General features: G+C 42.2%; 2 protein-coding genes and 2 pseudogenes across 6 annotated transcripts; 2 read left to right on the forward strand and 2 right to left on the reverse strand.

The window, feature by feature from the left end:
• Positions 1 to 49,921: 49,921 nt before the first annotated feature.
• On the forward strand, positions 49,922 to 52,580 carry FZD5 (frizzled class receptor 5; the record flags this gene model as incomplete). Its single annotated transcript, XM_082658309.1, has 1 exon — positions 49,922 to 52,580. One exon carries the CDS (start codon positions 49,922 to 49,924, stop codon positions 51,677 to 51,679), a length of 1,758 nt encoding a protein of 585 aa, XP_082514435.1. The 3' UTR covers positions 51,680 to 52,580.
• Positions 52,581 to 61,172: 8,592 nt separating this feature from the next.
• Positions 61,173 to 97,783, reverse strand: CCNYL1 (cyclin Y like 1). 3 transcript variants are annotated; one of them, XM_082657857.1, is made up of 10 exons: positions 97,466 to 97,783; positions 88,034 to 88,108; positions 86,134 to 86,168; positions 80,611 to 80,711; positions 76,820 to 76,855; positions 74,576 to 74,627; positions 73,497 to 73,616; positions 69,090 to 69,160; positions 65,661 to 65,823; positions 61,173 to 64,126 (listed from the first exon to the last, which is right to left on the reverse strand). In XM_082657857.1, exons 1-10 carry the CDS (start codon positions 97,689 to 97,691, stop codon positions 64,010 to 64,012), a joined length of 996 nt encoding a protein of 331 aa, XP_082513983.1. In that variant the 5' UTR covers positions 97,692 to 97,783; the 3' UTR covers positions 61,173 to 64,009. The 3 variants fall into 3 exon arrangements, with proteins under 3 accessions (XP_082513983.1, XP_082513982.1, XP_082513984.1); XM_082657856.1 differs by having other exon boundaries at positions 69,090 to 69,256; XM_082657858.1 differs by lacking the exons at positions 74,576 to 74,627; positions 80,611 to 80,711 and having other exon boundaries at positions 69,090 to 69,256.
• A 2,723-nt stretch (positions 97,784 to 100,506) lies between these two features.
• On the forward strand, positions 100,507 to 101,335 carry LOC309825267 (thioredoxin, mitochondrial-like; annotated as a pseudogene). Its single transcript has 2 exons — positions 100,507 to 100,921; positions 101,150 to 101,335. The product of its transcript is annotated as a thioredoxin, mitochondrial-like (transcript).
• Positions 101,336 to 121,085: 19,750 nt separating this feature from the next.
• Positions 121,086 to 122,098, reverse strand: LOC309824744 (centromere protein N-like; annotated as a pseudogene). The gene has a single exon. The product of its transcript is annotated as a centromere protein N-like (transcript).
• Positions 122,099 to 144,179: the final 22,081 nt, after the last annotated feature.

Genomic DNA, 144,179 nt, shown 5'->3' on the forward strand with positions numbered 1-144,179 from the left:
ATCAGGGTAAGACTTGCAAGAGGCCGCAAATGTTTAGTAACGTTTTCTGCAGAGAGGCATTATCTGAGGAAGCCGAGGTACACTCTGCTCCTAATTTAGGGTTAAGCCAATGCTGCAGTTCTTGTGTTTGGGCAGACTTCCTTACCTTCACTGATCTGTGTTGAAATAACTGGATTGTGAAGTAAACTTTCAACTCCTGATTCTAATACCGCCTGGAGTCAACACAAAGGTGATTTTTTTTTTTTTTTTTTTTTACTTCTCCCAGTAAAGAGAGATGCGTGTGGTTTCCCCTCTTATTTCTTAAGTTTTCTGCCTCACTACTATCCTTCCTCTAAGATAATGTGAAAAAGCAGAGAATTGGGGGCAAAACTGAAAGAAGTGAACATGCCCTCGCTGGCCTGAATTGAGTCATTGGAAACACTCTCCATTTTCCTTTCCCTGGTTCTTGTTGCCAACTGGGCATTAACAACACAGCTCCGAGTGCTGTGTACCCTGCACCATTCTTCTAACCCTCAGCTCTGCCCTAGCAGAACTAACTGCCTGACTCGACTACTTGAACCCAGTGATGGGCGAACAAGCCCTGCTCAGTTCATCTGAGCAGACAAATGTGATTTCTATCATGTGGGACGGTGTCTCGACAGTTAAGTCCCAGCACCCCAAGTCATTGTCAAACTCCAGATTAAAGTCAAAAGAAAAGTGTGGAACACCCTCCCAAGCACACCCACAGTTGTCAGGGCTTTTATTTTAAATGAGCTCCAAGCGATCACGCGATAGGGCTCTCTCCCCCCTACAGTGGCCTCCAATGTGATGGAAGGCTCTGTTAACCTCAAGTGAAAAAAGAGCTGCTGTTTCGCTTTGGTTCCTCCCAGTGGAAAGAGACACCATCTTGTTAGAAAGGTCTGGAGTGAAGCCAGTTGTTACCCAGGTAGAAGATTCAGGCGCTTGCAGCAACTCTTAGCACAGCAAGATTCCCGCCTAGGCCATTGAGCTGCAGCCCAGCCTCTCTCCCCTTCCCTTGATCTTCCTTGCCCCAGTCATGAGCCCAGATTCAGGCCTCTTGGCTGGTAAACTGGCTGGTGGACCACTGGGTCCTGTGGCTCCTTCTCATGTTGGCCGTTGCGTTTGATTCTTTTCCCCGTAGGAGTGCCTTACAGTACTGCCTAGTGTTTCTAGTCTAGACTATCTGACCCATTTGAGGCCTGCAGGACCCTTTGCCTCAATACGGATCACTTTGCTTCTTCCCTGCTGGCTGCTCTGTATACAGGCAAGCTCGGAGCCTGCATGTTCCTTAAGCATGTCAGACCTTTCACCTTCATTTAACCTGGTGCCTTATCCTCACGAGTACAAGGATTCCTGTCGGAAACACATTGTCAAATCAGACTGGTGGAAATGCTACTTGGAGCCGTTGACACTTACCAGGAAATACAAAAGGTACAACCACATAATGTTTTACGCTGTTTTTCGAATCACTCTTTTTGTTTGCTTTTGCTTTTCATTAACCAAACTCAGGGGAATGTCACAACGTTACCAAGGCCAATGGGTAGAGAAATTAAACCAGTTATTCAGATTCAAATCTGTAAAGTCAGTGAACTTAGCCTTTTTCAGATGAAAAAATTACACAAACACAAGGATTTTCTTTTCCTTTACTGTATGTTTTTTTTCAATTTTGCCACCTGTTTTCCACGTGGAGAGTGAGAAGCCTCTTGGAAGAATTGTGGTGAAAGCATTTCTGTGTGGCATGGGCAGTCCACCAAGCTGTTAAATTAGGCTTTCGCCACCGGAGGCTGACGTTCTAATTTTGGACACCTATCAGGATCTTATTGTGAAGAACCTACCTTAGAACATTTAAGGGAAAAAAACCTGTCTTTAGGGAACAGTAAAAGGAGGGAAAATGTGTAGGTTGCAAATGACAAGTATTGAACGTGGGGTGCAGAAGACTTCTGCACAACTTGTTCTTAACGCTCCTGGGTCAGATCGGTGTCATTTTCCCTTATTTCTGTTCATGCCGTACAGAACTGTCTAAAATTGGAGGTTTGGGCTATTACTATGTCACTCTGTGTTGAGCTATTTGTGATATCTAATGTGGTAACTTATATATGTGTTGTTTCTGTTTTCTGGATTTTATTGCCTTTTGTTTTGGCATAACTTATCCGTATTTTGTTTACATCATTTTTTAAATATCAGTAACTGTAATAATATAAAATGAAGCTGTGTTGTGGACAAGACCCCTAGTTTTTATGGTCATCTGTCATACAATTTAAGTGCACCAGTTCCTAATGTATAAAGTTCTCCCTCTCTCAATAAACAATGCAGAAAGTGCTTTCTCTTCTCATAACAACTTATTAAAATGCTGTTTTTTGCGGGGATGGTGAAAGCCCAAGATGAGCCCTGGATGTTAATTCAAAGTCAAGATTTGAGCTTTATTGAAAGTGAGCTACCGGGGACTTTAAAATAGCTCTTAATTTTTTTTTTCTTTTTTTAAATTGAAGTATAGTTGGTTTGCAATGTTGTATCAGTTTCAAGTGTACAGCAAAGTGATTCAGCTCAGTGATTAAGAGCTATAATATATATATATATATTATATTATATATTAGTTATATAATATATAAAATTAGGTATATTATAGCTCTTAATATTAATCTTGCAGATAGACTTTGGTTTTTTTCTGAATTCTTCAACCTCAATATTCTCATCAGCCCTTCCTATGCTCATGAAAAATATAGTATAACTTTTAAAAAGTTGCAGATGTAGTGTTACAGGCCTCATTTGCCGAATCAGGCCATGATTTCTTTCAGGTCTGAGACAAAGCCGCCCAAGATCCCACATGGAGTGTCTGCCACAGCTCTTCCCCAGGCCTTCTTGCCCGGGTTTCCTCTCGCCACTGTGCTCTCCAAATCAGGAGGGACAAATGCGAGGCAGTAGGCCATTAGGCAAGGCCACTGTTCATTCCTGAAGACCATACTTTGAAAGCAAAGAGTGAAAGTAGAGAGAAGTTGTCTATGTGAGGACAGCAGCCCTCTGGGAACTAACAGGTGACTGGAAATATCTGCACTACCTTCCCGGGGCTGGCCTCACCCTGCCACCAAAAGGCTGCGGGCACAACCGTCCACCTGGAACCTTTCAAAAGCACCATTTAAACTCACTTGTTCAAAGAAAGACATTGAAGAGAGCAGAAAAGGTGCTTCTGGTTAAACATTTACCACAGGTGGACTCTGAGCCTCAGTCTCTAAGACACACCTAGACAAGTTCATGCCCAGCTGCCCCTCCTCCACCCTCAGGAAACCAAGTGGGGCTCACGCGCATTCTGTCCAAGGAACAACTGGACCTCATCTTCACAAGAAACCTGCCACAATCCACAATAAAAAGGAAAGAGTTAATGTTTCACTGAACCAAACTAGACACGATGTAGCCAGAGCCCCTATTCATCTGATTCACGGGACGGGTTAGCTTCCCCCCAGTGGCGGTAAACCTGAGTGGCTGGATGACTGCAGGAAGCTTTCACATTATCAAAAGGAGACATTTCCAGAGGGTGGAAAGAGACACCATTTTGTTCCTCTCTCTCCCCCGCTCAGGAGATGGTGATTTGAATCTCCCTTAATTGTTTCCCCCGTCCTGTCCTTTGATGATGGCTTTAATCAGTGGTTCCCACAACAGAAGCACAAAAACACAAGCAAAACGTCAGGACCCCATCACAGACAATTGACTCAGAATCTCTCTGGATGGGCCTGAGTATTTCTATTTTTAAAAGCTCCCTGGGTGAGTCCCATGCATTCTGAAAGTTAAAAACCACTAGACTGAATGAAGCAAGTTGCTTCATTGAATGAAATATACATTTGCTTAGCATACAGGTGGTCCACTGCGGGAAGGATGTCAGAGGGATGTAGAGGGACTGATCAGTCTTAGCTGCCCTCCGGCCCTCCTGGCAGACAGAGAACAGTACTTTGGAAGCTGCTGCTCATGGATTGCCATTGTTTTCATAAAACTTTAACTTTATACCCCCTTCATTTTCTTCCGGGGTGTGGTTAGTGTCTATTTATCCAGTATATACCATTGCCAGACAGCCGGGTGAACAGAAGTGACCAAGTCATGGCCACAGGTGACTAAGCTAGACTACAAAGAGAGTCTTGTACCCTCCCTTTCATTTGTTCATTCCTCCTGGTTATGCTGCAATTGTCCTCAGATGTATGCATGTGACAGTCTGCTCCCAGGTCAGGCCCATCCAACTAACATGAACCTCATCCCTCTGGATAGTGGTGTTTAAAATGGAAAATCACTAGGTGCTTCTTGCCCAGAAAGGCCTGGGAAATTCAGGAACTCTTGAGCTGTGTTCATATTTGCCTTGGTTCCGTGGAAGAACTAGACTTTAAAATGAACCAGAATCATTCTGAATCAAGGCATCTATTGAACTAATGACCTTCAACCTCACCTGCCAGTTACAGGTGAATGGAAACTTAGTTCTCACCCTCTCCTCCTTTTATGAAATCAATAACTTTGATGATAACAAGTATTCCTCACTGATGGAACACTTGTACAAATGGTTCAGTCTTATAAAAGACGTGATCTTCTCCATTCCCACAATGCTTACCACAGGGGAACACCCACAGCAAAGACTTTATTGAGAATCATTGTAGGAACGTAGTGTTGCCAAGGGGCAGGAAGGCAACTGGAAATGAACCAGGGACTTTTTCTAAAGCTGCAACATTAAAAACTACATTCCTGGGCTTCCCTGGTGGCTCAGTGGTTGAGAGTCCGCCTGCCGATGCAGGGGACGCGGATTCGTGCCCCGGTCCGGGAGGATCCCACATGCCGCGGAGCGGCTGGGCCCGTGAGCCATGGCTGCTGAGCCTGCGCGTCCGGAGCCCGTGCTCCGCAGCGGGAGAGGCCGCAACAGTGAGAGGCCCGCGTACCGCAAAAAAAAAAAAAAAAAAAACTACATTCCTGACTTGACGGGGGTAGGTGTTTAAAGTGTATTTTTATTATTGTATTGGATTCTGATTGGGGTAGAGGATTCCTTCCCCAGGAGAACAATGGCCCCTGGTACATAGTACTCAGGAAGATCAAGGCAAAGCACCTGCAACAGATTCATGTATTCTCCCCTGTTTGCATCTATTCCTTCATAGCTTGGACAGAAATGTCTAGCAGGAAGAAAAAATTGTTCTCATAGCTGATCATACAGAAATTCTGATTTATGTGCAATGACTTACAATTTACCTGGACGATCGGGAAATTCATAATTCTCCCACCTCTATTTCAGATTCCTCCATTAAGAGCTATTGGTTTTAAGCCAATCAGCTAGAGTTCATGGGTTCATACAATATTTCAGATCCTGCCATACAATCTCAGGCAGCTGTTGGTCTGGGAGAAATTCCTCCAGCTTTTATCCAGTCCCTCCCAGACAGCCTGATATGAGAATCACTTTCAGTGGCTTCTCCCACTGCTCTCCCAGGATGGTCTGTTGTTCGGAAGCTGAAGAGCTGCTATTAGCACCGTCATTTTTTCAAATGAACATTGAGCTAAATTATCTCAAATGTATAAAGGAACATCTCTCACTGTGTTATGGAAAATTGCCTTCCAAATTACAAGACTATACAAAGTACATATTAATTTTGGGCCCAAGGACATCCAAATTGCCTTAGCTCCCGCGCTATATTGTGATGACACACTCTTAATAATGTCAGGTTCCAAGGATACAGCAAGGTGCACGCTGTTATGAAAATAAACCAGAATCTTTCTCCATTAGGATCACTGCACGCATACTCAAGCCCAGCTGGAGGTATTTTGCTCTGAGATTCAAGCCTTTTGCAGAGGAAATAAATTCCAATTGCATAGGCAGGGAAGTGAATGTGAATTCTAAACTGGGTCAAGCTCCCCAGATGGCTTTCTCACTGCTCCCAGGAGTGAGGCAACTGAGGAAACAGCCACCAGCAGCCCCAGTGCCCAGAAGAGACGCCTGATGACAGACGTCTCAGGAAGTACCTCCAGCTCATGCAAGTTCAATTCCACACCAAGGGGAAGGAGGAAAGCAGAAGTCAGGCACCAGCTGATAGACTTTGCCAAGTGCCAATGCTTATAGCGAATGTGTGTCAACATGTGGTCTGACAGCCACAAAGCCCTGGAAACTAGCCCTGCCCAAATTGCTCCCAAACCTGTAGCCCTGGCACAATAGTCAGCTCACGAGCAGCCCACCACGGGGCGTTTCTAAATGAGGATTTTCGAAGACAAAAATAAACATTTTCAAAAATAAAAAAGTATTAGATTTTGCCTTGTTTGTTCCACCTACTCTTGTTTCTCTTTTACATTTTTTTTTTTTTTTTTTGGTTGCTTGTTGCTGCGCACGGACTTTCTCTAGTTGCGGTGAGCGGGGGCTACTCTTCATTGCGGTGCGTGGGTTTCTCACTGCAGTGGCTTCTCTTGTTGCGGAGCACGGGCTCTAGGCGCGCAGGCTTCAGTAGCTGTGGCACATGGGCTCAGTAGTTGTGGTGCACGGGCTTAGTTGCTCCACAGCATGTGGGATCTTCCCAGACCAGGGCTCTAACCTGTGTGCCCTGCATTGGCAGGCAGATTCTTAACCACTGCACCACCAGGGAAGTTAGCAGTGGCTTCTCTTAATGTGGAGCACCAGATCTAGGCCCACAGGCTTCAGTAGTTGCAGCATGCAGGCTCAGTAGTTGTGGCACCTGGGCCCTAGAGCACGTGGGCTTCAGTAGTTGTGGCGCATGGGCTTAACTGCTCTGCGGTATGTGGGATCTTCTCCGACCAGGGATCAGACCCGCGTCCCCTGCATTGGCAGGCGGATTCTTAACCACTGCACCACCAGGGAAGTCCCTCATTTACTTTTTCTGAGAAAATATCACAGAGCAAATCACAGACATAATGACACGTTATGCTGATGTGCTTTAGCATGCATCTAAAAAAGAGGCTTATTTTTTTCTCCATAGTCACAACGTCATTACACACTGAACAAAAGTAACAATAATTTCTTGTTATCATCTGATGCTCAGCTCCATATCAAATTTATCTCATTGTCCCCTAAATATCTTTTTTTGTTTTGTTTGTTCTGACAGTAAAGATTTTATAAAATAAGAATACGAGGTACCCCTCCTGAAGGTTTGATACACTGTAAAGCGCTGTGGTTGCCTCCCCACCTTCCCTTTCTCCTTCCCAGTCCCCTTGAGAGGACAGTACCCCCTGCGCCATTCATGCTGGCCCAATGCAGCCAACAGAAGCTGCAGCGGGAACACACAAGAGTGAGTCCTTCCAGGTGCATCATCCCCGGCCTCTGTATTCAGAAAGCTGTACCAAGGCTGGGAGAAAAGTTTTCTTTAATTGAGGAGAGGGGCTACTTCAGGAGTGTGCTGCGCCCCCAACGTGACGATAGTGACTTGTCAATGGTTGCTGAACACCTGACTAATTGAAAGGACCGGCTCAAGAAACAGGGTTGGTCTCTACAGAACTGAGTAAAGACAGAACCCTTTATGTGCAAGGATGGCAGGTGCCCCCCATGCAGAGGGTCCCGTCTGTTCCCTGGCACCACGTTGGAGCCAAAGGCAGTAGCTCCTGAGCCAACAGCCTGGTCCTCAGGGGCGGGTTCCTCAATTTCTCTCCCATCCCACGAGATGCCCTCACCAAAAAGACTTTAGAATTAAAATGTTCTTTATTCAGTTCTTCCATTGGATGAGTATTTCACTTTAAAGCATGTGATATTCATGACATAAAATTAAGAGGCACCAAAACGTATGAGAGAAAAGGCTCTCCAAGAGAGTCTTCCCAAATAAAAGACTCTGCCCAGATATTTTCTAAAACATGTCATTGTTTGCAGAGGTGCTAGTTGGGCACATCACTGAGCATCTTTTTTCCATCAGCTATAAATGGCTGTTTGATTAAGATTATTATTTAAAGCAGGAAGGAACCTAAGATTCTCTATCATTATGGTCAAAACTTTTCAACTTTAATTTCTCCTTAATAAAATGTCTGATCTCAGACCACAAAAACAAACAAACAACAACAACAAAAATCCCAGAGATAATGGCAGGAATGGAATCCCCGGTGCAGTGTGCACATTATGCTAGAACTGGAGCAGCCCCTCTCAAACTGTGGTCCCCAGACCAGCATCAGCAGGGAATGTGTTACAAGTGCACATTCTCAGTTCATTCACGACCGGGGGATGGGGGGGAGAGAGGGAGACCTATATTTTAACTATGGGGGCGTGGGATTCTAATGCAGGCCGAAGTCTGAGACCCAGGAGGACACAGAGGATGTCTGCTAATAATCCAGCACTCCCTGCCTCCCCCTTCAGTCAGCAGATCTTTGGGGAGGCCTCCCACAGGCCAAGTGCTCCGTTAGATGCTGGAGTTGCAGGGGCACAGCCTTCCCCCTCCCTCCAGCCCTGCCCCGAAACGCAGAGTGAACGGAGAGAGGTGAGCACAGAAGCCAAGAGGGCGACGTTAACAAGCTCTGTTGTGGCAACTGCTAGATTCCTGGCTCCTTGGCTTTGATGCTCGGTGACCTTGGGCACGTTGTTACCTCCTTCTCTCTGGGGATAATCATAGTCATCAGGTTATGTAGCTGTTGTGAGACTTCAGTGAATTAGTGCGGACAGGGCACTTAGCACCGGGCCTGGCACACAGGAAGAGTCTCATTCCTTTCAGGGTGCAGAGGGAGAGCACGGGCAGGATGTGGGCCAATCTCACCAGGCCAGGAAAAGCTTCTGGGGAGAGGGCCCCTTGGAGGTTGGTCTGGGAAGGGGAGTCATTCTGTGCAAAGCTGGGGTGCTGGCTGGCACCAGGTGGCCCTGAGGCTCCTGCTGGTTCCAGGTGACTAGGGTTCTGAGGGTTTGGGGGGCATCTCCAGCAGATGGAGCCTGGGGGCCCAGCAGCCCTATCTGGCTATCATTTTGTCCTTGTCTACCATCCTGCCCAGCTCCCCTTCTGGACAATTTTAAACATCAGAATCGCCTTCTGCAGCTCCTAGACTTTGTGACAGTCTAATCCACCAGCCAGCAAATGTAAGCCTTCTCCCCTTCTGGCTTCCCCTCCTTGAGAAATGTGGTCGAACAGAGGACTTCATCATGCACCAGCCTCAGCACCTGCCTCTCAGCCATCCTGTCTGGAGTTTCCCTCAGAGCCCTTTCTCACCAGCCTCTCCCACTTTTGCATCGATTTGCAGAAACACAGGAATGTTGGTTGTGCAAGTCGGCTGATTCAAGCTCCCCGCCCAGGACCCTGAAGTTGTCTGTGGCAAAGTCTATGTTTTTTTTCCAAAATAATTGTTTTCCACTTTGTTTTTATTATTAATTTAGAAAGCCCAGCACAAACCCCAGCACGGCGCCGCCTCTGTGGGTCTATCCCCCTCTCCATCGGGAACCTGGGCCTCCCGTCCCCCTCCTCTCCCTTTATTTCAGCGGCCCCCCTCTTCCTCCCCAGCTCCACAATTGTCACTACCAATTAGTGCATTGTTAGGACACACAATGGCGTTACTGTAGCCAGTGGAATGGGAGGCCTTTGTGCTTCTCCAGCCGGCCATGGGGGCAGTCAAGTTTCATTTAGAGACTTAAAACACAACACCAGAAGAAAAATGAAAAAACAGAGAAAGAAAAAAAGCAGAAAAAAATAAAAAGACGACAAGAAAGGAAAAAAAGAAGGTAAAGATGAGGATGAGGAAAAGGAGGCAGGCGGCAAAAGCAAAGGTTGAAAAGGAGAAGAAAAAAAAATCTGCCATTCAGGAGTTAGCCCGAACTCATGAAAAGACCCAAGTGGTCGCTACTCACTGAAGCCCCCCTCAGAACACAAAAAGGGGCTCCGGCTTAAGAGTAATTAGTGGTCTGACTGTGCTTGGAACACTGTGTGTCTTTAGAGGATTTTCCCAACTTTTCTTTTTTTTTTTTCCAGTCTTCACAAATCAAGAAAGTGGGAGGAGAAAGGTGCAGCCGTGGGGAGGGAAGGGGCCTGGAGCCACGCTGGCCCCCAGCAGTTCGGGCTGGGGGGGAATCGGCCTTTCTCTTTGACAGGTAAATTGGTTTTATTCTCTAAAGCTTGTAACTAATTACAGAGGGTATTTTTTCTGGAAGAACATGACATATGAGTGTGTTTTAGAGTCACTGTTTTATTTGTTTCAAGTACCCTTCGAGCAGCCTGGCCCTTTTTGCGGCCCGGAAGATGCCCCCAGAGGCCCAGCCCTTTCATCCAGAGCCTACGGGTTGTGGACTTTTTCTGTCAGCCACACTTTGGTGTCCAGGAGAGCTTTTTCCCGCTTGTAAAATTAATATCCCAGTTTAAACGTGGGACCAGCCTGGAAAAGCAGCTTTGGCTTCTGAGCTGGTCTTCATTTGGAGCATTCATCAGATAGCTCTCGGGCTGGAAACACAGCTCCCTGGGTTTTCACTCTTCTCCTCCACACTGATCCCCCCCAAATCGATGTGTTTCCGGCTTGTTAGAATTCCAGGTACAAGGGATGCTCTCTGAGCCCAGAAGCCACCCTGAAGTTAGGCTAGTCTCTCTCTCCTCCCCCCTGCCTCTCCACACCCTCCAATTTCTAGAAAGTGCCAAGACTCACCATGTCAGACTTGCCACCGAACAAGGATATTCCTGTGTTGTTGTTTCTAAAATTTTTCTTGGAAACACCCAGCCCAATGCAGCCAGTTCATAACTTGTGCCAACTTCATGCTGCTACTTGGGGTTTATATTTCCCTTCAAATGCATTAAATATGCCTCCCTCTTCCCTCTCTCTGAGTCAGACCAGACTCCCAGTTTTTGGTTGTTTGCTTTTTTACAAATAAGCTAATTAACGGAGACATCCATTCCATGCAAGGTTTACATAAAATCACCCTCACCTTAGAAACAATTTACCCAGGCTCTACCCAGGACCGGCTCAGTGTTGTGCCTCCTCTGTTTTGTTTTTCCACCCGTCAACTAGAAGCGAAGGAAACTGGGGGCTGTTCCCAGGTGTTCGCTGAGACGGGAGGGATGGGGGTGGGCATCCGGCAGTGTGAAGACCGCAGTTCTAATCCACATCCTGCCAATGACCGCGGGGTGTTCATGTGCAAAAGCGGGGCCCCTGTGCTCACCTTCAGGCATTGTCATGAGGATGAGAAGAGACAGTCTATGAAAAGGGAGGAGCCCTGGCACACACCGCCTGGCACTGAACACACACCGGCTTCCTTCCATGTTGCCTGCGGTCAGGAGGCCGCTGAAGGGGTTCATTTTTCATTCCCTCCGTGCTGTGCTGTGGGACTGTGCCCGCTCTTGGTGGATGCCTTGTTACACACTGGCTCTCTCCGCCCCACCTCCAACCCCCAAAAAAGAACGTGTCCTGATTCTATCAGGAAATAAAGAGTGAAACCCTCTGATAATGGCCCCTGGAATGTCACAAACACCCAAGTCAGGAAATGCAAATCCAAGGGAGGCGGTATTGAAACAGTGCTGATTGAGTTTCTGCTAAAGGCTGGGTCTCTGGGACTGGAGTAGAGAGGCAGGATGGATTTGGTTCTCCCCAGATTTGGCTTAAGGCAACGTCTGCCTCATGTGGCAAACAGGGAAGCGTCCTGAAAGCGTTCTTGGTGAGGGACTTGGGGGGCAACATTGGTACCTCCCACTCTCCTCCACCCTCAGTCTTTTGCTCTGGGAGGGGTCATGGGAACCCAAAGACTCCAGAACCTGCAAAGAAGGCGGCACCCGAGATCGTAGTGGAGGACAGCCCAGCCGTGGCCACAGCAAACGAGACTTCAAGCCTGACGTCCTGCCATCAAGTTCACCGCCCACACATCTTTCAGAGCCCTGTCTCCTCTCTGTCCCACTGTCGCTTCCTCTGTCCGCTGTCACTTCTCCCATCTCCTCCTCTCTCTCCAGGCCATTTCAATCGCTTCTTAACCAGCCTTCCCTCCAAGCCCTTCAGTGCTGCCCCCCACATGGTCTTTGTCAAATGCAAGCCTGATCTTGCCTCAGCCCCACTTAAAAATCTCCTAAGGCTCTCAGTTGCCTTCAGGACACAGTCCAAACACCAAACCGACCCAGAAGCCCTTGATGGTATGGTCCTGCCCTTCCCTTTAACCCCATCTCCTGCCATCAGATGGCCTTGTAGGCTCGTTAGCTGTGCTTTTGCATGGGCCTATTACGGATTTAATGCTCGGCTGTTGCTGTCTTGAAATTCTGAAGAATTTTTTAAGGAGGACCTCGCATTTTCATTTTGCAGCAGGCCCCAAAATTGTGGCAACTGGTCGTACTTCTCTCCTTCATCCCCCTTCACATTCCCCTGCCAGCAAACTTCTTACAGTTCTCCAGTTTTGTGCAGTTCCTTCTATTTGGAACGTTCTCCTTGTCTATTTGCCAAGCTTTTTGTCACCCATCAAACTGTGCTGCGTGTCCCCTTCTCTGAGAATTTTCCCGAATTCCGCTGTCCAAAGAAAATAATGCCTCTTTGCACTTGTCCACTTTTCAGTTTATCGCAGCTTATTCTTATTTATTTCCTGCTTCACCTTATAGGTTAGGAACACCAAGACGACAGAAATGGTGTCTTGCACAAGTACCAGGATTTCTAATGCTCCTTTGAGTGACATTGAATCAAGTGTTATATTTAAGAAATGTTTATTGAAAGAATCATTAAGCTTTCACTCCAATGACCATACCTGTGCTCTGCGTGCACATTTACTGCGACTCTATATCCTCACTTAGCCTCACTTGGGTCCCTCAGGGCCACAGTGCAGGTCACCACTGTCTGGGACCAGTAAAGTGGCCTCTGTTAAGTGGTGAGCCTTAGAGTGTTGCTGTCCAATAGAACTTTCTACAGTGATGGAAATGTCCAGTACAGAAGCCACTGAGCATGTGTAACCTCATAGCTAATGCAACTGACAGTCTGAATGTTGAATTTTATTTCCCTTTAACTCATTTAAATGTTCATAGCCACAATGAAGCTCCCACATTGGACAGCACAACCCTCCATGATGTTACTGGTCCTTGCCACAGACCAGGGAGCAAGTCTGCTCACAAACCTTGCTGCTTCAGAAACACATCTGTGCAAATCACAAGCCTTGGAGCACCTCCTGATGAGAAAGGTTTTCCATGACAGGGAAACCAGTCATTTCTGGCTTCCTTGATTGAAACCAGCAACCCCTGTCCACACACATTCTGCTGACGACCACAGTTTGGGGCTCCCTGGTGTAGACACACCTGGTTTTACCTGGGAAATGAGAACAAAGAGCCTTCCACACCTGGGAGGGAAGTACCTGTTGGAGTCAAGCGTTTCTACTTTGGATGCCAAGGGCAAGAAGACTAGTCTACATTCCTTTTCTCCGAAGCTGTCAAAGATTCCTATTCACACTAATTAATGCTCTTCACAGGGTCTTCAGGTTCTGGATGCTGGGTTGTAAAAGACTCTGAGTGAAGCAAAGAGAGAGGGAGAGGATTCCATTTTCAAGGTGCATTGCTTCTTTCAGCGAGAACTTCTGTAACCAATACAGGTAACCGTAGATCACCTGGGGCCAATTTCAAAGATGAGAGCAGCCGGGTGAGTAGTAGAACTCACAACAGATCTAGATGGCCGAGATTCAGGACGGCACAGGCAAGTCACAGAAGAGTGAGCCCCTTGGCTTCTTTGTATTTAAAAATGATCCATAGAGCTTCCCTGGTGGCGCAGTGGCTAAAAACCTGCCTGCTAGTGCAGGGGACACAGGTTCGAGCCCTGGTCCGGGAAGATCCCACAAGCCGCAGAGCAACAAAGTCTGTGCGCCACAACTACTGAGCCTGCACTCTAGAGCCCGTGCTCGGCAACAAGAAGCAACCGCAATGAGAAGCCCTTGCACAGCAACAAAGACCCAACACAGCCAAAAATAAATAAGTAAAAATTTATAAAAAAAAAAATTGATCCACAAACTTGCAGAAAAGAGGAAACCCCTATAGGATTTGGGTCATAATTTCAAACGTTATTTTAGATTATTATCATCAAGGGGGCCAGTGGGATGGGCAAAATAGGTGAAGGGGATTAAGAGGTACAAACTACTAGTTACAAAATAAATGTCACAGGAATATGATGTACAGCATAGGAAGTACACTCAATAATATTATAATAACTTTGTAATATATAAAGATATTGAATCACTATGTTGTATACCTGAAACGAATATAATACTATAAATCAACTATACTTCAATTAAAAAAAATATCATCAAAAGGACAGATTAACTTTCAGGCCCCCAAGTAAATATGGATCCTTCCCCTCAACTTTACTGCCACCACCTCCACCACCACGGCCTCTGGGTTCCCTAGGGGCACTCCCTATTTTCATAGGCCCTAGAATAGATGTTTCTAGAAAATTAGCTACACCTAAGAGTGGGAAGTTAGGATGAGAATGAGGAAAATGATAGCTGATACTGTGGGACCATTCCTCTTAAAGTTCTGCTGATTGCACTTAAAAACAGATATATCGTGTTCTTCCCAGAAATATAAAATTCAGTTTGAAGAGTTCGTCCACATCTTTCTTCTCCTGAGGACAGTTGTTCATACTAATTATTCTCAGCCGACTCTAAGGTTACAGAGGCTCTGAAATGATCCACTAAAAATATACTTAATCGTCCATATTTGGCTCTACAGCTCTATCTAAAGGGAGTTGTGTACAAAACAACGTAACCCAGGCCTCTGACCCCCACTATTTGTCTGGTATGACAAGGAACAAAGTTTAGAGAGCAATACAGGAATATAAGTCTGTATTAAGTTATGAGCTGCAAACTCCCAGTGTAGTCAGAAAAGGCAGAGATTTCTGTGGGCCACAGTCAAGAGGCAGCATCCCAGGAGGAGATAAGCAGAGTCATTCCCAAGAGATGACACATTAGAGCCATCACGCTGGCCTTAGGAACCTCCTCCAGCCCCAGGACCTGGCAGCACCTCAGGGAAGCAGTCCCAGGAGGAGGAGGGGCTCGACCAGTGAAGCTGTAAACATCTGAGGTTCAAGGACAATCAGTCAATCCAACCTGCCTCCCCACACCCTGGGACACAGCCCTGGGACTCCGAACAAATCCATGATTCCTTCCTGCTCCCCTTCTACACACATGCACAGGCAAAGCCACCCACTCCTGGCCACGGTTCCTGTTAGTAACCCTGATCCGGTGTTGGGGAACCATGAACACAGAGTAGGATAACAGTCAAAAAAGATTTCAGTGCCTGCCACAGAAGGGATAGGGATGAATTCCCAACTCTGCTCTTTACCATGAGCTGTGTGACCTCCAGCAAGTGACTTAGTCATCCTCAGCCCTCCCCATCTGTCAAATAGGATGATAAAGGTTCCCTTGCAGGATTATGATGAAGACTAAGTAAGATTAAATAACAGATATACAAATTATTGCATACACACTAAACCTATAATTACCAAAAAGAAAGAAAGAAAGGAAGAAGGAAAGAAAAAGAAAGAAAAAAGAAAGGAAGGAAGGAAGGGAGAGAGAGAGAGAGAAAGAAAGAAAGAAAGAGGAGGAAAGGAAGAAAGAAAAAAAAAGGAAGGAAGGAAGGAAGGAAGGAATAGAGAGAGAAAGAGAGAGAGAGAGAGAGAAAGAAAGAGAAAGAAAAAAGAAAGAAAGGAAGGAAGGAAGGGAGAGAGACAGAGAGAAAGAAAGAAAAAGAAAGGAAGGAAGGGAGAGAGACAAAGAAAGAAAGAGGAAGAAAGGAAGAAAGAAAAAGAAAGAAAAAAGAAAGAAAGAAAGAAAAAGGAAGAAAAAGAAAGGAAGGAAGCAAGGAAAGAAGGAAGGAAGGGAGAAAGAAAAAGAAAGGAAGGGAGGGGGAGAGAGAGAGGGGGGGGGAGAGAGAGAGAGAGAAAAAGAAAGAAAGAAAGAAAGAAAGAAAAGAAAGAAAGAAAGAAAGAAAGAAAGAAAGAAAGAAAGAAAGAAAGAAAGAAAGAAAGAAAGAAAGAAAGAAAAAGAAAGAAAGAAAGAAAGAAAGAAAGAAAGAAAGAAAGAAAGAAAGAAAGAAAGAAAGAAAGAAAGGAGAAGCCTATAATTACTATTGACATTATCTTTCCTGGAAAAGAGGTAGGAAGACTGAATTAAGAACCACTGTACCTTTTCTACTGTTTTTTCTAGTCTATGAGTTATTTGATCACTATTCTCATTTTGACAAAACCCGTTGCAGTACAGTTTCCCTGGAGTGCTATTCAAATAGCAGAAACTTGAATTATCTACTATTTTCAGAGCAATTTGGCTTAATTTTTTTTTTTTCTGAGACTGGTCAACCAGGTTAAACTTAGGGAAAACTGTGCTGTGAGGTATCAGGAAGAATTTAGTTCAGTTTCTGGACTTGCCTGATCATAGTCAGTTCTAAAAAAGAAACACTAATGAAACCAAGGGCCGTCAAAGGTAATTCAGTCATTCAGCAAATATTTATGGAGCACCTACTACGAGGCAGGCCCTGTGCTGCATACGGATGGCTGCCTGTCTGTGCGCTTTTATTTTTATAATAATAAAAACTCACCAATAACTGTTCCTTAAATAATCAAAGAGATAAGGACAAGGTCTTGGATCTGGAATGATGTAGAAACTTATTTTTCAATGTGTATGACTTGCCATATATACAACAGATAAAAGAAACATTATCCAGGTTATATAAGTATTGTCTAAAATCCCACTAAAATCATACCAGAGAATGGGCAATTTACAGAAAAGAGAACCTAAATTGCCGGTAAACACATGAAATATACAGTGGAAGATTATGTAGTATTTAAAACGAATGAGTTAACATAAAAATCATCATATGATCCAGCAATTCCACTTCCGGGTATTTACCCCAAAGAATTTAAAACACGGACTCAAACAAATCCGCACAGCCGTGTTCATGGCAGCATTGTTACCAACAGCCAAAAGGTACAAACACCCCAAGCGTCTATCAACAGATGAACAGGTAAACAAAATACACAAACATACAATGGGCTCTATATTCAGCCTTTAAAAAGAAGGAAATTCTATCACACGCTACAACTTGGATGAAGCTTGAAGACGCGATGCTAAGTGCAATAAGCCAGACACAAGAGGGCATCTATTGTATGATTCCACTTATATGAGGCACTAGAGTAGTCAGATTCATAGAGACAGTAAGTAGAATAGTGGTTGCCAGGGGCTGAAGAGGAAGGAATGGGGAGATGGTGTTTCCTGGGTGCAGAGTTCAGTGGAAAATGAAAAAGTTCTGGAGATGGATGGTGGTAATGATTGTGCAATGATTGTTCAGGACTTAATGTCACTGAACTGTACACCAAAAAATGGTTAAAATGGTCAGTTTTATGTTATAGATATTTAAACAGAGTTCTAAAAGCATTTCTAAACTTGGATTCCAAAATAACTATTTTTTTAAATTTTTAATTAGGCTTATAGGATATTCTTGCTTCCCCTCCCATCATTGAACTTCCTCAATGAGCCTTTACTATTAAAAATGCAAGAAGAAAAAAATGAACAAGGTCGACAAAGAAAGAGGTCTAAGATAAATCATTATGTGAAAAAGGATGATTGCAAGTTTGATATATACAATATTTTCCAGGTATACTAAGGAAAAGAAACACATCTTATGTGTAAAAGGATAGAGAAATGTCTCCAAGGAAATACCCCATACTGGTCACAAAAGTTACTTCTCAGGAAGAGAATGGGAGATAAATGAGAACTCCTGATTTATCTTTATTGTTGAATAATTTAAAATAGATCCATAATTTCCCAGTAATGGGGAGGAAGGCTGGGGTCTCCTGCCCAGTGGGCTTGGCAAGTGAGGCCTCGGACTGCCACATCTGACTTTGATAACATCCTACAAAGTGAAAAACAGGCTACTGCATGCCAGGGGTATAAGGAGACCATTCTGATTGCAAATATCATGAACCATTGTCTATAAATATAGAAGCATATCTGTGAAGTCCCCAGTTTCAGTTTTCAGTGTGGAAAATATTCTCACCACGGTTCTACTTGGGTGGTAACAGCTCAGCTTTGAGCCAGAAATATAGGAATCTAAATACACATTTTATTGGTGTGAAGTAGGCAAACTTAACCTCTCCAAGCATCGGTGTCCTCATCTGTAAAATGGGTATAACAAAAATACAGATTTGGGGAGGGGGTGAGGATTATAAAGCATCTAGCATACACCAAGCACCCAGTAAGTACAACTAATACAAAATAATGAAGTCTCATTTCTTTAAAACGGTACTTCAAGTTAAGGCCTCTCAAAAACCAAAGCCAAAGCTATTTCTCTCCCTTGCGCAGTAGCTGGCATTTAGAAGGCAATCAATAAATAGAACCCAGGGCCTTACCCACTGGATCCTTGGTTCTCAGACTTCAGTGGGCAAATGATCTGAGGAGCTGGTCAAAGATATAGATTCCCAGGGGAATTCCCTGGCGGTCTAGTGGTTAGGACTCCATGTTTTCACTGCCAAAGACATGAGTTCAATCCCTGGTTCGGGGAACTAAGATCCCACAAGCCGTGTGACCAAAATAAATACAGATTTCCAGAGTCCATACTCAGAAACTGTGATCCAGTTGGGTTGGAGCATGACCCCAGAATCTGCATTTTACCTTCGGTGATGTATAAAGCGAAGTTAAGAAACCCTGCTCCAGGAGTAATATTTGAAAAAGGTGAGGCAGAGTTCCCCACCAAAATGTTCTTTTCTCTACTCTGTCTCCCCCTCCTTCTCTACAAGAAAATGATTACTCCTTTTCTTCTCCCTCTCCAGAGTTTTGGGAAGTACAGTTTCCAGAAAGGATGGCCTTGCTATTTCTTGACAAAGTCTTAACAGGACAGTTTTTTGGTTTTTTTTTTTTTTGTGGTACGCGGTCCTCTCACTGTTGTGGCCTCTCCTGTTGCGGAGCACAGGCTCCGGACGCGCAGGCCCAGCAGCCATGGCTCACGGGCCCAGCCTCTCTGCGGCATGTGGGATCTTCCCGGACTGGGGCACGAACCCGTGTCCCCTGCATCGGCAGGCAGACTCTCAACCACTGCGCCACTAGGGAAGCCCATCAACAGGACAGTTTTTAAAAGAAAAGGGAGGGGAGGTAAGAGAAGTGGAGAAGGAAGGAAGGAAAAAGAGACAGCTTCTTGGAGATGGGGTGGAGGAGGTAGCAGAGAACTTCCAAGCTTTTGATAATTAAACCGAAAAGACTAAAAATCCTTAAATGTCCCATCTGATGGGCAGACAGACCTTTTCCATCCTCCTGGACAAAATCCAGAGTTCTCCAGTTGGGAGAAATAGCGGAAGTGAGAGAGAAAAAACAAAAACAGGCTGGAGGAAGGGGGTTCTGATGGGGAGGGAGGGAAACTGATGTCCTGCGGTCGGTGGTAGCAACATAACTATGAGTTCAGGCCAAGGCAAAGGGTCTCCTTTTCAGTACCTTTTAAACAAAAATAAATAAATAAAAATAAAAACTCACCTAATGCTTTTTTTTTCTGGTCTCCCGCCGCTCTGCAAACACCAAGTAATGAATTCATCTGCCCAGGACAGCCCCTCCAGAGCGAGGTAAACAGTTACAGGCCCTTAGGCCCCATCGGCTAAGTAAACCAGAACTACAATGGGCTAGAAGTTAAGCAGCTTGTGTGAAGAGAGGCTGCGTAAAGTTAATTAATCGTGTCACGCTGTAGCTGATAAGGCAGGTCTAGTGGGTGGTTATATTTCACAGTCACGCAGCTTTAGGTGAAAGTTGAAAATTAAAACAGCTGCTTCTCCAGTAGATTGGAGGTTCCAGAGTCAAACCCTATTAACACTAGGGCTTCAAATGAAGGTGCGGGTTGATTAGAGAAGCACGAGGACTAGGGGTGGGGGGTTGGCGAGAAGAGGGCTTGTTAAAGTTAGTCACTAAGGCAGCCATTAACCTGGAGTTTTAATTCAGAAGACAAGAAAGACACCTGAAGCAGTGCAAGGCCTGTGAACAACATCCAGAAGAATCCATTTGTCTCATTCTACGTCCAGAAGCCGTGCAGCTCTGACCCCTCCCCCGCCATACCTACCCTCCCTACATCCGATATGCTTAACCTTTTTTTTTTTTTTTTTCTGTACGCGGGCCTCTCACTGTTGTGGCCTCTCCCGTTGCAGAGCACAGGCTCCGGACCGCAGGCCCAGCGGCCATGGCTCACGGGCCCAGCCGCTCCGCGGCATGTGGGATCTTCCCGGACCGGGGCACGAACCCGTGTCCCCTGCATTGGCAGGCGGACTCCCAACCACTGCACCACCAGGGAAGATCCTGCTTCATCATTTTTAAAACCTTTTTATTACAGGAGACTTCAAGCGTACGTATGACCCCCAGGCTCCACTTCAACCTCAACAATTACGAACTCGGGGTGAATCTTGTTTCATGGAAACCAGTGGTTCTCAGACTTGAGCGGGCATCAGAATCACCTGGGGGGCTTGTTAAACCACAGATTGCTGGGCCCTCCCAGTAATCTAATTCAGTAGGTCTTGGGTGGGACCTGAGAATTTGCATTATCAAGTTCCCAGGTGTTGCCAATGCTGCTTGTCAGGAAGCACACCTGGAGAACCACTGATCTCTGTACCCAATCACTTTCTCCTTCAGTATTATTATGAAGGCCAGTCCTAGGACAGCATATCATTTCATCTGAAATATTCAGTGCTCTAAAAGATAATGCCATTCTCTCACACCTAAAAAATGATGGTAACTCATTAATATCATTAAATATCTAGTAAGAGCTCAAATCTCCAAATACCCCATAAATATCCTAGTTTTTTTTTACAATTTGTTTACTTTAATCAGAGTCCAAATAAAGTGTACATATTGTGACTGTATGATAGGTCTTTAAGTCTCTTTTAATCTTTAACCATTAACATTCCTTGAACTCTTTTATTCCGTGCAATTAACTTGTTGAGGGACCTCTATTATTTTTTAAGAGGTAGAACGTGGTGGTAACCTCTCTGGAGTCTTGGCTGCATCACAAGCCTTGTGACCTTGGCCAAGTTAGTCAACCTCCGTCAGCACAGAGGTACTGGTAAATGTTTAACAACCAGTCTGGGGTGGGGCGGGGGAAGGGTACAAGCCCTCATTTGTACATTTGCCAATTTCTGTGGTGTAAATGCCCCCACCATGGCCTGTTCAAGCCACTGATGTGATGTCACAAAATGGAGAGCTGGGAAGAGAAGTGTGCAGTAGCACATTATTACACAATATTTCCACCATGCAGGTAAAACATCTCCAGAGCACAGATGCTATTGAAAAGTAACAAAATAGTTAGGAAGTGATGAATGTTGAGTATTTATTACCTTTGTTTTTAATGTAATTTATTCAATTATATGCTTATGTATTTAATTTTTAATAACAGTTGTGTTTAACCACTAGCTTGCCGAGTTCCTGAAAGTTTACCAATCAGCACTGGCTCCTGCACACAGCTGCCTCTAAGTCTCGTCTTTCTTACCTGGGAAATGGGTGATGTAATAGCAATAACGCTTAGCGGTGAGGATGGAAGGAGACGGTGCCCTTGAGCACACAGTAGAGATTCAGTGCATGTACCTGGTCAGGTGGATATCAGAGAGTTACTTGCTCCCCCTGGCTGGGCAGTGAAAGCAGCGATGTGGGGCTTGTATCAGATCACTAGATACAGGGGAACCGTTTTCAGAATTCCAGGGGAAGCACCAGCCAGAAAGGTGGGAGCTTGGTCACCTAGGCCCAGGAAGTGGCCCTTGGCCCTGCCTTGATCACCACACAAATTCCAACTGCCCAGAAGAAATGCACTTGCAGTGAGGTGATTCAGGCCCGCTCCACCCCTCCACTTTACACAGAGGCCACTTAAACTGTTTGCTAAAATCAAGACCCTTCTTTTGAGGTAGATCAGGTTACCCAGCAAGGTGATTATTGCTTCTAATGGTCTGCAAACAGGTTCTCAACGGTTAACCCCTCCATCCTCTGGGGACACTGGGCCAAGCCGGCCTGGGCAGAAGCAAACACAAGCGCCAGGGGCTCAGGGGTTGCGAGATGCTAAAAGAATAAGGCTGGACATAGGAGGGCCCATTGCTAGCTCAACTCCAAGATGAGTGCTTAGTGCCTCCAGAGTTCCCCAGACAGCCTGTGGCCCAGAGACCTGGAGGTCTCAGAGCCCTAGGAGGCCCTGAGTTTAAGCCAGGGGCTGGAGAATTCATAGGCAGACCAATCACTGTCCACAGAATAAGTAAATAAAAGAGGCAGGAGGGAGTGGCACTAAATCTTTCACGCCTGTCAGACTTGGAGTTTTCAGGCCACTACTTCCCTTCAGTGTGAGCTTGGACAAGTTATTGAACCTCTCTGAGCCTCCATTTCCTCATCTATACAATGGGGATAACAACGGTTTCCACTCCGTAGAGTTGTGGGGTGAATGAAAGATAACATGCGTAGAGCACTTAGCCAAATACCCAGCACATAATAAGTACACAAGAAATAGTAGCTGCTAGGGACTTCCCTGGTGGTCCAGCGGTTAAGACTCCATGCTTCCACTGCAGGGGGCACGAGTTCAATCCCTGGTTGGGATCCCACATGCCGCAAGGTGCGGCCAAAATAAAAATAGTAGCTGCTTTTATTATTTTAATGCTTGTAGATTCTGTCATAGTTAATAAGGTGCAAATCAATTTAAAGACATTACATTTAATTTGGAACTTCCCTGGTGGTGCAGTCGTTAAGAATCTGCCTGCCAATGCAGGGGACACAGGTTCGATCCCTGGTCCGGGAAGATCCCACATGCCGCGGAGCAACTAAGCCCGTGCACCCCAACTATTGAGCTTGCGCTCCAGAACCCGCAAGCCACAACTACTGAAGCCCGCGAGCCACAACTACTGAAGCCCATGCACCTAGATCCCGTGCTCCGCAACGAGAAGCCACCGCAGTGAGAAGCCTGCGCACCTCAACGAAGAGTAGCCCCCGCTCGCCGCAACTAGAGAAAAAGCCTGCGTGCAGCAATGAAGACCCAACACAGCCATAAATAAATAAATAAATAAAAGACATTACATTTAATTAAAAGTAGCTTTCCCTTTCCATGTACTTTCTCATTCAATAGATATTAAATGTGTCATAGGGAATGTCTTTGGGGTGTTTAGACTTGGTCCTCATTCCTGGGGAACCACTGATCTAGCCTCTGGAAGAGCAGCGCTTTCTCCATGCACCTCAAGAGGTCTCAAGCCCATAAAAGGTGACAGTGTTTTACACAGCTGAAATGAAAAAAAAAAAAATGCAATAGGGATCAAACAGCATGACCTTAGATGTGGAGAAGAGAGAGTCTGGGATGAGGTGGAATGGGAAGATCTACCTCCCTTAAGAGAAAAACTAACTACAGTGTGTATTTAGAAAAATACGATGTCATCAGAGCATCCTTTTACCCCTTAGTGGTGTCCACGAACTCTTTCTAAGCACTCTAACATGGAAAAACAATTAATACTTAACATGAAAACAGGAAATTGTTGACTCAGAAATGACCACCTCTATCTGGGTGTTTAAGGCACAAAAAGTCTTCCCTTGGCTCTGTGCATTGTCGTGAAGCAGGGTGCAACCCCGTGGATAGGGTGAACTCGTTTATGTGGAAGTGTATGCCTAGAAAGAGTCTCTGGCAAGTTACTGCATGAAACAGCTAACAGCAGTTGGCTCAGAGGTGCAAAATTTGAATGTAAGAAAATAATAATTTTTGCTTACTTCATTACTTCAGTATAAAGTTTTGCAACAATCATGGACAACATACTTTTTTCTATTTTTAAAATTTAGATATAATATTAACATGCACAGATATACAGACTGATCAGTTTTAAAAAATGCATATATTCACATAATCCACACCCCCATCAAGATACAGAACATTTTCATCACCCCAGAAAGTTCCCTCACGTCCCATCCCAGTTAATCCTCTTCTCCTCTATACCCCTTATATCCCCCCATTCTTCCAGCCCCTCCAAGCAAACACTGTTTGCACTTCACATAAGCAGAACCATACAGTATGTACTCTTGTGTCTGGCTTCTTTCTTTTTATTTTAGAAGAAAAGTATTTTTTTAAATTAATTTATTTTTTGGCTGCGTTGGGTCTTCGTTGCTGCGCACGGGCTTTCTCTAGTTGTGGAGAGTGGGAGCCACTCTTCGTTGTGGTGTGTTGGCTTCTCATTGTGGTGGCTTCGCCTGTTGTGCATCACGGGCTTTAGACATGCGGGCTTCAGTAGCTGTGGCATGGGGGCTCAGGAGTTGTGGCTCACGGGCTCTAGAGCACAGGCTCAGTAGTTGTGGCACACAGGGTTAGTCGCTCCGCAGGATGTGGGATCTTCCCGGACCAGGGCTTGAACCCGTGTCGCCTGCATTGGCAGGTGGATTCTTAACCACTGCACCACCAGGGAAGTCCACGTGTCTGGCTTCTTTCACTCATCATAATGTCTGAGAGATTCATCTGTGTGGTCACATTTATCAGTAATTTATTCCTTTTTATTGGTGAGTAATATTCCATGGCATAAACCACACTTTATGTAGCCATCTGTCAATGGACACCTGGGTTGTTTTCAGTTTTTGATTATTATGAATAAAGGCACAAAAAAAATTCACATCCAAGCCTTTTTGAGGGCATGTTTTCTGTCTCTTAGGCAAATACCTAGGAGTGGAATTGCTGGATTAAAGTTGACTGCTTTATGCATTCCTCCTCAGGGACTCATAGGCCACTGCCAGGATGAAATGGAGGCAAAGAGAGCTGGGGGGGAGACTGTAAATCTGAAACGAGGAGGATGTGGCATTTTAAGGCAGAAGATACCATAGATGGTGATTTGGGAGACCTCAGCCTCAAACTGGCTCTTTGTCTTTGGGCAAATCAATTACTCAGGGGGAATTCCCTGGCAGTCCAGTGGTTAGGACTCCACACTTCCACTGCAGGGGTCACAGGTTTGACCCCTGGTTGGGGAACTAAGATCCCGCCTGCCGCACAGCACGGCCAAAAATAAAGAAATAATTAATTCCTCAGGGTTCCAACTTTCTCATCTGGAAAAGAGGAGCAGTAATGTTAGAGATGGAAGGTAGGAGCAGACGTTTTCAGGTAGACATACCAAGAATGTGGGGAGGGGTCATTATCAGACCTCTTACCCTCTGAGGTGGGAAAACATGGTCAGCGTCTCCAACACTGAGCATAAGTGAGGAACAGATGCTGTTCATCATGGCTTTCTGGATGTGGCCAGGGAAGAAATGAATGAGTGATGAATCCAGCTCTGTGGGGTCTCCAGCGCACAGCTTGCCAGAACCAGTTTCCTATCTTCTGCACCTCTTTTTCCTTCCTCGGCAACCCAGCAGAGCAGGGGATCCAAGCCCAGATTTCACATGCAAATATCTAAATTCTCCAGGGGATGAACTTGGTGCTGGAGTGGGGCGTGCTGTGTGGATGGTCCAGGAAGGCTCAGGGATGCCCTTTAGTGCTTGTCGAGGAGAGCACTGCCAGTGAGACTTCAGCCCTGGACCCCAGGCAGGCAGCACAGCAGAAGCTGTGAGAGGATCCCTGGTGGGTCATTGATCACTATCTCCCAGGTCCTGTAGTTACTCTTGCACATGTTTGGTCTTCCCTGCTGCACTATGATCTCCTAGAGGTCCAGAGAGCTGTGTTTGCCTTTCATATCTCGTTAAGTTCCCTGGAAATAGTGAGGGTCCACTGACTATTGAATAAGTGAGTGAACCATCCTTTGGCCGAGGCAACATTTTTCAAGCCATGCATGATGGCTGCCCTGCCCAGGTGAGCTAATGCTGAGAACGTTATTTCCCGAGTGTTCGATTTTCCTACCGCCCATTCCAATATAAGTCTCAAAGTTCTAAGTCCCTTCCATGAAAATTTCCCCTTTGTTTATAGGCAGGAATATTTTCCCTCTGTGTTCCTGCCTCTGGCAAGATCTTAAACATCATCAGGGCAGAAAAGTACACACTCAAATCAGAACTTTGGGCAGGAGGGTGGGGAAAAGGGAAGAGGATGTGAGCGTTAGGATTTTACAGATTTACCCACCTGGCCAGTGGTATGTCTGTGGCTCTGATCGCGGTCATTTCTCCTGGATCTATTAGCTCTTATTTTGTCAAAATGACTCGCTCTTGCTTTTCTTTCCTTGCTCCTGAAGGCATGGCCTTGGGAGGGAGCCGGTTTGGCAGCTGTGAGAAGCGCAGGAGCGGGAGGGAAGGCAGAGGCCTGATGGTAACGCCCGCCGCAGCTCCTGCGTGAATACTGAGGCCCTCTGATTACAGTCCCCAAGGAGCAATGGCACCATGGACTTAGATTTTGTTTCAAAAAAAGAAAAAATCAACCTAGCCTGAAAAGTAATCTCAGGCTCTTTGGACTGCAGTCCTGGCCAGCGCTAACCGGGGTAGCCTGGACAAGCCACTTCACGTCCAGGCGCCGCAGGGAGCTTTCCTTCAGAAACCCGAGGAGAGCAGCACGATGACACAGATGGAGAAGTTTGTCCTCAGAGGTCACAGTGAGAGGCACTGAGGACTGAGGTTTAGGGCCGCAGAGAAAAGCAACTCGTGAAACCCTGCACTCAGCTACTTCCGGTCTCTTCCCATCTTCTCTCTCACCAGCCTTCTTGTTCCCCAGCCAACTAGAACAGCCCCCTGGCCACACACACACACACACACACACACACACACACACACACACACACACACACACGCACGCACCCACGCAGTGATTTCCCACTGGGCTCCAGGTGCACTTGGTCTGGAATGCTCTTCCCTCACCCCTGCGGGGTTGAAGGCTTCCCAGCCAGGCCCTGGAGCTCCAGGATGAACAGGGTGTAGACAGGCCTGGGGTGGAAGGCCAGCCCCACTCACTACTAGGCCTATGTGATCTGAGCGAGTTACTTTCCCTGTGTGTGAATGGAGCCAGTATTACCTTCCTTTAAGGGGTATTGTGAGGGCTAAATTAGAGGGTATGTATTTAGCATACTGCCAGCACATAATAGGCGCTCAAATAAATATTTAAGTGAATAACCGTACAGAATGACCCATGGGTGTCTGGGGAGCCATGAAGTCTTGGATATGAAGAGGATCTGAGATCATGAGCTCTGTGAACTTAGGAACCACGTCTGTCTTATTTACCTGACACGGTGCCTGGCATACAGTTGGCACTTGATTGGCGCTTGTCCAATGAGTTATTACATAGAGAAAGCCGTGGAAGGCAAACTAAAAAATCCAGGGATTACTTTGTGTTTTTACTTAACTAACATTTATTAAGTGCTGACTATATGCCAGGCAGCTTCTGGGGGGAAAAGAAGCCAGGCTCTGCCCAGAAAAGCCAGGGCTTAGGATCCAGTTGGTGGCAGGAGCAGGGATGAGCGTTGGATGAGCTGGAGAAGAAGGATGAAGGAGGCTGGGGGATGGGAGGCTGGCCTGCCAGGGCCCAGCAGGGCTGTGAGTGTGCCAGAGGTGCTGGTGTAGGAGATAAAAAGGGGAGAACACTTAGCAGGTGAGGGGACAGGCAAGACCTAGGGTGAAGTCAAATTTTTTTTTTTTTTGCAGTACGCGGGCCTCTCACTGTTGTGGCCTCTCCCGTTGCGGAGCACAGGCTCCGGACGCGCAGGCCCACGGCCATGGCTTACGGGCCCAGCCGCTCCGCAGCATGTGGGATCTTCCCGGACCGGGGCACGAACCCGTGTCCCCTGCATGGGCAGGCAGACTCTCAACCACTGAGCCACCAGGAAAGCCTGAAGTCAAATTTTTGTAGTCATATTTTCTCTCCCTGTACTTGGCCATGGGAAAGTGAGACCTCATTTGCCCCATGGTGACAGATTGCTTGACCTGGGGGGAGGACGCCTCCTCTCCTCCCAGAAAGGCAGCAGGTTTGGTGTCAGAGACTCCCACAGACCCGGAATTCCAGAAGCTTATCTGAACCTGGAAAGCAGGGGACTTCCCATTGCCCCCGGGAGAAGGCAGCAACCAACCCCACCTTAACTAGAAACTCTGTCCTGCCCACAGCAAATGTAGAGAACAATTTCCCAGCATAACACAAAATGCCATAGTCTGAGACCCAAGGCCTGGAGACTTTCTGAGAGGGATAGGAGTTTGGGCTGAGTTCAGGAGACGCTTAACTGATTATTAAGCAAACACCTTTCACTATACTAACTCAGGGTGTTTCCATCTGTGCCTCCTTAATGTGCAATTAACTGTTCCCACTTTATTCCATATAATTTCTCCCCCTCTGTCTCTCTGTCTCTGTCTCTTTCTCTCTTTTCCTCTCTCTCTCTCTATCAATCGTGTGAGATTTGTATTTATCCATTCATTTAATAGTTAATTATCCATTGAGTGCCAACACGCTGGAGATGAAAACAAGTTAGAATTCCGGCTCCCTAGCTTGTCAATAGTTATTAAAAAGTTAAATGTCATCACAGTCTTTGATTCAGCAGCTCAGCTCCCAAGAATATATTTTAAAGACATATACCCACAGGTGTCAACACTTATATGTAAAAAGATAATCCCTGAACCGTTTGAAATAACAACTCAACATTAGGAACGATGCAAACACCCACTAGTAGGGAACTGATAAAATAGATGGTGAGAAATCTAAACAATGAAATACAGTAACTGTCAAAAAAAAAAAAAGGATACATTTTATGGAATGAGAAGGAAAGATGGCCAAGAAAGATTATTCAGTAAAGAAGCATGTATATTATATACCACTTTCGCTTTTTAAAATTTGTGTAATTATACGTGTACAAAGTCTCTCTAGATTCTACAGCTCAGCTGTTCAACATGGTAGCCAGTAGCCACATGTGGCTATTAAACACTTGAAATGTGGCTAATCTGAATTAACCTAGCGGTGCAAAATTCACAGCCAATTTCAAACACTTAGTATGAAAACAAGAATGGAAACTATTTCAATAATTATTTATTTTGATTACATGTTGAAATGATAACATTGGGATATATGGAATTAAATAAAACATAATATTGAAACTGATTTTAGTTTTTAAAAACACTGGATTTTTTTTTTAGTGTATTTACAAGAAAACGTAACATTACATATGCGGTTCACATTATACTTCTATTAGACATCAAGCACTATTTCTAGGTCAGGAGCCGGCAAACAATGGTCTCAGGGCCAAATTGGGCTGAAGCCTGTTTTTGCAAATCAAGCATTATTGGAACACAGCCATGCCCATTTGTTTAGGTGTTGTCTATGGCTACTTCCCTGCTATAAAGACAAAGGTGAGTAGTTGTAACAGAGACCATATGTCTGTAAAGCCAAAAATATTTACTATCTGGCCCATAACAGAAAAGGGGCCTCAAAGTTGCCCCAACATTTATTTTACAGGAATCTATAGAAACCACAACCTGCAGTGATTATCTTTAGGGGCTGAGATGAAGCAGATTTTTAGATTTTTTTTCTGGTATGAATGTATTATTTTTATCAGCGGAGGAGAAAAACAATTAAAATAACTTCAAAAACCTTCTTTCGAGGGGTGCACATTCTAGTAGGGGGTCAAGCAAGTAAATAACTAAAGAGTCAAGGGAAACTACAAGGTCACTGTTAGATGTTGGAATGTCAAGTGGACAATAACAATAATAGTCACCAGTGATTACTCAACACCTAGGAGGTGTTGGCCACCATGTGCAAAGTAAGGCTTTCTATATCTTATTCCATTTTATCATAAGATCCTCGTTTTACAGTTGAGGAAACTGAAGGCTGGAGACATAAATAACTTGCTCATGAAACAAGTGCAAGCTGTTAACCACACTGGACTCTTCCAGGGAGCCAGTCTGGAGAAACGATCTGGGTGACCTTTATTATCGCTCTCCTTGACTCTATTTATTTCTCTAACTAACATTTTCATCTGTTTTCCTATTAATAGGCTTGAGCCTGAGGAAGGCAGTGTGGGTGTTCTTCTTCTCTGGGATGAGCTAAATGCCTTTAAGAATCTCTTCATTATAAGCATTAACCTGCTGGTAAAATTCTGCAACTATTCAAAAGCAAAAAGTATCTTTCCCGTTCCAAGCACCCTCCTTCCCCACATCCCCTGTGCCCTAGCTGGAGGGTGGCCTCTCAGACTTCATACTTAAAGCATATATAACGCTTTTAGCAGAAGCAGTGCATAATGATACTGTCAGGAGAACTGCTTTTATCACTTAACACTAGAGCATGGACCCCTTTACATGATAGCGCTCATAATCTACTTAGGTTTTTGTTTTTTAATAGTTGTGTGTTATTTTCATAACCCCTTTTTAAATGAAAGCATCAATGAAAGTTCTGGCCGAATACTAGAAAAATAACTTTTAAGAATCACTTTTACCCTGTGACCTTTGTTTTCAGGGAATGGGTTTATGTGTATGATTTCTCCACGGACACAGCAGCAGGCTGGGTACAGCTCTGGATGCGTTGGAAGACAGGCTCCACATCAGCAGCCTGCCGACGAAGAGATGCGACGGAACACAATTGTCTTTGGCTGTTGATGTACTTACACAATCAACAGTGTCATCATACACCTGTAAAACCCAACATAATAACTGTCACAGTAATTATGACTTGGCAGGGGAATGTCAAAGTCACGTCCAGGCAGAGTAGGCTGAAGAATAATGCCTTAGTGTCTGCCTCTCTTTTTCTACTTTTCCAGCCACTGAGCTAGCTTAGGCCCCTTCACCTTGTCCCTGGACTCCTATCCAAGTCTCCAGGAGTCTCCTAACCTCAGACCTCCTCTGCTACAATCCACTTGTCACACGGTGGCCAGATTACACTCTCCCAAACACTGCCCCTGGCCCAAATACCTGAACTAAATTCCAGATCTTTATCTTGGCATCCTAGTTCCTCCTCAGGGTTGCCCCAAGCTATTGTTCTGATTTTAGCACTGAGTTGCTCTCTAAACCCATCTCCTCGCCTCTAGCCAAAGTGGTCCTCTTTGCCCCCAACTCACCGTGCTCATTCCAGACCCTGCCTCTGCTGAGTTTCCTGCCTGGCTCCCACAGTCCCCTCGTTCTATCTAAATCCTTCCCGAACTCAAATAAACTTCTCCTGAAGACTCCTGATTCCCTCAAGCCCAAATGTTTCCCTTGTCCCAACATAAGGATGATTCCATGTTCATTCTTTGATCATGGGATGGTTTCAATTGTTATCTTTTATACATAAAGATCATGTACCCCCCCAACTAGACTGTACTAGATCAAAGTACATATCATTTTATATCTTTCTCATATCATTTATATCTTCTATAGAACATATCGCAGCACATTTCATATGATACATAGTCAGTAAAAGTCAGTACAGATCGATTAAGAGGAAACTCACTACCTCTGATCCAGTAAGTCAAGCTATGTGATCTTCTCTTCCTGGAATTGCAGAGACTCCGTCCGTCCTCTCCATGGGCACTATGATACCACTGTCACTTAGCAGGAGAACTTGGAAATGTTCCACGTGAATACTTAAAGAGCCTTTTCCTTCCCCTCCTTCTTCTCCGCTTCCACCTTCCTCATCGTTGCATGCTAGTCTGTTCTAAGGGTGTACCGTAATTTATTTAACCGTTTCCTATTGATAGTCATTTACATTATTTCCAACATTTTACTGTGAATAAATGCTGCTCTGAATAATTTTGTAATCTGTGACTATTTCTGTAGAACAATTTCCTTAAGTTAAAATTGTTAATACAAAGGCATGTTCATTTGTAGTTTTGAAATATATTTTCAAATTGCTCTCCTTGAGGGGATATAACAATCTACACTCCCACCTATAAAGTTTGCGAGATAGTCGTTGTATTTAATGTTTGCAAAATATTCTGTTGAACAGAAGACCCATACTTGATTAAGCCATGCCCTTATTTCTGTATCTTTAAGCTCTGTCCCTATTCAATAGAGAGACCTACTTCCATAGCCCTAGGAATCAAGAACTTGATCCTTTGACTTATAAATCACACAGCTTCTCCACAAAACCACCACAACAATAGCAACAAAAACCCCCAAGCACCCAACTCTACTTCATATGCAGGGATGTCCTCCTAAAACAATACGTAAAAATAACATTTTTGTAAATAAAATCAAACAACTAACAAGAAAAGTCAGCATAATTCGGTAGAAACAATATAGATTTTAAGGTCAAAGGAGTAATTTTTTATCTTTCTAAGTTGTATGATCTTGGACAAGCCACTTAATCTCTATGAGCTATGATTTCCCCTCTGAAAAAGGACCTAGTATTACGTGTTTTGACATGAATGACAATGTGCGGAAAGTGCATCTAAGCTGAGCTGATATGCAGCTGAGGAACCATGTCTTACTGTTTCACCCCCTGTATCCAGAGCAGCTCCTGGGATGGAGCGTCTGCTCAATATGCAGCAGATGAATGAAGCATATTTCCACTAGTCCGCAGGATAAGTGACCTGTCCAAGGTCAGGTAACAAACGACCAAGAAAATTTAAAGGTAGACAAGGCAGGAGTCACACAGGTATATCTGACTGTTATCTCTCTAGCTGACCAAAGACTTCATAACTGTCCTCAGCTTTGCTTTATTCCAAGTGAAGAGCTGTCAGGAAGACATCTTCTATGAGGTTTTTCAGAGTCACTCGCCTCCCTTACTTATTCATGTATCCCATACTTTCAAGACAGTGTTTTTTTTCTCTAGAGAAGTGAGACTTGATTTTATATCTGGGCTCCAACTCTACCTCTTAGCCTTAGATCAAACCTGTTCTTTAAAATCATCCAATTCCCAACTCCGTGTATCTGACCCTTTCCTTTGGGTATAATATTATATTTATACCCAAATAAAATATTCTCTGACCTCTGTCCCACCTTCCCTATCCCTTTCTTAACACCCCACCAATGAAGTTCTGGGACCCATATTAATTTTCCGATATTATCTCAAGCTTTCATGGTTTTGAGTCTGCAAGCCAGCTCTGTAATTTGATGGTAAGACCCAGAAAATTTAAATTATCTGCCCAAGTTTACAGAGTGAATTGGGGGCCTGGATGGACTTAAACTCAGGTCCTCAGGTTCCAGGTCCAGAGCTTGGTCAACAGCCTCTCCCTCATGCTCACTCCCCACAATTTTACATTTGCGATGTGCTTTTGTTTCTAGTTGCTCAGGTAATCATCATAATAGTCTCAGAGGGCATGGCCTCATCGCAATTGCTGGGGGGCAAACCACCTCAAAATTCAGAGGCTTAAAACAAAAAGCACTTCCTACTCTAGCTCCTGCACCTACAGTTCATGTGAAGGTTGGATAGGCAGACCTGCCCATCTTGACTGGGTTTGTTCCTGCATCTCTGGGTCAGCTAGGCGACTCTGTTCTAGGCTGGGCTGGGCTGGGGCAGCTTCCTTGGGGCAACTCTGCCCCATGTATCTCTCATCCCGCTCCTGGGGCCAGTGGGCCAGCCCAGGCACGCTCTTCTCATGGAAATAGTAAAGATGCAAGAGACCACGTCCAATGACACAAGCACGCTTTCAAGCCTCTCCTAATATCCTATTGACCAAAGCAGGTGTTACAGTCAGAATCAGTGGTTTGGAGACGACACTTATCTCTTTATGGGAAGAACTACAAAGTCACATGGCAGAGGGTAGAGGTATAGGGAGGGATGAAGATTGGGGGCATTAATACAATGTACCAGCTCTCAAATATCAAGCCATCCTAGGTTAAGCTAATTTTTCTTCACACCTCCAAGCACAGTCCAATGCTCTAAAGCATGGTCTCTCCTTCTCATAGGTATCAGAGCACATGCGTGTAGCAAGAACGGGTTAGGACGGCATTTCCTTTCCTGGTAACTTCAGCACAAGGCCACACTTTGGCCTGAGGCAGCAGGGTAAACAGAGTATGAGGGTGACAAGCCGGCACTGGCTCCAACCTCCTGGCTCTGTATCTAGCTGCGCCCACCCTAATGGCTTCTTAGAATGTGATTCACTGCTCTAGGAAGAGTAAAGTAATTGACAGTATAATTTAGATTGGGAAAATTGCTCTGAAAAAAAAATTAGAGAGCAACAGACCAAACACTCTGGCTTGAAGGGAGTTTTACACCAAAAATCCAGGGAAAGTGAACAAAGCAGGAAAAGTGATGTGGCGAAATGGAAGGGTAGGTGGGCACCCTACGGAGGCAGAAGCCAGAGGCGGGGGAGAGATCTAAAACCAGGAAGAACAATGAACAATACAAAGAAAGTCCGGAATAATTACAGAGGAGAAATATGGAAAAGCAACAAGCCTCACGGTTTCTGTGATTTGTTTTGATTTCTGGAAGGGCTCAAGAAGGAAGACTTCCACATGTAATACCAAGTTTTTAAGGAAAACGTCTCCAAGAGGTTTCTTGCACACCCTACACTTTCCGTTGCCAGAATAAATACACTAGGAAGCTGATCACCTACGACATGAAATCCAAACAAACTGAACAAACTCAGGGAAACCTGAGAAGATCCAATTTCCCACTCAGATAACTTTGTGATCATCAGTTCTCTGTCTGGTTTAGATTAGAAGCTCACTATACAGAGACCTTCATAATTATACAAATAACAATATTCACATGTGAATATGCTGCGAATGTTAAATTAAATAATAATAGTAATGTCACTAGCCACAAAGTTGTACTGACTAAGGCCACACACGTGTGCATCTGTGGGTTAGGAGAATAGCTCAGTGCCCTTAGCTGCCCGATGAAAGCCTTACCTAGCCTCTCCCCCAGGAGTGTTTGGACTTTCTCTAATTTTCTCTCATTCAGCTTGTTAAACCATCCTAAATCTTTTTTTCTTGGCCCATTTCCTCACCTGGGAAAGAAGGAAATAAAAATACATGACTATCGGGCTTCCCTGGTGGCACAGTGGTTGAGAGTCCGCCTGCCGATGTAGGGGACACGGGTTCGTGCCCTGGTCCGGGAAGATCCCACATGCCGCGGAGCGGCTGCGCCCATGAGCCATGGCCGCTGAGCCTGCGCGTCCGGAACCTGTGCTCCGCAACGGGAGAGGCCACAACAGTGAGAGGCCCGCATACCGCAAAAACAACAACAACAACAAAAATACATGACCGTCAAGGTCCACTTCAGCACACATAGGTAATGCTGTGATTTTTCTCCACCGCCATTCCAGCTCATTCCACTGTACATTGAAAGAATGAAATCAGTGTGGCATTAATCTTTGTCCAGGTATTTAGTAGCAGAAGTCAGTTGACACACATATCTAAAATAAAAACCATGATTGACATAAAAAAATAATCATAAAATAAAATTAAAACCTCCATGGTGGTACAGCATGAAAAATCTCTTCAGCTTAAGCTGTCCCAGGTACAAACTTTGTACCCTTGGGCAAGTTACCACATCTCTTTACGCCTAGTTTTCCTCATCTGCAACGTGGAGGAAAGAAGAAAACCTACTAGTATTGGGTGTTATGAGGTGTGAAGACGGAATGAGGTCACGCACAAGGCATTAATGAGGGACTTGATCCGTAGACAGCACTCCATACATTTTTTTATTATTATCAGCAAATGTGATTTTGGCAGCCCTTGGGATGGCTGGTGTTCTTTCACTAAGGTGTGAATGCTGAGAAAAGTTGTTTATAAATGAAAGATCTTGTTTAAAAAAACAAAACTTTTTCATCCTTATTGACTTGCTAATGTGAAATAAGACTTATGCATGCAACACAGGAAGTAGCAGCCTGGGTTGAGGCATAAATGTATCCTGGGTTTCTTCTTATTTTCTTTCATTTTGGTTTATCTGTTTCTATGCATTTAGTTTGGTTCATCCTACTTCTCTACTTTCTACCAGTGAGACAGTGGCTCTCAATGGTGACTGCACACTAGAATCATTCGGGAGCTTTGAAAATCTCTATACCTGAACTATCTACGCTGTTAGAAGTTAGAGTAGTGGCTGGGGGGTGGGAGGAAAGGGGAGCGGCTAAAAGGAAGCATGATGCCAACTTCTAGGGTGCTCGTGAAGCTCTGATTCTTGAGCTGGGTTGTGGTTACACAGGTACCTTCAGTTTTTAAAAATTAATTGTGATGTATACTTAGGTATGTTCACGTTTCTATGTGTATAATATACTTCAATAAAAAGTTAAACACAAATCCCTATGCTGAAGTTGCACTGAAGAACAATTAAATCAAAATCTTCATGGGTGGGACCCTGGTGTCAACATTCCTGTAAAGCTTCCCTGGTGATTGCAACGTGTAGCCAAGCTTGAGAGCTGCTACAGAGGTTCTTCTGACCACAGTGGGCCCAGATCTCAGAAGTGGCATTCAAGCCAATTGCAGCAAGCCCTTTGGAGCAGCCAGGAGTCAGTGGGACTGACCTGCTATTTGTTTAGGCAGGTCCCAAATCCAGGTGGTATTACTGGGGCAAGAGCTTTGGACCTGGATAGAAATCTAGGTTTAATATCCGGCTGTCATTCTGGACATTGAGAGACTTTGGGCTAGTCACATAGATAACGTCACAGAATTGCTGCTTCCTCATCTGTTAACTGGAGCTCACGCTAGGACTCCTCCTTACCTTGGGTGGCTGTTCCTTCCCATACATCAAGGGCTCCATAAGTGAGCTATTATTATAAGATGTTGCGAATTTGCTAGTGACCCACAAGAAGCCACTTTGTCTTTGCCTCAGAGATCCTGCAGAGCTGCTCGGCAGTATTTTTACATTGTCACTGTTATTGCTCCTACCACTCAAGAGGGTGAGTGCACCCTCTTGTACTGGACCAATAAGGAAGGAAGAGGTACTGGTTTAGGTTTTTGTTGTAATCAATGACTTGCTCATTGCACATTGATTTGCAACCGCAGACTCGAGAGCACGTAGATGGGAGAGCGGCTATTGCGTGGCTGCCTCTGCCCCTGCGTGGCTGCCTCTGGGTATTCCCTTTGGTGGGGCTTAACTAAGTCAACCCAGTGTTCCATCCCTTGAGAGAAGACCCTAATTTCTCTTGTCTGCACCTTCTGCTTACCTCACCAGAGAAAACATACAGATGGCAAATAAGCATATAAAAAGATGCTTCATTTCATATGTCACTAGGGAATTGCAAATTAAAACAACAATTAAGATAAAATTAAAACTACATGCCTATTAGAATGGCCAAAATCCAAAACACTGACAACACCAAATGTTGGCTAGGATGTAGATCAACAGAAACTCTCATTCATTGCTGGTGGGAATAGAAAATGGTACAGCTACTTTGGAAGACAGTCTGGAAGTTCCTTACAAAAGTAAACATACTCTTACCATACATTCCAGCACTCCTTGGCATTTACCCAAAGGAGTTGAAAACTTATGTCACATAAAACCCAAACACAGACATTTTTAGCAGCTTTATTCATGATTACCAAAACTTGGAAACCACCAAAATGTCCTTCAGTAGGTGAAGGGATAAATAAACCCTGGTATATCTAGACGATGGAATATTATTCAGTGCTAAAAAGAAAAGAGCTATCAAATCATGAACAGACATGGAGCAACCATAAAATGCATACTACTAAGGGAAAGAAGCCGATCTTAAAAGGCTACTTACTCTATGATTCCAACTAAATGACAGTCTGCAAAAAGGCAAAACTGGGGATTAATGGTTGTTGGGGTTGGGAGAAGGAAGGGATTAATAGGCGGAGTATAGAGGATTTTTAGGGCAGTGAAAATATTTCTTATGATACTATAATGGTGGTTACGTTATTATACACTTGTCAAAACTCATAGAATATAGTACCAACAGTGGACCCTAATACAATCCATGGTCATTGGTGATAATGACGTTTCAATGTAGGTCCATTTATTGTAACAAATGTACCACTTTGGTGTGGGATGTTGATGATGGGGAAGGCTGTGCATGTGTGAGGGCAGGGGGAGTATATAAGAAGTCTCTGTACTTTCTACTCATTTTGCTAATGTTTTGTTATTTGTAATTTCTTCTAAAAAAAAAAAGAGGATATTAAAAAAAAAAAGAAATGAGTTATCAAGCCATGAAAAGACACAAAGCGACCTTAAGTGCATATTGCTAAATAAAAGAAGCCAATCTGAAAAGGCTACATACTGAATGACTCCAACTATATGACATTCTGGGCAAGAAAGTAAAAAGATGTGATAGTCAGGGGTCAAGGGTCAAGGCGGGGTGAGGAAGTGATGATTAGGTGAAACACAGGAGATTTTTAAGGCAGTGAAACTACTCTGTAGGATACCGTATCGATGGATACATGACATTATTTGTCAAAACCTATGGAACTGTGTAACACAAAGAGCGAATTCTAATGCAAACTATGGACTTTAGTTAATAATGGTATATGAATATTGGTTCATCAATTGTAACCGCACTAAGGCAAGATGTTAATAATAGGAGAAACTGTCAGTGGGAAAAGGAGAGGATATATGGAAACTCTCTGTACTATCTGCTCAATTTTCTTTTTCTAATTTTATTTTACTTTATTTCTTTATTTTTGGCTGTGTTGGGTCTTCGTTGCAGCACGCAGGCTTTCTCTAGCTGTGGTGAGCGGGCCCACTCTTCGTTGTGGTGCGCGGGCTTCTCACTGTGGTGGCTTCTCTTGTTCCGGAGCATGGGCTCTAGGCACGCAGGCTTCAGTAGTTGTGGCACGTGGGCTCAGTAGTTGTGGCTCACGGGCTCTAGAGTGCAGGCTCAGTAGTTGTGGTGCATGGGCTTAGTTGCTCCACAGCATGTGGGATCTTCCCGGACCAGGGACTGAACCCGTGTCCCCTGCATTGGCAGGTGGATTCTTAACCACTGTGCCACCAGGGAAGCCCTATCTGCTCAATTTTCTGTAAACCTAAAACTGTTTTAAAAAATTGTTTATTAATTTTTAAAAAAGTGCAACCGATGGCTTGACCAGTTCTGTATATACCACTTTCTTAGGCAGTAAATTATCTTTGCAGAGCGCCTTTGGGCAACAAGCAATGATGCAGCATAGCCCACATAGACAGAAGGGTTTTGAAGCCAACAAGCCTTCAAACTCATCCCCCCACTAGAGTGTGAGCAGGAATGACAGAAGGGGGAACAGAATGTGGTGTGTGGAACCCTGGGTCCCCCTTTTAGCTACAACCAAGAAGTCACTGAGCACAGGAAGGCAACCTTGCAGGGGTAGCACTGCTCTAAGAAACAACCGACACTTCTGACTTGTTTTACCCAAATAACTTAAATAAGCAAATAATAACCAAGTGATTCATCCTACACGATCTTCGGTTTTCCCATTGATACAACTGACGGTATTATGCATTACAGATGCTGCTGTGTTGTTTTCAAGTCTTCCCTGAAAGCCTTAACAAAAACGTCAAAACATACCCGCATACGATACTGATGATAAGGAAGTGGATATGTGTGATCACATATGAGATATCTTATTAAGGAAAGTGTGGAGGGCTCTTCTTTAGAATATTTTCAAAAAGCTCTTCTAAACACTAGATACATTTTTTATTACTTTTACTGCTGTTAGTCTCCTACTTGTTAACCTGAAGTTTTGTCTAAGGACCGCAGGGGTTTTCTTAACCTTACAAGTAAGTTTCTGTTAAATAGAACCTTGTCACGCCACTTGTTGCTATTGATAGACTTTGTTAACCCAGCAGTGAAAGCAATCTGTCCTCTCAATGCATGGTAGCACCTCAATAGTGGAGATTTTGTAATGAATTTTAAAATCAGAGATGAGAAGCATTTCCCCCACCCACCCGGGATGGGAAAGAGAAAATGCAGTAAGACAAAACAGGATGCAGAGATTAAGAAGTGGGTTAGAGCCCACGAAGTTCTAAGAATCACAACTGTTGAAAAAATATTAAGCAGACCAGACAATAAGTGAAATGAGTCCAGGTTGAGTGAGATTGAATGCTTTCCCCAAGTCCCACATGGTAACTGCTTTTTTTCTTCTGTATGGAGAAAAAGAATTGGGAAGAGAGTTCAGATTTCTAGAGATTCACCTGAATAGTTCCTACTGCACTGCTCACTGGGACAATATTCTTTCTCCTCCCCAAGGTGGCCATATGCAGCAGCAGTTCACCCCATCCATTCACTCTCATCACTTAGAATGGAGTTGTCCCCATTCAAACATCGAGGAATGGCACCGTGAGAATTGATAGGCTCATGAAAGCAAGGCTGATGGGAGCCCTGGGGTGCACCCCCAAACTAAAAGGACTCAGGTTGCAAGATCTGTCACTTAACAGTCACAGCAGGATATATTTTTGGTAATTGAAACCTAATTTGGATTGTGTTTTTGGAAAATGATAACATTTGTTTCCTAAAAACTAGAAAATTTTTTAGCAGGGAGTGGTGGTTCTCTCCAACTCCACTTCGAAGCTAACAAGGCAAACTGTTTAGAGTACAAACTTTTTCTTCCCATGGATTTATGTAGTAGATGTTTCAAAATGACTGGCAAATACATAGAATTCATACAAAGTTAGAGGCAAAAGGGTGCTCCAGAACCCTCTGGTTGAATCTCCTCACTCTATAGTTGAGGAAAATGAGGTCCAGAGAGGCTAAGTGTTATGCCCAAGGGCACATAGCTGGCTCACAAGATGAGACTTGAATCCGGATTGCCCATGTACTGGCCAATGCTCTTCCCTCTCTACTGTGCTCTACTTCCCAGCACCACAAGAGGACACCTATTGCGTCTTGCAGAATCTAGACTATTGTTTGAAAGCTTGGAACTAAACTTGTGACTAATTAGAATACAGTGTTCCACCACCTTTAAGTCACCAGCTAAAATCCACTGTTCCCCGTCGCAGCACGCCCGAGGCCTTCTGGGTAACCAAAGAAAGATTATTGTCTCAACTCAGTTCTCTGTGTCTAGGTACCCACAAAATGGAAATCACTTTACTTGGAGAAGAGCAAGAGGACAAGATGAGATGAAAAGGAAGCATGTTTAAAATGGATAAAAGGAGGCACTTTTTTCCCACTACATACAATTGAACTGGGGAACTCACTGCAGCAGGATATTAAGATCAATGGTGAAGATTTGTGTTTTAAAAGATTAGACATTTCACATGCATATCATCAACAGCGACACTCAATAGGATGAAAGTAAGATGGATGAAAGTTCTCAAGCTTCAGTGCATAAGTTGATCACCAACTGGGTCAGGTGAAAAGAAAAAAAGTTGTCTACTGGGTTAAAATTTCACAGAAAGGCAGATCTGGGGGGTTCCAGTCATTGCTGCTGTGCGACAAACCACTCCAAAGTAGTGGTGTGAACCAACAGGCATTTTATTATTCACACGGGTACTGTGCATCAGGAATCTGGAGAGGGCACAGCAGGGATGGCTTGCCTATGATTCATGACATCTGGGGTAGACTTGAACAACTAGGGGTGACTTGAGGTTGGGGGTTGGAATCATCTGGAAGCTTCTTTACCTAACCTGGGATGACCTGAAGGCTCACCCAGCTGGGACTGTCAAGTAGAGCATCTATATGTAGGTGTCCGAAGAGAAAGCACTTCCAAAAAACAAGTGTCCCAAGAGACCCAGGTAGAAACTACACGGCCTTTTATGACCTATCCATGGAAGTTTAAGAGCATCACTTCCAACACAGTCTATGGGTCAAAATCGTCACAAGCCCACTGAGATTCAAGAGGAGGAGACTTAGGACCTCCTACATCCCTCCCCTATGGGGAATGGCAAGATCACATTGCAGAAAAACCTGTGGGATGGGAGAGGTTTTTGCAGCCATCTTTGGAAAATGCAATCCCCCAGGGAAGGGGTGGGTGATGTGAGGTTACAAGAACACACAATCTAGTGGAAAAAACGGACATATGAACAGAGAATCACAGTACAATAAAATAAATTTCAAGGTAGTTATTTCCCCCTCTTTTACAGGAATTCTTTTTTTTTCCCTTTGATAAGAGTCATCACATTTAAATTTTTTCATTCATTTTCTGTCTTCCACTAGATTGGAATCTCCAGGCATTTAGTTTCCTACTGTAACCCCTGTGCCTAAAACACTACCAAGCCCAAAATAGGTACTCAATAAATATTTGCTGAAAGAGTATATGAGTAAAGTGCTGTAATAGAGAAGTAGTGGGAGGGCTGTGGGAGTACAGGCAATAACAAAGCACTCAGCTTGATGGAAATGACATTTGAGTGGGTCTTGAATGCTCTTGAAGGATAAATAACAATTTTTCTGGTGGAAAAAAGAGGGAATAAATTTTTCTCCTTAAATCTCCTCCAGAGACTTCATTAGCCAAGTTTAAGTGGGCAGATCCTCATCCTAAGTGTACAGACTGCATGTAGTAGTTACAATGCTCTTGGTTGCAAGTGCAAGAAAACAGGGACTCAAATGTATTTAAAAATAAGCAGTGTATTGTATCATATAACAGGAAGTCTGGAGGCCAACAGTTCAGGCCGCCTCAATGCCATCCTTCTTCACTGGGTCAGCTTAGCTCTTTTGTGGTTGCAAGATGGTGCCCACAGTGGTAGGCATCACAGGCAGACGAAATAATACCCAGCAGGGGAGAGGACTATTTCTCCTTTGGAGTAAGATCTTTCCCATAAGCCCCTGACAGACTTACCTCACATTGGCCCCCACACCACGCCTTATTGGCCAGAACTGTGTCCCATGCATGTATGTAACCTAAACGCTGATAAGAAGAAGGGGAGAAACACGAGCAGTTGGACTAATCACGTGTTACTCCTTGGGGCTTGATCTGAAGCTCCTGCCTCTCCTGAAGCACAGGGCTATGCAGAAAAGGGTGGATTCCCCAAGAAAACAGAACAAAACAAAACAAATAACGGGGGTTTTGTTAGGAAGGAAAAAGGGGAGATGACTCTTCAGCATGTAATCAACAGTGTTTGCAACATTAGGCTTGGAGAAGGTTAATGTTCTGTTTTCTTTGTGGATGAATATTACCTAACACTTTTATTTATTCTTTTTCATGCTTTTTGCTCCTTTCCTTTCTCCTCTGCACTAGTAGTCAGCTGAATAAATCCAGAGCTGTATCAGTAGGAAAGAGTGTCATGTGTGCAGTGTACATACGAATCTAATTAATCAAAAATATGTAGATTAGATGTGAGTGCACTTTCAGGTAAAAACCTTGATTCATATGCTTCTGATAACATAGCCATGCCCAGCTGTTCACCACTTGGCTCATGCTCTTTCATGGCCTTGTACCCGTTACTTGTGCTGATTCCTCTGTCTAGGAAGTCCTTCTCAATTTCCTTACCTATAGTGGATACTAGGGATTGCCTCTCCAGCCTCCATTCTATCCTCCTAGTAATTTGCTTGAAAAGATTGAGAACTGCAAAACTACTTTTTTCAGACTCCCTTGCAGCTAGGGTCTTGATCTGAAGTAAGTTCAGTCAATCAGGTGCACTTGTGTAAGATTTGGAGGCAGATGCAAGGAGAAGGCATCATTCTGTTGCTGTTGTTGTCGGCCAGCAAGGTTTGAGCAATAATGTTAAGAGGCATTTAATGCTTTTGGACTCAGTGTCCTGTTTCAGTGGCTAGTCACCAGTTTCATGGGTGTGAAGAGCCCTTGCTGCAGCACCGTCCCCACTTCTGGAACATAGCTACTGTGGTAGGCCCTTGAACTCAATAGCCCAGGGGTACCCCCCTGACTTCTGCCCCTCCAGCTCATCAATTTTGTAAGCCTCTGTTTGATTCTCAGTATTAAATATTTCTCTGTTTGAAACACCTAGAGTGGTTTCTATTTCCTGTACTAAACCCTGACTCATAGATCGCTTAATTCACATTCAGCCTTCCAGGCACAGCCTGGGCCTTCCCCGAGCCACCAGGTTGGGCCAGGTGCTTCCTTGGTTCTCCCACCATGTCCTGCCTGGTAAGCCCATGCCTCTTCATCTTTGCACCCCTGGCACCAGTGTTTGGCTCACAGCATGTGCAGCATCAACATTTACCGAACTGAAGCTCCCTCTGCCAAGATACCAGAAAGGTCCTGAAATCTAGTCTAAAGGGTGCCCCACCTCATGCCTGGTCTGCAAAGTCCAAAGAACAAGTGGCTCTAGACTTATGCTGGATTCTAGATGAATCCAGAGCCCTCAGCTTTTCCGTACTTTAGTCCTCCACACAAGAGGCCACTCCAGAATTGAAAATTTGACCTGGTCCCCAGGAAAGGGATGATAAGGAGCAAGGGAAGTTGCTTATCTCAAGAGTTACTATCTGGTGGTTTTCAGGACCCTCTACTGCTGGGCCTACAATGAGGCCTGCAATCAATGGCAGCATAGCCTTTGGAGCGAGGAAAACCCAAGTTGGAAGGTGTGTGCTCTTGTGTAGCAAGCTACTTTCTGAACCTCAGATTCTTCATCTATAAAATGGGGTTGATAATATCAACCTCACGGGATTCTTGGGGGTAAAAGAGATTATATATGTAAAATGCTCAGCACAGTGCATACACATTGGAAATGCCTAATACCCATCAGTTACTGTTATGGCCACCATTGTTGTTGACTGTGCCATTACTGTACCACAATTCTGTTACATATTTTTTACTTCGTATACATATACTTTCCTTCAGCCCAAACAGACTCACATGCAATTAGACTAGAATGTACTTCTCTATACTTTCTCCCGAGGTGTTCCACTTTACATCATGATGTGATTAACCCTTTTCTGCAGAAGATCCAGCTAGGCCCCAGTTTGGGGCTGTGCTGAGGAAATAACAAAACCATCTATGTCAGTGGCTCTCGACCCTAGCTGAAAATCAGGATCACCTGGAGAGTTAAAAACAAAAAGGCAACAAAAATAAACAAATAAAATGAAACCAAGAAACAATGTCTGGGTCCCTCAACCAGAGATTCTGATTCAGTAGGGCCCAAGCATCAGTATATCTTAAGGCTCCCCAGGTGATTGTAATGTGCAGCTGAGAGCCATTGTTGAGAGTGGGAAAGATTAGTACTTCCATCGCCTCTGGGAAAGAAGAAAGAAGCTCTTACTTTTCTATAATCTCCACCACAGTGGAGGAGGGGAGAGGACTAAAGATTATAGTTGAATGATTCCACTTATAATGTGAACAAGGCATTCTTATTATGAACCTGGATAAATGACTCATCATGGTAATCCTCTGATTAGTGTCTGGGTTTCTCATCTAGAGGTGTCTGATCTGATGAGGAGTTATCAGGAATGCTCTAGGACATGGAAAAAGCTAGTCTGGAAATACCTGTGAGGGATTTCAAGTTGGCTTGTGAGTGTCTGTCCTGTGCCAGCCCTGTGCACACTCGCACACTTGCGGGCTGGGGCTGATGTCAGGTGTACGCACTTTGATCCAGGGCAAGTGAAATGATCCCTGCTTTGGCATAAAATCTAGCTAATATCTAGATGCTAGAGAGAGCTGGTGACAGCTGGGAGTGTGCTCAGACATAAAGGACAGGGATACCTCATTTGATTGCGCTTTGCAGAATTTGTTTTTTCACAAATGGAAGGTTTGTGACAACCCTGAGTTGTCAGATGATGGTTGGCGTTTTTTAGAAATAAAGTATTTTAAAATTAAATATGTACTTTTTTTTAGACAGAATGTTATTGCACACTTAATAGACTGAAGAATAGTGTAAACATACGTTTTATAGACATTACTGGAAAACCAAAAAATCCATGTGACTCACTTATTGTGATATTTCCTTTATTGCAGTGGTCTGGAAGCCAACCCACAATATCTCTGAGGTATGCCTGTACATCTAAAAAATGTAACTTTTTTCCCATTATTAAAGTGATACACAAAAGAAAATAGAGTGGGAAAACAGAAAAATAGCATGAACCCAGGAGAAACTAATAACAGACTTAAATAGAGTTACGAGGTGCTAGACATGGTTTTAAGCTCTTTACCATATAAATTCATTTACCCCTCACTACAACTCTATGAGGGGTAACTCCACTTTACAGATGAGGAAAGAGGACCTGGAGCTGTTGTGTGACTTGTCCAAAGTGGCAGCTAGTAAAGGAAGAGCCAAGGTTTGGACTCATGCTGCATTTAACAGGGTATGGTCAACCTCAGAGATATATATAGCTCATAAGGTAAGCTTTATCCAAGGATTCAATGCCACTTGCTAAAGTTTAAAGAGTTAATCTCAGTTGCCATTTATTCATCCATTTATTTCACAAATATTTACCAAAGGCATCTATGGGCAGCATACTGTTCCAGGCTTGATTATCAAGATATTGAAGAGTATACAGAGGCTACCTGTCCAGTCATTCCTATAGCATTGAACTCTCAAGTGTCTCAACAGACTATACATGTATAATAAATACACGTCTTCTAAGATTAGAAATGCAATAACTATTCTCTGATTACAAAATCCAAAACCAATACTTCAAAACTTTCGAAATGTCACAGTCTTACTAGGTGGAATGTTTAGCATGATCCTCTGTATTTATCAATTAATAAGTACACCTTGGACAACAATTTAAGTTGAACCTCATGAATTCCACCTTGTAGCAACATGTTTAATATAGCAGTAGTGTCTTCAAGTCAGAAATTTGGTGTTTTTGGATGGATGGATGGATGGATGGATGGATGGATGGATGGATGGCTAGATGGAAGGATAGATGAGTGAATTAATAGCTAAGAATGCCTGGCAATGTTCTAGTTGCTTAAAAATTGCATCTTTAAAAATAATTCAGTGTTTTCCAGTTTGTTAAACAATAACTATGACTCAGAAGAAAATTGTGATTTCTGTCCTTTCCATGGACTAAATATGTAACTTCAAGGAAGCCATTATGATGCCAGTTCCATCTGATGTGAGGATCAAATGAGCTAACTGAAATGAATTATGTAGCACCCTGCCTAATACATGTTAAACAGCATATTTTAAACTGCCTTTAAAGTGAAATACTATATGTAGAAAAGCAAAAATTCAAATGATACAAAAAGCTATACAATGCAAAATACGTTTCTTCTGGCCAAGTTTTCCTGCTATTATTACTACTATTATTAGAGATCTCCAAGCAAAAATAACATCTCCCTGTGATTAAGAAGAGAGAGGTTTACAGACTAGGAGATAACATCCTTTGAGTCAGAACCAAGTGAAATAACACGTGTATTCTGGCTAAATTCCAGCATGAGTGATTAACATTCTCCAACTTCAAATAATTTTTATTATTAGCCAACACTTGTCCATCCCCAATAATACACATGTTGCATACAGGCCACAGAATGAGGCAGCCTCTCTTGGCATGTTCACAATCTGTGCATACTTTCCACTGAGGGTTTCCCTTTCTTTTTGATTGCTATTCCATAGCTTTTCAACTCCCACTACTTTCAACCCTGGGATGTTTGCCGACACTGAGTGCCAAGTAGTTCCAAAGAAACAAAAAAAATATGAGCACCTGTAGAATCCCAGGGAATGAAAGAGGTAAAGTACATTTTAAACATATTTATTAACAGTTTCGATGTTTGTGAAGCGATTTATATTTATTTCTTTGAATTTTGCGGCTGGGATTAATACACATATTCCTCATTATTTTTCACAAAGTCTTGCTGATAAGCAGGAGGAAGAGGGCTATTCTGCAATTTTGTCTCCCCGTCTGTATAAGTGGGATCCAGGACACAAGAACGACTCAGCCCTAAAGTGCAGTCCTGAGTCCCTCAAGAACTCAGGCCCTCCTGCCTTTTTTCTGCCTTCTTCCCAGTAGAAGGAAGGGGTGGGGGGAGCGGGAAACAATTCAAACCCTCTTTGTAAGCGTGTGAATGAATCTCAAGAATGCTAAACACCTCAGTCTTCCAACCTAATTAGAACACGTAGAAAAGAGGCATTTTCAGGACATTTAAAACTTGCAGCATAATAAGCCATCTGGAGAGCGCCACAGTGCGTCCCAGTGGTCGAGGCGCCCAGCAGGTCTTCGCGCGGGCTACCCGCTGCTCCGTGCGCCCCGGATCCCCGGCGGCGCGCGGGTGCGCGGCTCAGCAGCGGGTAGCCCCGGGGTGGGGGTGCAGCCCCTGCCCATCACAGAGCCCGGAGCTAAAGTTACTTTTCTCTGCGGGCGACTTCGAACTGCCTGGATTTTTAACCCGATAAACTGATAAAGGACTAACACGTCTGGAGTCTTCCAAAGACGGAAAGAAAATCACTTTCTTGTCGCAACAGTAAGATTTTGTTACGAAATGCAAAAGTAAAGGTTAAAGCCTGGGAGATAACCGGTCGCATATGGGGGGACGGGGGAGGAGGTGGTAAAAATTGTGGATGTCGCGTCCCAACTATCTCGGTTCGAATCCCAGGTTTGCCATTTGAGAGCCTACTCTGTGTTAGGCGCTCGGAATACCGCGCTGAACAAGATTATCTAGGTTGTGGCTTTCTTGGGGGAACTATCATTAGCTCGGTTGCCTTGGTATGCTTCTAAACTCTTGTTTCTTCACCTATAAGGAGTGCCTGCCTCATAGAATTGTCGTAAGGTTCTGAGACATCCTGTATTAAGATGAGAACGATTAACGCGCTGTCTGACACACAGTAGGGGCTCAGTAAGCATTTGTACTTCTCTCAATTTGAGCTCACCTGGTGAGGGCAGCGCAGAGAGGAGACAGGTCCCACGGTTAAGAATAATTCTTTGAGCAGTTCTTTTAAACAAGCGCTGGACTCTAAGGATGCTTACCTTCAGATAGGAGACCTGGTAGGTGTCCTGGAAGCTAGGGTTCATAAGCGAGAACATTACGGGAAACTGAGCCCCGCACCAGTGGGAGCCAGCAGAGAACTCAGGAGGGACTTCTAGCTAGGGTTTCCCGCTCCGGGTCTCAAGAAGGCGTGATTAGCATTAGCCCCGCCCCCCATAGCTTCCCGGCCGGCGATTGGCCCACGCTCCTCGGCTGCCAGCTCCAGGCGGGGCCGGAGGGCGCCTGGAGAGAGGCCGAGCCCGCGGGGCAGTGGGCGGGGACGCGCGGAGAGCGTGGCGGGGCGGCCCACCAACCGAGCCCCAGCGCGAAGGGGCGGGGCCGGGGCGGAGCCTCCCGGCGGGCATTAGAAGCAGGTGACCCGGGCTGGGCGGGAGAGGCCAGTCAGCTCAAGGCAGTGACTCCGCTGCGGCCAGCGCCGCGGCCGCCGCCGCCGCCGCGCGCAGTTCAATACCCGCCGGAGGTGGGCCAAAGGGTGCTAGAGCGCGGGGGAGGAGCGGAGCCCGGCGCGTCCCGGGAGAACCGCCACCGCCCCCAGGAGTCCGCTGGAGCGCGGATCCCCCTGCAGGGGAGGAGGAGAGCGGCGGGCGGGACGCGGCGGCGGGCGCGCACCATGCAGTCCCGGCGGGGCCAGCGCTGGCTGCTCGCCGTGCTGTGAGGCGGCGGGATCCCCCGGTCGCCGCACACCGCCTTCCTCTTGCCCAGGTGCTGCCAGGCGCGCTCGCCCTTCGTCCGGCTCCCGGACCCTGGTGGAACGCACGGCCTGCCCCGCGTCCTGCCCCGCCCGGATCATGCGGGGGGGCCCGCAGGAGGTGAGGGCGAATGACCGGTCTGCGGCGACCTCGTTCAGGGGGCGACCCCCTCTCTGAGACGCCCCCACCTGCTGCCATGTGCTGCCTCCTCGGGTACCCAGCCTATCGCCAAACTTTCCCGATGCCAGCCTGTCTCTGAGTCGCGTTTCTGAGCGAAGTGTTCCAGAGACGGAGGGCCCAGGCTGGCTACGGACTATTTGCTTCTCTCGGGATCCTCAGAGGTGAGAGCCCGCGCCTTCCCCTTCTCCCCGTTCTTTTCCCGGCCCTCTGCCCTTTTCCCGGGGGCTGAGCGCTCTGACCTTGGGGTGCAGGCTGGCAGGCCCTGCGAGAAGGGAGGCGGGGTGAGGGGCGGGGAGTCTGTAGTTTGGTTCCAGGAGGTGGGAGGGGAGGGGAGGGAGAGAGGTTAACTTAGAGTTTTGGAGACCGCTTGCGGGGATTGCGCCGTTGACGCCTCTCTATTTGGGAGTGGTTGCAATTTTTCTTCTCCTCCACCTTCTTTTTTAAAGAGTACTTTCCTTGGAATCGGAGCCCTAACCGTCCCTCCCCAGCCCTCTCCAGCGAAGAGCTGAGCGCTCCCTGCGGAGGCAGCGCCCTCCCGAAACAGTTTATCTTTGGACGGATTTCTTTAAAAGAAAAAGAAACCAACAGGTTGCCAGTCCCGGCGCCACACAAGTCGGCGGAGAGGGAAGCCCGGATCCCGGTTTCCCCTGCCTGAGCTGGCCCCGCGCTGGCTGCGGGAGACGAGGGGAGGGAGGGGGCTATGGCTCGGCCAGACCCGTCCGCGCCGCCTTCGCTGCTGCTGCTGCTCCTAGCGCAGCTGGCGGGCCGGGCGGCGGCCGCCTCCAAGGCCCCAGTGTGCCAGGAAATCACAGTGCCCATGTGCCGCGGCATCGGCTACAACCTGACGCACATGCCCAACCAGTTCAACCACGACACGCAGGACGAGGCGGGTCTGGAGGTGCACCAGTTCTGGCCGCTGGTGGAGATCCACTGCTCGCCGGACCTGCGTTTCTTCCTGTGCTCCATGTACACGCCCATCTGCCTGCCCGACTACCACAAGCCGCTGCCGCCCTGCCGCTCGGTGTGCGAGCGCGCCAAGGCCGGCTGCTCGCCGCTCATGCGCCAGTATGGCTTTGCCTGGCCGGAACGCATGAGCTGCGACCGCCTCCCGGTGCTGGGCCGCGACGCCGAGGTCCTGTGCATGGATTACAACCGCAGCGAGGCCACCACGGCGCCCCCCAGGCCCTTCCCGGCCAAGCCCACCCACTCAGGCCTGCCGGGGTCGCCGGCCTCGGGGAGCGACTGCGCCACCGGGGGCCCGTCGGTGTGCAAGTGCCGCGAGCCCTTCGTGCCCATTCTCAAGGAGTCGCACCCGCTTTACAACAAGGTGAGGACGGGCCAGGTACCCAACTGCGCGGTGCCCTGCTACCAGCCGTCCTTCAGCCCCGACGAGCGCACGTTCGCCACCTTCTGGATCGGCCTGTGGTCTGTACTGTGCTTCATCTCCACCTCCACCACGGTGGCCACCTTCTTAATAGACATGGAACGCTTCCGCTACCCTGAGCGCCCCATCATCTTCCTGTCAGCCTGCTACCTGTGCGTGTCTCTGGGCTTCCTGGTGCGCCTGGTCGTGGGCCATGCCAGCGTCGCCTGCAGCCGCGAGCACAGCCACATCCACTACGAGACAACGGGCCCTGCGCTGTGCACTGTCGTCTTCCTGCTGGTCTACTTCTTTGGCATGGCCAGTTCCATCTGGTGGGTCATCCTGTCGCTCACCTGGTTCTTGGCGGCTGGCATGAAGTGGGGCAACGAGGCCATTGCGGGCTATGCGCAGTACTTCCACCTGGCCGCGTGGCTCATCCCCAGTGTCAAGTCCATCACTGCGCTGGCACTGAGCTCCGTGGACGGGGACCCGGTGGCCGGCATCTGCTACGTGGGGAACCAGAACCTGAACTCGCTGCGCGGCTTCGTGCTGGGCCCGCTGGTGCTCTACCTGCTGGTGGGCACGCTCTTCCTCCTGGCGGGCTTCGTGTCGCTCTTCCGCATCCGCAGCGTCATCAAGCAGGGCGGCACCAAGACGGACAAGCTGGAGAAGCTCATGATCCGCATCGGCATCTTCACGCTGCTCTACACTGTGCCAGCCAGCATCGTGGTAGCATGCTACCTGTACGAACAGCACTATCGCGAGAGCTGGGAGGCTGCGCTCACCTGCGCGTGCCCCGGCCCGGACTCTGGCCAGCCGCGCGCCAAGCCCGAGTACTGGGTGCTCATGCTCAAGTACTTCATGTGCCTTGTGGTGGGCATCACGTCGGGCGTTTGGATTTGGTCCGGCAAGACTGTGGAGTCGTGGCGGCGCTTCACCAGCCGCTGCTGCTGCCGCCCGCGGCGGGGCCACAAGAGCGGCGGCGCCACGGCCGCGGGGGACTACGCCGAGGCGAGCGCAGCGCTCACGGGCAGGACCGCGCCGCCGGGCCCCGCCGCCGCCTATCACAAGCAGGTGTCCCTGTCGCACGTGTAGGAGGAGGCCGAGGCCGAGGGACCGGGACCGGGGCCGGGAGTTGAGGGAGGGAGGTTGTTTTGTTTGGTAGCTTTGCCAAGGTCACTTCCGTTTACCTTCTTGGTGCTGATGCCCCCTCCCGGGGCAACTTGGAGAGAGGGGAGAGGGACCGTTTCAAGGGGAGTACCTGTCCCAGGACTTCTCAAAGGGGCTCAGCTCACGTCTGTTCTATCTTACTGCCTTTTCAAGAGGAACCCTGTTTTTAATTTATATGTAGTTTTCTTAATTTTTAACTTTGTTGCATTTTGGCAACAAAATTTACCTTTGCTTTGGGGGCTTTACAATCCTAAAGTTGGCATTATGATGAAGTTCCACTTGGTTCAGGTTTCTTTGAACTGGGTGGTCTAAATTGGGAAAATATATTTCCTATACTTCTGTCTTTAAAAATAATGTGAACAGTGAAAGTTGCTGTGACTGGGAAGTTGTTCCGTGTGCTTTTCCAGGTTGTTTCTCCTTCCACTGCTTAAAGTGTCCAAGATGCTTTAAGGTGAGCTGCTTGTCCCTGTTTATAGTTCCTAAGTTAGGGGACACCCTAAGTCATACCAAGGAGGGGGGTAGCATAATATGGTTAGGGCCTCCGGAAAGTGACAAGGTTAGGCAATGTTTAGAGATTCTAATGTGTCCGTCCTAGCTTCGTTTAGCAAGCTTCGGTTTCTTTTCTATAGTACTTGTAATCATTCTCGTTCTTAACAGTGCCAGCTTTGCTTGAATAAGTTAGAGGTAGCATTGCAGTGTCCGGAATAAATATTTGGAAGAATGCGAACCTAAGGGATGGTGATTGGTTGAACTTGAATTCTAGACTGTTAAGATGGCAGCTTTGTGCCCGAGGAGTGGGTGGTTCTTTTTTTTTTTTTTTTTAACATCTATAGTGAGTGGTTCTTAATAGGCTTTGGTGATGCCACTTTTTAAAACTTGTGTTAAAACTTTGGTAAAAATAAACCCACTTCCTTCTTCTGGAAGGACTTAGCGATAGTGCTGAAGGGGATTCCTTTTTACATTTAAGGACTAAAATGGATATAACTCCTGTAATTAAGTAAATTTCCAACACCTGTCTTATCTGCTCCACCCCCCCCCCATCCCACCTCCTTTATCATGTTAAACAGTCTTTTTGCTTTTCTTATTCCTCCTCTCCTGGAGGGCTGTGATTAGAAACCACACCCACCCTTGAATGAGGTGCTTGAACGGGGGGAGGGAGGCTGGCTACCTGTGAACAAACACTGGCAGCGATGAGGGAAAATAAGTGTCCCTGGACTTTGGACTAGATTACAGCCAGATATTCCAAAAGCATCGAGACACTGCTCTCTGCGGCCTCTGGAAACAAATGAAACCCATAACACCCTTGCATAAGCTTTTAAAACATGGATCAGTGTAGCAAAAGGAAAGCTTCCCCCTGCCCCCCTCGCCTCAATATATTTTTCTCTTCCTCCTCTTCTGAGAAAGCCTATATAGTGATGAGCACACACTTTACTGTGAGAGAATTCTGTTTGCTTTTCTAATCTGTTGAACCATTCCCTCACTTATATATGAAAGCCTATGTATTGATGAATATACACGTACACACACCACGCACACATACTTTACTGTTAAAAATCCTGTTTGCTTTCCTAATCTATTTAACCATTCATTCAAGAAGAGTGTGAGGCCATTACTGGGGATGGGGGTGACAGTGCATTGGCCAGCAGAATACCAGTGACCAGGACTGAGTGGGAACTAAATTTAAGAAGCTAAAATGGCAAAAACAATTAAAATTTGGGAATGTCTCCCTAGAGAAACAAGTGTAGGGGTTTGCGCTTCATTTATACCAAAGTTGGAAAAGTCAGATTTAAGCCCAGGCCAGTTTTTACATTATGGATATTAAGTAAACAAGTGTATACTTTCCATAGTGGATTTAAGCACTTTGCTGGTGGAAAGAAGCCTGGTGTTGTAGTTTTCATGGACTTTCAAAAGCTATTCACGTTTATAAAAATGCACTGCTCTTACACACTCATCCTCTGAATCAAAATGTCAGTATATTCGACAAAACCTTGTACACAGAGCTACAGAACTTTTTGCACATCTAATTCCTCTACTTGTTCAGAAGGAGCTTCTTAGAACCTTGAAATAGATCCCCTGCCTGAGGGCCAGTTCCTCTCTTGTTTTTCAAATGAGGAACTTTTCTGATCACCTTGACCTCTTCCCTCAGTTAACATGTCTTCCCAGAAAGTACATAGATTATTCTGCTGCCTTAGGTCATTGTGACTAATTTGGGTTTTTCCTCTTCCTTTTTTTTTTTTGTGGAGGAATGTAAAGATGACGCAGAATGTATCTAAAAGTTGTGGGATGATGTGGTTGAAGTGATTTAATTCTTCCTTTTAAAACAACTATTTTTCATTTTGGCAACATACCAAACCTAAAAAGAACAACCAATTAAAAAAAAAAAAAGGCAGTTAAGACACAGGATACTAAGACAAGGAGAGGCAATACAGGTAATGCATTTGGAGATCTCGGTCCAGGCCAACTCTCAGAGCTGCCTCTGTTTTCAGCCTCTGTTTTCACCGCTGCCCTCCCCCTCCCTTACCTCAAAGATGAAGCCCACCTGCTTCCCTCAAGTTTTACCTCAGCCACCCCTCCTGCTACCCAGGGCAGAGAAGCCCATCTATGTATGGTCGCCCCCTATTTCCATCTCATATGCTGTTTTCTTCTGATTTTTATTTTTATTAGGCAAACAATCCGTACTCATGAAAACAATTACAAAATGAAAGGTTGTGGGTTGGTTTAGCAACTTCTTCACAGCCAGCTCTGATTTTAGGAAGGATTTAAGGCCCAGTTTAGTTTCACAGGTACAGCTTTTGGGCTGTCCCTTTCATGGTTCAATTGTAAGCAGCGTCTCCCGTCATAGATTTTAGGGGGTAAAGATTTAGAAGGAACTAATATGTGACTTCTCAGTAAATCAGTTGACAAGACTTAGGAAGTCGTTCTAATTTATATTCTTAACCTCACACTTTGAAGTTGTCTAAATTGGCTGAAAATAAGTCTTCTCGGTGCCTTATTGGTTTATCCTTGCAAACCTTTGTCATGTTTTCTCGTAGTCATTTCCAGTGGTAAGCCTGTGTGTGTGTTGTGTGTAATTGTGAGCAATGTACAAGCTTAAATAATGTGCTGACAGCACTGTTTCCAAGTTGGTATTCATTAGGCCGTTTCCTCCTGGGCTAGGGCTGCACTAATCCTGACACCGGCTGCCAGGAGAAAACCTCATGGATCCCACACCGCACCTTAATAACAGCATCTGTGACCTGCAGTCTCAAGTACAGAATGGGAACCCCAGAGCTAGGAAATGTAGTTGTATATTTTAATGAACTGCTACCCCTGCTAAAGAGGCTTCTTTCACTTTTGTGCTCTACAGAAAGACCAAGGGGGGTAGGAGGGACAAAGCTTTGAATAACTGCTTTCTAACACCGAATGTGGCCAACAGGATAGAGAACATCACAAATCTAGGCAGGTGTGAGGTACAGTGGCTGAGGATTTCCTGCTCCCCCTGCATGCCCTTTCTTGCCTCCAAAGTCCAATCAAGTGATCCTGGGAAAGAAATACACCTAGGTTGAGGAGGGTGGTTTTGAAAGCAAAAGCTACCAAGACATTAAAGCAGGGTGAATGAAGGGTAGGCAGGATGAAAGTAAGTAACCTGGCTCAGAACTCTCAAAAGCTTCTAGCAGCTTGATGACAATTACAGGATTTATTTCAGTCTGTGGTACATCATTTGAAGACGATATTACTTCATGTTGTTACAAACTGTATGTATAGTATGTATGTGTTGTGGGTGTGTATATAAATAATATATATTATATATATGAGAGATTTAGTGACTTTTGATACGGGTTTGGTGCAGGTGAATTTATTACTGAGCCAAATGAGGCACATACTGAGTCAGTAGTTCGAGTCCAGGGCATTCAATACTTTTTCTGATTTCCGTGTATGTGTAGTGCCTGTCCCATGCGGTATTGTCAGTGTCATGTCAAATCCAGAACTCAAAGCAGAGCCAGCGATATTTTATTTGTAGACAATCAACTAGAATCTATAAAATTATTACTGGCAGATGATTATAATTCCAGGGTCCCTAACACTAGCAAAAGGAAACCCAGAGCATCTTGATAAGAAGTTTTCTGTTTTTGTTTTGTTCCTGGAAGTCAGTAGAAAAGCAGTTGTATGTGGTTATATTAGTGTCAAGATACTTAATTTGCTGACCTTATTATTTCAGGAAAAAAAAATTGTATGTATTATATTTGTGGGAAGTTAAACTAATGCTTTGAGATTTTTATCAAATATGGAGAGTAGTTATTTATGAAAAACAAAGAAATGTCTATTTTTGTTTCTTTGTTCCCAATTCATGTAGATAAATTTTAAAGTGCATTAAAGCAATGGTAAAGCAAATAAGATGCTGTACAAGTATTTTTCTCATGCTTTTATGGAGAGACATTGTTTTCTAAGAGTATCTGAAGGAGGTATGTGCATTCTAATTTCATGATCAGATTTCTCAGATGTACTTTGAATATAAGTGGCAATGTTTTTATTGATAATAAAATCAAGGAAATTCCAATCACCAGAAGGAGAACTAATGAAAACATGTTTTACCTGAATATACTTCATAGGTTTCTCCTGCTGATCCTGTGATTGTTTCATGATGCACTTGAAGAAATGAAGGAAAATCCACGTAAGAACAGAGACATTGCCTGAGATTGTGTTCTATTTTATCAACCCTCCATCTATACTCTGTACTGAAGCAATTTGGATAGAAGTGCTGCTCTTGTGTGTGTCTGGTTTGCAGTCAGAAACCCCCAAAACTTTATCATTCAGCAGTTAGATCCACAACTTTGTATTAAGGTCTAAATACAAGTCAGGGAACCCAGATAAGATAAGAGGATATATGGTTCTCCCTCTGTATTTGTGGGTAATTGGTTCCAGTAGTCTCCCTCCCCCCGTGCCGCCCCATACCAAAATCCATGGATGCTCAAGTCCCTTATATAAAATGGTGCAGTATTTGCATATAACCGACGCACAACCCTCCCATCTTCCCCCGCACCCTCCTTTATACTTTAAGTCATGTCTAGATTACTTATCATACCAAATACAAATCCTAAGTAGTTGTAAATATAATGCAAATGGTTGGTGGTGTGCAGCCAATTCAAGTTTTGCTTTCTGTAACTTTCTGAAATTTTTTTCCCTAAATATTTTCAATCCATGGTTGGTTGAATCCACTGATGCAGAACCTGTGGATACAGAGGGCCAACTGTAAATTGATTTAGAGTTGGCACTTCCCTGACAATCTGGACAGATGCTTAGTAAACCTGAGATAATTAATTTAGCATCCAAGTGAGTACTATGAGATTGGTACATGTTAGGGCATTAGGGAGAACAGAAAATACAGCAGTTGAGCTGGATCCTGGTGCAAGAGCCACTGTGCCTTACCCGTACAGGTCTCTAGTTGGCACATCTTCCCAATGCTTTCTCATTGTTCATTCCCCCCAGTGGGAAAGGGGGGCACTGTTGGACTTAGGAAGTTGGAGAAATAGGTAATAATGCTTCTTTTAGTGATTTAGTTACAGAGCTCTTACGTGCAACAGAATGAGCGGAAGTAGAATGGTTCTGTGCATAGACTTGGGAGCTAGACTGATTAGGGATTCAACTCCCAGCTCCATCATTCATGGGCTGTTGATCCTGAACAAATTACTTAAGCTCTTAGTACTTCATTTGTGTACTTCATCTTAGTACTTTCTCATCTGTGAAAGGGGGATAATGATAGTACTTATATTTTAGGGTTGAGAGGATCTAAAAGATTAAATCAGGTTAAGGTAAGTAAAACGAGGAGGAAGCAGCCATTCAGGCGTGGAATGGAAAGGGAATTGAAAGATGAGGTTTCAAATTTGTGTCTGCATAAGAATCATTTGGGGTTCCTATTAGAAATGTAGATTCCCAGGCTTCAGCTCCAGGAATTGAGATTAATTTGGGATCCAAGAATTAGGTCTTTTTGTTCTGTTTTAGTAAACTTTTAGAATTATTTTAGGCTTACAGAAAAGTTGCAAAGATATATCCATTTTGCCCTAATATTAACATTATCATAGCACATTTGTTAAACTAAGAAGTCAACATTAACGCACTACTGTTAACTCCAGACTTCATTTGGATTTCACCAGATTTTCCACTGATGTTCTTTATCTGTTCTAGGATTCCACATTGCATTTAGAGGAGAAGCTTCATTTCTTACAGGGACTTTCAGCCCATGAGAGGCAGGTGTGGTCTGGAGACCACATCTTGAGAAACACTAGGACATGTCAAGGGCTGAGGAAGGTCAAATTGCCCCATCCTCACCACCATCCTGGTGGTGGTGGGGTTGGATATAGAAATTTGACTTGAAGAGTCGGGATGGAATCCTCTCCCTTAGATGAGAGGGGTTACCTTAAGAAGTGAGGCATCTATTCCTAATGCCAGATGAAATGAGTTTTGGAGTTCGGAAGGTGGGGTTGCTGCCTAGCCTGAGGAGATACATCTAGGGTTGTGGGCAGATCAGGGGAGTGAGTGCAGCAAATTGGGAACAACTACTTTGTGGGAACACAGGAGGGCTCAAGTAGTTGATTAAAGGGGATTACCAGGGGCCAGTTAGCCTGGGAGACATATAAATCCTGTATTCCTGGAACCTGGTGATAATGTTTTAGAAATGGGTCATAGTAGTAACCAACATCAAGCACTGCCACACTGGACACGAGCAGAAAGTCAAAGGGTGAAGCTGAGATGACCTTGTTGAGAGAGTGCAGCGGGAGGTGGACGAAACACTGACGCCCTGTGTTTGGAAGAGTCGGTTCCCCCAGTGAGGAGATAAAGGGCCACCATCTGGGGAGCTAGATGTAAAGGTCAGTAGAATTGAGAATGGTAAGATGAAGGAATAGATGTTGTAAGAAAAAGCTAGCAGAGTAATTTGAGGTCTTGAAGTAGAGGTCGACATATTCTTGAGGACCTTAGGTTCTGAGGCTGTCTCTAATCACATTCAAATTACTTAGCTGCCCTCACAGCAGCTAGTCATCACCTAACCTGTTCCTTTTTTTTTTTTAAAGAACATTAACCTCTTTCCATTTGACTCTGGATTTCTAATTTCTGTACTACTTCACTTTCCTGGTTTTTTCTGCATGTTAGAGACCCTAAACCATAAACTGGTATTCATAACATTTGTTTCACATGAAGTGCATGTTATCTCATCTGCCAAACCCATTTAAAATGGACTAGTGGAAATTGCCTCAGAAGCCAAACAGGTTGCACCTGTGTACAAGGGACCAGGTGTCTCTGAAGGGCTCCTAGATCTTTTGTATTCTTGCTGGCAAGGTGTCAGGCTGGCCAGGTTGGTAAGTGGCTAACAGTTAAGATTTTAGGTGATCTAATCCTTAACTTGATTGATAGATGCTGGGTGTAATCTACAGATTCTGCATAGAAATTAGCACTTACCTCTGGGAGAGCCCCTACCAGCTGTCCAGTGTTTTACCAAATAGCTCTATACTCAAGAATGCGGCTTCTGGGTGAGGGAACGGTCGTAGTCATTTTACATGTGGTTAGAGAGAAGGCTTGGGTGATGAAAGATTTTAGCTAACCTACACGCTATAGGTAAACATTTTCGAAAACACTGCATAACCTGAATACAGAGTGAATTGTTTTCCAGTAAATACTGGCTTCAGCATTTTTCAAAAATCAAGGAATGGTATATTTTATAGAATGGGAAAACTAAGAAATGAAACTTGACCTGTTGTAAAACTAGGATTTAGTGCTGTTGAATTTCAATAACGGGCATACAGGGTACATTAGGAGTAAATGTCAAAGAATAGGGTCATGATGGGATCTGATACAGGGTGGAAAAAATTTCTCTTAACCAGAAACACTGGGCCCTAAGAAGTTGTCTTAGGGTCAACCATATGAATTTAACATACAAAAACGGCAATTTAATTTGGTTCAAACATACATTTCAAACCTCTGTCTTTTCCTTGTAAAGAAAAAAGTTCAGTTCACGATATACCAGAGTTAAAATTGCACGTGTCAGTATTCCACTAGAGAAAAAAATTTTTTTTAAAAAGCGAAAAAATAAAATTTGAGTTCAGGTAGTCAGATATTCTTTTATAGTCTTACTACTTTAGGGAACAAACCCTTCCTAGGTATAAAATCCTGGAAAAAAATGCCATAGTTGCCACCCTATTAGTAACTAGTTTCCATGCCCCATATTTGTTGGAGAACCTACTTTCAGTGATGTTTAAATTTTTACCTTAATTTGCCTCAATTTCCCATTTATTAAAATGGCTGTATTGCCTCTAGAATTAAAGCTGAAGGGAAAAAGCAATTTTTAGTGATTCTCCTTATTCTACCAACTTGTTCTTGAAGCTACAGTCATGTCCAATGTTCCTACCCCAACTTTTTTTGTTTTAAACCTTCGACCACTCGAGATATGTCAGCATTTCTGCTTAGTAACTGGCATATTATTACGCAGTGCAAACTATTGATATAAACAGTGACTTGTGATAGATTTTTTTCCCTTCTATACTAAATAAGATCATTTCTCCTAGTCAGCAACTTAACAAGAACAAAGTTAAAGATCTGACCTTAGGAAGGTAATTAAGGTGGATGAAAACATGGCAATACTATCAGGACTGATGGAATATTGCTCAAGTGCAGTGGCTAGGGTCTAAAAGAAACTTTAGAGATCTGGTATGTTTCCAACTGAATGTAAGTGAAATAGCATGTTAAAGTCAAATTACGTGGCTTGTTTAAAAGTCACCCTCTTAGGGGCTTCCCTGGTGGCGCAGTGGTTGAGAGTCCGCCTGCCGATGCAGGAGACACGGGTTCGTGCCCCAGTCCGGGAGGATCCCTACATGCCGCGGAGCGGCTGGGCCCGTGAGCCATGGCCGCTGGGCCTGCGCATCCGCAGCCTGTGCTCCGCAACGGGAGAGGCCACAACAGTGAGAGGCCCGCGTACCGCCAAAAAAAAAAAAAAAAAAAAAGTCACCCTCTTAACAGCAACCACAATTCTACTGCTTCCTGTTCTTCCATTTTCTTTCCTGTTCAATTGCTTGAAGCCCTCAAACAACTCAAGTTCTGATTCTACAGTATCCCTGTAATTCCTTTCTCTGTGTATTTACCTACTTTTATCTTTCAATGTGCATTTCCATCTTGGCACCATAACAAACAATTAAAAAATGCCATCTAATGCATTATGCCACCGAGCACTGTAGCCAGTGATTTTAAGTTAGATTATCTTCAGGTTGAAAAGAGCGTAAGCTGAAGAAATGACATCTTAACTAAAGGCAAGGGTCAAAACAACTTATGGTTAGTTTGAAAATGCTTTAAGGCCCGACTATCAGAGCTGATTGAAAACATTTGAGTTAGACAGAGTTGTTATGTGACTAGTGAGAAGTGTTACAAACACAGTAGCCATATATTTTAATTAAAATAGAGTTTATTAGCTTTTCTTTTAATATAAACATGAGGAAGAAAAACCACATAAGTTGTAGCATTCTTTTCAAAATAAAACTGCAATCAGTATTTGAAGCTCCAAACTCCATAAACAATATTTTTTGAGGTGGTAGATTGTAATATTTTATATACCGTAATTTATCATTTATGTCTCTGTCCTTTAAAAATGATGGAACCTGCAGCACTCAATATAATGTGAAGCCTTACTATAAAGAGAGAAAGTATTTCTGGCCCAGAAATGCTTTGTTTACAGGCAAAATTCCTAGGATTACATTTGAGAAGGTAGGAGGAGAAAGATTTCACATACTTGAGAACACTAACTTTTTTTTTTTTAACATTTCAAGTTTAGGTGACATCGTTACCCATCTCCTAAAAGACTGATTACTGGACCTCCCTGCCTTTTAAAGCCTGAGGTAAGGGTTCCTAAGGTTTTACATGATTCCTCTTAAATAGCAGAACTTGAAGTGAGACACCTACAGCCAGGTTAACACATAGGATAGAAAAGCTGTTTCGTATCACTTACTCTATCACTACTATTAGGGTCCAGTTCCTTTCAATTTATTACATGTGAATTAACACTGTTGTTCATAATTCCTTTACCAAATCTAGAAAAAAGAAACTTAGGTGATCAAGCAGGTAAGCGGCCCAGCCTTGCAAAGGACTGCTTTAGAAAGAGATGGGCAGGTCTATGAAGATACAAGGTATCCCCTTAAGTCTTAGTGCAATTTTAAGCTTTGAAACTTGTAGAAGTGTAAATGCCACAAACTTACAAAACATCATTTGAAAGTTTAATTGAATTTCTTCTAAACTCATTTTTTTAACATCTTTATTGGAGTATAATATTGCTTTACAGTGGTGTGTTAGTTTCTGCTTTGTAACAAAGTGCATCAGTTGTACGTATACATATATCCCCATATCTCCTCCCTCTTGCGTCTCCCTCCCACCCTCCCTATTCCACCCCTCTAGGTGGTCACAAAGCACCCAGCTGATCTCCCTGTGCTATGCGGCTGCTTCCCACTAGCTATCTGTTTTACATTTGGTAGTGTGTATATGTCCATGCCACTCTCTCACTCCGTCCCAGCTTACCCTTCCCCCTCCCCGTGTTCTCAAGTCCATTCTCTCTGTCTGCATCTTTATTCCTGTCCTGCCCCTAGGTTCTTCACAACCTTTTTTTCTTTTTTAGATTCCATATGTATGTGTTAGCATACGGTATTTGTTTTTCTGACTTACTTCACTCTGTATGACCTCACTACAAATAACTCAATTTCGTTTCTTTTATGGCAGAGTAATATTGCATTGTATATATGTGCCACATCTTCTTTATCCATTCATCTGTCAATGGACACTTAGGTTGCTTCCGTGTCCTGGCTATTGTAAATAGAGCTGCAATGAACATTGTGGTACATGACTCTTTTCAAATTATGGTTTTCTCAGGGTATATGCCCAGTAGCGGGATTGCTGGGTCGTAGGATAGTTCTATTTTTAGTTTTTTAAGGAACCTCCATACTGTTCTCCATAGTGGCTGTATCAATTTACATTCCCACCAACAGTGCAAGAGGGTTCCCTTTTCTCCACACCCTCTCCATTTATAGTTTGTAGATTTTTATTTTTTTAATATGGAACGCTTCACGAATTTGCGTGTCATCCTTGTGCATGGGCCGTGCTAATCTTCTCTGTATCGTTCCAATTTTAGTATATGTGCTGCCGAAGCAAGCACGTTTGTAGATTTTTTGATGATGGCCATTCTGACCTTAAGCTCTTAATTTTTTATTTCAGCCCATTGTTTGCTATCCTCAAGAGGGGCTGAAACAGAACATTAATATTAAAAGCTTAATGTTTAAAATTTACAAACCTAAATGAGTTTAGAAGAAATTCGATTAAACTTGCAAGTGACGTTTTGCCAGTCTGTAGCATTTATAATTCTGCAACAGTGTTCTGGAGTATCCAAGCACACTATATTCAGGCTTGCAATTTCACTGAGACTTCTGGGACACCTTCTAGTTCACTGCCGGCTTGTTAATTACTGGACCACCATGTTGGCTGTATGAAAATATCCTTTAATACAAGTATGTAATAAAGAGGAAAATCATCACAAAATCAGAAGCACCATCATAGTTAACAAGAAATGCAGCACGGACCCAATAGAAGTAAATAACCTACTTTCTCTGTTTATGATCCCAAACATGCTAATATGCTAATAAGTACTGCCTGCAAAGAATGTGGATGACAAGTGTTATTCAGCAGCTTTTTGGTTTAAACTGATTGCCAATAATGACTAGCAGCTTCAGTGGTATAGTAGGGAGGAAGAACCCTTCAAAACCTAACGATGCTACAACAGTCTGTTCCTAAGTTTGGCTTTATGAGTTGTTAGGAGTCACATTTTTTAATGGTAATACTGCACTGATTCTAAAGGAATATGCAGCAGTATGGGACAGTGAGGCAAGAAAAACAGGAAAAATTATATAGTTAGTGTCTTTAAAGTCTAAAAATTTAAACTATTAATTAAAAAACCTCACATAGTTCACAGCTATCGGCCTACACAGTAAGCAGATATTTGTGCGTGGATTGGGAGCTTTTCGCTTTGGAGTGGTTTTTGTAACTCTGTTTACATTAAAAAGGACAGAAGAGTGTGTTACATTGACGAGGTCCCGTTCTTTCCTACAGCATAATCTTCGCTTGTCCATGAGTCTCTTGAATTCAATGTCTTTCTTTAAGGTGAAAATACTAACTTTGCTGGTTTCTGAGCAGGAGAGGTGATATTTCTCCAGTCCTTGTTACGAGGGGTTTATGATGTTACAACCCCTCACTTCTCCCTTAAGAGAGGATGGCATTGGAGCGCTGAATACCAATGAAATTATCAGCGCTGAAAGACCTTCTCATAGCAGCTCTACACAAGTCTTTGTATTTGTCTTCACACAATCTGGAAATGGCCTAGGAAAGTCAATCAGGTAGAACATAGGTACAATTAGGGGAAAAAAAAATGTTCGGACCTTAAAAAAACAAAAAAGCATCATTGATAAGGCACACATCTACATTCGTTTAGATAGTTCATAGTCACTGCTACTTTGGATAGCTGATATCTACACTAACTGACAATTCTCTAAGGTGATAACCTTTAAGGGCTATGATTAGATTGCTGGGGCAAGGGATAACTTGCCCTAATAACTTGGAGTTACTTAAAAATTGGGTTCCTAATGATAGGCTCCTAATAGCAATATCATCTGTTACCTACACACTTGATCCTTAAACGTAATGGACATACACTTGGGCAAAATCAGTGTTTACTCAGCTATTCAACTTCTATTCAATTTTCATTAGTTATTACATACTCTAAGAAAATTTTAATGAGGTAGGTATGTGCTGAAGGTAGGAGAGGTCTAATGACTGAAGCGCTGAAAGGTGCTATTTCACTTGCACATAAATTATGGTAGAAAAACATCTTATTCTAAAGTACCACCAAGGTACCACAGAAAGTATCAATTTTAAATGTGTTCATTTCAGTTGTGAATTTTGCTGTATACCCACCAAAAATCATAAGCCATAAATATTACTTTGTTCCATGTACGTTACCATTTACATTAAAAACTCATGTACTTTCTACATCCAGTATCTGAACCCACATTTTACCTTCCAAGTATAGGTCTCTCAGGTTAGCCACCGATGCTTTGTCTAATAAACTCATGGGACTGAACTGTGACACACACACACACACACACACACACGAACTGCAAGCTGAGTAAAAAACAGTTAAGAGGGATTTCCCTGGTGGCGCAGTGGTTAAGAATCTGCCTGCCAATGCAGGGGACATGGGTTTGTGCCCTGGTCCGGGAAGATCCCACATGCCAAGGAGCAACTAAGCCCGTGCGCCACAACTACTGAGCCTGGGCTCTAGAGCCCGTGCTCTGCAACAAGGGCAGCCACTGCAATGAGAAGCCCGCGCACCGCAATGAAGAGTAGACCCCGCTCGCCGCAGCTAGAGAAAGCCCGCGTGCAGCAGCGAAGACCCAATGCAGCCATAAATAAATAAATTTATTTATTTAAAAAATCAAGACAGTAGAAATAGTAGAAATAGTCCAAAACATCAATTATATATATAAAAAAAAAGACAGTTAAGAGTGGTAAGTAGATTATGTAGGTACATATGATTAGGGATACAATTTTAAGAAATTATTCATGTATGGTTATATGTTAAGTGTAGAGGTTCAAATGGAAAACCATTAAGAACAGATTAAATATGATTTAAAGTATTCTGAATTATGGTTACAGAAGAGACAATTTTTTTTTAATAATGTGAGATCCCTGTATAAACCATAAAAGACACAGGAAATATGATGCCAACGGGTTAATAAGCTCTTCAAACTGTTAACAGCTTTCCATTTTCCTAATCACTGCTTAATATAATTTAGCTACAGATGTGGCTTCGGTGGCTGACAGAAAACCCCAGTTAGTGATTTCACAGCCTTACCTCTAAGTTCTGTGCTCTTTCTTTGCTAAGAGGAGTGAATAGAAAATTCAGGTTGTTGTCATCTGCTAAGGAGCGAAGGTCAAAGTAGTATTTGGCATACACACTGGCGGGAACATTAATATTAAACTGAAGTAGCTCCAGGAAGTGCCTTTCCATCTCATTCCTGGGGGAGGAGAAGACAAAACCAACACAGGACAATTTTAGTCAACTGGGCTATCTTCAAAAATACCATTCTGAGCTACTAGGATGGCTCTAAATACTGTTTTGAAACAAATAATGGCTACCCAGCTGGATTAATACCCTAATGTTCAAACAAGGTACAGCTATTTGTGGTCCTTTCTGCGTCCCAGCACTTTGAGTTTGGGACAAGGGGGAAGAGGTTATGGCCCTCTTATGCACTCATGCTGCTGACTCAGGGGCTCATTCTTCAGAGTTCCATTAGTGCAGCTGTACGATTCATGCTCCACACTCACTCACAAGGCCCCGCTATAGTGATCAGATGAAAGGAATGATGTATGCTGTTTATTAGCTCTGAAGAACTTGCAGACATTTTCACCGGGCTGATGACAGGAAGGGGCTTATTGAAGTAGAGGCGAGCCAACAAAAGGAGTGGGCACATCACCACGGCAACAAATGGATCCATCGGGAGCCACTGCTATTATCTCTGAGGGGGGAAAACTCTTGAGGCAACAAGGATTCATCTCAAGTAAATAAATAAATAAGCTACATTCGATGGGAAAGGGAATCCCCCCCCGCCCCCGCCACAATGCATGGGGCTGTGTCAAAGGACATAATGCAAGTTTCTGTTCACCTTAACCTTACTAGGGTGAGTTGTTGTCACCATGACAGGACAGGATGCACTTTTTAAGCTTAGGAAGGCAGTAAGATTATGTCTCAGCTAGACTAAACCCACTTTACGGTATGACCTCTGATAGAGCAGTTGTTTTCCCCCGGTGTTAGGAGAGCAGCCCAGGATGTTCAGACCTACCGCCCCCTGCCAGGTGCCAGGAGGGACTGCACACGCCCATAGGGAGCGAATTCAATGAAGTGGGAAAGCAGAGTGTTGGGAGCAGGCTTCTGCTATATGACCATATCCAGCCATTTGCTTGCCAAATGTTTAAGTAAATAACTATAAAATTAGAGTAAATCTTACCACTTTTCACAGCAATCACTTTAGAGAGTTGATTATATAAAAATGATAAATACCCAAACAAACATGCGAGTGGCTTATTTTACAATACCTTTGGTTTCTTGGTTTTAAAGTGTTAATATTTTATCCATTGGATAAATCAACAAATGCTCCATGTTCTCCTGTATGGAGAGCAGAGTATGAGCAGAAATGAGGTTTCTCATTTGTTGAACTTTAAACCTAACTGAACCTACTTCCAAAATTAATTTCCTGTTCATACGGCCAGAAGTCTATAGAAATGTAAATCAGATAATGTTTTGATAATCAGCTAATCAGGACTTAATTTACTACAGGAATAAATGCACTTCACTATCCCTTTTATATTTTCTCCACTAATACATTTTAATTGTGTGGAAATACAGTACTTCATAGGATTAACATGTCTATTAATAGAGCTTTAATCACTGAAGAAAAGCATTATGCCTATAGAATATGCATCTTCTGTGTTTTTTGTTGTTTTTTAAATGGCTAGATGGCTGAAGAGCATACTATTTAAAGGTGCAGCAAATTTTCTGAACAGCAGCTGCTCAGTTTAACTTACTCTTTTGAAGGGAAATATATATTTAACAAGACACATAGATGTTAGAAAGTTTTAAAGAAAAGCAGATAGGCAGCAATTTTTCAATTCAGACTCAAAATGAGACCATTACAAATAGTGGTCAACAGCAGAGGGATGAAACAAATGTCTATTAAACACTTTGCTGTAATGCTTTCCGACTTCCAAAGATCATAAACAAAAGCAGCCTATTATAAACATAACTCCTGGTGATTCTCTGTTCTACACAGAAAAGTGTTGTTTAGAAGTAGTTTCTTCATAGCTGGACACTGCCGCCAGTGCTCCTGGGCTCACATCTATGAACACCCACACAGTTCCCTGCATGTTCTCTGATGTTGTACCTGGAACCAGTGCCCCAGTCAGCTCAGTTGCAGATTCTGAGAAAATTTCAGCTGCCATCAGGGCAGGGATGGTGTTCACGATTACAAATTTTCCTTCCTTCAAGGGACCAGTTTAAAGACTGATGATAGTGTTGGTCAACGTCACTTTAGTTTCTGCAACTTCCAAAAGTACTTCTATTCATTTCAAATTCATTATCTGCTGTTACAGTGTTTGCTAAGATTGCTACCAGCAATATCACCATGACCACCCGGTTTACATTATCACCGAAGTGGACATTTTCACCAAAAGCCACTTTGACAGCTACTGACAGTCACTGGTCCCATCTCTTAGTCACAACTTTCCTCGCTTCAGCTGTAAATATGCACTTTGGTAATTCTGAATTATCTAGAGTAAGGGGCAAAGGTAACAAAAACAAACTCTTGCCCCTGCGTGCCATCTTGATCGGCCTCTGCTGTCCAATATAATCAACAGGTGTCCTTTCACATTTTCCTGAATGCCACCCACAAAGACATTTTCACTGTCAAGCGGGCACTTCAAGAGTCTGCTGGAATTACCTCTCTGGCTCATCCTGCTTCCCACCCTTGGGGCCCTTCACCAGAGCCAGATTGGAAGCCTGGTGTTTCATGCCAATGTGAGCGTGCCATCTGTGAGGAGAACCTGCCTAGTTAACTCAAGGCCCCACAAAGTGCTGCTGCTGTGTTTGCTGAGTGCCCTGGGTGAGGCCCCAGTGATGCTTCCCGGCCTACCTGAGAGGCAGGTGTTTCCTAACTCAGCAGACTTTAGGGGAGGAGACAGGAACACAGGGATCTGAAACCTTTATATGTGGCTACCTGTACATCATAGTTTCTGTAACAACAGAACCTCAGATAAAAAGGAGGAAAAGACCAGCAAAAGCAAATACACAATGTGTGACTCAGGTTGAAATTATAACCTGTCAGTAGTCTAGAGGCCCTAAGACCTTAACAGTGGCCACTTGCTTCAAAGACCAGGCATGTGCCCCTTAAAAATGGACTGGACCTGGTAGACAGCTTTAAGAAAGCTGTGAAGTTACTTGCTGTACCATGTTGTTCTGGTAGTGAGCTTGTAAAATGTTTGGCAAAAACCACCAGAAAAATAATTTCAATTTATTAAGCAGAATATTACAACAATAACACATCAAGACCTACCAATTAATGAGGGGAAATACAAGTTGTTATACTACAGCTAGATAGAAGGAAGGCTGTAATTTTATGTCTATTTCAGCTCTCTGCACAATGTAACATTTCTTAAAATGTAAACTTTATGGGAGCAAATGAGGCATTGGAAAATGGTTACAAAGTTCACCGTAACCTTACAAACTCACATGTCCTCAACTGTAATGTCCTTGAGGATCTGGCAGTAGTCCACATTCCATACAGCCTGATCGTCCCAAACCTTGGAGGCAAGAAGAATGGCTCCCAAAACAATTCTTTTCCAGTTAGTGGGGCAAATGTCGATCTCAGCATAAGTTAAAAGCCTTTCTAAGTAAACCTGCAAAAGTAGAGCACTGATCTTTGATTTTAGTTCAGTTTAAGTGCTGTGATAAGAATTGTTAGGAATGACAGATTTCATCTCTTTTTGACATGCCTTTTATTCCTAGGTTCTGCAAAGACTTTGCTCAGACAAGCCAAGGCCAGAGGCCAGGTCACGGTTGTAAGTCAGATGTTTCTGTTAGTCTGATATTTCTACTCTGCCCGTGTGAATTTCCAACCGAATTTTGGTCACAGGAATGAAAGGACATCTCGGCAAAGGGCATTCTAAAGACACGCATTGTATTATTACCTACCCACTTGTAAAGGGCAGCACATACAGCCCAGGGTCGATTTCAACTGTTCAGTAAATGCTTGAGTGCCTACCACGTGCAATGTACCTACCAGACTGGTGGTGGCTGCATGGCGATTTTACATAATGCTTGAGTGTGTAAAATTCTGGTAAGACTGAGCACATCTTTATCTTCTCTTCAGAGTAACCAGTCCTTTTGTGGCATGAACTTGAAGATAAAAACTGGTGGTCAAGAGAGCCTCCCAGTGGCTGCTGTGTGGCACAGCAGGACAGGCAGTACAAAGGGGCTTTACAACTGTGGAGTATTCCCGTATTTTAGTGCCTTTTTAAGGAACACACATGCATACAAAGGGTAGTCCTTTTCATATCCCCTATTTTTCACATCTCCATTATCATTTCATTATTCATTTCTGTCTTCCATAATCTGCAGCTTAGTCAATTCTTTTGGTTTTAAGGTGGGAAGAGCTGCCTGTGTCTGTATCCCTGGGGCTCCTCTAAACCTGCTGGTTTGTGAGATGATTTCATGGTTTCTTTTACATGTATCAAATGTCTATCCTACAAAGAACTGGATGGAGTTAACAGCTGAGTAAAGATTATAGAGGTAAGCTGTGATTTGTTGTTACCTCTGCAGAAGAGTATATATGCCATTTGACAAAAAGAAAAATGTCCAGTTTTAAAGAGTATGTTTACTCTCTGAAGGGTTATCAGATTGACAGCTCAGATTCGCCAATGCTCCCCAAACTCTACTGTGTTTTCAAACACGGGTATTGAGATTATATGTTCTTAGTGAAATTCTGCTCCCATTCCCCAGAGAACTCAGCACTCTCTAGTACCCTAAGAACGACTCTCCCTGCAAGGTTCAACTCTCTACTTTGTGGGACTAATCAGAGGCACTGAAACGACACTGGCAATCTCTCAACTTCCTCTCACCTTTATACTGGCAAACTTGGTACACGTGCCGATATTCATTTATCCCACTTGCCCTCCTGTCTCGGAGGAAGCGAGATTTCTTTCTTTTCACTGAAGCTAACTCTTCTCTGAATGAAGTTGATCCCATCTCACTTCCGCAGAACACTGTTCGCACATTTAGTCTCTTTTTGAACAACTTCTCCCTCTCTGTCAGAGGCTTCCTCCAGTGTGAATGCTTACACGTCCCCAGCCTGTCCCCCGCCTGTCCCCCAGACAGCGTCCTCATCTCCCATCCTCTCCTTAACCCACTTCAGTCAGCCTCCTGCTGCTACCACTCTACAGAGGCTACTCTTGCCATGGTCACCGGTGCCTTCACACAAACAACCCAGAGCTCTTCATCCCAGAGCTCCACTCCCCAGGCCTTCCCTCATACTGAAAGAGCACTGCCACACGCCCAGTCGCTGGGACCAAAAACCTGCACTTGAGTTATCCTGCTCCAATCTGTTAGAACTTCTTGTTATCTCTGCCTTCACTGGTACCCTGACCGCTTTTCTGTCTGTCACTTCTGACTTGTATCGCTGCCACTGCCTAACTTCTCTGCCTCCACTCTGCCTCCCAACAGAGTACAGTCTGTTCTCCCCAAAGCAGCCAGGAGAGCCTCTTAAATGAAGAGTACTTTATGCGGCTGCTCCAGATCTGCCAGAGGTTTCCCATCAAACAAATACCTTCTTCCCGTGGCCTGCAAGTTACGAGGCCCTGTGCAGTACAGCATTGTCCTTCTGTGACCTCATCACCTATGTTCTTTCCCTCGTTCCTCACTCTGATCACAATGGCCACCTTGCTTTTCCTTGAACACACAGCATGTTCCTGTCTCAGAGCCTTGCCCTCGTCCCCTCTGCCCGTAATGCCAGCGTTCCTGCTCTTCCTCAGTTCAGCCAGGTGCTGGGTTCAAACATCACCTCTTCAGAGAGGCTCTTCCTGATCTTTCTAGGAAGCCCCTCTAATCACTTTATCTCTTTACCTTGCTTTCTCTTCATGGTTTTTACCACTACTTGAAATAGTCACCTTTTAAAAAATACTCATTGGGGCTTCCCTGGTGGCGCAGTGGTTGAGAGTCCGCCTGCCGATGCAGGGGACACGGGTTCGTGCCCCGGTCCGGGAGGATCCCACATGCCACGGAGCGGCTAGGCCCGTCAGCCATGGCCGCTGAGCCTGCGCATCCAGAGCCTGTGCTCTGCAACAGGAGAGGCCACAACAGTGAGAGGCCCGTGTACCGCCAAAAAAATAAATAAATAAAAATAAATAAAAATTAAAAATACTCATTAAAAAAAAATAGTTTGCTATACACCTGAAACTAACACAACACTGTAAATCAATTGTACTCCAATTAAAAAAAAAAACATTTACGTCTTCCACAGTTGCTCCATAAAGGCAAGAACTTTATTTATCCAACCTATTCTCTCCTCCACCCCCCACATGTAGAAAAGTGACACAGAGTAGGTATTCGGTGGGTATTTATGACATGAGCAACTTCTTGGTAGCATTTAGCGTTTGGACCACATTCTCCTTCTTGAACCTCTCCTGGTGTCTCTTATGATTTTCTGCTGGGTTTCCTACCACTGTAGCAGCTCCTCTGGGGATTTGTCCCTTAAGTGCTGATAGTCCCTACAGATCCATCTTCTACCCACTTTTTTTTTTTTTTTTTTTTTTTTTGCGGTACGCGGGCGTCTCGCTGCCATGGCCTCTCCCGTTGCAGAGCACAGGCTCCGGATGCGCAGGCTCAGCGGCCATGGCTCACGGGCCCAGCCGCTCCGCGGCATGTGGGATCTTCCTGGACCGGGGCACAAACCCGTGTCCCCCGCATCGGCAGGTGGACTCCCAACCACTGCGCCACCAGGGAAGCCCACCCACTTTTTATTTTACATACTTTCTCTGCATTTGAACAGCTACACTTAATTCCCTCCCTCTAACTCAGATTCATGCTCCAATGCTATATATTCAAATGATTACTAGACACTGCCATTCTGCTGTCTCGCAGGTACATCAAGCTTAACCTGGCTACAAAGAAATGCCCCTCTTCCAACCCAAATGCTCTCCTTCCTGCATTTCCTAGCTCTCCACATGCAAGCACCATTCCTGCCTCTCTCAAGTATGTGCTAAGCACTCCAAGTGGCCTGTAGCTCCAAGAAAAGGCCTGTGTCTGATCCAGTACCCACTGAGGGGTCTCTTTTCAAAAGGACAAGCCTCCTCTCCTAAATTCTGCCTTGATAGGAGCAGGCAGTGAATGGCCTAAGTATTCCTTCCCTGCAGGCCATGCAGCTGACTTTCCCCACTACAGGTTTGCTATAGGGAGGAGTAAAACAATCCCAACTACCTCTCACTTGAATATGATTTATTATTCAAATGATAAAATCTTACCATAGGAATTCAGAATGGATGACAAAAAGGTCCTTACAGCTGTAGCTTAGCAGGCTAACTAGAGTAAAGCCTTTTGAAGCACTACTGGCACCCTAATCCTGGGCAACTTCACATGCAGGCAGTAAGAGGACAGCAGGGATGGTTAACACCATTATCCGAGGAACAGAGAATTGAGGGCAGTAGTTCTCAATCAGGACACACATCAGAACTGCCTAGGCAGTACAGTCTGGGACTCAGCTTCAAACTACACGGAACCTGTTTCTGCCTGTGGACCAGATAGTTCAGTTATTGCCCCACCCTACCACCACAGCATGCGTCGTCTGTGTGTGCATGTGTGCACTGCACGTGCATGTGTGTCCTCAGGTGTGGAAGGAGAAGCCAGAAATCTCTCCTGCTGCCTTTAATAGCAATTGTTTTGTGATGAGAAAAGCAATGGCAACATTTAAAATCATAATGATTATTAAAGCTCAAATGTGTACACTTTACTTTCTTTTGATAGGTTTCTCTTAATAAAGTTCTAATGATCATTTCAGGAACCTACTTTCATTTGGGAAAAACAGGACCATACCATGTGTACAAGACAGAAATTTCTACAGATGCTTTATGAAAGAAAAAATCTTACCAAAGTTACTATTGCACATTCAGCAGTTAGTTGTGCGGCACTAAAAAGAGTACGAACAAATCTGTAAATGAATTTGTGTTCAGGATCATGCTTAAAGTATTCCTCTGGAACCTTTTCTCGCTGAAAAGGAGAAAACATGCAATATAAGTGTCCATTGAAGAAAAATACTTAAAAGTACCCTTAAGATAGCAGTCTTCACACTTGGGCCCACGTGCCCCTTAAAAGAATTTTGATTGGGTGACATGTCTTGTAGCCTTTTAAATATAAACAATGGGATCCTAAAATACCACAGAGATCCAATACTCACCACCATTCATTAAAGAAAAATACAGGCACAACCTCAGAAAATTTATGTATTTCCACCTTCCTCCCCACAGAATTCTAACCAAATGTAAACTACTGGGTTGGCCAAAAAGTTCAACTGGTTTTAAGTAAAAATAAAAGACACAGCTTTCATTTTCACCAAGAATTTTATTGGACAATATATTCACTAACTGAACAAATTTTTTGGCCAACCCAATATTTTTAGGCTCAAAAGTCTTGCTGATCACCATATGTCACATTTTCTGTCACACATTTCCAGTGTCCTGTAACCATAAGGCTCTAAGAATATGCTGTCCTATACAGCAGTCACCAGCCACATATGGCCACACAGCACCCGAAGAAGTGAATTTTAAAACTTGGTCATTTTAATTGGTTTAAAATTTAAACAGTTTTCTAATGTTCTTCTTAAAGGTCTTACCATATTAGGTTTATTTATAAATATTTATATTGTTTGATGCTATGGAAAATCATCCTTTCAAAAGATACATTTTCTGTTACTTGGGTATGTTTACTTACCTGCTCACTATTCATACAAAGTGCAACTCGGTTCTTATCCATCAACCCCTTATACAACATGCCTTCGGTAAAATGACTAGACACAACATGGCGGGGGGAAGAAGACTTAAAGGAAGATGGATTTGACTTCGAGCTGGAGGAAGTAATTTTCTTCTAGTAATTAATTTCAAAGCAAATCAGCATGAAATAAACACAACTGTATAAGAGAAAAGTACAACTTCAATAAAACTGACACTTACTGTGAGTGGATGTGATCTCTCATCAAAAATATCCAAGGATCTATCTGCATCTCTATAAAATAAGAATGTGCATTTAAAAAATTAATTCAGGAGTTACTATCTTAGTAAAATATCTGCTAGGAGTAGAGAGAGGGGTAGAGGAAGCTTAACCTTCAACAAAGCAAACAGTATGGTATAAACTCTTCTCCTGGATTCCGCCCTTAGAAAGGTTTCCTGACCTATTTTTACTCAGCACATCAAGTTTCGTGAAATCTTTTCTACAACAACCAGCCAGAGTTGCCTTAATAAGCACTGACCCTCCCTAACAGGCAATGCTAGTAAGCCAATATATTTTCACTCCTCTAACCTCACACTGGAATATGCAAGAACATCTTATAAAGCAGTGGTGGTGGGCAATACATTCTTCTAACTTCAATGAATGTGAATATGACATTCATGGTTTTTTCCCGTTTTTTTTCTCTTTAGTTCTTTATATTCTTATTGTGTATTTCTTCCTGTCTCTTAAATAGTTTGAGTTAAAAATGTAATTGTCTTTTTATTTTAAAAGAAACCAGGCTTTTTATTTAAAATTTCACCACACTAATACATTGTGCTCATTTAAACAGCGGTTCTCTAAATGTGGTCTGCAGACCTCTGGGATTCTCCCCTATCCCCTCTTCGGGAGGCCCAAGAGGTCAAAACTGCTTTTATAAGAATACTAAGACACTACCTGCCCTTCACACTGTGTGACATTTGCTATGGATGTATAAAAGCAAAAGTGGGTAAAACTGCTGGTTTCTGAGCATGAATCAAGGCAGTGGTACCAAACTGAATTAGAAGTCATTCAATTATTCACTGCCACTTGCAGTTAAAACTCTGCTTTAAGAACATCCTTGATAAAAGAGTAAAAATTAATAGTGTTCTTAAACCTTGGTCCTTCTTTTTAATATTCTGAATAAGTGGAAAGTATGCATTAAGCACTTTTACATACTGAAATATGGCTGTGTTAAGGAAAAGCACTTGTGACTTAGTGGTAAGTCATTTTTTTCATAGAACACCATCTTTATTTGAAACACTTTTTTCATCGAACACCATCGTTATTTGAATGTACAACTGACAGTTATTCTTTCAAATATGAACAAAGTGAGCCTGTCACTTCAAGGAAAATAACTCTAAAGTTACTTGTTGCCAATGATAAAATTCAAGCCATCAAGCTAAGAATATCAGGATTTTTGGAAAACTTGTACCTTCTATTGTGAACTTGACAACTTCTCAATACTTAAAAGACTTTTCTGGTAAGACTGGTGGTGATACTAACAAAAGTGAGTTTTTGACACTGTCTAAAGAAATGTGAACCAATACTTTCCAAATGACCAACGTATAATATTATAAAGTCACGTACAGGTAAAAAGATCTACTCAGTATGCATGACAGATCAATGGGTATTAATTTAACATAGTATTTACTACAAGTTCATTGATATGATTTAGAATTCCATTTTAACTAATTTAAGAAACTAGCACATGCAGACTTTTGGTACAGTATCAAAGAATATACCAAATTATCTGAAGGCTTTAAAAATACACCTTTTCCAACTATATATCTGCACGTGGCTGGATCTTCTTCATATTGTTTCTTCAAAACAAATGACTGAAGACAGAATAGATATGAGAATCAGCTGTCTTCTATTAAGGAGATACTTTTCTCTCAACATTTTTTGTCGTGGAAAATAGTTATTTTTCATTAAAAAAAAATGACTTATGTTAAACACTGGGGTTCCCAATCAGGGGTGATTTCGTCCCCCCCGGGGACTTCTGGCCATGGCTGGAGACAGTTTTGGTTTTCGTAATGTGGAGGGAAGAAAGTGCTACTGGCAACTAGTGAGCAGAGGCCAAGGGTGCTGCTATATATCCTATAACACACAGGACAACACCCCACAACAAAGCATTATCTAGCTCAAAATTTCCATAGTGCTAAGGAAAACTCTGTCTTAACATACAATGGATTTAATTTTTTAAATTCTCAATTTCAATTTCTAATACAGTAAATTATCAATATAACCCATATAAACAAACACTCTGGGATGCTCGGTAACTTAAGAATTAAGAGTCCTAAGATAAAAATGATTCACTTCAATATTGTAATAAAAGCACTCTAATAATAAAAGCTTAAGCCAGTAACGCCTACAGTTATTACCTAACACTAAACTTGATACCTTGTAAATTAATTAGCTGGAATAACAAGATAGGTTTTAAAAGAGCTCACCTGTTCTTTATGTGGTAATATATTGCTAAGGTCACACTGTGGAGGGAAAAAAATACATTGTAATAACTGATTTTTATCATATCAGGCCTGAAGACATTTTTAAAAAGGGGTTAGCAAGGAGGGAAGACCTTCCAGAGGCCCAGTGGCCCTGAAATCCTCTAATTCAGAACAGTACCACATGGGTGCTTTCCCCCTTGTTTTAGGTTCTTCGGCTTTTAGCAAAATTAGGAGACCCAAAATGCTAGATATGCTGTTAGAAGGCATGTTTGGTTGATTATTATAATATTTAATTATTACATATTTCCCATCATTTGTCCTTCTACCCACAAAACTTTCTGTCATGTACAAGTTATATCTATCTAGACACATGCTTAAATTTAAGCCATATAGTAGTTTGTATGTGTGTGTGTGTGTGTGGTTTTTTTTGTTAGCCCCTGCATTTCAGTTGATTTAGTTCGCTATCCACCTACTCATCCGTTTTCCATTATTTCCCTAAAAGTAAATAATAAATATACCAAAATGACTTAAAATCACTTTTACATAATTATTAGAAAATTTAATAGCAAAATTTTATAGCCACAAAACTGATGATAGGTCTAGCTCTCCTGAAATAAGCAGTGCTAATAATACAGCATAATACTGCACAGTATACCATTAATGACAGGTATTTCCAAATTATTTTAAATAAAGTATTAACGAACAGATAGATACCAGTCCTTAGGTACTCTTTTTTTTTTTTTTTTTTGCAGTACGCGGGCCTCTCACTGTTGTAGCCTCTCCCATTGCGGACCACAGGCTCCAGACACGCAGGCTCAGTGGCCACGGCTCACGGGCCCAGCCGCTCCGCGGCATGTGGGATCTTCCCGGACCGGGGCACGAACCCGTGTCCCCTGCATCGGCAGGCGGACTCTCAACCACTGCGCCACCAGGGAAGCCCCTTAAGTACTCTTTTTTAAGTTACTATATTCCTAAGTTATTCACAGATGTTGTATATTAGGCAACAAAGGGGTTCTCTGGTTAAGTTTTATGCTCCCCTTTGTTCTCAGTGTCTAAAATGAAACTCAAAATAACTGAGGGAAGGCAAATCTGAATTTTATAATAGGTCTATAGAATCTTAGCACTTGTATTAAGGCCTGTAACACTGTTAGCATCAAAGATGGATACTTCTATAGTGCTTCAAAGTTTCATCTTCAAATTGATTTTAAAATCACAGAATTAGAAGTTTTATGATGGAAAGGACCACTGAACCGTAGATGACATTTAATTAAACAACCCATTTTACAGATAAGGGAACCAAGGCTTAAAACTGACTTACCCAAGGTCCCACCAATTATCAGAAGCAGTTCTCTTTCTCCTGCCCTCTAACCAAATAGTGGCTCCCAAGCTCAGCTGCACACTGGGATCATCTGAGCAGCTTTAAAAACTGCCTGGCTTCTGCTTCAAGATGTTCTGATTTAACCAGCACTGGGTATGACCTGGGCATCAGGATTGTTTTTAAAGATCCCCAGATGACTGCAGTGTGCAGCAAAGTTTAGGAATGAATGAGTTAGGGTTAAGATCAGAGAATCACTCGGGATGCTTTTGTCCATATGATCATGCTTCACATCATTCCCCATCCTGTCAAAAGGTGTGTGCGCATGGGTGAGAGAGAGACAGACAGACAGACAGGCAGACACTGTGTCTTGGAGGCAGGGGCAGGCGGGTGGACTTTGTGCATCCTGAAACATATATCTTGAAAAGTTGCATAAGTGATTCTAATAAGGCTCACCTACCCCACTGAGAACAACTACCCCACTGAAAACTAACCCCATGATAAACATTTTCAAAATCATTCCTAAAAGCCAACTGGCCCTATTTATTTTCTCAGTAAACCTTTATTTCACCAATAATATATGTGATGAATGATCATTTTTAAAACTTAATGAGAGCAAATTAAAATTTACTATACTTCCAAAAATTAGACTAGGTTGGAAAAAAAAGGATGAAACCTACTTGTCTGAGCAAGGTTAATCTTTTTTTTTTTTTAAATTTTATTTAATTTTATTTATTTTTGGCTGCGTGAGGTCTTGGTTGCTGCACGCAGGCTTTCTCTAGTTGCCGCGAGCGGGGGCTGCTCTTCATTGCGCTGCATGGGCTTCTCACTGTGGTGGCTTCTCTTGTTGCAGAGCATGGGCTCTAGGCGCATGGGCTTCAGTAGTTGTGGTTCGCGGGCTCAGTAGTTGTGGCTCGCGGGCTCTATGGCGCAGGCTCAGTAGTTGTGGCGCATGGGTTTAATTGCTCTGTGGCACGTGGGATCTTCCCAGACCAGGGCTCGAACCCGTGTCCCCCGCGTTGGCAGGTGGATTCTTAGCCACTACATCACCCGGGAAGTCCCTGAGCAAGGTTAATCTTCAAAGTACTTTTGAATTATATACTGGACATCAGACTCTTTCGAATTCAAAAGAAGCTGTGACTCTAGCCAAAGTAGAGTGGTTTTTGTACCCACAGATTCAGTGTCTTGGCTGAATAAAAACATTCAGTGATTATGTGATAAGTGCCCAAACTCAGGACTTCAGAGAGAGATGGGGCTCAGTTTTTGCTGAAACATGATTTGACTGCAACTATTATTGTAAGCAAGAGAGGAAAGTTACATTATTATGACTGTGAATCTGCTGTCTTTAATTAAAGTAGAAGTTACTGATAATTTAAATAGCTAAAAAAAAAGCTGGCACATTAAAAACCAATTAAAAATATAATTAGCATATAAACTTAAGACGAAAAATAAAATTAAGGATAAGGATATTAATATTTTCAAATAGCATTTCCCAAACTGTGTCCTGGAAAATCAACGTTCATATCCTAAGGAGATGTTAATGTTTCGTGGACAACTGCGAGGGAGGAGGCAAGAAGCGCTGCATCCCGTTTGGCTTTTTTCTCTTAAATAAACTTGAAAGGTTCATCATTAGGGTGTTTTGAAAGTGCGTCTCCAATTGTGGACTATGAAGTGCTCCCAGAAATTAAGGAATAGTTTTCGTCATCATGACACTGTTCGTGTCTTCTTAAGTATAAGCCTGACCACAGCCATGTTTCTGAAACCTCATCTCTTTTATTGTTCTCTGCTGTGATTGATACAGTTGTGTGTTGGAGATATATTTACATATATAAACAAAAATTAAATCTATCTATTAAGTTAAAACCTCAGTTGAACAAATTTCATCTACAAAGAAATTAAGCTTGAGTGTGTATTTCTTAAGACTGGTTTGATATATTTTCCCCCTCTTTGGGGGACAGGAAGGAGAAGTAAAATTTCATACAGAAATAGTGCAGGAAAAAAAATGCACAGTGGGATAAATCTGACAAAATCCAATTAAATTTAAACGCAGATTCACTTTGGTGCCAGTAGGGGACAATCTGTTCCTTCTTCTAAGAGTAGCTTCCAAAGTAGTATACGTTGTTTTAGGACTACAGCTCATAAAGAAATAACTTTTTCTAGAAATAGCCAATAAAAAGTACCTCTCTTTCTCATTATGTTCAACAATGTCTTAACAACAGAAATGCGTCATATAAAGATTTATACTTTTTCTGGGATTTCTTATTTGCTAACTGGCTTTCCCTTCTATCATGCACTCTAAGATTACAATGGAAACTGAAAATTCATATTTAGGTCCTTGAAATCAATATATAGTTGACACCAGTTTTTTAACCTGATCACTGAAAAGGACAATTCAAATGAATGAAATTATGTATGGCTAGGATGCTTTTAGCGATAAGGGGGTCTGTCACTCAGCCCTTGGCAACCTAGTTGTACTCACCATTTTATTGTGGTTCTAAGATTAGGCTGGCTGACTGTGCTGTCATCTAGAAATATTGTTGAGCATGAGCTATACTTTTTAGTAAGCTGCCCTGGAGATACCTGAAGGGGAAGGGAAATAGAAGAAAATGTCACAGTAAGTTAAACCTATAAAAGTGTGTTTTTTTCCTTGGTTAAAATGTCAAACGATAAAGCATTAAGATTTTTCTTACACTCCATGAACTCCCTGAGTGTGATATCATGTGCAGCTCTATGGGAAACCTCTATACTCTGACTTCCACAGACGAGCTTTGAGAAATGAGTTATAAAATACTGCCTTGATATAGTACCTATAATCAAACCTGGCAAGCACCTATTATAAATTACCTTTTATAATAATGTAAAAAGTTTAGAATAAGATTTCAGGGTTTTTTCCTTAAGCAATGAAATGCAGCTGAGATTTCCTATTTCTATTCATTTACTACAATAAAACGTAATGCTTTATATAATACCGACATAGGAGTATTTCACTGCAGTAAATGAACACCAGTAATAAATGTATTACTTCAGGAGACAGTGTGACGAAACAAACGTTTTCGAATCAGAGGCTGGGCATGCCAGAGCTGCTCTATCACTAAAAAGCTGGGGGCCGTAAGTCTCTCTGGGCCTCAATTCCCTTATTGGGAGGACAAAAAGGTATTGCTTAAAGATTCTCTCGCATCCAAAAAAACGGATAAAACAACTCGGAGAATTTAACTTCTCACTTCATGTTTAAGTAAGACTGCCATTACATTACTCAAGTGAGAACCTCAGAGAATACTTTCCATTCATTTCAAAATTGTACTAATTTTGTTCTGTGTTATCTGACACTCCTGCCTCACCCATGCTGCTCTCTGCCTGCAATGCCTTTTTCTTCCTCCTGTCCCAGCAAGCTTGACCCCATCTTCTTCTAGGATCCCTTTGCCAGCAGGCATACCACAAAAAAACTTCTCACTTTCTGCACACTCACACATCTAATTTACCAACTGTTCCATGGTCTCAGCTGCTTGCATAGTACTACTCTCTTAAGTAAACAAGCTTCTCCAGGTTAGGAAGATTCTTCTCCTACCTCCAGCTACTGAGCACAGAATCTGGAACAAATTAGGATTCAACAAGGGTTTGAGAAATTATTTAAGATCAGTTACAACTAGAAGGTAAATCTTACTAAAGATACAAATTTGTGAGAGTTTATCTACAGTGGTATTGGATAGGTGACAAAGAATTTTTTGAGACCCTCTAGAGAATGAACTATCTTTAAAACACTTTAGAAGTATCCATTTATTTGTGAAGAGCCCATGAACACGGCAATAGTCAAATACTAAAATGGCCTAAACTATGTTAGGACAATTCTCTTCCTTAAGTAAGGCCAATAACCAAATCCCAATCACTGAAAGCAACTGGAAGGAATAGTAGCATCCTTTAATACCACAGAATACAAACGATTTTAAAGCTGGGTTTTGTTTTCGGTTTTCATTTGTTTACTAATTCAGATGAGCCTTCCTTCCTCCTACTAATATAAAACAGTCTTCACCATGCTGTCACACTCTCCCATCGGCGTCCTCCACAAATACATGAAAGGTGAGGCAGGGAGAAAATCTAGTTGATGCTTTTTAAAACACAGAGCATTTAAATAAAAATTGCCAGTATCCAATAATCAGAAATACCCAAATGGTATATAAAACACCATTCTGCTTGCTTCAGATGCTTTATGCAAGGCCACTTATTCCTTATTAACAAAAAGTTCTAGATGTAACGTATTTGAAAAGTACCACTATTTGGAAGACTAATTTCTCCTTCAAGCTAGAAATGTTTTAAACTAAAACTCTGATATGGCCCTTAAGTTATTTGGTTAATGTGTAATTTTAGAATCTCAAAAAACAGATACAGCATGAAAAATGAAAATTCACTCATTCAAATACTTTGATTCTAAACGAGGCAGGTTATCTTTTAAGGTCACTACTATTAGGGTATAAGACATACACTACACGTAATAAAAGTCAATTCTGACCAAAAATCTATATATATGAGGGGAGTAAAAATAGTAAGGAAATGTACCAAAATATAGACTAGTTGGTAGAGCTCCGGGTGCTATTTATCCTGTTTTCCTCTATTAAAATTTTTTTTTTCTATTATGAAAGTATATCGATTTGTCTTTGGAAATATTAGTGCTAAAACATTAAAAATTTTTAATTAGATGTGGTCTATAGTCCTATGGGGACTCATTTAATGTATCAGCAACTTACAGTCTAGTGGCTCGATCCTACAAAAGAAACACTTCCACAGGCCTACTCCTGAAACTATTCAAACTTTCCAGCATCTAGTATTCACTAAAGGATGGCAGAATTGAAGCCTCTGAGCAAAGCCTAGATATATTAGCTGCCAGCAGATTACTTTCCTCTCATCTTGCTTGAAAATTTAAGATAACTGTCCTTTATGATTAAAGCCTTACCATTGCTGGCTCACAACCTCAATAAACTACACTGGCACACATAAGGGTATAAAATGCAAATACAAAAAAAGTCAAGTAGCAAAAAACACTACTGACAGTTTAATGTTCATAGGTATTATTTCAATTGGTCACTGAAGAAGAGTATTTATCTTCATTCAGCACTAAGGACAGAATAGATGGACTTTTACAATCTTTACAAGGGGAAAGGTTGCTTAGTAGACTTCAGGTTTAGTGGTGAAGACTAGAAAATAATCACACCTAGGAGGCTAGTAAGTAACAACCCCCAAAACTTATCATGGTTGAAATCCTGCCCCCACCCAATGAATCTTCCCATTGTGCCTACTGCCTCTGATTTTAACCCATTAAAAGAATAAAGCTGAAGTTCACTTTTTTTCTCCCCCTTTTCACAAGTTTTGGATGTTTATTAAGAATCAATGACTTTAACTGAAAAATTTGTAATACTCCATCTATGTTGCACATTAATGGACAATATGGTAGGGTGAGTGGTTTGAACAGAATTCATACTCAAGGCCTTAGTAGAAAAGTATAATATTCTAATTATAGGTATAATCAAAAATATTGTCTGAATGAATATCGTTAATTATATTGAATTAAAACTTCAAACTTAGAACCTATAGTCAAAGAATAAATCTAAGTTTGAGTAGACTGACCACAAATCTATTTCCTCTCCCCCTTCTTTCAGAGATATCATCTCATTAGAATTAAAGGCATTTTTTAAAAAGGCTATACATAAGACAGGATAAACAGCAGATGATTTTTAATGTTTGAAAGGTGAAAAGACTAGATAAAGGAGTGGTAACTGACATGGCAGAACAGAGGAAGCACAACCTCGGTACCTACAGAGAGTGACTAAGACAGGAACAAGAAACCAGTTTGTCTTACAGAACCCAAGGCAGGCTCAGAGTTCAGAGGCGTGGTCCCCAAATCCTTGCAGTGAGGCCCATCAGTTAACGAGTTGTCCAAGTGATGCTTCCAATTAGATCTTAACAGCCAGCCAGGGACCATCACACGTTTGAGGGAAGCCCCCAAGTAAGAGATCAAAACAGGAAGAAGGAATGGGACTTCCCTGGTGGTGCAGTGGTTAAGAATCCACCTGCCAATGCAGGGGACACAGGTTCGAGCCCTGGCCCAGGAAGATCCCACATACCACAGAGCAACTAAGCCCGTGTGCCACAACTACTGAGCCTGCACTCTAGAGCCCATGAGCCACAGCTATTGAAGCCCGCACACCCTAGAGCCCGTGCTCCACAACAAGAGAAGCCACCGCAATGAGAAGCCCACACACGGCAACAAAGAGTAGCCCCAGCTCACCGCAACTAGAGAAAGCCCGCACGCAGAAACCAAGACCCAATGCAGCCAAAAAATAAATAAATAAAATAAAATATAAGGATGCTTTAAAAAAAAACAAAAAAAACAAAACAGGAAGAAGGAATTGATGGGAGTGATAAAACTCAGGAGCAAATGAAAACTTGAAATTGAATCAGTGAAAAAAAGAATGACAGGATATAAGAGAACTCTATAAATTGAAAATAAGGTAGACAAAACAATATATCCAATAGAAGGATTAGAGCATAGTCAAGGAAATCTCCAGGAAGCAGGACAAAAAGAAAATGCAAAGCAGGAGGGGAAAAAAGTTAGCGATCTGGTAAGTCTAAGACTTCCAACATCTGAATAATAGGAACCTGGAAGAAAAAAACAGAATATCAAAGAAACACACAAAAAAGGTCTATACCAAACCAAATTATGAAATTTCAAAATCCCAGGGAGACAGAAGGTACTAAAAGGTTCCAGAGAAGGAAGGGATGGGGGAAAATGACTAAAATCGGTAATGAACAATGTATCATACAATGTCAACAGGTTTAAGAGCAACATTGTAAATGAGAAGATGAGAGGGAAATGTCTTTAGAACTGCAAAAATTAGCTTCAACCTAGGATTCTATACTTTATCAAATAGAATGAGTTTCAGAGAGGCTAGATCTCTATAAACTTTCTGCCCATGTGCCCTTTTCTCAGGAAAATGTGCTCCAGTAAAACAAGGAAGTGTAACAAGAGGGAAACAGAATCTAGGACATAGGGGATCCAACACAAGAGAGCAGAGTTATGTGAGATCCCAGATGACTTCACACAGATATCCCAGGAAAAGAGGCACAGAGCAGGCCTAGGGGAACACCAGTCTATATGGGAGTAGGAAGACAAAAGATTGGGGAAAAGTGTCTCCAAGAAAAAAATGGAACAGATGTGGCTTAGTAGATGGAAAATATTTTTGATAGGCATGTGACAAATGGTAAAACATTTGGGGAAAAAAATAGCTGTTAGAAAACAGGCAAGTGAATATAGTCAGGAAATTAATTCCACAGAAAAAATGAAGAATGTGAAAGCAGGGAGACTGGGCAGGGAGCTACTTACTGTATCTGGCTGTGTGAGATCACGTTGGCTAGGAAAAGGGGGATTGGATTATCCTAGAGAAGTGCAGAAGTGCTCCAATGTCATTAATATTTAAGAAAAAGAATGAAGGGTGTACAAGGATGAGGCACAGTCAGAGAACTATATGGCTCAGCAATGCACACACAAATTTGCAGAGTTGTAGTAATGTAAACATTGATTCTGATTTAATAAAAACTGATACATGTTGAGGGAACAGAGGGAGGGAAATAACGTCATGGTGGAGTGAAGAAGCTAAGCTTTCACCTGCTATGACAAGAAGTCAATGGACAGTGCTAAAAATTAACTTACCTATTATACTTTTATTACTTTGGTTAAAAAATAAGATCAAAAAAATAAGGCAAAAGAATTTAAGGCAGATCTTTATACTACAACCGTATTATTGAAATTTAACTTAAATGTCAGAACCCTTAAAAATGGGCACTACTAAGTCAAAGACTTTCCTGAATACATTTGATAATTAGGAAAATAGAGATTTAGAAAATCTACAAAAAAGATTCTACAGTATTGGATCCATCATATTTTTTAGGAATCATGGCAGACATATTTTTAATTCAAACTATTAATTTCTTAACTTTTCAACTGTTTACTTACATGGTTTAAATGGTTGCTCTTCCTCTTTTCTCGCACTAAGAATAAAAAAAATTAACTGATGAATTCTGATACAAATGCCATAGAAAAATAAAAGTAGTCACTAAAATTATTTGATGGGTTACCAATAACACGAGATAAAATTCCATTCTATTTTTTAAAATAATTTCCAACAAAATATATAATTTAAATCACCCAGCAAGATGAATCCTATAAATAAAATCTAAAAACTTAGTTTTACTTTTTTGACCTAATAGATATTCTGTATTAGGCACAAATGAAGGACTCCCCATTTACAAAAGAAAAGGACAAAGCACATTAGGCCAGGTGAGAAACTTAGCTAATAAAAAAATTTACCTGCTGCCTAGCTGAACTACTAGCCAGTAGTATTTTCTAATTCTACATTTACACACAGCTTACTTTAATTACCACAATCTACAGATGACGACCCTAAGAACTAGTTTCTGGCCAGGCACTCGTCTCTGGAAGCATCCTGAACCACTTAATGGTAACCTACTCAAATACCTTACTGAAAAAATACACAACTGGAAAGTAATCTATGTTAAAGGTAAATTTTAAAATGAGTGTGCCAACCTAAATGAACACATCTACAGCACACAAAACTGTTTTGCTCCAACAAAGGCCAGAAAAATAAAAGCTTAAAGAGGGTCTCAGGCCACACTCTTGCTCACATTGCCTCCTTTAACTCCAGACGGGCATCACAGGCACAGATTCCTTAAGGCTGGAGAGAGACAGGCATGGGGCAGCTTTTCTTTTACTGTCTCCAGAGCCCCTCTACATGTGAGCAGCTCATGGCTCTGGAAGAAACTGAGAAACAGAGCAATCCTAACCAGAAATGAGTGGCTCAAGTACACACACTAGAAAAATGCAAGTTAGAAACCCCGGGAGCTTCCAGGTTGGTGACCATGTAGTACCCTTGCAGAGGGCATCAAAGCTCTATGCCCTGTCCCCATGCCTGGCCCTTTGCATCTCTTCCATCTGGCTGTTCCTGAGTTATATCCTTTTATAAAAACCAGTGATCTAATGGAAAAAAACAAAAAACAACAACAACAAAAAAACAAACCTCCGTTTTTTATTGTGCTGCATCACTTTAAATATTGTGGAATGTTCACTTCTTGTATTCCTGCTCTCGTTATCAACTGAAAAACTTGGTCATGTATGGTTTTTTAGCAAATAAACTAGGATTTAACATAACATTAAGGAAGACAAGCAGGCAAGCAGGAGTGCAAAAAATTCTACAGTTCTGATTCCCATCTTAAAACAAGGAGGACAGAGGAAATTTATATGAGTTTCACATGCTGAGGATAATCTTCTGGGAAACCCCATAAGGCATGTTGCTCTCATTACCCTGGCACAGCACTACATTAGGATGAGAAAGTTTTGAATAGCTTAAAAGTTCTGAGTAGCATAAATCTGGATGTGAGATAGGCTCGTCTGGTTGAACACTGGGTAAAACAGGGCCAAAATCACAAGGCTCAATTCCCATATATAACAACTGATTTTTCTGATTTGATCAAATGAAAATCTAACTGTGACCTAAACCCTATCATTCATCTTTAACATATGTGCTCTTTGGAGCAAGCGGAAAAGGACAAAGTAGCACAGAGAAATAGACCACATCTAAATCATGTGGCCAGTTGACTATGTTGATAAAGAGGTGGCGAAATGTATAAACAGACAGTCTAAGTGTTCTCCTCACTAAAACACTGACAACTAAAGGAAAGTGCATCATCAACATATTAAAATAAGACAAGTGAATACATGAAAAAGTGAAACATTTAAACCACTGTAAGAGTTTTTCTAAATACTTCCTATAATACACAAAACAAAAACAGTTTTCACTCTTTTTCTCAGGGGAAAAAGAAAAAAAACATTGTCTTACCATCCGTTTGAGATTTGCTCAGGAAAATTGTGCTTGCCCTTGGGTGGTCAGAAGGGTTTGATTCCAAAGCTAAGTCTGTATAGGAAGAAGAGAAAAAGGTGTGGTGATTAGTTGAGTAGAAAAATACGTGATTTTAAAGATAGCAACACATTGATATAAATCAGTTTTAATAGCCTTGAGAAGAGCTTTTAGTAATGACAAAAAGGCAATTTTAGTAAAGGCACAATATAAAAATTCTATTGGGAAACAGCAAAATTGTAGAAACTCTCCATACATGTGGAATAAAACCACGGCTATGTCTTAGACTTCTTTAACTTGCACCTAAATAATCGATGCCATTTTTAGATGAATCGTATATGTGACTCCCCTCCTACTTATCAATTAAAAATTCAGTCACCCTCCTTTAAAGCTGATATTACTAGCACATTCCAGGAACAGTCTCAAGAAGCAAGTTATGCTGTAGCCAACTACTGTCAGATACCAGCTCAACGTATCAAATATGCCAAAACCAAGTGAGTTGCTTTTGTCAAATGTTCTTCAGACAATCAAATGGCTAATTCTAACTCCATTCAACAAATGAACTCATTTAACTGGCTGTGGTTCATCTGGGGGCTATTCATCATGGCAGATTTAAGAGGACTACATAAAAGCTCAATGTTCTAATCTATAGGAACACTTCCGTGATAGTGATTTTTAACTTTGCCCTCTATTTCCAAAGCTGAACTCTCACTTCTTCATTCCACGCTGCATGATTAATTTGGGGCTTCAATAAGAGTACTTCCTGGAGCAGATCATAGGGCTACTTGAAAAACACTTCTGGCCACACCTACATAAAAAGGTGGGTCTGCCTGTAGTCCACCTCGCACCAAGGTGGGATAGTGTCTTCTATTTAGGCAGAAATACAATACAAAACAAGCACAAGCTACCACATAGGATAATAAGGTTGTTGTTTAAAACAAACAAACATAGAAGCCCTATGACACTTCCTTAGCAAAGTCCATCTCAAACCAATTAACCAATCTTTTAAGAAACTGGACCACGATTCAGATAAAGCGTAATGGTTAAGGCAATTATTTCCCAAACCACATAATAATTGATCTATTTTTGAAAGAGGGGTTTGATGGTCAAAGTGAAATACAAATATATCCCTGCCTCTTAGAGAATCAAAAGAATACACACATTGATATATTAAAAACTAATTAGTCTAGTAGTGAATTCTGTCTAACCCAGCATTTCACAAATGTATCTACCTAGAATCCCCTTTTCCCGCCCACAAAGAATTTTGCATGAACAGTAATTTTGGACTTCCCATTTTAACAGGAATCTGAGCCATCCATTTTAATGTTACTGCCAGCACTAGTAATTTACATAGCTAAAACCAACTGCTTTGTTCTTCATGAAAATTCCTTCACTGAATTTGAAGTTTATCAAGCTGCTTTTGGAGAAAATATTCTATTCAACATTTTTATGTAAAAGACCCATACAATTATTTTAAAGTTTTTTTCTCCTACATATTTGAAAAATTAAACAATGGGAAAATAAATTATTTCAGCTGTACACAAAATGACAGGCAGAGGCTTTCAGAGCTGCCTCTAACCTATGGCTTCCGAAAGGATTCATGACTACTTACCTATACCAAAAAAGAAAGTAAACAGACTACATTTGAATCTAAAAAGTAAGCAGAAATGTTTGCAAAGTAGCTGTATTATTTACCACTGTCTATGGCATGGTAAAAGTTAACAATTTTCAATGGAAGTCCAGGAAAAGTAAGTGCCAGAATCAAAGAGAAGCAAGCTTTAACACACACACACACACACACACACACACACACACACACACACACACACACACACACACACACACACACACACACACACACACACACACGCCAAACCAAGATGTGCCACTACAGATCTAAATACAAAAATCAAGAAGGCTAGGAGAAAAGAAATGACAACATGCAAAAAAAAGTAAACTCAGCCCAAGTGACCAGAAAAAAGCTGGCACTCTCCCTACTCTGTCCTAGGGGATTCAAAGGTGGGCACAGGACCTAGGACTGGCCAATCAATCACAGCTGTCCTGGGACTTCCCAAGAAAAGAGAAAGGCAGAACTGTACTCTAGGATCCTTAGCTTGTCTTGAGCTGCTGGACACTCCTCTTGCTATCATGAGGGGAAAGGCTTTTCAGGAGACATCAACAGAGGAGAGCAGAACTGAGGAGATCATTTAACTCCTGGGTCAAGTAGTGCTTAACTCTGTGAATTTCTTTTAACTTGCAACTGAAGGAGACCTGGTTAATCAGCAGTACTGATGATCACACTAAAGGTGGGGAAAGGTAAAAGTCACTTGCTCATTCCTTTAACAAATATCATGAATAAAAATCTGCATGAGCCAAAACAATGCTCTGTTTAAAAATCATTCACAATCATTAACACAGTGATTCACAACCATTACTTTTAGTTGCTTTTCTTATACGTTAAAAAAAGCTCTAATTAGTGTACAATTTATATCTTCTTGTTACTAACAAGCGCTCTCCACCCCACTGTTGCATATTTATTGTTTAATGAATACACACTGGCCCATCAAGTGTTATTCCTATACTGGACTTAGCCAATCCCCTATTGCTTACAAAGTTCTATTCTTAAAATATTATGAGGAAAAGCTTCATGTATATAGTTTTTTAAAATAATGGTTTTATCTCCTTAGCAAAGATCTTTGGAAGTGGGATGACCAAGCCAAAAGGTTAGATCGCTTTCACGGCTCCATGTACAATGCTAAATTGCTTCCTAAGAAGGTGGGGGGCACATTAGGGTATAATGCTACCAATCATGACATTTTGAGTTCCTACCCTTGCTTTGGATACTTGAAAAAAAAAAAATTCCTACTGATATGAATGAGGAAACTCACCGTAGATCTAATTTGTATTTCTTTGGTTACACAGTTTGACCATGTTCCCACAGTTATCAGTGTTATTTCCACTCTGGTGAATTGGCCTATCATTTGAATGTACTGTAAACACCAGGGCCCTACTGCTGTCAGTTTGCATGAGGTTTTCAGAAAATATTAATCTTCTGTTTATAGCCTATATAACTAACAATTTTCTATAGAACTTGCACTTTTTGCTAATGAAAAATACCACATCACTATTTTATAGAATGGACTTGTGAGCCATTAGACAGTAAACTCATACATACACACAATATTTCTGCACTTTCCATTAACTATCTTCCCAAGAGCCTAAGGAGACTACGTTAAAACCTACCACACTCTTCACCATCACAAAGGTAAGACTGCCAACTATTAAGTAAAGCTTTACCGCCCACCACCCCGCTCATCCCTCTCCCCACCACATGCACACACAGTAACTTAGAGACTTCAGGAAATTACTGTGCATTCAGGAAATTACATGGATTCTTCCTAAAGTTATTTCTTTAGAAACCTCTGAGAATGTTTTACCCAGGAGAAATATTCTTGAGCTCATGATTAGGGGTTATGACTAAAATTGTATTTTAAGACCCATCACTTTAGTATTATCAATTTAAATTGCAACTTATTTGACAGCATGATAGGTCGATGTAGAAAAAGTATGATTAAAAAGAAATTAAACTCGGGTCTTAATGTAAACATTCCTCAGAGGAAACCTGTAAAACACCACCGACACTGAATACTGTTTTTCCTCCAATCTAAGATTCTACCAGTTGTTAAGATCCATCTCAATTGCAGTTGTTAAAAATGTGAAAATATAGGCAACTTAGAACAAATGAAATGCATTACTGAAGGCCAGAAGTGTTAAAGCTATGCTATCAAACTGTCAATAAATGATTTTTCCTTGTTAAAATATTAGAAGGAGAGGGAAGTGACCAAGAAAGCATCTAACAGAAGCAGCATATTTCAGAAAGATTAATATCAACATATTGATTTCGATATATTCCAAATAAACAGGAGATGTCAGCAGTTTCTGGGCTAACTGCTGAGCACCAGTTTACTTAAAGGTAATCACTGCATTTACTGAACTGCCCTAGCATCCCTATACTGTACAGTGTATTAGTTTTATGGCTCATAACACAAATATTACAATTCTTACAATTACCATGTAAACTGATGATTTCATCTCCTTGAGTCCACACTTTCCACCCCAGTCAGGGAGTCCCTGCCAGCCAGCCCTGAGCTGGGCTGCCTCACCAGAGGGTACACAGCAGGCTCTGCACCTGCCAGTCTACTGCGCACCCAAGCCTTGATCCTGCTTTCCTAGCTTCTGACAATCCTGGCTTCCAAACTTCCCAACTCTGGTTTCCAACTGCTTCTGTACCTGCCTCTACCTTGGTTCTCAGTTTTGCCTTATTTTAATCCTCAATCAGTTTTACAGTGATCATGACTGAGAGGTGACATATAGGTAGGTACACCTGGCTTTATATATTGCTAAAGAGTACTTTACTCAGTTTCTTGGACTTTTAAGAAACTTTCTGGGTTGCAAGTTACCTTCATTTCATTTCACATTATGCAGTGTTACTGTTTTAACTCTAAAGTTTTATTACTTTAATACGCTAAAACAACAACAACAAAAGGGTGAGAAAAAAGACAGTATTGGGCTTCCCTGGTGGCGCAGCGGTTGAGAGTCCGCCTGCTGATGCAGGGGACATGGGTTCGTGCCCCGGTCCGGGAAGATCCCACATGCTGCGGAGCGGCTGGGCCCATGAGCCATGGCCGCTGAGTCTGCGCGTCCAGAGCCTGTGCTCCGCAACGGGAGAGGCCACAACAGTGAGAGGCCCGCGTACAGGAAAAAAAAAAAAAAAAAAAGGTAGTATTCTAAAGAAACTCACATAATGTCATCAATAAATTCTGTTCCTATATGCCATGCATTTGGAATTTACAGTCCTACTAACAATATTCATTTTTAAAACCTTGGACAACTCAATTTATACCTAAGAGAAAAATTACTACACTACCTAACTCAGAACATGGTGAGAATCAAATGAAATGCAAGAGCAATCTATATACTACAGCCTATTTTAGGCCCTGATTAATATCGCTTTTTTGTTCGAGCCACTGTCGGCTCTCACCTGAGCTACTGCACCAGCCTCCTAACTGTGGTCTCCCTCCCTGCTTCCTTCCGCCCTTACAGTCTATTCTCACACAGTAGCTGGTCTCATCTCCCTCCACCCTCTCTACCCCCCTTCCCTTTTTCTAAGAATTAACATCATTCCCTTGCATATAACCCTTCAATGGTTTCCCATTACAATTAGACTAAAATTCATATTTTTTTGTCAAGGCCCACTAGGCATACAAGGTCTTAATCCCCTATATTCCTCCTGGCATTCATTCACTCAGCTGCAGCCACCCATCCTTCTGTCCTTTGCACGCATCAAGCATATTCCCTTCTTAGGAACTGCACAGAAGCCTCTTCTCCCACATCCTCACATGGCTCTCTCAGGACTGCTCATGGGTTGCTTAAGGAGAGAAGCTGTCTTTAACCACCCCTTGTAAAACTGTCCTCCTCCCCAGCCCATTACCTTCATTTTCTTTCTTCTCAGTGTCTCACTACCTGACATTATTCTTGTGTTGTCAGCCCCCAGGCATCTCTAGAAAGTAAGGACCTGAGTTAGGGTACAGGCTTTGTCTTGTCTAACCACTGTCTGTCCTGCCTCTGGACTGGTGCCTAATAATCATGTTTCAGTGTATCCAAAACCAATTAAGTTTCTCCCAATTTTCCCACATCATCTAAGATTTCTTCTAATGCTGTCTTTTGATGTGTCTGTCACCTAAGACCAGAGTTATTTTCAGATCTCTTAGAGTAGTAGTTTAGTTACTCAGAATCAAAGACACAAGACAGGTTACCAAGAACCACCAAAACCTAAAAGAGGAAATCTAATGTTCAGTGAAAAACCAATGGTAACTTTAATTTGGGAAAAGAACATTTAACGTTAAAATACTTTAACTACAAAATGACTCACCCTATGAATTTAATTAAGTCGTAAGACAAAGTGTACAATCAGAATGCTATAGGGAAGTATCAATACAATGCGTCAGTTTTTATCTGTGTCCCCTGAATAAAGCATTATAATGGGATTATAAAAGATGCTCAACCATAAAGGCTGGGTAAATGAATTATGCTCCAACCATTCGATGGCCCAGTAAACAGTTGGTAAAAGGCAGGCTGTAGAGCTATGTGCAGCTGCATGGAAATACATCATACTGGAGCACTCTCTAGGTGTCAGCACAGTTCCAGGAGCTTCATGTCATTACTTTTCATTACAAAGTGGCACATAAAGAACAATCTCATCTTTGTAAAATAAACACAGTGTTATGTTTATATGCATAAAAAAGGTTCAGGAAGAATCAACACCAAAATATTCATAAAAATTCTGGATATTCTGAGTGTGAGTGAAGGACTTTTCTGTGTTTTCTAAATCTTTTACATCAAATGTTTATTAATACTGTCACCAAAAAAAGTAAAAAAAAAAAAAAGTGTTTAAAATAGCTACTGGAGAGAGGAAAGATCTGTTGCTCAGAGGTTTTTCCACATCATATTGCCAATTCCTTCCCTACCCACTCTTCAGGGGAATGGGAGGGAGGGGTCACTTGAGAGAGCACCTTTCACCAGAAAATTAGCAAAGCTCCTAAGGTCACAACATAAAGGCTGTATGAAAAGTTGATGAATAAAAATAAAATCAGATAATACGACCGTAGCATCTTATTTTCTATTATGACACTACCATCAGTTATATTAGATATACTGTTAAAGACAAAGAAGTAAAAAAAATTCTTTTGAGTCTATCTGAAATCTATACTACGTTCTTAGGAGTTACTTTTTTGAAATGGCTTGAAGAAATGTTGTTCTTCTCCAATGTTTCTGAAGAACAAGACAGAGCATCATTTATGTACGATTTTCTCTAAGTAACCAAATAATTCTCCACTATAGAAAAGCCAAAATGTTTCATATCTGAGTAGGTATTTCTCAGTTTCCAGGGAAACTGATATAAAATTGTCTGAAATAAAGACATTAAGAGCAAACTTCTAATGTGCCTGTACTTTATATTTGGCGTTCTGACCTTGTTTCTATGGAAACTTAATTAATAGGCAAATGCTGAAATTGAGGTTTCTCTTATCACTTTATTGAATGCCCCCCCAAAAAAGACAAATTGAAATGAAATTTTAATAATCATGTTAAACATAAAAAGGTAAATTCTGTACTCTGAACTCTATTTTTCCAGTTCCTGATTTAGCACTCCTTCCTTATCATACATAGTCGTATGCTAAATGCTTAGTACCTTACCTGCCCACTTACCAGCTTCCCCTTATGTCCCTCTGTCCAGGGCATTCTCGGCTTCAATTGGATTTCACCAGAACAAACTCTTTAAAATATATCAACGTGTTTACCTGACTGGTAAATTTAGGCTACTTCATGACTTCTACTTTTATTCATATCCATTGCAATGAATGTACAGACATAGAATGGAGAGGTAAATGTTGCTTCTGAGTTGTGTACAGTAAACTGGAATGGCAATAATCAAAACTGGAGTATGCTGAGATAGGCCTAACTTATGGATAAATTATAAAATATAAGGTGCGCTCTAAACAGTTTCTTAAGCATCCCAAGAACTGAATTTGGCATATCTACCACCTCCCAAGTCTGTCTCTTTTGTTCAGTAGCTGTGTTACACAGTCATTTCAGATCTCTAAGTCTTGGCTTCTTCATCGGCAATAGAGGGAGAATATACACGGGCCTTATTTGCAGATGGAAGGGCCAAGTGAAATACACATGAAAATGCGTTGTAAATCTTAAAAGAATTCTATAAAGGTCCAATTTTCGTCTCTCATCCTACACTAGCCCACTACTCACTGTTTTTAAAAATCTTTTAGAGGCTTACCTTACAGCAACAAGCAGAGCAGTTTTCACAAGCACTTACATGCTTTGTGTTTAAAGCTACAATTAATTCACATAATTTGTTCATTTTTTCACAATATCTAACTATTCTGAAAAGGGAGTAGTTTCCACTTACAAAGCCACGTCCATCATAAGGGTGAATCCACAGGCTTAATTATTCTAACTTCTAAGGAAATTAAGTAAACCCAACTAAAATTTAAACAGAAGAGCTGTAAGACATTTCGTCTATGAAATAATGAAATAAGCTCTGGCATTTAAATGAAACAAATGGGCCAGTGGGGCTTTAACACCTTTATGATACAATGTTTTATACTTCAAAGAACACAATCTTTATTAAAGTGCCACTATGCTACCCAGAAATTTTTTTTTAACCTAGAGCCATCCCTTTCCGAAATTCTAGAGGCAAAAATCAAACATTTCCTCTCTTCTTTCTCTCCTCTCCTCCCCGACAACACCCACCCCCCCAGCCATTTAGTCTTCAGAATTTTACCTGAATATTCTTAAGTTGAATAGGATTCTACTGGTGGGGGGGGGGGCGGGGGAGGGAGCCATGGAGACACTTTTCTGCTTAATGGATGTGGCATGTTAACTCCCAAACCTGTACATTACAAATTACAATCTGAATGTTTTTTCTCCTTTGAAACTTTTGTCCAGCAGTCTCAGGAACCACGTCGCCCCACCCTTAGAACGGGTAAATGAAGTCGGTTAAGGTTGTGCAGCTGAAGACATACTTGTGTCAAAGTGGGAATTTTAAAGTAATCAGAACTCCATGGGGTCTCCTTTGGTAAAGAAAAAAAAAACAAATCTATTCTCTGCAGCCGTGGCATTAACGTTTCACACCGTTCACAGTTATTTTAAGCCCCCTCCCACCATTTTCTTTCCTATCGTGTTCAAATTATAGTTAGAAGGGATAAAGTAGCTTCTATCAGGGCGACTGAAAACATTAAAATCCAAAGGATTTTACTTAAGAACACCACATTGACTCTGTCCAGATCTATTTTGAATTTAAATGACAAATCCTATAATGTTTGTCTTAATTGTCTCGAGTATCAACTACCTTAACGAATGAAGTCTATCATCAGGCCCTTACCTAGTTCCTTCGGTTAGGTGCCATCTGGATAGGGAGACGGGATGGATACGCCGAAGTTAGAGTATTTAAGTTTTCATTAAGAAAAGAGAGAATACACCAGAAAGTCTTTGCTAAGTCCCTCGAGATGTTAAATAGAACCACGAACAGGAAGGGCCGCGGACTGGAGGGTCTCAGGCCGGGCTGGGAAATGGGAACGGGGGAAAGAATTGGGCATTCGGGTAGGGAAGAGGAAAGCAGACTGGCCGGACGCGACGGGTAAAGAATAAGGGGTGGGGACGCCAGGCAGAGCCAGCCTTCGTCCCCGGTGCCCAGCCCTGGGAGAGCCAACTCCGGGCAAGAAGGAGCCCTAGGCGGCGGCTCCCTCCCGGGGGACCCTGGGGGCGGCGGAAGCCAGAGGTAAGCCCGAGAGCAGACGGCGCCGACCCCGCGAGGAGCGAGGCGCGCCCGCTGCTTCTTACCTTCGGGCATCTCCCGGTCGCTGATGTGCTGCAGGTGGTGGCCTTCGCCACCTCCGAAATCCAACTCGGCGGGTTCCACGGCAGCCGGCGCCGGAGCTACTGCCACCGCGTCCCCGGCCGCCGCCTCGTAGACCTCAGACTCGTAGTCCGGCTCCGCTGACCCCGTGCGCCGGCCCAACTTGGGGCTGGCATTGGGGGACACGCAACAAGACAGCGAGTTCCCCATGGGGCGCCTCCACTCCTCGCCGCCTCCGCCTCCGCTCGCCCCCCGACTCCGCCGCGCTCAGCAGCCGCCCCCTCCCCCAACAATGGCGCGGCGGGCACTGGCAGCCCCGGGCTATGCCGGGGCTGCGCCACGCATGCAGGCGCGACCTCGCCCGCCGCTCGCCAGTCCGCCCAGCCGCCGGGCCCCGGGCAGGGCTCCGGCCCCGGCCGCACCCCCGCCGCCCCCGCCTCCCCGCAGCCAACTAGTCTGTGAGGGCGGCGACCAGACCGGCTTATTTAAAAGGGGTGGGGACCAGACAAGCGCTGAGACGCACAGCCACTGCCGGGAGAGAGCGCAGCCGGAGCTCCTCCTCCTTCCGCCGCCGCCTCCCGACTGAAAGTAGCTAGCCTGGCCGGCCCTTGCCTACCGGAACGTGTCCTTCGGTCACCTGGTTACGACGGACCAATCACGACCAGAGTTCCCTCCACGCGCCCTCCTCAGCGCGCAGGCATGTGACTCACAATGCCCCGCCCCCGCCCGCGGCTGCTCCGCCCCCCGAGCGGCGCGCCCCGGACTCCGGTTTCCATTCATCTCTCGCGCTCCGAGCTTTCCGATCCTGCGGGAAGCGCCGCGGGAGTTTGTTAATCGAAGCCTTCCTGAGTCAGTGAGTGGGCTCTGTAGAAAGCCCCTGTTCGTAAAATGCCAGTTCAGTTAGCAACTCGGTTTCACCGGGTCGACAATTGACTCATTTGATGTATTGCTCAACGAACTTAGTTACACCCCAATTTTTGACCGTTTTTTGTAACTGAATGCTCCTCCTGTCTTGGCTTCCAAAGAGTGTTAGTTTCCGCCTGCAGTTTAACCATAGCAACCACCGGGGCCCTGGTCCTACTCTCAATAAAGAGCTGTGGCTGTGTCTTGAATGAGACTCGAGGACACGTCACCCCTCCACTTCCTCATCGGTAAATTAGGTACCGAACTCCTCCCTCCCACCTCTGAGACGCTGGGATTCAGCAATTCGCTTTTCTCGCCCGTTTCTCTCTTCCACGGCAGGAGTTTCCAGGTTTCCCTACTTTAGCCAACAACAACGCATTAAAGCACGATTTTCTCATACAAACTTGAGAGTCACAAAGTGGAGTACCACGGTCTTGATTTGATGAAGATTATAACGATAGTTAACGTTTGGCAAACACTATGCGTGACCCCGTTCCAAGTGAGGTAGTCATTTAACCCTCGGGAACAAAATCCTCAGAAACCTTCATTTTACAGATTTTACAGAAACTAAGTAACGTTCCCAAGGGCACACGATTGATCAGGGGTGTGGCCAGGATTTGATCCCTGATTGTGTGGATCCCCAAAGGCACCTTATTGTGATTATCAGAAAATAAAGGTAGAAGTCAAATTTGGTTGGAAGTGGCATAGTGTATCAGGATTTTCTTTTTTTAAGGAGGAACAATTTTTTGATGTGGATTTTAAAATACTTTCCCTCCATTCAACATTGATTAGTCCCTCCTACATGCCAGGCCTACATGCCTACCGTCTGTGGGAAATAGTCCTGCCCTCAATGACCTCAGGCACGGTGAGAAGACAAAGGCTTAGAAAGCCCAATTGTCTGAGGTCACACTGCTGCAAAGTACTTAAACCTGAAATTCAAACCTAGGTCTATTAACCCCAAGTAGATGCTGGGGTAAAGAGCTTGGTTTTTTTCCCAGAAACATGAGAGCCATTGAATGTTGTGAAGTTAAGGAGTCACTATCAGGTGGTTTGTAGTGAGGTCACTCGACAATAACTAGGACTGATGGAAGCAACAAGACCCAATAAGAGACTTTATATTCATCTAAGAGAGGAGTGAGGGTTCAAACTAAAGGCAGTGGCAGAGATTGGAGTGGAGGGAAAGGATCTGAGGTCATTTGGGAGGTAGAATAGAAGTGCTTAGGGGCTAGATACGGAGCGAGAAGCAAAAATGGCTGCTACGATTCTGGCTTAGGGAACTACGTAGAGTGTGGTTACTTTTTCTTAGATAGTGCAGGAAAAGGAAGAGGTTTGGGAAGGAAGATCGTTTTAGGTTCTGTTAAGTGGAGCATGGAAATGGAGCTCTCTGGTTGAAAGTAAAGCTCTGCAGGCTAAGTCCATTTTGTGATATCCCAGCTTATGTTTTCAAAAATAACACATTAAATCAATTAAAAAATGTGATTGGGGAAATTCCCTAATGTTGACAGCTAAGAATATCACATTTTTCATGGAGCAACTTGGAATCTATGGTTTTAGTAAATGAGGCATCCTATGTAAATGAAAACATAAATGAAAACATTTAAAATTGTGTTGTCATTAGAGTATGCACAAAGTAATTGAAGCTGTAGGTATAGAAGTGATTGCCTTGAGAAGACATGTATAATAAGGAAAGGAAGAAAGGAAGGAAAGCGAGAAGGAAGGAAGAGAAGGAAGGGAAGGAAAGAAGGGGTCTTCGAAAACAGGGAGATTTAAGTGGCATTTAAGTAAACCTGCCAAAGCGAGCAGTGGCAATCAAGGGACCTGAGTATTAATCAGGAATGACTGATCACGTGAGTCCCATGAGGGCAGGGATCACATCTGCTTCTCATTTCTGGAGCAGAGCACCTGGCACAGTACCTGGCCAGTAGCTGCTCCATTCGTAATTGTCCAGTGTTGTCCGTGGGGCAGGAAAGCTACAAATACCATTGGCTGTCGCAACTGGGTGACTGGGGATGTGTGCAAGCTGGATGGCAGGCAGTGAGTAAAGAAATGAATAGGGAACAGAAGTGCCCTTGACCGGTGGGGAGGGCCGTGCCGTGCATCCCTCTGCTCTCGCTGCAGGGAGATGGTTCGGCAACTTCTCCTGAGGAGGTTCCTGGTTTCCATAATCTGCAGGAAGCCCTCTCAGAGTCAGTGGGCGCCCCTTGCCTCCAGGGCCCTGCAGACCCCACAGTCCTAACAACCTGACAGTAACACCCAGCCAAGCCCAGTCAATATACACCACCAGAGTCTGTACAACAGCCTTTAACATCCAGGATGGACCAGACTTTCAAGACTGAGTTGTCAACAGTGAGACACTGGTGGTTGTGGATCTCCATGCACAGTGGTGTGGTCCCTGCAAGATCCTGGGGCCAAGGTTAGAGAAGGTGGTGGCCAAGCAGCATGGAAAGGTGGTGATGGCCAAGCCGGATGCTGATGACCACACAGACCTCGCCATAGAGTATGAGGTGTCAGCTCTGCCCACCGTGCCGGCCGTCAAGAATGGGGATGTGGGGCTTCCCTGGTGGCGCAGTGGTTGAGAGTCTGCCTGCTGATGCAGGGGACATGGGTTCGTGCCCCGGTCCGGGAAGATCCCACATGCCGCGGAGCGGCTGGGCCCGTGAGCCATGGCCGCTGAGCCTGCGTGTCTGGAGCCTGTGCTCCGCAACGGGAGAGGCCACAGCAGTGAGAGGCCCACGTACCGCAAAAAAAAAAAAAAAAAAAAAAAGAATGGGGATGTGGTGGACAAGTTTGTGGGCATCAAGGATGAGGACCAGCTGGAAGCCTTCCTGAAGAAGCTGATTGTCTGACAAGCAGGGAAGCGTCCTGACTGCCCCCGCCCACCTGGGCCCCATGGTCCCGGGGGACCCAGATAGAACCCACAGCCCTTCTGTCCTGGCCCTTTCCACCTCCTCCCTCTGCCTGGCCCCTGTGGGTCTGTGCTTTGGAGACCAGGCCTCCAAACACAGGAGCCTCAAGTGCTCCCAACCTGGCTGACCGCCAGGGTGGCCGCCCACTCTCTGCTCCCTCTAGGGCTTGTCGCCGTGCTCCCAGGATGCTGGGACAGAGTCCTGGGGCCAGCCTGCAGTAACAGCTTGGTCTCCCTGCTCCCTTGTGATCTGAACCCCAGTGCCTGGCTCATCTGCCTCCTGCATTTTTCTTTCCTGCTGCTGTTTTGTAAAAAAAAAAAAAAAGGAAAAACGAAACCCAAACAAGTGAGAGTAATATACATAATTCCCTCATTTTTTGTAGGTCTGTAGTAAAGAACTTTATGTGATCCCCTCTAAAAAAAAAGGAGAAATGAATAGGAGGTGAGAAAATGGAGACAAGGATTCTCTTCCCAAACATTTGGTTGAGAAGAGAGATGTGGTAGTCATTAGAAGGAGATATACAGTTAAGAATGCTTTTTTTTTTTAAGATGGAAAAAAAATGTGAGTATATTTATATGTTAAAGGGTAAGAGCTGATAGAGAAAAAAGGAGTTTGAGGTTAGAGGAGACGGCAGAATTGACAGAGCGAGGTCCCCAAGAAGGCAGAACTGGATGCATTCCAGGGCAGGCATAGATTAGCTTTGGACTGAGAGAAAAGCAAGGAGAGAGGACCTGGGTGACAGACCTCCATTCTGGGTCTGTCAGAATTGAGACATTACTGATAGAGGACAGGTTTAGGAAGAGCTCATCTGACGGCCTCTACTTTTCTCTATTATAATAGGCTTCTGTCTGGGAAAGAGAGGATAATGTGTAGAGAAGTCTACACATCAGAAAAGCTCAATATACCTAACAAAAAAAGAAATAGTATCTTCCCTCAAAGTTGGATAAATTGAAAAGAAATTTGAGCAAAAACCAAGGAGCTCAGGTATAAATAGGTATGTCACAAAAGTGGAAGATGTGAACTATTTGTTCCTCCAAATAGTTAAAAGACATAGCAACAACTTTGGGGGGAAGAGTTTAAAAAATTAAGAAGAAAATGACATGTAATTGCAAAAAGTGGGAACTTTACAAACGCTTTAATCACATAAGAGACCAAAAAAAGACCACAGGGAATATTCTTCTTTATTAAAAGGATACCAGGAGGAAAAGGTCACCTCGAATATCAGGGAAGCAAGGATGATTAATATTTAATTTAGTTGTTTAAAAGATTTGGGGACAAAAGTAAGGTTTGGGGACAAAAACAGGCAACAGATTGAAATGTGGGAAACCACGGTGGAATGGGAAAGGATTCAATGAAGTTCAGTTTCAGTAAACAACATCTTGTTAAATCCTTAGGACCTAGTGACTACATTCCATGACAATAATAATATTGTCTGAAGTCCTAGGAATGTCATTAGATACCATTTTGGATGATTCTTGTAGACTTGAGACAACGCCTAAGATCATTTCAAAATAGTGTCTGCATTTAACAGCAGACGCATACAAAAATAGGTAGGTGTGACCTTGAAAATTAAAGAATTTTTAACTTGCTAAGCAGAAAAAAATACTAGGAAGCATCGTTATGAAAATAGATTTGAAAATATTTTGTTTTAAGAGAACATTAGAGGGCAGTAAGAAAAAACTGTATCCTTTTATGACAGCGGCAAGTCTGGGAGAGCAAAAGGAAGCAAAGAGAAGTAATGTGGTTTGAATTAAGCAAGAGTTTGATTCTGTGATAGAATCTGACACCTTGCATATGCCTACTGATGGCTGAACATTCCCTGGGAGAACTTTATGATTAGTGTTTTACATGGTTCTGGAGTAAACTCCTTCATTCATTCATCTTATTCATTCAGTAGCTGTTCAATACCCGAGCCCTTACCACAGGCGACACTTTTTAGGTTCAGAGAATGTTGCTTTGACCAAGAAACACAAGGTCCCTGTTCTCATGAAATTTATCTTCTAATAGGGGAGTCAACAGACAGTCTTCTCCATCACATCTCAAACTCATGGCCCAGGATGGTTATTGGTCTCCATCTATTGTGACTTCATTCCAGACAGTAGGGTGAAGGAGGAGAAGGGAGATTTTTCAGAAGATCCACATAGTACAGTGCTTACATATCATTGGTTTAAAGCTTAGTCACATGGCCACACAGAGCTGCAAGGGAGGCTCAGAAAATGTAATCATATAGCTGAGTGACTAATGCAGAAGGAAGAACTAGATATTGAAACTGGATATTGAAAGCACTCTCTGTAACGAACAATCTGTAAGAAAAGATTAGAGAAGTTTCAACTTCAAGAATGATCATGATAAAATTTCATAGCCCTTTGCAAGCACGTATGAAAATTTTATACAAGGAGTTCTGTAATGATCTTGTCTTAAGCTAAGAGGACAGAAAAAGTGGAGAGAGGCTTAAACTCTAGAATGAAACTAGGTTAGATGCAAGAAAGTCTATGATGGTCAAGTGAACAGGATTATATATTTGTGTGTTGTAACTAATTGGATTCTATCTTGAGTATTACGACTAGTTCTTATAGAAGAGGATTCTGTGTGTAAGTAATATGTACATTTTTTCTGGACATAGAGTCTACCCTTATCATCATATTCTCAATGACGTATGTAAACAAAAAAAGTTAAGAATAACTATTATACCTGATTTGATGTGGAACAACTTGACTTCTCTCATTCCCAACTTCAGAACATTATAATCCGGATTTTTTAGTAAGTAGAGCATTCAATGGTACTGGTATAGTCAGTACCATTGTAGTAAACTACCCAGTGTCTCTTCTAGGTGTCTTTTTCTACTCCTTCTGAACTCTTCTCCCACCTTCTCTCTTCTCACAACATCTAGGTTTCTTTCTGCCAAGTAAGTCCGTTGAGATGAGAATGCGAATTTAGTTGAAATAATGCTCTAAAAAAAACCTGAAAAGGTTTTAGTTTACCATACCATCAGGACAATTAATGCTCACTGGACAGGTCAGTTCTGGCCCCAAACGTCCCCTGTGGCTACAATTCCAAAGCAAACATCAGAGACAAACTTTCTGAGACAAGTTCTAGGAAAAAGGCTGCAGTTTTAAGAGAGACTAGGGGTTTCCTTTTGCCTTCTTGGGACGGTTATTTTTCTCTGCCATTTAATGGTTTATTTACTTCCATTTGTCTAAGTGTTACAGGAAATCTGAAGTCTTTCTCAGCCCACCGTTAGTGCTCCCCTCAATCACCTCCAAGTGGGGGTGGAAGTGCCTTTCCCTCCCGGTTTTCTAAAGCAGATGCCAGCTCTACCCCCAGCTCCAAAGACTGTAAAGGCATGTGGTCTGCACTTAACTAGTTTCATAAGAGAGCTCCCCTCTACACTTGCCCAGGAAATAACTCACTGCCAAATCCACTTAGAACAAGGCAGAGTGTTTAAAAAAAACCACATTAGATGCTTTCAGTTGTATTTTTCTTAATCATGCCAATGTGCCTTTCCTCCCAGCATTTCCATATTTCCATTTGTTTCCCTTGTGTGACATCTTGGTACATTTAAGATATTTCAGTTTTATTCTCTTAAAGTTGCCTTACTGAAGTTAGAACCATTTTCTTGCAATGATTTAACGTGTTCCCCTCAGTATCTCCTAGGAGCCTTTTTGACAGCAGCTTCCTCAAATGAAGTTGATATTAGAAGGAGGAGTTTCATTAAACTTGACAGCACGGAAAAGTTTGAAGATGTCTTTTTAACCAGGTTTGCCTCCTAGAAACAAAGATCATAGACTTTAGGACATGAATTTTTTCTCATGATGGCCCTATTGTCCTGTTCTGGAGACAAATCGATTTTTATACTCATAGCATGGCATCCACCCTGAAGTACCTCTAGAACTTTTCTATCAGAAGGGATTAGGACAGCAAACTGGATGGAGGTAGGGGCCAGGGAACTTGCCTTAAGAGTTATATTTGAATAGAAAGAACACTTGGAGAAAAACCCAACGACTTAGGTTACATTTGGGGGGCGGGTAAGGCCTTGTCCCTTCTAGCGACTAGACCTGGCCTCTGTAGGGTGCTCATTTGATGAGCCTAGGTTGAGTAATGCCATACACCCCATGAGTTGTTTCATTCCAGTTGTACTTACTACGTAGATAAAATCAAATACTCCTCTGAAAATAATACTTTGTTTATGCAATCAATGCTTTGCCCAGGAGAGGCAAAGAAAAGCTGAGACCACAGAAGCAGCTGAAGCCAATGTCCAAAATGAGTCTACCCTGTTCTTTGCAACTGGTTTGCTCTGTCCCACCTTGGCCATCTGGTAAACCTCTACTCATTCTTTGAGGCTTAACTCAAGCATGTCCTCCTGGGCACTGATTCTCTGACTCCCTCAAGGCTGTGAGATCCTACATCTTCAGTGCATGAGTTCCTTCTGTAAAGCAGCCTTGTATCACATTGTGTGGCGATTGTTTGACACCCTCATTAAGCTAGCCACTCCCCTGAGGACAGAGCTATTTTATTCAGCTTTTTGGTACCCCTGGCACTAAGTATAATACCTAGCTTGTGGCGGTCTCGATACACTTTTCTTGAATGAACAGATAAATGAATGAAAAAGTTGAATTGAGAGCACCAACAATCACAATTTGAAAACTGTTATAATTATTTTTTATTTTTCAGTCTTCTCTATTCTCTTTTATGCCTCTGCTTCTAGTTTCTGTTCCCCTGCAGCATTTTTAAACAACAACAGTCATTTTCTAACACTCACAATTTTATGGGTGAGGCAGGGCACAGTGGGGACTGCTCATCCCTTTTCCAGGACAGCTGGGGCCTCAGCGGGAGTGGATCTAGCAACTGGACATGGCCAAGATGGCTCACACAGGGCCACACAGCTGGAGTGTCTGTCCTGGCTGCTGGCTGGGCTCCTCTCCATGTCACGTCTCCTGAGGCTGGAATGTCCACAGTGGCTTCTTCACTCCTATGTCAGGTGCCTGGTCTGCAAAGGCTGGAACATCTGGGTCTGGCTAGACATCCCTCACCACATGGTGGTCTTGGAGTAGTCAGACTTCTTACTAGACAAGGATATGTAATCCCAGTGTGTTTCACTTCTCTGGTAAAGACATTAATCTAAAAATATGGGGACGGGACTTCCCTGGTAGTCCAGTGGTTAAGACTCTGTGCTTCCAATGCAGGGGGCGCAGGTTCGATCCCTGGATGGGGAACTAAGATCCCACATGCCGCACGGTGAGGCCAAAAAATTAAAAATTAAAATAAATAAATAAATAACAATATGGGGGAGGTGTAGTAAGCAGCATTCCTTCAATTAGAGAAAAAAAACCTCAAAGCTAACTTTTTCACTGTTATGAAGTTCGTCCAGACCATCACCTTACAATGGATTATGCTAAATTACTGCAACCATATCTAAGTCTTATGCACTATCCACCATTCAAATAATTCCTTTCCCCCCTTGGTCTCTTGAGTTTTTTGGTAACTAGAAAGAATACAGATTTCTGCAGAAACAAATTTGCCATAGGTTCAGTTTATTTTGTGATGTCCCAACTTATATGTTGAAAGTAACATATAGTCCATTAAATCAAATGGAGAAGAGTAATAGAGGAAATTTCCTATAGTTTACATGCTAAGAATATCTTATTTTTCTAGTGATAACTTTGACAGAGCAAATTAGAATCTATGGTTTCAGCAAAGGAGGTGTCCTATGTAAAATGAAACCATTGATGAAAACAGCACTCTAAATGTTATTATCACTGCTACTTTTAATTAGTAATTTCCATGTGAATGTGTACTGTGAAGTGCTTGACATGCAGAAACGAATACCCACAAAACCCCCATGATACAGTAATATAAAAGTCCCTCAGGGAGACTCTCCACATGGGACCAAAGGCCCATCTGACCCATTACATAAGGATCTTCCCTTCTGGGAAGTAGGTGGAATGAACACGCTGTTTGCTATTGCCTGTTTTTGAAGCAAGGTATGCCAAGGTCTGTGTGCCCTTCTCCCCTGAAGTATCAGGGGAGAGGCCTGAAACATCTGCAAGCTCTGTTTAGCGCTCTTTTGGGTAGAAATCATGCTTTGCTGGCATTTTATGTTTCTATAAAAGAATAGGGAGAAACTTGCCTCTCAGAGTCGTCAATGAGATAAGAAGGTCGTGGTTAGGTAGCAATTGTGATTAGGTGTCTGCTGAGGAGAAAGACATAAACCGGATCAGAAAAATATACATTCCCTACAGGTATCCTTACGGGGCCTTGACTGAGGGCCAAATCATCACAGAGATAGCAATGCCACTTCTGAGGCTCAGGATAATTTGGATAATTAATTATAATTAAGTAGCTATTAATAATGATTTGAATAATTGAAAGTTCCCCACCTTCAGTCTGTGGGCTGGGAGCAGTGCCACGCTGAGCCATAATGGAGCCTGAACAAAGGAGAAATTAGTAATACTTATCTGGCTCTATTAAAATTGTTGATATTTTGTTCATTATAGATTTTTAAACATATTTTCATTAAAAATATTCCATTAAAATATTGTTTATCTTGATCAGTGTTTTGCTGTCCCCTTAAAAACTCGGCACTGGCAGCAAGTGCCTCATTATTCCCCCCATCCCAGGTCCTGTACCCAGAAGCAATGTGAGGGGTACTTTTTTTTTTTTTTGTGGTACGCGGGCCTCTCACTGCTGCGGCCTCTCCCGTTGCGGAGCACAGGCTCCGGGCGCGCAGGCTCAGCGGCCATGGCTCACGGGCCCAGCCGCTCCGCGGCATGTGGGATCTTCCCAGACTGGGGCACGAACCCGTGTCCCCTGCATCAGCAGGTGGACTCTCAACCACTGCGCCACCAGGGAAGCCCGAGGGGTACTTTTGATATTGCTTGGTCTGCCCTTGACAGAGAATAAAGGGAGAGTCAAACCCTTGGATTGGTCCCTGACTTTCTGTGTCCTAAAATTTCTAAATCATTGAGCTCAGAAGAATCAAATTCCAGTCTGGGCCAGAGATGGAAGGCAGCCCCAAGTCTTGAGTGTACCACTATTACCCCATTTTATAGATGAGAAACTGAGACTCAGTACAATTGACAGGTATACCTAGATGACAAATCTAGAAGGTGGAACATGAAGACTTGAATCCAGGCTACGTGGATTCCGTGGGCTGTGCTCTCAGCCACTGGGCTCCAAGGGACTGCCCATGTACTGTTTCCTACCGTTCCCCAGTGAAAAAGACAAATAATGTATTTTTTCTCTCTTAACGTAACAGCCAGTTACGAGTTATGAGTAAATATCTTCTATTAACTTTTAATAAATTTATTGTCTTTTTACTCTTACAGAAGTAATATATATTCACTAAAGAGAAATTAGAAAATACACATAAATGAGAAATCAAAATCCCACCCCAGAGCCACCCACTATTACCATTTTTTTGCATATCTCTCCAAGCTTTATTTTATTTTTTTGTTTTGTTCTCTAAGTCTTATTTTAATAAAGATAAATTATATGTATATGACTTTAAAATGAAACTATGCTACACATGCAGTTTTTTTAAATGTGCTTTCTTCACCTAACAGTATACCTTGAACATCTTTCTCTGTCATTGCTTTTTGCAGAGTAATTTGTAATGGTTTCATAATATGCATTCACCCTTTCATGAATATTTATTGAGCGCCTGCTACTTTCCAGGCATCAGCTAGGCACTAGAGATACATTGGTTAACAAAACAAAGAATTTGGCCCTCTAGGGTTGACACTGAAGTAGGAGACCTTCAAAAATGAATAAATAGGGCTTCCCTGGTGGCGCAGTGGTTGAGAGTCCACCTGCCGATGCAGGGGACGCGGGTTTGTGCCCCGGTCTGGGAAGATCTCACATGCCGCGGAGCGGCTGGGCCCGTGAGCCATGGCCGCTGAGCCTGTGCGTCCGGAGCCTGTGGTCCGCAACAGGAGAGGCCACAACAGTGAGAGGCCCGTGTACCACACACACACACACACACACACACACACACACACACACACACAAAAGAATAAATGTGTGTCAGTTAACAGGGACACTACTTTGGATGTGTCAGGGAGTCTTCTTTGATAAGAGGCTAACACGGGCTTAACTGTCCCATAAAACTGTCCCCCTTAAAATTTATATGTTGAAGTCCTAACCCCCAGTACCTCAAAATGTGACCATATTTGGAGATAGGGTCTTTAAAGTGGTAATAAGCTACAGTGAGATCATTAGGGTAACCCCTAATCTATTATGACTGGAATCCTTTTAAGAAGAGGAAATTTGGACACAGACACATAGAAGGAAGACCATGTGAAGACACAGGGAGAAGTCGGCCACCTGTAACCCAAGGAGAGAGACCTGGAACTGATCCTTCCCTCACACCCCTCAGAGGAAACCAACCTTACTAGCACCTTGATCTTAGGCTTTCAGCCTCCAGAGCAGTGAGAAAATTAATTTCCATTGTTTAAGCCTACCCAGTCTATAGTATTGTTATTGTATTTGTTATGGCTGTATAGTATTTGTTATGGCTGCCCCAGGAAACTAATAAATTCAGAGAAAGAGGTCTTAATGAAGTGAGAAGGTACCAGCCCTATGGAGTCTGGGGACCAGGGAGGGCCAAGGCTTGGTCGTTTGCATTAGAGGAAAGCAAAGGGGTCTGGGGCCTGGAAGGGTGGCTGAGGGGAGAAAGGAAGCAGAGAAGTCAGAAGAGGCAGCATGGCACCGCTGGGTCCTCAGGCACCCTGCAGGCCTTGGAAAGAACTTCAGATTATACTCTGGGGAGACAGGAAACCACTGGAGAACAGTTGGACCTGACATACTTTAACAAAGGCCCTCAGCTTCTGCATGGAAGCCAGATAAGATGTATCAAAAAGTTTGTAACCCTTTTATTCATCAATTAAATTATTTAGCAGTGCATCTTAGTGAAAGGAATGAGAAGCAGGGAGAGGGGTTTCTGGGACACTGGCCCCAAGCCTTAAGCCTTCTTTGTATCCCCACCATCCCAACTGGCCATCCCACTCCCCGATCTGACAAACTGTATAAACTGTCATTTTAAACCAGCTTCAGACTTTTTCATGAGTCCTTCTCCACAGGGTCATACAGTGGGACCTCTCCTCCCCCAGGCTGAGGCCAGCTAGTTGTTATCCCTCCCTTCGCTTATGTCTGTTCCCTCTCCCTGGGTCTCACGCCAAGGTTCCCAATCCTCAGGTTCCCTCCACCCAGCTCAAGCCTTCTTAACTCACTGGCACCGACTGCCATCTGCCAAGATTCCATCTTACTCTTCTCTCTCCCTCTGTCCCTCCTCCTTTCCCTCATTCCTAGCTTTTCCTAGGAAACGGAGACATGGAATCCTCCTCTGATATCTGAAAATGACATTTCACGGAAGTGGACAAGCCCCATGTGAACTCACGGTTACTCAGCCCAGTTGGAAACCTCATGCCTTCCTAACAAGTTAGAGATAATGGCTGCAAGGGCAATAACAGCCCAGGGCTGGACCGAGCTTTGACCAGCGTGCTCCTGTTAGGAGGCTTTCATTAGTTTCCAGGCTCCTCTTAGGCTACTGAGAGGTCCTCTCTTGTAGAAAGAGCCCTCATCAGTAGCCTCCTTTAAGAATGTGTGCGCTTATTTTTGTCTCCTGCTCAAAATCTATGTCCTCCATTGCCTCCCACCCAAGGCCTATTGATTCTATCACTGTACACTTGTCATTCTATTCTAGGCTGCACTTTTATTTTTGTTTGTTTTTGTTTCTTTTTGCGGTACGCGGGCCTCTCACTGTTGTGGCCTCTCCCGGTGCGGAGCACAGGCTCCGGACGCGCAGGCTCAGCGGCCATGGCTCACGGGCCCAACCGCTCCGCGGCATGTGGGATCTTCCCGGACCGGGGCATGAACCCGTGTCCCCTGCATCGGCAGGCGGACTCTCAATCACTGCGCCACCAGGGAAGCTCCTAGGCTGCACTTCGACTGTTATTCACTGAAAACAAGGGATCAAACTGATCTTCTTTCTCAAAGAGCAATAAACACATAGAAGTGGAGAAAAACAAATGGATTCCATTAGTAAGTGTGCCAGTTCAGCCCAGACTAACAGGCTAATCCACTCTTTGACCGCAGGAGAGAGTTGACATTAAAAAAAACAGGCAGTGGTACCTATATAAGCTGGATATTCCCAAGTGCAGATGCCCTGGGCCTACAAGGGGGAACACCATGAGGGCCACTGACCCCGGTCCTCTGTCACAAAGGGCCTCAAGGCCATCAGGTTATACCTATAACTACAGAGAAGCATTGGCAGGTTTGAAGAAAGAAGATATCACCACCCAACTTAATTCTGGGTCTCATTACTGGGCCACATCTGTTGTGTATGATGTATCAATATTTTTAATAAATCCCCTAATGACTCCTTTAATCATTTTGGGAATGGCATAATTATATTGAACTGGATAAATACACGTGTACATGTGTAGGCTGAAACAGTTTACTCCTTAGATATTGCCATTGAAAATATACCACAAATTTTGTAACTTTCATTTCTATTTTGCACTTCTTTTCCTTCTTTTTCATTTTGTTTTGGTTTAATATAGGACTGGCCTGGGCCTCTCTTGACCTCTGACAGGCCCCATGAAAACCTGAAACCGAGGCAAGGTGACAAAGTCTGGTCCTTCAGCACTAAGGGCCTCCTTACGTTACTTCTTTACTTAGAAAAATAAAATGTTGTTGCAGAAGACCCAGAGCCACAAATGTTCTTCCCAGGTGAATCAGTTTCCAGAATTCTTAGATTTTTAGTTTAATTTAGCCATCAGGGAATTGTGTAGACTGGAAATATCTAGGCAAGACCAAAACAAAATCTCAAGTGGGCATCTGTCTCTTCCAGGTGAGTTAGAATCAGATATGCCTCTGCGAGGAAGTGAGTGAGGGAACTGTTCTCACCCCACACAATCACCGCAAAATCAGATACAGGGTGAGTTAAATAGTTACACATCTTGCTGCATATCTTACCAGATTCCCATTTCTATTTTTTTTTTTGAGCAAAATAGCAAAGCACCTAATATAGGTCACTAAGTATGTTTGCAATACTATAATTTAATCTTTGTAACTGCCATTGCTAACCAGACACTAACATGCCCATATGCTCAGTATAGAAATGACGGCATGAAACTTTTTAGCAACTCCTTGTACTTCATAATAATACTGGGTCATCTTGAGTGTGAGGGATCATGACGCTGTCTGTATGTAGTTTTAAATTCCCTAGTGATGCCAAATGTATTTGTGTCAACAGATACTGTTCCAAAATACCGGAGTTCAATTTAGCTGAATACCAGGGGACTGACTCAACTGACTGCAGGAGAAATAAATATATCTTTAACGAACTCAGATGGCAAAATGTTGAAAACTCAGAAAATCTGTATTACAAAGAGCTGGAAAGTAGTAAAGTAAGACATTTCCAGAAAGGCTAATCAATTTAGTGTTTTCTTTAATTATATTATTGGAACCCTTTTTAATTCACATCTTTTCTCAGCCATATGTGAAAAACTGTTTTTTACCAACTTATGATAGCATCTAATTAATTATGAATAATAAATCATCGTTAGAAATGTAGAAATCTGTTTTATACTACAGAACTATTCAATATAGTAAAATACCAATAATCATAGTAATAATAATCACCAAAGTAATATGTAACTCTGATTGAGTACTTATTATGAGCTAGAAGCTTCACTAAGTACCTTTATGGATTGTTTTATATTAACCTCCCAACAACCTTGTGAGATAGGTAAAATAATTTGCTATTTCCTATTCTAATGAATGGCTAAGATTTTTATTGAGAATTTTCTGTGTGTCAGGCACTGTACATGTATTAACTCATTCATTCTTCACAACTCTCCACAAAGCAGGTGCTCTCGTTATTCCCATTTTAGGCATGAGGAAACTGAGGTACAGAGTTGAAGTGACCCGCCCAGGGCTACTAAGCTGTAAGTGACATAGCCAACACCCAAACTCCATCTGTCTGGCTCCAAGCTCAATCTTTCCTTACTAAACAGCTGCTCAACACCTGCTATATTTTCTTTGAAACTTCTGTGTGCCAGGCACTGTCTTCATATGTTAATTATCCCTCCTTGAGGAGCTCACTGTTTTCCCATTTTTCAGATGAGAAAAGGAAGGCACAGGCCACTTGCTCCGGGTTCTAAACCCAGTCTTACCTGACTCCCGAGGAAAGTGCTGGCCACAGAGACAGAAAGTCAAGAAGCTGCCGTCTTCAAAAGCCAGCTCTAGACAGCACCCATCATCAGTCTTGTGGCAAGCCTGACTTTCTATGGGCTTGCTCAGGCTGGGAGAGTCAGAATCTATCCGCCTGGGTCCACCCGTTTCTTAGATTTTTGAGTCATTTGTTTAGGCCAGTGGTTTGAAAAAGTCACAGACGGGGAGTATAAGCACAAGAGAAACTACTCTTGCAGAGTGAAAACCAGCTTGTAGTTTTTCCTGTTATTCATTTTGAGCTTCCTCTTCCTTACCACTGAACATTGTTTAAGGAATTATTTCAGTACTAAATTACAATAATTTCTATTTTCTTAAATTTCTATTTTCTTAAATTTCTTTCTGACATACACTTGTAGCCTCAGCTTTTTATTTTAAATCTTGTATTTCTCTACCGTATGTATTCTTATATGCTTATATTCCAAATTAAGTCCAAGCTACATGAAGTCAAGGTCTATATCTTACTCATCTTTTTAATCCTTATAGGACCTCACATCTTATATTGCATAACGTGGGTGTTTGAGAAATATTTGGTAAATTAATCAACTTCATAGGCAGTATATTTGGCACTTAATGATAGCACTTAAAACTATTCTAAAGGGCAAGTAACTACAATCCCAGTACACAAAATCACACACATAAAGATACAAAATCCATATTTTGATACATAGCTTCAGCATTTGACAGCCACCTTTCAAAAATTTGGTGATGGTGCTATCCCAGCCTGATGCCCTGTGCAAAAGACATTTCCTCTGCAAAATGGTGTTTCATTTTCCTGAACTGTGTACAGGATTGTCACTTTTCTTTGTTTCTTCAGAAATCAGTCCCTTCATACAATAAATCGTCATTTCTTCTTTCTGAAGTCATCTCAGTCTATCTTATTTTATATATAAATAAATAAATAAACATATATATATATATATATATATATATATATATATATTCACAAACTGACTTACAAAGCTTGAGTCCTCAACCAGGGCTCACTGCGAATGTCACCCTCTAGGACTAGTCAGTGTATAAACGCATAACCACACACAGTGCCCTTGAAGTTAAGAGCTCTGTGCTAGAAGAATCCAGCACTTAGAGCAGAGAATTCAACAGGAATTTGCTGTCCTTTGATTTTTTCCCCCCTGCTGTATATTATTTCCAGATTTTAGCATTATGACTTTTAAATTCTTTTCTCTGCAATGCAGAACCTAAATAGACAAGCAAAACAACATATCTAGTGTGTAAGACAGAAAATCAGTTGTTGGCCTACTTGAAATAGGTTCAACTTAATTTTTTTTAATTTGGATTTTTTAGGAAGTTGTTATTGTGGGGTAAATTTGATACAGTTGATCACATCGGGTTAGTGTTACTTCTCTTAGTTGAAACAAAATGAAGAGCTAGAGTTTATAAACGTGGCTCCAATGGGTACAAGCTCTAGTTGAATGGACATTTTGGTAAGCTAACACCATTTTTTTTTTTTTTACATCTTTATTAGAGTATAATTGCTTTACAATGGTGTGTTAGTTACTGCTTTATAACAAAGTGAATCAGTTATACATATACATACGTTCCCATATCTCTTCCCTCTTGCGTCTCCCTCCCTCCCACCCTCCCTATTAACACCATTTTTGAATGTAGCTACAAAAGTTGTCATCAAATCCTAGAATTATAATGGAAGAAAGTCTGGGAAGGAAGTAATCTAATTCACCTGTTTTAGTGCAGATATATTCTAAAGATCAAATGAAATAAACTCGAGTTTTCTCTTTACTGACCTAGATCCTATACAAAGAAGGTAGGTGAATTCCCTCATGCTTCTTCTTTCCTACTTTTTCCTTTTACACACACACACACACACACACACTTGCACATGTGTGTATGGTTGCCAGATTTTCTACAGTGCATGTGATTTTGACAATCAGAGGAAAAAAACGCACAATAATAAGTGTATATAGTACATACTCAATAAATTTTGTTGAATGGGAAAAAATACATTTGAAAACATGAATTATAAAATCAAGTCTTGTCCCGTGATTTAAAAAAAATTGTATGGGCTTCCCTGGTGGCGCAGTGGTTGAGAATCTGCCTACCAATGCAGGGGACACGGGTTTGAGCCCTGGTTCAGGAAGATCCCACATGCTGTGGAGCAACTAGGCCTGTGCACCACGACTAAGGAAGCCTGTAAGCCACAACTACAGAAGGCTGCGAGCCACAACGACTGAAGCCCACGCACCTAGGGCCCGTGCTTTGCAACAAGAGAAGCCACCACAATGAGAAGCCTTCACACCGCAATGAAGAGTAGCCCCCGCTTACCGCAACTAAGAAAGCCCATGAGCAGCAATGAAGGCCCAACACAGCCAAAAATAAATAAATAAATAAATAAATAAATTTATTTAAAAAATCATAGATACAGTCTCAGGGCATAATCAACCCTGTGAACAAAGATTTATGTACAAATATTTATTTCAGAGTTATAGAAATGAAAAAAATGGAAGCAATCTGAATAGGCAATAATAAAAGAATTATGAGATAAATGCTATATCCATGAGGAAATATTATGCAACCCTTTAAGCTATATTTATAACAACTTTAAAGGACATGGGTAAATACTCATGACATAATGTTAAATTTATAAAATCAAGGGCCTACTAAGTTGCATTTCAGTACAAGTTTAGCTCTGTAAGGACACAGTGCACAGAAAGAAGAACTGGAAGGGAATATACTAAAATGTTAATAGTGTTTCAGGGTAGTGAGACTATTGAGTTTTTTTTGCCTCTTTACCATATTTCGGAATTTGTCTCAAATAATAAAGATGCATTATTTTGATGATGATAAGAGTTAAAAACTAGAAAAATGTTTCTATGGAAGAGAATTTATTCATGTAGCAGCTCAAAATCAATGAAAAGTTTATGCATTTATAATATAAACTAAACGCATCAGATGGTTTTAATTATAATGCTATGAGAGTCACATAATTGAGTTTCCATTATCCCTGCAGGTAAACTGTTCCAAAGTATAACAATCAAAAAATGTCAAGTTTACCTTCAATTCTTTCGTTTCTATTTGGACCCATTATGACTCGGTGACTTTGTGGGAATATGTGCGCTTATATCACATTCTAACATCTTTCTTTTACTAAATAATCTATTCGTTTCATCTTCTCTTCCTTGCATTTTCTTATTTTATTGTCTCTCTTTTTTTTTTTTTTTTTTTGGGGTATGTGGACCTCTCACTGTTGTGGCCTCTCCCGTTGCAGAGCACAGGCTCAGCGGCCATGGCTCACGGGCCCAGCCGCTCCGCGGCATGTGGGATCTTCCCGGACCGGGGCACGAACCCGTGTCCCCTGCATCGGCAGGCAGACTCTCAACCACTGCGCCACCAGGGAAGCCCTTATTGTCTCTTAATTGTTTTATTTTATTCTGTATTATCTCAAGTTCCTGGGGTGCTAATTCTCTCATTTATTGTCTCCCGACTCTCCCTCATGGTGGATCATTTCCTCATGTAGTCCGTAAGTTTTAATTGTGAGCATATCTTTAGCAGGTACATTGTTTCTTTAGATATTCCAGGTACTCTGCATTACAAAAGTGTCCTCAAAAAAAGATTTTGTGTTTGCTTCCAGCCCAGCTCTCGGGAATTGCACCCCGTTCAGGACCCATTTCCATACTAATTTCTGGGCTTGGGATTCTCATACCATGTGGATGGTATTAATTCAGATCTTATACCTCTGCATAGGTTTTTGTTTTTAGAAATTTATTTTATTTATTTAATTTTGGCTGTGTTGGGTCTTCATTGCTGCGCGTGGGCTTTCTCTAGTTGTGGCGAGTGGGGGCTACTCTTCGTTGCAGTGCGTGGGCTTCTCATTGCGGTGGCTTCTCTTGTTGTGGAGCACGGGCTCTAGAGCACAGGCTCAGTAGTTGTGGCACACGGACTTAGGTGCTCCACAGCATGTGGGATCTTCCCGGACCAGGGATCGAACCCGTGTCCCCTGCATTGGCAGGTGGATTCTCAACCACTGCATCATCAGGGAAACCCCTGCATGGAGTTTTAATTTCTCAGAGGAGACTCCTTCTTATGCACAAAGTGCCAAGGGCACAAGCTTCCTTTATGCAACCAGTGTGGTGTGTCTGATGCTCTCTTCACAGTAGGCCAGACCTCCAGGACTCTGCTCTTAAGCAGAGGTCTTGGTTCTAGTTCCCCACCTGGTGTGAGCCCTCAGTCATGGCCTTCATCCCTATATGGATGCACAGCCATACACAGCCTGTGACTGGGCCCAGTGTCCCCAGGACTTTGATGTCATCTCATACACATATTGCTCTAGTTTTGAGTTCCATCTTCTGTTCTGGTGCCTAGGTATTGCCTTTCAAGCTATACATATATTTGAAAAGTTTTTGCATCTTATCCAGAAATCCTATGGTTTGGAGTGAGAGGAGTTCTGTGGAATTCTTGGAACTCTGGAGTGGGAAGAGTTGTCTCAGCTGGATCTCGAGTCCTCAAGAGGGTTTCTGGACAAGAGCATCTCAGACTATATTATTAGCACACCTCGGGTGTTGCCATCCATTTTGAGGGAGTCACAAGAGATTAGTCATTAACAACAGTTAGAGCATCTAACTCTTTCAATTTTTCACCTTTTAAAACAAATTCAAGACTCTTCCTGTATGATAACAATGACCTTCATTTCCTTAAATTCTTTAGTAGGTAGAAATGCTCTAAGAATGTCATCTTTTGTGTATGTTGAGGTAGGCAAAAAAGCTAAGAAGTTACTCTGGACTGTGTTCACCACCCTTTCGGCATCATCTGAAGACATCCTCAACACCAAACCATGATCAAATTAATTCTTTAAAAATAAACATAATGACAAGAAGAAAACTAGATTTACTTTCTGCATCTTTCCCAAGATTTTTCTTACGATAAATTCCAAAGTGAAGTTTCACCCAAATGAAACATAATTGATAAAGTATGTGCTGTAGTTGCTCAGTTACCATAATAGGGAAATGATGTGGGCTTTTCCCCTCACAGCAAGTCCAGTCCTGAACTTAGGCAAAGAGCTCAATAGAGGAAAAATGAAAGCTACCTTAATGGGGCACCTCTCACCTTTTGCCTCTTGTCCATGCCAGTGGCCACTCTTGCTCCTGAGATCTCTGCCATTTGCACCCACTTTCTCCCTACTGTTGATGAAAAATTTAAGGAGAGGTCTGGATACAGATAAGCAGAACCCAAAGGCAATTGATTGGTAGGTTCTGATTTTTAGCTACACCACTAAAATGAGTGTTCCTTAATTATATGATACATCAAAAGAAAGTAATGGTAGGAATTATCTTTTTTAAAAAGATGTAACATCGGGCTTCCCTGGTGGCGCAGTGGTTGGGAGTCCGCCTGCCGATGCAGGGGACGTGGGTTCGTGCCCCGGTCCGGGAGGATCCCACGTGCCACGGAGCGACATTTGTTTCCAGTTATGTAGGACATCACCAAGATTTTTGTAAGCTTTTTTGTCACCCGTCATCTCATTGGCTTTAAGAGAGTCCTCTAAGAAAAGGAGAGGGAATTATTACTCATCTCACAGCAGAAGCTGTCAGTGCTAAAGGCTCTCAGGTGTCCCCTGGGCAAACCTGGGGCATCTGGGTTAGCATTGACCTGAAACCTTCCTTGAGTCAAGTTTCCCTTTGCAGCCATGATCTTGATTCAGTGGTTCTTTCTAAACTTTGCTTCTCTTAGCTCAATAGTTGGGTCTCACTCTCTCATTCTGATCCCTCTGTATCTCAGCTCCACCACTTACTGAAATTCCCACGCATATCACTGCCCTCCCACCATAAATCTTCCCCCGGGGCTTTCACATGAGCCAAGTGTACATTTATCACTTCAATTGTATTGACCATTAGCCACAATCTTCTAAGTCGTAACAGATGAGCCCGGATGATTCACGCAGGAATGGTAGGAATGACTGTGACAAATCTTTGGAAAGACAAACATGACTTGGTACGTCATTTGTGATGGGAAAATACTCTAGCATGTAAAAGGCATCTGAATTTATTAGCTTGGTGTAGCTATAATGTAACCACTAATGTATGGGATTTTTTTTTTCTCACAGTCTGATAACAGCTTTATTGCATGCAAGCCTTTGTCGTTTATTGCTTCCTATGACTGTAAAAAGAGAAAAGAGCATGTTATGCCTTGACCGGCTGACTTAGATTTGTGATTTATTTGATCAGAAATGTGCTCTCTAACCACAGCACTTCAATTTATGGTTGCAGTTGGTTGGACAGTAGATGAAAAAACATAAGTAGAGAGCACTTAGGAAATCGAGCTGCTTCCCTAAATTACAGTTTCTAATTTGGTCATCATTTTAGGCCCCAACGCTGCTTGAGTTCTGATTTTTGCCCCGTAAATTTATAAAAGTGATATGGATAAGTCAGAAGGGCTAACTAGGTGATGACAAGGCCGTGAAGTCTCCTTACGTTGCTTCAGCCTGAAGAGGGAGATCTGTCTGTCCAGTGTCACACTTTTGTATGTGAGGAGCAGGAAACAGCAGGGAGATGAAAGGGAAGTGCTGGGAGCTACAAGTCTGTGGTGCAAAGATGAAAACACCTGTGGCAGGGACAGAATGTGGACAGAGAGGAGAGAGGCCTGGTGCTCGGCTCTGCCCCGTGCCTGGGCACAGAAACAGTGGTGCAGCGTTAGTGTGCAGAGGATGTAAGAAAAACAGATCTCCCAGAAACAGACTCACAGACACAGAGAACAGACTTGTGGTTGCCAAAGGGGAGGGGGAGTGGGGAAGAAATGGATTGGGAGTTTGGGATTAGCAGATGCAAACTATTATATATAGAATGGATAAACAACAAGGTCCTACTGTAGAGCACAGGGAACTATAGTCAATATCCTGTGATAAACCATAGTGGAAAAGAATATGGAAAGGAATATATACATGTATAACTGAATCACTTTGCTGTAAAGCTGAAATTAGCACAGCATTATAAATCAACTATACTTCAATAAAATAAATTTTTTGTTTGTTTATTTTTTTTGTTACTCGTTTTCAAATATCTTTATTCACAAACCTGTTATTATCGGTCAGTTCAAATGCCATATGTATGATAAAATAGATTATAAGAAGTATCATATTTACAATGAAATCATTACTTTATATAGCTGAATCAACTGATGGGCTACCTCCTGCAATAATAACTTAATGGGTCCAATTCTACCTTTCGAATGGACCAATTTTACGATTCTCCTAGAAAGTTTTGAGTTGGGTATAGTTTCTTGGTGCTTCTTTCTGTGATCCAAGGCTTAAGAGAAAATCCCTGGAAACCAGCAACTGGAACCAGGCCTCTCCAGGACTGAGGAGAGACAGGAGTGAGAAAAAAAGACATCCTGTCACATCTTAAAGTCCCACAACTGCTATGCTTTGCAAGAGGAGGAAAGAATCAGTCCCAAGAATTATACTGAACATTTCTCAAACATCAATATCAAGGATGAATCTCTAAAACAAGTTTGCAGATAGAAGCTCTCCAGCTAGTCATGAACTAAAATGCATATGCAATACAGTCAAGGATGCTGTGCTTACAGAACCACATACATCTTATTTATCTCTAATTTTAAAATAACTCATTGCCTTATTGGGTATGCAAGTGAGCATTGGAGAAAGTTGTGCATCTACAATACTGGCTGGCGCTAAGGATTTCAGTGCTTCCAGAGATGGGGGCTAGAGAACTTAACCAGGCACTGGAGGGGTTCTTCTCTCTCAGCCAGGATGCCCCCATTTAGTCACTTTTGAATTTCGTTTCAAGCTTGTATTGTGCAAATTCTAGTCTTGGTTGTGGATGGTCTCCAAAAATTTCTTGAGTCACTCTCTGGACTCTCTCTTTTTCTATTTTGCTTTCATGAATGATCCTTGAATCCATATTTATATCTAGCTCAAGGATTCTTTCTTGTAGAGGTGTAGTAGAGTTGAGTTTCAAAGGTCTGATTATACTGTTTAAAAACATTAGCCTTAAAAGCGTCCAGACACTGCCTTCTGAGGTCCATTTTCACAGTCTGATGGTGTTTGCTAGCAATTGTCAGTGCCTGACCCAGAAGGGGTAGATTGCTTTTCAGTTGGGAGGAAGAAGTGAAGGCATATGGAGTTTGGGAATAATACATCACGTAAGCAGGTTTGTACTGGTTTGGCTTTCTATACTGTGTTCCTCAGGCAATTCGAATCCATACTGCATTCTCCTCGGCACCTCTGAAGCTGACTGTCACATTTTTTAATGCTCTCTTAAGAATTTTTCTTAAGAATTTTGAATTGTTCCATATCAAAAAGGTCAATGTCTTCACCTGGTCCTTTACTCATCTGAAAAACATCCCAAACTTTCTGATGCCGATGAAATTGAGTATAAATGATGTCTAAAACGGCTGCATCATTGAGACTTGCACGATTCTCCTCACAAGGCAGAACCAAGTCCTGAACAAGAGATTCCTTTCTATGACGGAAGTTTTCAGTCTGCAGTTGATTTTCAGACAAAAAATTCCAGGTTTTAGTATTGTCATCATTTCAGTCATTGGGATTTTCAAGATGGTCCTCCTGAAAAACTCGGAAACAGTTTCATCCATCTCTTTGGCACTTGGGACTTGCGGCAGTCGCGAAAAGAGTCGCTTCAGAGGCGTGGAACCAGGCTTCTTCAAGGCTCCCGCCACACTTGGGGGCCCGATGCCATGCCCCCAGGGGTTCTCTTACCGTCCCACATCGCCGGCCGGCTCTCTCCTCATCAGCTGCTCCCCAATAAAATAAATTTTAAAAAAAGAATAGAAAAGCAGATCTCCAAGGCCATGACTCTGATGAGTGGCTGGCATATAATGTTGATAAGGATGGTCTGAGGTAGACTAAACAAGAGAACACCTGAACTTGGCAGAAAGAATAACTGTGGGTGGGATTATTGATTTATTTTCAGTATTTAGCAGATATACTGGATCTCTTTTATCTTTTAATTTTTATTTTATTTTTAACGTCTTTATTGGAGTATAATTGCTTTACAATGGTGGGTTAGTTTCTGCTTTATAACAAAGTGAATCAGCTATACATATACATATATCCCCATATCTCCTCCCTCTTGCGTCTCTCTCCCACCCTCTCTATCCCACCCCTCTAAGTGGTCACAAAGCACCGAGCTGATCTCCCTGTGCTATGTGGCTGCTTCCCACTAGCTACCTATTTTACGTTTGGTAGTGTATATATGTCCATGCCACTCTCTCACTTCGTCCCAGCTTACCCTTCCCCCCTCCGTGTCCTCAAGTCCATTCTCTACGTCTGCGTCTTTATACCTGTCCTGCCCCTAGGTTCTTCAGAACCTTTTTTTTTTTTTTAGATGCCATATATATGTGTTAGCATACGGTATTTGTTTTTCTCTTTCTGACTTACTTCACTCTGTATGACAGACTCTAGGTTCATCCACCTCACTACAAATAATTCAATTTCATTTCTTTTTATGGCTGAGTAATATTCCATTGTATATCTGTTCCACATCTTCTTTATCCATTCATCTGTCGATGGACACTTAGGTTGCTTCCATGTCCTGGCTATTGTAAATAGAGCTGCAATGAACATTGTGGTACATGACTCTTTTTGAATTATGGTTTTCTCAGGGTATATGCCCAGTAGTGAGATTGCTGGGTCATATGGTAGTTATATTTTTAGTTTTTTAAGGAACCTCCATACTGTTCTCCATAGTGGCTGTATCAATTTACCTTCCCACCAACAGTGCAAGAGGGTTCCCTTTTCTCCACACCCTCTCCAACATTTATTGTTTGTAGACTTTTTGATGATGGCCATTCTGACTGGTGTGAGGTGATACCTCATTGTAGTTTTGAGCTGCATTTCTCTAATGATTAGTGATGTTGAGCATCCTTTCACGTGTTTGTTGGCAGTCTGTATTTCTTCTTGTGAGAAATGTCTATTTAGATATTCTGCCCACTTTGGGATTGGGTTGTCTGCTTTTTCGATATTGACCTGCATGAGCTGCTTGTAAATTTTGGAGATTAATCCTTTGTCAGTTGCTTCATTTGCAAATATTTTCTCCCATTCTGAGGGTTGTCTTTTCGTCTTGTTTATAGTTTCCTTTGCTGTGCAAAAGCTTTTAAGTTTCACTAGGTCCCATTTGTTTATTTTTGTTTTTATTTCCCTTTCTCTAGGAAGTGGGTCAAAAGGATCTTGCTGTGATGTATGTCATAGAGTGTTCTGCCTATGTTTTCCTCTAAGAGTTTTTAATGTCTGGCCTTACATTTAGGTCTTTAATCCATTTTGAGTTTATTTTTGTGTATGGTGTTAGGGAGTGTTCTAATTTCATTCTTTTACATGTAGCTGTCCAGTTTTCCCAGCACCACTTATTGAAGAGGCTGTCTTTTCTCCATTGTATATTCTTGCCTCCTTTATCAAAAATAAGGTGACCATATGTGCGTGGGTTTATCTCTGGGCTTTCTACCCTGTTCCATTGATCTATGTTTCTGTTTATGTGCCCGTACCATACTGTCGATTACTGTAGCTTTTGTAGTATAGTCTGAAGTCCGGGAGCCTGATTCCTCCAGCTCTGTTTCTCTTTCTCAAGATTGCTTTGGCTATTCAGGGTCTTTTGTGTTTCCATACAAATTGTGAAATTTTTTGTTCTAGTTCTGTGAAAAATGCCATTGGCAGTTTGATAGGGATTACATTGAATCTGTACATTGCTTTGAGTAGTATAGTCATTTTCACAATGTTGATTCTTCCAATCCAAGAACGTGGTATATCTCTCCATCTGTTTGCATCATCTTTAATTTCTTTCATCAGTGTCTTATAGTTTTCTACATACAGGTCTTTTGTCTCCTTAGGTAGGTTTATTCCTAGATATTTTATTCTTTTTGTTGCAGTGGTAAATGGGAGTGTTTCCTTAATTTCTCTTTCAGATTTTTCATCATTAGTGTATAGGAATGCAAGAGATTTCTATGCATTAATTTTGTATCCTGCTATTTTACCAAATTCATTGATTAGCTCTAGTAGTTTTCTGGTAGCATCTTTAGGATTCTCTATGTATAGTATCATGTCATCTGCAAACAGTGACAGCTTTACTTCTTTTCCGATTTGTATTCCTATTTTTTCTTTCTCTTCTCTGACTGCTGTGGCTAAAACTTCCAAAACAATGTTGATTAATAGTGGTGAGAGTGGACAACCTTGTCTTTTTCCTGACCTTAGATGAAATGGTTTCAGTTTTTCACCATTGAGAACAATGTTGGCTGTGGGTTTGTCATCTATGGCCTTTATTATGTTGAGGTAAGTTCCCTCTATGCCTACTTTCTGGAGAGTTTTTTCATAAATGGGTGTTGAATTTTGTCAAAAGCTTTTTCTGCATCTATTGAGATGATCATATGGTTTTTATTCTTCAATTTGTTAATATGGTGTATCACATTGATTGATTTGCGTATATTGAAGAATCCTTGCATTCCTGGGATAAACCCCACTTGATCATGGTGTAAGATCCTTTTAATGTGTTGTTGGATTTTGTTTGCTAGTGTTTTGTTGAGGATTTTTGCATCTATATTCATCAGTGATATTGGCCTGTAGTTTTCTTTCTTTGTGACATCTTTGTCTGCTTTTGGTATCAGGGTGATGGTGGCCTCGTAGAATGAGTTTGGGAGTTTTCCTCCCTCTGCTATATTTTGGAAGAGTTTGAGGAGGATAGGTGTTAGCTCTTCCCTAAATGTTTGATAGAATTCGCCTGTGAAGCCATCTGGTCCTGGGTTTTTGTCTGTTGGAAGATTTTAAATCACAGTTTCAATTTCATATTGGTCTATTTATATTTTCTATTTCTTCCTGGTTCAGTCTCAGAAGGCTGTGCTTTTCTAAGAATTTGTCCATTTCTTCCAGCTTGTCCATTTGATTGGCATATAGTTGCTTGTAGTAATCTCTCATGATCCTTTGTATTTCTGCAGTGTCAGTTGTTACTTCTCCTTTTTCATTTCTAATTCTATTGATGTGAGTCTTCTCCCCTTTTTTCTTGATGACTCTAGCTAATTAATGGTTTATCAATTTTGTTTATCTTCTCAAAGAACCACCTTTAGTTTTATTGATCTTTGCTATTTTTTTTCCTTCATTTCTTTTTCATTTATTTCTGATCTGATCTTTATGATTTCTTTTCTTCTGCTAACTTTGGGGGATTTTTGTTCTTCCTTCTCTAATTGCTTTAGGTGTAAGGTTAGGTTGTTTATTTGAGATGTCTCTTGTTTCTTGAGGTAGGATTGTATTGCTATATACTTCCCTCTTAGAACTGCTTTTGCTGCATCCCATAGGTTTTGGGTTGTCTTGTTTTCATTGTAATTTGTTTCTAGGTATTTTTTGATTTCCTTTTTGATTTCTTCAGTGATCTCTTGGTTATTTAGTAGTGTATTGTTTAGCCTCCCTGTGTTTGTATTTTTAAAATTTATTTATTTATTTTTGTGGTACGCAGACCTCTCACTGTTGTGGCCTCTCCCGTTGCGGAGCACAGGCTCCGGACGCTCAGGCTCAGCGGCCCTGGCTCACGGGCCCAGCCGTTCTGCGGCATGTGGGACACCGGGACCCCCCGCCTGACCCCGACCCCCGCCCCGGACCGGGGCGCGAACCCTTGTCCCCTGCATCGGCAGGTGGACTCCCAACCACTGGGCCACCAGGGAAGCCCCTGTGAATATTTTTTAAGGGATTAATATGAAGTGCTTTACATTAATTCTTTAACGTTACTTTTCTTTTGTATTAGTTTCCTGTCATTGCTGTAACAAATTACCACACACAGTGGTCTGAAACAACACACTGTGATAGCTTACAGTGGTGAAGGTTAGGAGTCTAACATGGGTCTCACTGGGCTAAGATCAAGGTGTTGGCAGGACTGTATTCCCTCTGGAGGCTCCAGGGGAGAATCAATTTCCTTGCCTTTTCCGCTTCTGGAGGCTACCTGCCGTCCACGGCTCGTGGCCCCCTTCTTTCCATCCCTCCAAGCTCTGCTTCTGTGGTCACATCTCCTTCTTTGACCCTCTTGCCTTCCTCTTATATCTAAGGACCCTTGTGATTCCATTGTGCCCACCCACATAATCCAGGATAAACTCCCCATCTCAAGTTCCGTAACTCACATCTGCAAAGTCCCTTTTGCCGTGTAAGTTGACATATTTGGTCATGGATATCTCTGGGGTCAGCATGCATTATTCTGCCTACCACACTTTCCCTTTCCTCCCATATTTCTTAACTCCCAGGTATTCCCAACCTGGCCTAAACCTCACTTCCTTGCTTGAGTTCTCTCAGGTCTCCTACTCATGCCTCCACACTTCCAGCTATAACTTTCTCCTTCTCTTCCAGTTCAAACCCTACCCATTCCACAAGTCCCAGTCAAATCATGAGTCCTTTGGTAAAGCCTTCCCAGGCCATCGGCTTATAAAGATAGCTTCCTAAATCCCATTGCATATGGTGGCTGCGCCTCTCATTTGGCAAACACTCTGCCTTCTGGTCATACATTCATGGCACACAGGTGCTGCATATACATTGAATGAATAAATGAATCTCCACAAGACCGTAAGAAATTGACAGCCATGTCATTTTTTTTAGCTTTATTGAGATATAATTAACATATAACATTGTGTTAGTTTGTGTACAATATGATTATATGATATACATATATATATATTGCAAAATGATTACCATGATAAGGTTAATTAACACATCCATCATCTAACATGATTACCATTTATTTGGTGTGCAAACATTTAAGATCTACTCTCTTAGCAATTTTCAAGTACACAATACAGTATTGCTAACTGGGACACTAGCTCCCCAGAACTTATCCACCTATAACTGGAAGTTTGTATCCTTTGACCAACATCTCCCCATTTCCCCCACCCCCCAGCCCCTGGCAATCACCAATCTAACTTTAAGAACTGTGTCTTAAGCTACTTTCTAATCCAGCACTGAACAATGGTTGAGGCGAGATATATGGCAATGATGAAAAGATAAAGCATGTCCAGGAGCTCCAGGGAGGAAATGTTCCAGAGCCCCATCTGTTTCTTTAGTTTAGAGCAATACCAACTTACTTCCTACAAACACATCTAGGGCAAGGGGTCTTTACGTATTCTCTTTGGGCTGGTGTCAATGATAACTTTAGCAACATTTTTTCCTGGACTCTTTCTGCCCAGCTTCTCATGTTCTCTTGATTTGGTACCTGTGTGTATGGACAATAGAAGCTCTCTTCCAGAAACACAAACGGCACCTCTGAGGAGTGCTCCAGAGGCCACAATGGTCTACAGAGGGTAGGGTAGAAGTGAGAAGTGGGAAAATCCTCTCATTCTACCTCAGGATATTCTTCAGAATCTGTGGTCTGCCTTAGTTTGCATACCACTAGTGCATTATTTACTGCCTGACATTTTTCATTCTTTTAAGAGTTTTGGAGAGGGGGCTTCTGTTATTCTATCTTATGCCCAAAGATGGATATCACTATTCCACGTGTAATTCTGTCTTTTTAGTTTATGATGACCACTTTCTGTAAGTAAGTGTTTTTACTTTCTATTACTATTTTGAAAAAATATCTTTATCAGAACTTTCTTCATTGGCTAATAGCATTCACTGGGCAGTTCTTCCCAGTCAAGGAAAAGGGATAAGAAAACTTCTTGGTTACTTTTGTACTTATGATTCTAACTACCAGCCTAAAGTTCACATCAAAATACACATCACACAATGCTATTTGTTGTCTCACATTTTTGACAGATGAGTTGAAATCTTTTTATACAATTCAGCAAACTATTAATATATGAACACTTTGCTGGTTTTTGTGAAATAAATAAATGAACAATAAACAGTTCTGGCCATCCAAGGAAGATCAGACATGAACGTAAAAAGCTGCACATGAACTCTTTCAGGCAGTCCTTCTGACTCACCACTAGTGACAGAGAGGGCCTTAGACCAAGAAAAATTAAACCCCAGATTAAAAAAAAAAAGTCCTTTCAATTTACTGGGCAAACAGCCAAAACTGCAGACCTCTCAGGTTTCAGATAACATTACAAAGAATCTTTACTGATTAGAAATTTGCTCTCCCAGCAATATACTACTTTTTCTGACTTCATAGTTATTGTGCCATTTCTGTGACTGTGTTTTACAGCTGGGCACAGAGGTGGAGTTTTGCTTGTGTTCAATCGTAGAGGATGAATTTGTAACTTTCTCCCTTCCCTTTGGGGAAAAAAATCAGGAAGGAACTTAAATACAAGGCTTTTCCTCCCATTTTACATTCAAACATGTCTTGCAGGAAATGAACAAATAGTGATTCTCAAATATAACATTGTACTTCTATGTGCTGTAGTACAAAAAGAGCTTTACAGGAATTTTGTGTTCCGGAAGTTGAGATTTTTTAAGGACAAAGGTGGGACTTGGATTTTTTTCACTTCCTGCAGAATATAAATACCAAACTCCTTAGCCTAACATTCAAGATCTCCAAAATCTCATCCCAGCTCACCTCCAGTCTTATCTATGTCCATCCTTACTCCATGAACCCAGCAATGTCCTGTGAGCCATGCTGAAGGTTTTTATCTCCAAACCTTTTTTGCCCTCTAGACTGCCCTTCTATCTTTCCTTTTCTCCCAGTCCCACTGTCAAATTATCTATTTTTCAAGGTACATCTTCAAAGAAAAGGCATCTATAAAGCAACCTGTACATAATCTCCAAGTTGAAATTTCCCCCTCTCTTGGGTTTTCATAATTTCCTGTAATTAAGGGTTACAGCTTTTGTAATGAGGAATAAAAACTTAAAAACTACTTAACCAAAAACTATTAACAGCTTATCAAATAAAACTTGAACACAGTTTTTTGAAAAGGGCAAGGAACTCTTTCAGAATCAGTTACATTCATGCCTGTAAATGCGTTCACTAGTAAGAAAAAAGAGATAGAAATGCCAGCCAACATAGGAAGCAGCAACAAGATAGAGTTGTCCTATGGACCACGAATTACTATTTTTAAAAATAATGGAAAAGGGAGAGAAAGCAATTAAAAAACTAGAATTACCTTAAAAAATGAATATGACATGAAAAGAAAAATCATTTTAATGGGAGATTTTAAAAATGATAAATTAATGCATGCATACTTCTGCAAAATTTCTTCAAATTAATATGTGGGTTTAATGCAAATACTAATAAAAATTCCAATGTCATTTTTTTTTTTTTTTTGCGGTACGCGGGCCTCTCCCTGCTGCGGTCCCCCAGTCGCGGAGCACAGGCTCCGGACGCGCAGGCCCAGCGGCCACGGCTCACGGGCCCAGCCGCTCCGCGGCATATAGGATCCTCCTGGACCGGGGCACGAACCCGTGTGCCCTGCATCGGCAGGCGGACTCTCAACCACTGCGCCACCAGGGAAGCCCCTCCAATGTGATTTTTTAATTAAAAAAAGGAAGTAGGGCTTCCCTGGTGGCGCAGTGGTTGGGAGTCTGCCTGCCGATGCTGTGGACGTGGGCTCCTGCCCCGGTCCGGGAGGATTCCGTGTGCCGCGGAGCGGCTGGGACCATGGGCCGTGGCCGCTGGGCCTGCGCGTCCGGAGCCTGTGCTCCGCGACTGGGGGGCCGCAGCAATGAGCGGCCCGCGTACTGCAAAAAAAAAAAAAAAAAAAAAAAAAAAAGGAAGTAAAGTTTATTGAGACATGAATTAAAACATATTTTGTAAAAAGAAGGAATAATGCAGTGGGATTAGGTCTGTCTGATATACTAAAACATATAAAAGCTGCAATAATTAAATCAGAATGCTATTGGAAGATGACTAGAGAGGTAAATTAATGGAACAGAAAAGATAGTTTAGAAATAAATCTTATATATAATACTTTAGGAAATGATAATGAGAAAAGAAGGGACTTTCCAATAAATGGTTTTGAGAAGATTTTAGCTCTTTAAGAAGTTCCTCGTTCCATACTTTATAATAAAATGTGTTCTAAGTAGAATTTTAAAACAAATGATTAAAATAAAAGAGTAAAATCATCAGACAAAGTAGAATATTTATTCAATGTCTGGAGGAGAGAGTTCTTTGAGGTTTGAAGTATGAAGAGGAATCAAAAGAGGAATGAAGTAATATTTGATCACATAAGTCCCAAAGAAGTAAACGACTCATGTCTGGTCAAGTGGTGAAGCAGCTTCAGGCTCTGATAAAACCCTCCCACCTTTAGTGCCCACACCTGTCCCAAACACAGTAATAATAAATAGGATATGAAAAGGGAAAATCAAAATGATATAATTGAGTTCAAAAAAGGAAACAAAAGCAAAAAATAAACAAATGGGACCTAATTAAACTCAAAATCTTTTTTGCACAGCAAAGAAAACTGTTGAAAAAATTTAAAAAGGCAATCTACTGAATGGGAGAAAATATTTGCAAATGATATGACTGATAAGGAGTTAACAGCCAAAATATATGAACAGCTCATACAACTCAATATAAAAAAAACCAAACAACCCAATTTTAAAAAGGGCAGAAGACCTGACTAGACATTTTTCCAAAGAAGACATACAGATGGTCAACAGGCACATGAAAAGATGCTCTACATTGCTAATCATCAGAGAAATGTGAGTCAAAACCACAAGGAGATATCACCTCACACCTGTCAGAAAGTCTATCATCAAAAAGACCACAAATAAATTTTGGCGAGGATCTGAAGAAAAGGGAACTCCTGTACACTGTTGGTGGGAATGTAAATTAGTACAGCCACTGTGGAAAAGAGTACGGAGGTTCCTCAAAAAACTAAAAATAGAACTACCATTTGACCCAGCAATTCCACTCCTGGGTATACATCTGAAAAAAACAAAAACACTAATTTGAAAAGATACATGCACCCCAGTGTTCATAGCAGCATTATTTATAATAGCTAAGACATGGAAGCAACCTAAGGTCCACCAACAGATGAATGAATAATGAAGATGTGATATATATAAACAATGGAATACTACTCAGCCATAAAGAAGAATGAAATTTTGCCTTTTGCAATAACATGGATGGGCCTGGAGGGTATTATGCTTAGTGAAATAAGTCACACAAAGAAAGACAAATATTTTATGTTATCACTGATATGTGGAATCTAAAAATAAAACAAACATATAAAGCAAAACAGAAAAAGACTCCCAGTTATAAAGAACAAACTAGTGGTTACTAGTGGGGAGAGGGGAAGGGTTTGTAGCAAGATAGACGTAGGGGATTAAGGAGTACAATTATTATGTATAAAATAAATGAGGGACAAAGATATAGTGTACAGCACAAGGAATATAGCCAGTATTATATAAAAACTTTAAATGGAGTATAATCTATAAAAGTTTTGAATCACTATGTTGTACACCTGAAACTAATATAATGTAACTATACCTCAATAAACAAATTTAAAAAACATAAATATAAATACCACCATGGAACTGAAACAAACAAAAAATGCCACAGTGAAGAGAGCAGAATTGCAGCTGTATACCTACCGGTCTTCCATTCCTATGTCCAAGGCTTCAGCTCCCTTAGGTACAGCTTCATACAGGGAACACTGAGGACAAGGATTAGGGCTGGGGCTCTCTCTAGTCATAGGAAACAGATAGAAAAAGTTGGCTCACCCATTGCCGAGAGGTATGGGTTCACAGAAAAGTGCAGATGTTGGGAAGCAGGAATTCAAAGACACAACATGAGGCAGTGAAGAAATCTGTGATGTCTACAATGCCTCCCATCCAAGTGCTAACCAGACCTGACCCTGCTTAGCGTCCGAGATCAGACGAGATCAGGCGTGTTCAGGGTGGTATGGCCATAGACTGATACCCACAATATCAAAGTAAGTCAGGAATACCAAAATACTACTACGTACCCAGTTCTAAACTGGGGACTCCAGTGGGTGCTATGTGCCAAAAACATACGTTGTTGGGAAGGGGTGAACATGGAGGGAAAGGCAAAGAGAAGAAATAATTAAAAGACTAAAAAACTTTCTACTAAAAATGAGCCTTCTGCAAAATAGAATTCCAAAACCACATTAAAATATCTAACAACAACAACAAAAAAGAGTTTGAACCCCACCTCTCCAGTTGGAACATGAATTCACTTCAGATAAAATTAATTTTCTGGAACTGTTTGATAAGGAACTGGAAAGTAAATGTTCTGATGATGCTCAAAGAAATCAATGAAGATAACACTTCCATTAAAAAAGAACAAAAAAAATGAAGCCAAAAAAATCAACAGTGAAACAAAAAACAGGTGGATCTGAAAAAGAAACAAATATAAATTAAAAAAATAGACATTAAAATTTAAAAATCAATAGACAGAATGAACTTTAGGCTGGAAATATTTGAAGAGTGGCGTACTGACCTGGAGGGAGAAATTCACCCAGTTCATGGTCAAAGGAAAGAAAAATATGGGTAAATAACTAAAGGCTACTAAGGTTAGATGGTGAGGATCCCAAAAGAAGAAAATGAAGAGAAAAAGTTGAATCCTCATATCAAATGTGTTCTACATACCAAAAGGATACAAAGTTAAATCATTACAGGGTGAGTGCAAAACATCCAGGATCGAAAGAAAATCTTAAGAGCTATCATAGATAAAAGACAGATTATGTGCAGCTAAGCAACAGTCTTCCCATCAGAAATATTAGATGCTACAAAGAAGCCAGTGAAGTAATGTCTTCAAAATGCTGAGGGAAAAATAGATATCTACACTGCTAAACTTTTGCAATGTAGACGCAAAATGAATCCATTTTCAAATAGCAAAGCATAAGACCAAGAGTTTAGCCACCTACAGACTGTGGCTGATACTTACCCACTATGACACTGGTGGTGTAAGCAGAGTGGAGCTCCATTACACAACAGTGTGAATATACTTAACACTACTTCACTGTGTACTTTAAAACGATTAGAATGGTAACTTTTATGTTATATGTTTCTTACCACAATGGAAAAAAAATATCAAGCTCAGGCTCCCAGCAATGCCACATTAATTTCTCTGTAGGGGCAGCAAAATGCATGGAGCACAGGCAGAAGGTATTTTCTTAAACTTCCCAGTTGATTTTTATTTTATTTTAATTTTTTCCCCAGATGATTTCTAATGTGCAGCCAAGGTGAAAACCACTGACTTATGCCTAAAAGAAAACCATATGAAATCTGAAAGAAAAAAAAAAGAAAAGAGGATGGGAAAGAGTGTTTGGAAAGAGAGGTATAAGGCAAATACAGAAACAGAGGTAATACTGTCCCAAAAAGCCAGTGTAGTTGTTATCGTATTAGACAAAATATAATGTAAAGCAGAAAACTTAGATAACAAGAGATGCTACATAATAATCAAGGGAAGAATCATATACGATCATGAATTCGTATGTACCCAACACCACAGTTACAAAATATATGAGGCAAAAACTGACAGAATGACAAGGAGATACTTACAAATTCAAAATCATGGTGAGAAATTTTTAACACCTTTATTAGAAACTATTAGATCAAGAAGACAAAAAAACTTTAAGAAAGATATAGAATATTTAGAAAGTAAAACTAAGTAGTTTGGAGGCTTCCCTGGTGGTCCAGTGGTTAAGAATCTGCCTTCCAATGCAGGAGATGTGGGTTTGATCCCTGGTCGGGGAACTAAGATCCCACAAGCCGCGCAGCAACTAAGTCTGAGCGCTCCAGAGCCTGCTCACCACAACTAGAGAGCCTGTGTGCCACAAGTAGAGAGAAGCCTGCGCACCGCAAGGAAAGATCCCGCATGCTGCAACTAAGACCAGATACAGCCAAATAAATACATAAATAAATATTAAAAAACAAACAAACAAAACCCCCAAAACTAACTAGTTTGATCTAATAGAGATATAGAGAATCCTGCAAGTTGTAACAATGTTTTTTCTTTTCACAAACACATAAAACAATTATAAAAACTGATACCATACGAGGTCACAAAGTAAGTCTCACCAAATTTCAAGCAATCAGTATCATTCAGATTATATATATTTTTTGTAATTTGTAACTTTTTCTTCTTGAAAGATTTTTGAAATTATGGCAAAACATTATTTGATAAAGCTGGATGTAGGTTCATGAGTGTTTGCTATATTATTCTCTAAATGTTTCTTTATGTTTGCAAAATACTAATAATATTTTTTAGAATTTGAACCACCTGAAAAAATATATTTCCAACAAAGATAACAGCCAATTAATGTCACTTTATATAAAAAGCCCAGAATGAAAGATAAGAAAAACACTAAAATGTTAATACGTAAGTACACAAAAGACATTGAATGACATCCAACATAAAGAAAAAACAAGTACTTTACAAATGGAAGAACATTCATTCTGAGTAGAGTCAAAATTGTGAAATACCATGCTTACCAATTTAAGATTTAAAAACCTGATTGTACCCATGGTTGGTAAGGAGATAACACATTCCTTCCCTTTGGGGTGGCAGTCTAAATTGTTTAAAACATTTTGGAAATCAATTTAATAATATCCATCAAAAATCATAAAATTTTCCATGTTTTTTGACTCAGTAATTCCATTTCTAAGGATCTAGCATATGGATATGATCCTAAGTATATGAAAAACTTTATGTACAATGATGTTCATAGCATGTTATTTATTTTATAAAAAAAGATTGAAAACAAATTAAATGTACAGTTATTAAGAAAATAATTCCCCAAATTATGATATATTCTCTTGAAAAATCTTGTAGCCATTACAAAGGATAGGTAACAGGGGAAAATGCTTGCCAGAGCATGTCAAGTGAAAAGACCAAAATTCAAAATTATTCACTATGATTGCTAGAATTTGTAAGAAAAAAGCTTTGCAGGAACTACATCAAAATGTTAAACCTGATTATTTTCTCGATGGTGAGACCATAGGTGATTTTTCTTTCTATTATTCTTATTCTCTAATTTTTCTTTGTGTTTCTATTACTTTAATAATAACCTTTACACAAACTGCTTTAATGTTCCTGCATCTTCCCTAGGTGATGACGGATTGGCAGATTGTTAAATATGTTATAAACTGGTCTCTCTCCCTTTTGGACCAGGGAGGCACCCAGTAGAACCCCAAAGAAAACACAGGTTCCTTCTTTTGTCCCACGGTGTTCTCATGTCAGTAGACTAGGTTGAGGTCTTGGCTTGGAGGGAAAGTCAGCTCCAAGGTGACAGCCAGGCTCACTTCTGAACTGGGAGGGGAGAGGGGAGAGGGGAGACAGAACACACTCACATGGAAGACAGAGCATCTTTGAAGTCATATTGTGCCATTGTAGATGAGGGTAACTACAGCCCCCCTTGGGATGAAATGTGAAAGTTGAATAGCTCCAATAATTTAGGACAAAGCAGCAAGTCAAAGGACCCTAGAAGGATTTTAGTTACGGGAAGAGTACAGAATCCCTTAAAACAGACTCCCTGTCTAAAAAGACGGCAATCCTAGTTCTGCAGGGGTAAAAAACTCAACAACAAAAAAAACTGATGGAGACCACACAGAAAAGTAAGATTGCAAAGGAGAGCTAAGTAATTTAAATCAGAACTTGCCGTAGAAAGAATTTTTTTTAAGATAATATTTAAAAACATTTTGGCCTATCCTCATTTTACAAACACATTCATAGGGTCAGGATGGCTGGAAATGCTGGGTGTTGGTTGGGTATGTGTTTCTCCACAGGACCTTTCCACGTGGCTAGCTTTGGTTTCCTTACAGCATGGTGGCCTCAGGGTAGTTGACTTAAATTGTGTCTCAGGGCTCCAAGAGACAAGAAGTGGAAGAGGCCAGTCTATGAAGAGCTGTGCACTGAAACTGGCACAGTCACCCTCCTTTATTCTATTGATCAAGGCAGTTGCAGAACCTACCCAGACTGAAAGGAAGGGTCATAGGCTCCACTTCTTTTTTAAATTAATTAATTAATTTAAAATTGCAGTATAGTTGATTTACAAAATTGTGTTAGTTTCAGATGTACAGCAAGGTGATTTGGTACATTCTTTTTCAAGTTCACACATATATTCTTTTTCAGGTTCTTTCCCCATTTAGGTTATTACAAAATATTGGGTATAGTTCCCTGTGCTGTACAGTAGGTTCTTGTTGTTTATCTATTTTGTCTATAGTAGTGTGTATGTGTTACTCCCAAATTCCTAATTTGAAGGGAGGCGTGACCAAGAATGGGTAGCCATCTTTAATCTGCCAAAGGATGGCCAACCAAACGGATAATCTCCATTATCCCAGTCGGGCTACCACTGGGATGAATCCACTGGGATGAATCACTGGCAATTTTTGTCCTTGTTCTGCCTGAGTTCTGTCTCCATGAGAGTGTGACTGTCTAGGCCAAGGGGACATGCAAGAGGGGAGTCGTAGCTCCCCAAAAGAAAATCATGTAGTCCTTACTACAAAAAAAGATGACTGGGTGCTACACAGGTGAAAACAATGTCCGCTTCAGACATTTGTTTTAAACCTATTTTTGTCCAGCGTGAGAATCTTCACACAAACCCATGCCCCTCCCTCCCTTTTACACCCAAACTTATTGTCTGTGTCTCTCCTTTTATTCAGATAACAAATGTTTGCCTGCAGCAATGCTAGGCAGGCCTAGGCTAGGCTCTGCGCTGGGGATCAAAGAAGAATCAGCCCCGGAGCTTGCCCACCAGTTGTTCTCTCTGGAGTAGGGGGATAACTGAGGAACAACAGTAACATCAGAGACAAAAGAGGAGATGCCATAAGAGGCACAGATAAAGTGCTCTGGAAGTTTAGAGGAGAGGGAGATAACTTCCAGCTGCGCCCTTAATCACATACTGCCGCACATCTCTTGTACTGTTGTCTTGTCTGGTTATTAACTCCTACATTGTTGAACAACAGCAAACCAGTCACACTGAATAATTCACGGGGCTGCTCCTTCCTCTGCATCCAGATCATGAGCTCCTCCGAGGCAGGGCTGGAGAACTCTGACAGGCATGTTGCAGGGGCTAATATGGCGGCTCCAACAGAAGAGAACATCAATGAGATGCTGTCTGAATAAGGTCTACATACATGCTCAGAAACTTAGGCCTTTATTAGCTTACTAATATTTCTTCAATGCACTGAACAGGAGACTAAAAGATTGCTTTTCTCCATGGCCACCTGTTTTTTTACCCCCTGGTGGGAGGAAATATCTTTCTACTCGGACCTCCTGCTTCCAATGACTGACATCTCAGTTGGGTGTGTTCTTCCACCTCAGCTATGGAAAGATGTCAAATAAAGGTGACTGAATGTTATAGCGATGGCTCTGCAAAGACCTTTTACACATAGTAATCTCAGATTCCTTCGTGGAAAGTTCTTTTGTGTGTATCCCACTAGTGTATCGCCTTTTGGCATCAATTCCAAGTCTTTCTGAAAAACATACTATGTCTTCTTTTTTGTTTCTTATTTTTAAATGGCAGATGGTTAGGAAATATCTTCTCACTCTTATAATTATTTTCCTCAGTTTTTCTCCATTCAACAGCAATCACCCTCATGTATAATCTTTCTAAGTAGTTATTTTCTAGCTCCTGAAGAGAATAATCCCAGTGAAGTCATTCATCTTATGTACTTCATGGTTTTTCTCAGCAGGAAACTTCTATTGAATATAATTTGTACCACAGTAACTAACATAGACACTTAAACATGCTTGGTAGTTAATTTGTTTTTAAGTGGACCAAGTTTTCAGATGAAACATTCAGCTGTTACACAAAGGGTGTTTTTCCTGGATTCTCTCCAAAAGTACCTTCAAAGAAAATTAGATATGTGACTACTGCACTTCAAATATTTTCCAGGGGAGAGGTGGAGTGAAAAAAATTGTTTCCTCTGGCTTAGATTACCTCACATTTACACTGTGCTAAGCACTTTACAAAACATGCAAATCGTCTGCTTTATGGAAAAGTAAAACCCCTTCTGGATTTATTTCTTGATGCTAGCAATATTGAAAAATAATTTAATTTACATTATACAGAAAAGTCTTTAGATAGATTTAACAATTAAACATATAAATCAAGTCATACCAAAGTAGCAGAAAACAGAAACGAACAGTTATGATATCTTTAGAGGAATTATAACTTATCCAAGCTTGGAAATGGTAAATGAAATATCAAAGGACAAACACAAGAGATTTGATGATTTGTAACTTGTAATATTAAAGATGATTTTAACAAGCAGCATTATTTTACCAAAGGTCGTTCATGATTAATTTAGAAGAAATTATTCTTGGCCTCTGGCATTCAGTGATGTCCACAAGTAATCCCAAAAGCCAGTGATATGGAGAACTATGTTACTTTGAGTCAAAATTTGACTTATGCCAAGAGCGTGGTATGCCTGACAGAGTCCCTTACTTGAAAGTACCCTATCTGACCCCCAGCACCTGAATTGCAAGGTGACGTTGTCCTTCTCACCTGCTTGTTGTGTGTGACACACTTCTCTCCAGAAGTCACATGTATTTGCACAAAGGAACCATTGCATTCACTGAAACGGTTTTTCTCAAATGTGGAGATTCAAAAAGGTTTCACCTAGGATACATTTCTGGAGAATGATATCATTGCTGGGAAATTCCATAGAATGGAGATAACAGAAAGATCAATGGAAAGTTGCTGAATTTCTAGAGATTACTGCCTGAATCAGGGCTCTCTCTAATTGGCTTTAGGAAAATTGCAACTTTGAATATGAATGACAGTATTCAAGTGAATCAATTAATGTTACTGTTAAAAAAAAAGAAAGGAAAAAGAAGAAAAAAAAAAGACACACACACTAAGGACCCTTGTCCCAGTCACACAGAACAACAATCACAAGAAGTTAATGTGATTTCTGACAGGGAGCCCTCTTGAATCAAATGATCTCTCCAGGCAATATTAACAACACAGGTTAACAGTGTGAACAGTGAACAGTAAACAGTGCCCAGGTGAACAGCGTTGAAGGTTACACACCTCAGGAACGACAATAGCGGTTCCCAGCCACACCTGCATTCCTGCGTGCTGTCACATCTCCTTCCTGTTTCTCTCTGAGCTGGTCACACTATCATTAACCCATATCTGGAACATGGCAGGCCCGCAGCTGGTTTCTCCAGGCTCCAGCCCGTTCCATGACCAATGCATCAAACACATTCCCAAGAGGTTGCTATGACAAATGCAAGTGTGGCTTGTCCCCCCAAGCTTTAAAATGCTTCAGGGAATGGCCCATTGCCTTCAAGAGACTTCCCAGTTCTTTCTTTTCTTTTTTTTTTTTTTATTGTGGTTTAAAAGTGGCGAATCGTAGTTATTGTTTGCCTTGGATGTGTCAATAAGTCATTTGAAATTAGTCAGGAAGAGTTTTACGAATTTTCAAATGCAGCTTTTAATCACATGTCTGAACTCACATTTACCAGTCTTTTGGGAAAATTTCCAGGTTTTTTTTTTATTACACCACACTTCGTGTGATATTCCTTTATAAATAAAGTTTTATTAATTAAATAAAAATAACACAAAATTTACAACTGGAGTGTTAATTAACTATAAGCACATTGTTGTGCAATGGATCTCTTGAAGTTTTTCATCTTGCAGAACTGAAACCCTATACCCATTGAATAACTCCCCATTTCCCCTGCCCCCAGTCCTTGATAATCACTCTTCTACTTTGTGTCTATGAGTTAGCAACTTTAGATACCTCATGTAAGTGGAATCATGCAGCATTTGTCCTCTTGTGACGGGCTTATTTCACTTAGCATAATGTCCTCAAGGTTCATCCATGCTGTAGCAGGTGACAGGACTTCCTTTTTAAGACTGAATAATATTCCACTGCATGTATATATCACCACATTTTGTTCATCCATTCATCCATTGATGGGCATTTGGGTTGCTGCCATCTCTTGGCTATTGTGAATAATGCTGCTTTGAGCAAAAGTGTACAAATACCTCTTCGAGATCCTGCTTTCTGTTCTTTTGGATAAATACCAAGAAGTGGGATTACTGGATCACATGATGATTCTATTTTTCAGAAACTTCCATACTGTCTTCCATAGTGGCTATACTATTTCACATTCCCAACAGTGCACAAGGGTTCTAATTTTTCCACATCTTCGCTGATACTTATTGCATTAGTCCCCCCACCCCTCATCTGTGGTTTCACTTTCTGTGGTTTCAATTAGCTGTGGTCCAAAAATATTACATGGAAAAATTCTAGAAATAAACAATTCATAAGTTTTAGATTGCGGGCCATTCTGAGTAGCGTGATGAAATCTCGAGCCATCACACTCCAACCCACACAGGATGTGTATCCTCCCTTTGTCCAGCGAATCCACCCCTTCGTCACTTAGCAGCCGTCTTGGTTATCAGCTCATCTGTCATGATATCTCAGTGTCTGTGCTCAAGTAACCTTTATTTTACTTAATAATGGCCCCAAAGTGTAAAAGTAGTGATGCTGGCAGAGACTATTGTATTATTATTATTATTTTACAGTGGCCATCCCCTGGTGATTAGTGAAATTGAGCATCTTTTCATGTTTGTTGGCCATTTGTACATCTTTTTTGGAGAAATGTCAAGTCCTTTGTTTTTAATCTGCTTTTTTTGTTTGTTTTGTTTTTCTGTTGTCAAGTTGCTGTTCCTAATTCTTAAGCATGGTCTACACCCTTCCTGACCTGGTCGTAAGCCTCATTTCCGTCCTCTCCTTACCTCACACACTTCTCATTGGCAAGCTTGGTTCCTAGAAGTTCTTTACTGGAGGAGCCAGGCTATTGATATCTCCACGTGTAGTTCCTGATGGGGTGCCCCCCTCTCTACCCCAAACGCATTTTGACCGCTGGAGCAAAATCTACTTCTGTCAGAAAGAAAAATTACCTAGGGGGAATTACCTTTGAGAAGTCTTCTCTCACCATGTCCTGTAGCCCACCTACTATCCCTTCCAAATTTTTATGGTGGATCTAATAAAACATTTCCACTACTAAACAGATACTAAAAGCAGTGAATACTCTTCATAGCAAAGGCTTTTTGTTGATGTCTGTTGTATTTTCTCTTTGCACTTCCCATGGAGTGACTAAACCTATCATACTTGATAAGGTCAGCAGTAATTATACACAGGAATTTTATCTGAGGCATTCTGGAATATATCCAGAAATGGAAACCAATCTAGTTAACAGGTGAGCATACTTTTTTTTTTTTTTTGCGGTACGCGGGCCTCTCACTGTTGTGACCTCTCCCGTTGCGGAGCACAGGCTCCGGACACGCAGGCTCAGCGGCCATGGCTCACGGGCCCAGCTGCTCCATGACATGTGGGATCTTCCCGGACCGGGGCAAGAACCCGCGTCCCCTGCATCGGCAGGCGGACTCTCAACCACTGCGCCACCAGGGAAGCCCATGAGCATACTTTTTAAAATGTCATTGATATGGACCATTGTGACAGAATAATAGTCCACATAGCATTTCCAAAAAATGTCTCTGCAATGTAAATTCTGTCAAAGAATTTCTGAAATTCTTTCCTGCCACAAAGATAGATTTTGTTATCATGGTCTATCACGGAATGTATAAGACCAATTAGAAGGCTGCTTGAATTTTGGTGCCACGTTGAAACCCTAGGTGCTGCTCAGGCTGAAGTGGAGCTCAGAGGCCTCAGGCAAGGCCTGCTAGAAACCAGCCCGCTTCTGTTGTCACCATCAGTCTACCCTGTGTTCAGGGCTGATCATGTGGGCTGGCGATTTTTTTATTATTTTCTGCTCCCAGATGAGATGATAAGCTCCTTTAAGGTCAGCACCAATCTTGCTTAATATTCAAGCTCTGGTGCCAAGCAGGGAGACTGCCACGGAATCTATAATGTTACATTTTTTCTGAAGAAAGGGAGGGGAGGAGGAAGAAAGACTGGTGCACAGGTGAGCAAGCAGGAGCAAAGGGAAACACAGGGCCAGGCTTTGCCTCTGTGCCCTGTGCTGCCCAGTTTTCCTCGCCCAGGACTAGAGAACCCCGAAGACCTGGTCACCCGGGCTGTGCACTCAGGTCCCACCCGCACCCCCGTCTCAACTTCCCCAAGCTGAAATGGCTTAGTCCTCACAAAGGTCACCCTCCACTTCCAGCTGCAGGGTTCAAAATGGGAGTTTAGATCCAGGGACTGCACACGGCAGTCCCGTGCCATCTGGCAAATATACTGATCAGGTCTCGGATTATTGAGAAAACTATCACCTAGGAAGCACCTACTCCATGCTAGCCAACATGCGAAGGCCTTCAGATTTGTTACCACATTTCACACATTTCAACCCCTTTTTAACCCTTTGGGGACTTTGTTATTATCCCCACTTTTCAAGTGAGGAAAATGAGACCCAACCAGGATTGTAATCAAGTTTCTTTAATGCTAAGGCTGTGCTCTGATTATTATATCATGACACCCAAGGTCGGAGTCCTTTCAGATTTACAATAGACGCGGTCCATTGCTTTCATATTAGGTATTGGGGCTGTATACTTCATAGACTGAGTCTTTTAGGCCCTGCAGATATCTTAGAAAACACCGAATCTAATCTCCTTAATTTACAAATGAGGAAGCTGACAACTTGACGTGATTTATAAACCATACAGTGAATAGAGTGATATAATCATTCTCTGTAAAGGTTTTTTTCTATTTGATTTTTAAGTATTTTTTTCTGAATATGAAAGCAATACAAGCTCAGAAAATTAATAAAATTAATTAAAAATAATCCATGATTCATATTCAAACAATCCTAACAGATTAATAAACATGGTTTTAGACTTAGTTCATTCGTATCTCATTTTAGGCCTTAGATGTATTTATTTGGCGAATGGTTATATATTTGTACATATATGCACACGTACATATAGCATTAGTTGATATTATATTCTTTATAAAATATGGTATTCTCACTGAATATTATGAATAGCTTCTGATTTTATTAAAATTCTTTATAAATATTCTTAAATGATGGAAAGGATTTTTACCATAATCATAAAAATAATATTTCTGGGGCTTCCCTGGTGGCACAGTGGTTGAGAGTCTGCCTGCCGATGCAGGGGACACGGGTTCGTGCCCCGGTCCGGGAGGATCCCACATGCTGCGGAGCGGCTGGGCCCATGGGCCATGGCTGCTGGGCCTGCGCGTCCGGAGCCTGTGCTCCGCAACGGGAGAGGCCACAACAGTGAGAGGCCCGCGTACCACAAAATAAATAAATAAATAATAATAATAATATTTTTTCACTGGGGAGACATTTAAAAAATATATATAATTCCAAAGTAAAACTACCTACTATCCTATCACCAAGAGATAACCACCATTAACACTTTGGGTTTTCTGGGTTTTGTTTTATTTGAGGGGAGAGTGTCTTTTTGCTGTTTATGAATGTGTATATAATAGAGACAAATGGAACAGACATTTTCAGCCCTTGATACATTTGTGCCAAATTACTTTCCAGAAAGTTTGTTCTTATTTAAATTAACAGCATCAGTGAATGAAAATGTTCATCTCACAGTATCCTCACCAACTTCTAATATTATCTTTTAAATTTTGTGGCTAATTTTATAGTGGGGGAAAATGGTTATGAACGTGAATTTTAAAAATATTGATGGTTGTGAAAACAATTGCTTATAACTGTCTCATTTTATGAAGCAAAAAAGATTAAGTACATAATATTAAGAGCTCTATACAACTAAACTCTAGTTTATATCTTACTTATTCAGACTATTTTAAACCAAGATAACGGTGGCTTAAAACCTGTTTGCAAAACTGCATTATATTAAATGGAATTGAAAGAACCAGAAAGTATCTGGTAAGGCAGGT

Source organism: Grampus griseus, assembly GCF_964374135.1.
Source record: "Grampus griseus genome assembly, chromosome: 7".
NCBI classification, from domain to species: Eukaryota; Metazoa; Chordata; class Mammalia; order Artiodactyla; family Delphinidae; genus Grampus; species Grampus griseus.

Excerpts from the sequence above, each read along its gene's own strand:
- CCNYL1 (XM_082657856.1), bottom strand. The coding sequence starts at position 97,691 with ATGGGGAACTCGCTGTCTTGTTGCGTGTCCCCCAATGCCAGCCCCAAG. Across the intron at positions 74,628-76,819 it reads TATTACCACATAAAGAACAG|AGATGCAGATAGATCCTTGG; the intron begins GTGAGCTCTTTT and ends CTTATTTTATAG. Across the intron at positions 73,617-74,575 it reads AGAGATCACATCCACTCACA|CGAGAAAAGGTTCCAGAGGA; the intron begins GTAAGTGTCAGT and ends TCTCCTTTTCAG.